General features: G+C 38.9%; 1 protein-coding gene across 1 annotated transcript; it reads right to left on the bottom strand.

Moving 5' to 3' along the window:
* Positions 1-1945: 1945 nt before the first annotated feature.
* LYST (lysosomal trafficking regulator) lies at positions 1946-65707 on the bottom strand. The gene is made up of 52 exons (XM_058801101.1): positions 65661-65707; positions 64259-64457; positions 63226-63316; positions 59118-61194; positions 56479-57511; positions 55406-55567; positions 54640-54796; positions 52381-52607; positions 51576-51642; positions 50672-50781; positions 49222-49633; positions 48035-48179; positions 47094-47267; positions 45491-45651; positions 43916-44106; positions 42111-42356; positions 40360-40533; positions 39954-40103; positions 39198-39335; positions 37283-37481; positions 35968-36099; positions 33242-33881; positions 32622-32799; positions 31577-31746; positions 29981-30211; positions 28915-29081; positions 28281-28433; positions 26895-27086; positions 26221-26399; positions 25035-25241; positions 23594-23770; positions 23057-23133; positions 21961-22149; positions 21085-21230; positions 20900-20996; positions 20168-20229; positions 19764-19819; positions 18640-18792; positions 18064-18308; positions 17277-17343; positions 16259-16415; positions 15724-15864; positions 15105-15322; positions 13527-13757; positions 12640-12829; positions 11638-11774; positions 10812-10910; positions 7256-7395; positions 6862-6959; positions 5672-5828; positions 5390-5461; positions 1946-4021 (listed from the first exon to the last, which is right to left on the bottom strand). Exons 2-52 carry the CDS (start codon positions 64448-64450, stop codon positions 3883-3885), a joined length of 11403 nt encoding a protein of 3800 aa, XP_058657084.1. The 5' UTR covers positions 64451-64457; positions 65661-65707; the 3' UTR covers positions 1946-3882.
* Between the last annotated feature and the right edge of the window lie 38320 nt (positions 65708-104027).

Genomic DNA, 104027 nt, shown 5'->3' on the forward strand with positions numbered 1-104027 from the left:
ATTGGCCTGTGCTGCTGCTCTTTCATTCATGTTCAACCACATCATGAATCTACAAAAGGCCCCATTCCACACACAAAGGATTTACATGCTCATGCTGTTAGACAAAGAGCACATTAGATAGCTCTAATCATGAGGCCATTGTCATCAGAATATTTTTACCACTGGATTCTAACAATTTTATGACTTAAGCTAAAATATAAAGGTGGGAAATGGCTGTTTTAAAAACATATTTTCATAATATATTACACAGATATTTTTTTAAATTGCCTTCTTTTAAATCTGCAAACTCTTAACCTTCCACCACAATCAGGAGTCTCTCCTACAGGTTCTGAAAACAATACCCATACAGCCAACACAAATTTCTATTCCTTAAATTTACATGAACTTGGCCCTAATGAGTCTTACATGGGCTTCAGTCAATTCCATTAGAGAATAAGGATTTTAATATTTTTTCCCCCTGGCAATGCTAGCTTAAAGCTGGAAACAATAAGCAAGCTCCTGTTTTACTCAATTACATTCTGTTGTGTAGTCCAGAACAGTTTAGGGGCCTAATCAGAGCAGCCACCTTTCATTTTTAATCTTTTTTCAAAATTATGAAACACAACAGAGCCTATTACAGAAACTCCAATAGAAAATCAGTGCCTTTCTGACCCCACTCCAGAGCAGTAATGGCAAATAAATCTCCAAACAGCAGTCAGTAGTTTGTAACTTAATACAGCAGCAAAATAAAAAAAGGTGTGTTGATGTACAGAGGTTTGAATATTCCAGTGGATATTTTTTAAGCCAAGCAGAGCTTTTAAATAGTAATTGTTTGATTTTTTTTTGGTAAGAGTAGCACATACAGAAGTGTGACTTCCATTTTCATATGCAAGGAAAAAACCCAATACAACTTTAAGTAAAAGGAGGCATGAAGAAATTAAAAGGTAAACTAAAACTTTATTAGTAGCAAGCCAGGTGATATTTTCCCCATCACTCCATTGTTATTTTTTACTATTATATTTTTGCTTAATTCAGTTCTATATGGAAGAGAACAAGGAAGAGTCCTATTTCTAAATGTGCTTTGGAGCAAGGGCAGCCTCCTCTGAGATGGAATCAATAATGGTGCTTGGCAGAAGGAGATGCAACAGGAAGAAGTTAAACATCACTAAATATAATTAGGTAAGTTCACAGGCTTCCCATAACTAGAGTTCCAGAAACTGATGGAGACTGTTATTTTTTTCCTTCTGTTCATTGCTATGGGTTTGTCTAAGCAGTGGATCTCTAAATGCAAGATCAGAGTTCCCTTTCAGTAATGGGTTGGAGACTCCCTCTCCCACCCCAAGTGAACATCCAGCTATTGTCTTCCCTTCCCTTTCTCACCATGTCTCTCCACTACCAGAGCAGAAAGGTCGGGATTTACCACAGAATCCCGCAATCAGGTAGATAGGCCTTGCCCCATGAACATCTCCCAAACTCTGGCTGGCAGCAGAAAGAGCCTCACATCCTTTCAGATGCCTCCCCAAGATCCCAGTCTTCCAATTTCCACCCATCTTCCTGAGAATCCAGAGAGAATTTGCTTTTCTGCCTTTGCTGCTCAGACAGGTTTTCAGTGAGAAGACAGATGGAAGGAAGGGGAATGTCTCTGCTTTGAGAGCCATCATTTCATCCAAATTCTAGTCATGCATCCTATGGGAAGGAAGGACACATACACACATGTGCAAAGTGATATAGATAGAGTTTCCCACTTCCCATCTTACACTCACCACCTTCAGTTTGACAGACACAGGATGTAGTCCATAAATGGAACTTTCCCACTTGATGATTTTTAAAATATGAAAGACAAGGGAATCAGCAGAAACTGATCTGGAGCAAGGCATGAAAGATTCCCTAAAAGAAGAAAGTTGCAACTAAGCCAAAAACATGTTTCTAATTATCTCAAAATGGTTTGATACAAAGATCTGTTTATTACCCAACAATGTGACAGTGTATATACAAATACAGTGTGGAATGTGACATTTACAGGAAATTTAAGTACATCATGCACAGACACTATTGCAAAGTTATTTTAATAGTTCCAGAATATTAAGCTGAATAAATATTCCTTGCTTCAAAAATCATTTTTACTTTTACATAAAAATATATAATATTGCACTCTTTACAAGGCCAGCAGTTTTGCATATTGGTTTGTAACAAGTGGAATTCTACTTTATAAAAAAATAAGCCTTTGTGAGCAACACCCCAAAACAGGGAGCACAAAAGCACCCCAAAACCACAATGTTTGTCTTTTTTCTCTTAAACAAAGCACATCACATCAACATGAGCCAGGAAGCTTTTCAGTCAGTATTTGGACCTTACATTAACATTTAGACAGAGAAAAATAGGACTAAAGCCAACCTATACAATGCTGCTACAATAATATGCATTTTAAAACTCAATCCATACAATATGCAGCCACTTGCTTAATTGAACCAATTGTGTCATGAACTATGAGAACATTTTTCTTAAGTTTTTCTAGTTTGAAAAGTTCTTAAACTGGGAAGTTTCAAGAGTTTCTGAAGACTATTTGGAATTTTCAAAAGAAATGTAAAGATTGCTTGTGTGTGTGTGTGTCACCTTTGTCACGACCTGACAACTCCATGTGAAGTGTTCTGAAAGCAGATGGGCCTTTAACATGAGAAGACACAGCCGTTTGAATGGCAATAGCAGAACATGTCAGTGATAAAAAAGCAAAGCAATTTAAAAGGAAAATGTAACTATGTCAGACTTGCGTAGCATTTTTGCTTTACCATTCGCATAACTAGTAGGCACTCAGTCATGATGCCAAGTTTAGAGGTCTTCAAATCCATCAACTGAAATACTAATTTGTCATGTGGCCTAAGATTTCAAATTTTTTAAGCCGTTCACAACAGAGGCTTATTTTTCCCCCTCATAAAATAGCACCCAGGAATACACAACAAATTTGCACAGTGTATCTGTGTGAACCTTTCCAAATAATCTGATGCTTATGAACATTGATTATTCAAGCAGTTAGATTCAAACATTTTACAGTGTATTGAATCTCAGTGACACCGGAACAGGAGCACATCTGTTCCTTCTTTAACACCTCTTTTTAGAGCTCTGGAAGATAAGCTGTGTGTGTACATAATAGATGTTCTGCCACAGAACTGCGATAGCCAACTAGCACAAAGTTAGGGAGTTCACACTGCATTGTGATCTAACCACTGTTTCATGATGCCATGAGGTATCTACCCATCACTAAGACAAATATTTTATTGTTGTCTGTTGCAAAGACTATTACAGTAACAGAGAAGATGGCAAAAATTACAAATATAAAGATAGCAGAAATTCTATTTTTAGCATTACAATACCATAAGGTGGTGCAAAAAGCACCTACTAAGTTCTTTGCTTCTCAAAAAAAGCAATTTTAAGTGGTCGTTGATTTTTAAGTTTCGGACTGCTTATCCCAGAGCTAACCATATCACACTCAACTAATCAGATATACATATGCTGACATTTGAATAGATATTTACAGAACTTGATGCTGCTGATATTTTACATACTAAGAGGGGGAATAAGCATCATTAATTTTTTTAAATACTTCTGTCCAAGAAGTGATTTAAAAAAATACCATTGGTGTTTTATATTGCAGCATTGAGCCTTTCTTAGTCACTTTGCTGGCATTGGATAATATGACCAGAGCTTCCCGCTGACCTGGATATGCTTCAAGTTTGTGCATGCACATATGCAACCTTACAACCACCTTAGGCTGCCCTTTTTAAAAACCCCACCTATTCAGTCATTCTAGAGACATTCAAAGTAGTTCAAAGTCCAGTTAAAGAAGAGCTCCTGTAGCCTATTTGGTTAAAGTGCATCAGAGACACGAGCCAGCAGCAGGCCCTGCCGTCACCCTGCCGCGTAGCTGCTGAGGAAGGAGTAGAACATGGGCAGCTTCAGGCGCTGCTGGTCCTTGCGGCACCAGGCGATGACGTTCCCATCGCTGTTAGCCGTGAACAAGTGATGGCCGTCGCAGGAAAACGTAAGGCTGCAAAACAAGGAGAGAGCCTATCTTTATACCAAATGGGGCTATTTATAATGCTGGAAGGCATTAAAAGCCCACGAGAGTTCAGCCAACAGAGATGAGCTGTCAGGGGAGGCCCAGTGCCTACGCTAACACAGCCATATGTTTGCATATATCTGCTTGTCCACCTGTACCCAAACAGGCTGAACTGCGGCTTTGGCCAGCATTTCAACATCTCCTGCAGTTTAATACTCATTTCTTTGCAGTGTCACAGCAAAGGGCAGGACTAGTAGCAAAATCCTACCCTCTTCCCTTCTCTTTCTGAAAGGAAAGGTTTTCCTTTCCTTTCCTGCAACAGAGCTCAGTGCCCTCTGAACTTGCACTGCTGACAAAGGCAGAAACTAAATCCATCAGATTTCATGGCACAGAACAGGACTTTTGTTCAGATGGGTATTTTTTGAGCAGTAACAGGGCTAGTAAAGCCTTTCAGTCATGCCATGAGTAATGTTAGAGAGCATGAAGGTCAGCATCCATTTACTGCCACATTTAAGCAGGAAACTTTAAATTATTCAATAGCTACTAAATTGTTATCTACAAGCTTTGTGAAATATGCTGCTTAAAGGAGGTAACAAAGACAATAACTGCTACCAGACAATCATCTTAATTTCTAAAAAAAAATGGTAGTTTGGATTTTAAAGGGTATTTTAACAAGAGTCAAAACACAATTTTTCAGAGTCATTTGTTACTATGCTAACATTAAGATAAAATTTTGGCATAACTCTAAGACCTTTTGCAGACTACTGTGCCACTGGGGATATCAAAGAGTCAATCCTTTGACCACCTTCTGAAAACACTTTGGCACGAGAACTCTGCTCATCTAAATCAAGGGGACTCTGAGAAAACTAACTACACAAGCACTGCAAAACGGCAGCTTCCAGGCTACTCTGAGTTTGCCTCTTTCTCCAACATTTCCCTCCACCATCAGAAAAAATGGAAAAGGCAGTATTTTCATTTAATTTTGAGGAAGAAACACTGTATATTTAAATCTGGCATAGTTAAGATTATCTCGTTTTAACTCAGATTCTGAGGAAAAATATTGAATTTTAAAATAAGAGGAGGAGTTATTGTTCAGTTTTCAAGGGAATCCTGCTAATTCCCATCTGCCAGCAGCAGAATGTAGTTATTACTGTCATTACCAATATAGCACACTTGTGCTCACTTTGCTTTCATGAATAATTAGTAGGTTTGCATCGCTCTTTTTAGGCACAGGCATTTGCCTCCTATTTTCATGTTCAGTACTCAAGACTATTTTGTTGTGGCTTTGTTTGTTGGTTTAGGGGTTTTTTTCCAAAAGATAAAAACGCATTCATTGTACACTTAGGATCCTTTTACCTTACAATAGGTTTGGCTGACTTCGAAAATGTTATTTCGCGTACCGGCTTCAAATCCCACGTACTCCACAGTCTGAAAGAAAGAGCCATTTTTCTTCACACTTGCTTTTACAAATACTTCAGTGATAAACAATCTATTTAGCAACTGCTAAGACTGGGAGCTGAGTAACAGCTTGTCCACCTTCTTTAAAGCCAAATACCAGCATGATGTTTGGCTACATGCTCTCAAACTGTAAGCCTAACTGATACAGCATTTTAATAAATAAACATTTCAAATGCTTACCTTACAACTCCATTTTCAAGGCCCCCTGCAATCACATTGACAGACACACCTTCAGGCTGGTTAGAGAAAGCAACAGAGCAAATACTTTCCCTGCAGTGCACATGTCCAACAAGATCACCATTAACTGTCCAGAGTCTCAAATCACTGCCTCCTCCAACTGTAACAGAACATAGCATGGGAGTATTAAGAAAATAAATCTAGATCACAGTTAAGTCGATAATATTTAAATATTCCATGGTAAAGAATTCAACTTCTTGAGAGGTCATAAGTTTTAAATGACTGAGTAATGTCTGCAATTACTTCTCTCTCTCTCTCTGAGACAGGAAGCACACAAACCACCAAGCCACTGCAGTGATTTAGAAGCCATCACATCCTATTTATGGAACTGCAGTGATTTAGAAGCCATCACATCCTATTTATGGAATATTTTACTTACAAAGCACTATGTGAATTTACTTTTAATGACCACTAACAGGGAAGGCACTAAGATGGAATTCATACTAGCTGTCTAAGCAGTTAATTCTCATATCTTAACTTGCATTTTAAGCAAAATACTTAAATAGCAAGCACAGTTCTCTTACCTGGTTATCTGGCATTATTTGATTATATCAACAAACTAACAACCCAATTACTGTTTTTGTCTTGAAAGGAATTGTCTTAAAAGGAAATATTATGTCCCTTATACTAATTAACAAATAAAATGATTTGCAGAAAAAAAAGGTTTTGTGAGCTATAAAAATGGACTTGAAAGTCTCCAAGTAAGTAAAAAAATCTAAATATTAGTTTTTTGAAACTGCCACAATAACATCCCCTTGTCCTTTAATACCCCTTGCCTGTACTCTGTAGTACATGGTACTTTCCCAAAGAATAGTACTTTTGACAAAAAAAATCTCTCTCAAAATGAAAGCAGCCAACATCACAAAATAGGACTCTCCCAGGCACCTTTGAAATTTCACATCTTTTTATAAAGAGACCAAGCTGTTGGCCTTCATACCTCTACATTCAAGCACCTGCCTAATCACTCCTGGAGAAATTTGTATGTTACCATGTAAAAAAAGGCAAAATGTTGCTCCTGTATGACTGAATGCATCCTCAGATGATTAATACACACTCAGTAACTAATTCAATTACAACTCTCATGATTTATTTCATCTGCAAGTCAAAACAGCTTTCTTGACTGACAAACATACCTGAATCACAAACTGTTGCAATGTCACCAGTGGTTTCACTTGCTGAAACTGCAGTCACAGGACTCTTGTGTCCAGCCAGACTCTGGACATAGCACAGCCTGAAGAAAACAAAGGGAAGAAGCCTAAATTTCAGACTCAAATGCAAAAAAGGTCATTCGAGGAAAATCTTAAAACTAGTTACATTAATTTCAATCAACATTTTGCTCAATTATGATATTTTTCATATTCACAATAAAATTTTAGCACCTTTTAAGAGAAAAAACTGTAAGGGTTTGACTTCCCAATAAGTCACAGAAAAAATTCAACTAACTTCAATGGGGCAAAGCTACCCAAGAGTGGGAAAACCTGTATTTATAAGAAAGCTATGGGAAAAAGTTTATATATATACTTGTACCTGTTCAAATCCCATATAATGCAGGTTCCATCTTTGCTGACACTGATCATTATACTGTATGGTTTGCACACAAATAAGCTTGTTATTTCTGCTGTGTGTCCATACAGATGGACTTGTGATTCCATTTCTATCTCTGAAGGCTGAAAAACAGCAAGATAAGAAACTCTCGTGAAAAAGAAAATTAATGTCTTTTTTTCTAAAAAAGATAAGCCTAGTTAAAGTCTTAGATTTCAAAGAACGGTTCCCATTGCTTTTAATTTTAGCATCTATGTTCATGCTTTATTATGTTTAACACTTTATAATGTGATAAAACATAGCTATCATTGATGTTCAACTTTTTGCTTCCAGTGCTTTAGCTTCAGCAAATATATTGATGTGATCTGATGAACCAGAATGAAAAACTACTGCAGCTCTGTCTCAATTACACACCTTGAAGTCAGCTGATTTGTTTTCTGCAAGACTGCTCTTTCCATACAACACTGAAATGACAGTTCTCAATGTTTTAGCATCTAGTGAAGACACTTGGAAACATAAAAGGAAAGCCCAGCTTGGAAGTTGTCACTCTCCATACAGCAAGTTACTAGGAATTTCTCAAGTTGGTGCCAAGTTCTTCAATGATAAAGTTGGAAAAACATGCAGGAAGTCAAGTTTAAATACAGAAATGGCTAGGTAAAAATTAAAGCAGCAAAATTTAACACCAAACAACAATTTTTATTCAAGTTATATAATTTGAAATGACTCAGACTTCCTGAAAACTGGCAAAGTTGAAGGATCTTAATCAGAATGCTAATGCTTTATTTAAGACAACTTGCTGTACAGGGATTAGAATAATCTTGGTGAAGGAAGAGAACAATTTTCTGCTGGTTTCCTCACCCATGCCAGAGCATATCACCTGCATTTTTGTATGGTGTACAGGATGCCTACCTATAGCAGGTCTACAACAAAAACCCTTGAAAGTTTAAACAGACAAGTACACACATGCTTAAGTCATAGGTTGTAGAAAATGTACATTTTTCACTAAAAGAGACAATCTAATCTATGTAGTACTGCAAAAGGCAATGCACAGTCTGACAACAGAAGGATCTGCTAGTTTGCTCTTGCTACTGAGCATCTTATCCATATAAAAGACATTTATGAAAGTACCCAGGTATCATTCTCAGTGACACCTCACACATAAAAATCCTTCCTTAATCCTTTCTCAGTTAAGAGAAAAGAAAATTACACCAAAATTTTCTATGGCAGCAACAAACAAGACTTGTGTTTTTATGAAGAACTGATTTTGATAACCTTTTTACTGTGGTTCTCCCACTTCTTTTAAAGTGTTTCCTCTTAATCTGCATTTCAACACTTGAACCAAAAGCAGCACCCACCTTGTGCAGCTTCTCCCTACCACACTAATAGCAATGGTTTATTGATTTTTATAGTAATAATACTGCAACAAGACGAATTGGAATTCTCAAACCAAATGTATTAAGTTATATTAAGTTCTAATAAGTCATGAAATAGGTACTTCTCACATCTGAAATGTTTTCCCCTTCTCACTTTTCCCCCGCTTTTAGGTGACAAGCCCTAAAATGATATCTAGATATGGGAAAACATGCATTTACATATCTGTCTTTAAACAGCAGCTCTTCTGCCTACAGGACTTGAGAGGGGAATTGAAATTCTTCCCAGTTTTACCCAAACAGGTCCTCCAAGTGCACTCTCTGTTTGCAAGACACCTCTAACAATCAGCAAGTGAAGGCTGAAATAATGTGTACAACCAGACACCTGTGGCTGAGGGGTTCATGCAGGTGTGACTGATTGTCAGCACAGATCAGAGTCAAAGCAGTACTTCATGGGGTTTTCACCATTGTCAGGCAAGGAAAAACAGAGCACCTGGAGCACAACATGGAGCCATTTTTGAATTCTGACAGCATGCCTTTGACAATTAACAACACTATGTACTTCATGCCCATGCATTGCATTCATACAAATGTGAAACAGGGCAAAATATACACGTTTCAAGTACTGCATTATAACAAACAGTTCACTTTATTGCTGATCAGCTTACAAGATGGATACAGAGTAGATGTCAGGAAGCACATTTCCATTCCCTGCAGCCCTGACTTGGGTAACTGGCTCAATGACAGGAGATACAAAATTGACACAATGTCCCTCTGCCTGGGGCATGTAAAACTGTCAGTGCTGAGAAATTCAGCAAAGATGGTCTCAAAGAACATCATCTGTGCAGATGAACAAAAATCACTTTTTTCTAGGAAACGGAAGGAACTCAAGAACCATAACCCCACTAACTAAAGTTTCTTTTCAGCTTTGCAGAAGGCAAGTATATTCAATTTCTAGTTAAAAAAATAACTGGAATCCAAGTCTCAGTACAGGTTATTTACAAGTTCACTATTCTGGGAAGCAGTAAAGGTGCCTGACTTATGATCCAACTAAGTAAAGCTTGCAGGCTTGAAGCTCTGCTTCATTTCCTGAACTCAAAGTGCTGCTGAGCTTAGGATGTATGAGTGGCAGACCACCAGAAACTGGAAGAAAGCCAAAGGGAAAAAAATTCTAAAAATCACTCTGTTTATGTTCTTCCTAGTCTAAGCATCTGCTATTTGCCACTACTGAAAACAGAAAACTGGGTAGGCATAGCAGACCATACCAAAGTTCTCTCCAGCTCATGCTAATGTAGGGATTCAAGAGCATCAAGGAGTACAACACCAAATATGTTTGCCAATACCTGTGTCAAGCTACAACTAGGAAATCACTTCAGTTCAGTTGTTGCAATGGGTAATACTGTAGACACACCTAAAACAAGCTGTTAGGAAAATTGTCTACTCTTTGTTAAAACTATGGAGAACAGAAGTTACTGCTAAAGAAAGAATGGAAGATTCAGATGGAAGCTTGAAAACTCAGTCAGAATTAGATTCTTAATTTTGAGTTTGATTTATGCTATTTTTATCAGCAAACAGTATCAAGGGACTTTCTACTACTCTCAGTATTTTCCACTAATAGATTAGGTAATGCAAGCTACTTTCTGCCTTCCCTATTCACAACTTTGCCCCTTGGAGAATATGACAAAGTAAAGAGGCTTGGTGGTTAGTATATATACACTGTCTGAGAATTCATCACTTAAACTCTGTAGTTTAAGTGCCTTCTGCACTTGAATTATTGTTTACTTTGGGGAATTGCATTCCTCAGCTTCAGTTAAAGCACTGAAAGGCTCTGTCTCCCACATAGAAGTTACTCCTTAATGCAGGGAGCTTCACTGTGCCAGACAGCTTCAGTTCCAGCCCTGTCCTGAACACAGTCAGAGCTGTACATGTTATGCACTCAGGTGGTGAGGACTGACTAAAGCCTAGCTGTATGTAAACAGCAGCTTAAGAAAAACAGGCAAACAAACATGCTGAGATGTCAAAATTAGATTCAAAATAAATACTAAAAACGCATGTAATTTTTTAGTCATTATCCAGAATACAGCTTTTTCTCATTTTTCCTGTTAAAAAAAAGACTGTAATACTGAGTATACGAAATACTTTATTTATGAATTATTTCCATTGTAACTTACTGTATTGGTGGTGAATCTGTTCATATATGCTGTGATGACACCAGACTTACTACCTGTGAACAGCTGACAACTGTCTGGCACCCAAGCACAACTTGTTACCTTGAAAAGACAAAACAAAACCAGGAAAAAATTAGAACAGAACAACTATTCTAACTGCTGTTCTCATTAGGCCACAGCATTTGGTCAAACCGATTCTTTATTAGTTATCCTATGAAAAGACATGTAAAACACCTAAGCTAAAGAAATCCAAGAGCTAAAATATAGCTATTCTAGGTTGTATTTGTTACTATGTCAGAAACAGAGTAAAGAGGGAGTTTTATGTAGCCTGGAATTCATAGCTAAAGAGCAGTGCAGACTAGTGCACACTTCAAGATCATCCACCAAAATCTTTTTGCAAGATCTTACCAGTCACTGGATTGTGACAGAAATTATGTAGCTTTCCCTAAAAATATTTTAGACAATCTTTTTCAAATGGATCCTAAACTAGAGTGGAGTTGTTCTTCCAACATGAAGCACCTATACTTTTTTTCTGTATTGATTTTTCTTGGGACAAAACTTAAAACTTGATTACATTCACAGCAATATTCTATAAGAAGGAAAAGATACAAAAATCAAATTAATTCAAAAGGAATCTTTACATGAAAACAACAAGGAACAAGATAAAACAATGGAACACATTCCAAAGCAAATAAAGAAGATTAAAAGGAGTTGTGACTGGATGCTCATCTCCAAAAAAGGCTAAAGCAAGAGTACCCCACTGCCAAGTCAAGCCACCACTTACACTACCAATATTAAATTGAAGAGGAAGAGACTGATTTTGTTTTACCTGATGGAGCTGAGAGCTCTGTATAAAATTGACTGGAGGTTCACTTTGCTTGCTTTTCAGCCGTAAGATGTTATCGGCATAGCCCCAGCTCAGGATGGCTGACCACTGAATGTCAGTGCTATGCATGCTCCTCACGCCTGAGGGAAGGCACACAGCATTGTGTCATGTGCACAGCAAGACTCAACCACTTACAGAGTCAACTGCAAGTCTCAGGTTCATGTTTTATCACAAATTTAAATATAACCTCCCCAAAGTTTCAAAAGAAGGTATTGTCTGCAACATATTATAAACAAACAGTTTTCAGAGACCAAATGAACATTCCATCTTCTCCAAAGACAATTTGCAACCTGGACAAAACTTTTTTGAAGAAGAGATGCATCTTTTGAGAACAGAGAAAAAGGGCAGATAATACCACCCAGAGAAAGAAGTGCTTGTTACTTCAAGGAGAATGTTACTTATTTTTGTTGACTAAATGTGATTTATTTTTATAAAGCCTGCACTAGTACATGCCACCAAGAAAACAAAAGATCGTGAGAACTTGTTTGTACATTCTCAATAAGAATCCCTCCAAGAAGTTTAACTGAAAGCAGAAGATTCTTCACCTCTGCTTTTTTACTGTTAACTTTTCTCATTGTCTGCCTCTAAAATCCATTTCTTAAGTTTTCCTTTCTGTTGCCACAAGCATTTTTTCATCTCTTTTTCAGTTCTTGGACCCAATCTGTTGGCAAGTTCTAAAGTTAAATTCTCATGCTTCAGCCACTTCAATGAAAAATATGAATTACAGAATGCCTCTATTGTAGTTTTGAAAATTATAAGGAAAATCCACCCTCCAGTAAAGATACCACACATGTGGAAGCTGTTAATGGAATTATAAATTAATCTTTGGCAAAAGCAACTAAACTTGGGAAATTTGCTAGAGAACAATAGTAGGATTAGATTTAATTTTTTTACGGCTCATTTCACATATATTGTGCATATAGAGAATAAAGCACAAATTCATACCTTGCTCCTTGCTATAGATCATCAAAAGGCAGAACTTGCTGGACAAGCCACAGATAGCCTTAGTTGGTAAAGCTTGAAGAGAGCCAAACCTTTCTCCATGTGGTTGGCTAAAGCAGACAACAGGGTCTGGAGCACTTGGGGAGCCAACATATTCTCCCCACTTCAAGCCCTTTATCCATGGTAATGGACTCTAAAACAAGCACAGACAAGGTTCAAATTACAGAACTTTCAGAAAAACAATTTCATTAGTAATGTAGAACGATTCATGTCAGTTTCCTGTAAGCAATCACATGGTAAGGACAGCTAAGTCTTTACTCCAAAACCACTAGAGAGACAAGTTCAAAGCACTTTAGTACCATCAGTTAAACTGTTGACTTTAAGGTAGTTCTACTACTTCTTTAAAGGCATAGGCTGCAAGCTTCTAGTTCAGGTAGTTTAGTGAAAAATACAGATCTCTAAATCCAAGGATGCAGTTTATGACTGGACTTCAGGGAAAAAAAGGTGCTTGAAGTGAAGAAAGTTTAATTGTCCTACAGGCAGTAAAAAAGCTGAGGATGGAATGGAAGAAAGCACAGTATGTGTTTGCTGCTATAGATCTGCACACAGATTCCACAATTCATCATGGAAACTATAAAACTGGTTAACTGAAATGCTTTCCTACACCTACTTCCCAAAACCAAGACAAACTCAGATCTCAGTTTACACAAAATATCACCAAAGCATGAAAGTAATTTTCACTATCACTTCCTAATTTTTATGTATTTTCTTTACAGCATAATGTAGCAAGTAGCACTTTTAGGAAGAAAATTCTAAACCAAGGGTACAGGGTACAACAATTACAGCATATGGATATTAATTAAACCATCTTGCAATTGAAAATTACATACTGGGTAAATGATTTCTTTAGTGTGTTCTCTGGTTTCTCTGAAAGCAAACTGCACTAGCAATCCCATGGCAGCAGGAAGTTCTCCTTCCATGATAAGCCTGGATCCAGGTCTACTAACATGTGCTGTGTGAAACAGCTGGCGGGGCGTTTGTCCATATGTTTTTATCATTGTTTCAAGGGCTCTTCTCTGAACAGGATCTTCAACAGCAGAAACATCCATCCCAAAATAGGTCTATAGGCAAAAAAAAAAGGAGAGGAGCAAGAATAAGCTCATTTGGTTTGTCTTTGGGAAAGATTTTGCAACACATTCACACAAATTCAGAGGCAGACTCTTCAGCTGTTTGCTTAAGGTGTGGATGAGAAGAGATCTCACAATGACTGTGCTGACTTAAGAGCCACTGAGAGCATAACCTTGTCACCTCCTCTTTATTGGAATAAACTACCACTTAAAGGATACTCATGTGAGCTGCTCCTACATATGTCCCACGACTAATTTCTGTTGAAGGTTTTTTTTGAGACCTTTACCAATCTGTGCAAAACTGGAAGGGTTGCTGATGATAAACAAAAGAATTAGAAAGAGCTGGAGAAGTTTATTTTCTTTACCATTTTTTAATGAGCATATTAAAGCTCTCTTTTGGGGTAGGGAAGGAGAAAGAAACCTCATACTTCAAGAGAGTGCAAATTATTTCCTTCTATTTGTCTTTTTCCAGCCTCTCCAACTGTGGATCACACACTTTTTCTCAACCACACCAAAGGCCTTGACTTTTCACTTTAAAAAATAATGAATGTACAAACTTAATATTTGAAGCTCATGGTACTAAGTCAATACTGAAGCTCAAAAAGAGTAAAAGAAAGGGAAGTATTTGGATGGCTACTTGACAAAGGCATCATTGCCACACACTACCATTTTATTAGCTTTCCCAGTCACAGAACAAACACTAAAACCAGGAAACATTTGAATGCATTTACAACCAGAACTACCCGCTGAGCAAACCTTGTGATAGAGTAAGGATTGAAGCTAAAGAATGCAATTCAAGATATCCACGTTGCAATTATGCAGTAAAACTCTGCAAGTCCTAACATTAAATGAAGACTTATTTGAAATTAAACTTACTATAGAGAAAAGTGCTCATTAGAGGGACAGAACACAGGACGTGTATGAAGGCAAACACCATGAGCTCAGGACACACACAACTATTTCAATCCTATCAAAAGCTGCAGCAGCACCTGCCTAAATTAAAAGCTTTTGAATTAGGCAGAAGAAGATACATACAGTTACAACAATCAGTACTGCAAGCCACTGCACACAACTATCCACAAGGTCTAAGCCCCAGATCTGATCATGCCCCACACCTAGCTCAAGGCAAGAAAGAGGAACAAAAATTCACTAAGTATCACAATACCCACTGGGATCTTACAGTTCAACAATGAAATTGTTAAAGCCTTTTCTTATTCTTCAACATTCCATGAGCAAGGGATCTTGTTTCATGCTTGTTGTTGTCCAAGCAAGTCAAACCAAACTTTGCCCCATTAAGTTACTAAGGACAATGAACAAACATGCTGCTTAACAAATACTTACTGCAGGATGAAAGACATTAATAGCCTGAACAGAGGCCTTGCCCTTTTGCTTATAACCAAACACCAAGTCAATCCAGTGACAGATTGTCTGGGACACATGATCAGACTCCAAGGCCTGACGATGAATCAAGATGAACAGACGAGGATCGTTCCGGGCCCAGGGTGGAAGATTGACATGGTTAACTCTGTCACCATTTTGACGCACTCCAAAATCAAAGCCTAGAAACAGGGGAGTGAATATTCCAACATTTTAGTTCACAGTAACTTCAAAAAGGTCTGTAGGGTTCTACAGACCTCAATGATTAAGCATGGTGATTAACAATCAACAAAGCAGCATCATTAACGAGTCTCTCCAAAACATATTCAGCTGTACATATGCATTTGAATGGAAAAATGAGAAAACAGCAAACTCATTTGCCCTGCTGACAAAATTAGGGAAAAACTCAGCTTAACTCCTACATAACAGCTTTTTTAGCATACCCCACAAATTTGTGCCAGATTTCTCCCGTACATCTACTACTTAGCATATTCAGGCAAGGCATATAAATGTTCTCAGTTTCAACCCATTAGGTCAGTCATACAACTCTTTTGGGTATAGTTCTGTTGTCCTTTTAGTATACCTTCTCTGTTAACTAGAAAGTCGGGAAGGTAGAAAAACTCTGGTATAAGCTCCTTTACGTCAGTCATTGATTCATACGAAGAGAGGCGCCAGGTTGTATTGGTGGAGTGAAAAGTTCTGTCTGGGATGTCAAAACTTTGATCTGTAACGAAATCCAAACTCAATTGTTACATTGATGGCGGACACCAACAGTTGCACATCTGCAACTTCATGTTGTTAACTGCTCTCTAGTCAGCTGAGAACATTTAGAATTCTCTGATCTCAATTGCTATGTGTTACACATCGACTGCAAGTCAAATAGAGGTCAGCTTTTTATGCTACAGAAACGAAGGAATAAACATCAGATGACCAGATTTATAGTGTAGCTTGATAATTTCAATAATAGATCTACTGTTAAAGCATACCACATTAAATTTTACCAGGCTCAGCTATCTGGAATTGGAAAACCTATGCTAAATAGGGTAACATATAGCATTCCCAAGTTATTGGAACAAGGCCCAGATGTAAAAGGCAAGTAAAAGCAAATGCAACCTTACCTTGATAAGCCAAAAACATTTTAGTGAAAGGTGGCAGCCTAACCAGGAAATGAAGTACAGTTCCACTGTTAGAATAATGAGATCCATAGTGATATGGTTGTACAGGGGGCATTGGATCATCCTCTCGTGCTCCTTTACGGTACTCTTCTTCTAAATACTAGAAACACGGGAGAGAATTAAAAAAAAAAATCACAAACCATCTCCTTAGATGCATTCCAACCACAAAAATAAATGCTTGCCTAAATTGTTTAGGAATAAACACTCCAACTTTTCAGAAACATACATTCAAAAGCGATCTGGAATCAAACACACTTAAGTGTCCTAAGACACACAATCACTTTTACAATCCAGTTAGGTATTGAAGTCTTCAGCCAATTTAAATTACCTACTTGCCATTATTTATTACTTTTCCCCACTCCCCTGTCTTGTTTTCTAACACAGTATTTGCAAATAATATAGTAGACCATGGTGACACAGACAAGTTTGAAAGTCCAGATGCAGATGCTTTAATTCCCCAGTATGTTGCTATTTCCTACAGCCTTTAAAACATTTTAAGGAGAAAAAAAATTAAAAACACCTACTATTTTCATAGAAGAGCATGTTAAAATAAAGTGCTTGAGTGAAAATAGCCCTTCTGTTATCAAACAGAACAAACAGCTACAAATTCCAGCACAGTAATGTCAACTAAACAGCAGTAAATTATCTTCCTGATCTTTAGGGATCTTTAAATGCATACAAGTTCCCACATAAGGTGGTATCCATTTAAACTCCTCAGCAGTATCACGTGGATGGGCTAAATTGATTTCATGCTTCAGGAAAAAACACAAGTTCCAAGCATGTCATAAAACAATTCCTAGGAGATGTTTCCTGGAAAATACACTGGAAGTAAGAGCTCTGTAGCCATGAAATACTGTATTTGTGGTTTCTTCTTCCCCAACAGATATATGTCATAAAAACTAAAGCCATGTTGTCATTTATACATGGGAAAAAGGCAAGAAGAGAAAGTTATCTAAATTACCTTGTAAGTATCCACATAACGATCCTCTTTTTCTTTAGACTGCACAGCTATTGGTTTGACCAGGTTCCTGCAACAAAAGCAGTAGTGATATGTTGTAACTTTATTACAATATATTACAATACAATATTACAATATTGATTCACATCATTAAGAATGACACCTTTAATATAATGAAAAGGCCAAGAAAAACATAACACTTTTCAAGAAAGTTCAGAAAATAAAAAAACAACTTTTGGTTAGTGCTAAAGGCAGACTCAGATCCACAGCACAGTAACAGGCAAGAAAATGCCAAGCACATCAGTCAAATCAGAGGCATCCTATAAAGGCAAAGACTTAGTGCACACAAATGTTAAATTAGCATAACAGAAATTTATTAGGGTGGGAAAATTCACTCAAGTCCATTCAAATGAAGATTGTGATTTTGTGACTGGCCAAGTAATTCACAATATTATTTCCTTTTCTATTTAATTTTTGCTAATTGGTCTGGAAGTCTCTCATCATAGGAATTTAAACAGACAGCTTCTACTTAATTCTGTGAATTATACATAGCCTATTAAGACAGTGTAAGTCCAATACACTGCATTTGAATCTACACACCTGTTTTATTTAAATGTCCCAGGCAAACCAGCCACTTACTATAAAAACCCAAGTTATTGGAGATGAGGCTTGTCCCTAAATAGTTCCATTTGTGGGTGTGTGTGCAGTTTAGTAAAATGAAGTTAAAAAGTTATATAAGGATCATCAGTTCAAGTATTTGAAAAGAAGAATTTCAAGCATTTCATATTACCTATATACCGAGGGATCATTTAGGTCCAGTGTTTCATTGGTGTAGTCAGAAAGTATAAAAGGAAATACTGGATATTGCATGAGATCATTGAAGGAACGACCTGCATGTTTGTTTAAATGAGTCAGATATTCAAAGTTAGTAATCTGTCCTGTGCACCACAGGTGGGTCAAAGCAGTAATGTTTCCATATTCCAAAAGGTTAGGCAAATTGTTAGTCAAGATGTTGTGGTACACATCATCACGGACCTAGAAGAAAACACCATAGATTTAATCATACAATTTAGAAGTTTAAAACTACCAAGAGTAAGTTTCTCTCATTTTGTATATTTTCAGATATCTGCTGTAATCAAATAATGCCTAGTATCACCAAGATTCTTTAATGTCTTAATATATCAGAGATGTGTCTTACAACATGCCTATCCAGAAGCCTAGCTGAGCCAAGTTCTTTCAAAGGTATTAAGCAGAATTTAATTAGTCCATGCAACAGGTCTCCTTAAAAACCTAATGCATGAATACAAATGTTATAAAGACACAGTAAAATGCTTTGGTGTATTACTCTGCATTAGTGCCACAGTACCTTTGTATTATCGAAAGCCAGGAGTAAAGTTCTGCCATTTGTTAAAAAGATTTCCACAGCATTGTCTCTTAACTGCCACCAGCGCTTATGAACTTCCTTGATTTCCTCATAGGTCCAAGAAAATGATGCTGGTTCAGTTTCTCCATGAAAACTCTGCAGAATTTGCAATTTAGAAGTTAATTTTAAATAGTGGATTTTCCAAACAAGAAACCCTTCAATGCAGCCAGCTTATAACAATACAGCATATCATAAGGCAAACTTTAATTTTAGTGCAATGCTTTAATAAGTTGTTGTGATTTTCTTTAGCTGCTTTCCCCATCATCTACTCTCCTCAACAAAGTAGGCAGAACAGAACACATGTTCCTGAGCTGCTCCAGTTCCCTACCCAGAACTAGCAAGCACTGCTGCATTTTCAATGGCTCTTAAGCTAAAAATATTGGAAAGCCAATCAGAGCAAGCAAGGACAAAGCAGCTGGTAGCATCCTAAACCACAGGAACAGTCTGTTCAGTAGATGCAAGGAAGAGCTCCATAAAAGCAGTTTAAAGCTTTAGTCATATCTTAATTACTTTTACATGTTTGTTGGGTATATAAACAATTTACACATTAGTCTTCGTGTATCAGAAGGATTAGCTCAGTTCCCACTTCTTCATGAAACAATCCTCTTGTATAGGAAAAGGGAGGAGCTAGAACATCATATATAATGTAAAATTCAAGAATGAGATGCTGTGGAGCACAGCACAATTCATAGACCTGCGACTTTCTGCACTTCAGTGTTCCAGCTTCCACTAAGGCAAGTTCTCAGGCACAGATCAAAGCAAACTCTGTGCACTTTGCTGACGAACAAAGATCAAAGCAATGCACTGCAAGGTGCAGAAGTCTCTTACATCACCTGTTCCTCATTCCCTCCCAGCCCCAGGCCCACATCTTTCCTGTTTTCTTCTATCACCACCACTTCCATAGCCAGGGTCAACAGAAGCAACACAAACCAAACTAATCAGTTTGGCTAGCTTTGTCCAGACATCTCTAACTCTAGTACTACTGCCACTGAAATTGCTGAAAAAGAAAGCTACTCATGGCCATAATTTGGAAAAATTAAAGCTGGACAATGTATTCTAACACTTACCGAATTTTCAATTGTGTCTGAAGCATTGTCTTCAACAAAATACATGCCACATTTTCCTGCAGCAAGAAATAGTTATGAAAAGGTAAATGATGACAGTAGTAATGAGTTAAGATTGCTAAGAATAGCACCTGGGGCAAGATAGTACTTGACAAAAATACAATTTATGATTCCACATCTTTCAGCAAGTGGTCTGCAGATCTTAAAACTTATTTGCAGTTCCAACAGCACTCATGAAAACATCAGAGAAAGCAAAATTGATCTATAAAGTATGTAATCCACAAAGTCTGGAAACATATCAATTACTTATTAAAATTAGCTAGGTTTATATATACAGCAGACTCTTTACTGCATTTATACAGTAAATACACCAAAAATGTATTTATAAAAATGAAAAGTCTACTTACCTAGCAACAGTTCACCAGCAGTCTCTCTAGAAGGTGCTACACTTACACATCTTCGATTAACTCTGAAATATTTCCAAGTGGAAATGCTTATGGATTATGGAAATGCCTATCCTTATGGATTTATGTACCTTTTAGCAGACCTAAAACCAACATAAACTAAACAGCCTCCAAGGTTCAAGGTTTCTCCAAGCTGTAGCTGAAGAAAACCTATCCAAGAACATGACTAATCGTTCATATCCCAAAGAGGGAAAGAAATAGAACCTCAACTTTCTAGACTTGCTTATGAGTGTATTTCTACTTATTTCTTTGCATGTTCTCTGCAGTTATTTTATGCAGTATTAGTGCCTGTAACAGGTGGCAAATTGATATAACTGCAGAGCTGAGTAATGCAGTGATAATAGCAGAGAGGATGGAAAGACAATTTGCTTTTGAACTCTGATGGAAAGACCTACCAGATCTTAGATATCTAGGACAGACAGTGCTACTAAGCAAAAATAAGAGATCTCATCAGGTTATCCCACAGGTTCTATCCACAGCACACCAGATGGTATTTGATAGCTGTAGTCTTTTGCTTTTGAGTAAAGCAAAATGCCTAGTATTTTTGACACTGGTCTCATTTCCCACTTGATTTTTATAAAAAACGGTTTTAAGACAAAAAAATGTTATTTAGATAGCTGTTTCATTTGACTGGGAAAAGACAGGAAAGAGAAGCATGTGTTATCCAAAACAAACCTTATATGTTCACTTGCAGCTTTGTCCTTTACAGTAGAGGAGTGAGAAGAATGTGTTTTGTCTTCAAATAAGTAAGACAATGGAGTTTTTATCACACCTATAAAGAAATCACAAATAATAGGGCAGTAAAAGTCATTACAAATCAGACATTAGGCTACATTAAACACTGACAATTTTTTAATTACCTTCCTGTTTTTGCCTGTCTGGGAGAAGGTATTTGTTTGGAATAGTTAGGTAGCACCTCTGCAAGCGGCGCCTCTCTCTGTTGGGGCCCTCTGTTGGATCCAGTTGCCAAGAAGTTGGGTAATAGACTGGATCATACCAGAGTGCTCTGACCAAAAAAAAAAAAAAAATTAGGAGTTTGGCAGCAGAGGCAGTATATGTGCTTGTAAATTCTGCTCTTTAACAAGTAGGAAGACAGAAATTGCAGATAAGTACACTGGGGGATTATTTCTGAAAAAGTATTAAAAGACTGAATTCTCTAGTTTATTATCATGAGCTATTTCACTGAATGACTTTTCACAAGCTGCTACTGTAAGACTGTTCTTGAAATTACTCACTCTAACAAAAACAGCAATACAATGCATCCAATACTAATTTGAAAACTCTGCTGCTGCAAACATGAGATAATACTAGTTCTGCAGTGGTGAAGATACCCTAGTTTGGTTTCTTATCAACACTAACATCCTTTGTTCTACACTATTTAGTAAACAGAGTATCTAGATGCTAATGCGAGTAACATTACACCAAAAATGTGGTTTTACTCCATCTATGTTGTGCAAGATATGAAAATTTTAGGACACACTTCATTGTATTAGGCACAGCAAAATATATATACTGAAAAAAACTGTCTAAATGGGATAGAAATATTACTTGGCTACTGACCCTAAAAGATAGGATAAAAAAATAGTCAAGTCTTTCACAAGTCTAACTATCAGATGGTTAGCAAAACTAATTCTAATTTTAGTATAATCTCCATTTCATATGCCTCTGGTTAGAATGAGAAGCACATGTCAGGCATCAAGTCTCTGTCACTTTTTCCCCGAGATGAGAAAACTCACCGATCATGCGTAAGCTGCTGAACAAGTTCCTGCCAATGTCTGCTGGCACTCAGCTCTGCCTTATACATCCCCCTGATGTGCTGGATTACTTTCTTCCTTTCCATTCCTTGTGACAGTGACACAGCTTGTGTGATGTCTCCAGCTATTTTAGAAATGTCTTTAGACTTTGTATCTAGACGCTGAAAGAGACTGAGGAGAAGAGTTGTGTTTTAAAACGCAAAATAAACACACTGAAAAGGGAAAGACCAAAATCCCTCATAAAATACAATCAGTTTGGCAGTAGATATGTAGAGTTCTTGTTACAGCAGATGCAGAATAACTTAGCCTACATAATGAGACTCATGAATACCTTCTGCTTCTTAGCCATCAAAAAATCTTTTGGCCAAAGACAAGCCAGTCAGAAGGTCAATGGCTATGTGTTAACATGCTTGACTAATTAATGTATAGTCATTACAATAAAAATCTGGGGTAAGGACATTAGTTTACCACTGATTAAATCTCCTAAATCATTCAACATAACAAAGTCTTAATACTTGTCTGCATGAACTTGACTAAGCTGACCTTTACAGCTACTGCACTTGCCTACTTTCAAGCACATTGTGTGTATGTCTCAAATCTGATTTCTTGGCATAGCCTGAAATTTAAATAAATGGAAAACTCAATCTAACACCATGTACTAAAACTTACAATTATGTCAAGGAGCAGTAGTCTACATAGCTCACAAAAATATTCAAATTGTATACTGAATACAGTATTTAATTTGTTGAAAATCAGGGTTAGTTGCAGAGACATTTAATTGCACAGACCACAGCAACAGGAAAGCTGATTGGACAGATGCAATAGTCATAAAATTAATGGTGAAATGGCAAATGTGCAAAAAACTAAATCAGTATTGAGGTTCACACAATGCCATTTATTATACAACCTACCAAAATGCATATGCCTTTAATATAATAGCATACTTAAAAGCCTGAAAGCTAATGATGCTGTTAATTTGAAATAAACCTCATCTATAATCACACAGGCAACTTTGCAATGGGAAGTGCTGAACAGGGAACATTTCTTAAAGTTCTTGCAGCCCCTCTAAGGTACTCACTTCTGCCGATTATTAGCCATGGTTTTCTCCCAAGCAGCTTTGTTTACACCTTCTTCCATCTCATATTTCTTCTGATCCTGAATGGAAGTTTAGCACATTATTTTCTTTTCTCAGGTGGACAAAATAAGGAAGGGGAGGCTAAAGGGTATGCCAGTTTTAAAAAGGAAGAGTGACAAAACTGTTCAACTGATACCTTCACAGCATTTAAAGCCAGCAAGGCTTCATTTCAGTTACTGCCATTTTATTATATTTATACATAACTCTTCACAAGAAATCAAAAATTATTTTCTTGAAAATAAGAGATACTAGTAGCTTATTATAATTTTCCTCTGGATTAAATATGTTTAACCAAGAAGCTTGTGAGCTTGCTGTGAATAGTTGAGAGTATGTGACAGAAATATTGAGAACCCAAATAGAATTCCAAAAGCATAAGCCATCCACCAAAGAACACCACAATCTGCAGTTAAACTCTGATCCTATATAAGACAACTGTCTCAAATATACCCAGTTTTTAAAGCAAAGTTTTTATTCACAAACCTCTTTCAAAGCTTTTATTAACTCTGGTTTTGGTCGTGGGCTCAGGGGAATGCATTTATAGCCACAACTTTTCAGTGTATTCATTAAGTCTCCTGCTGCTCTTTGTTGTTCTTTGGTCATTCCATCTCTGTGATTGTGCATTAATTCATACAAATAGAGCACTAATTTAGGCCCATGCTAGAAGATGAAAAGAAGGAAAGAGGAAATTGTATTGTCATGCTCATTTCCACAACACTGAGCAATATTTTCCCCTCCACTTTTATTCCCTTTTCTAGTCAGACTGTGCAGATTTCTTCTAATTATTCACTAATTTAAAGAAAAAGACAACTTTAATGGTTAAACTTTTATAAAACTAGAAAAACATGCTGAATTTTATCCTCAGATGGTAAAATTTGCCCCAGCATCTTGTGACTTTTCAAATGGCTTGCAAGAAAACTGTTTCTTTCCCCAGTGCTCAGCTCCTGCAGCCTTATACTTCAGGAAATACGTGCCAGAGACTTCTAATTTTGCATGCCAAGAACAGTACACCTCATTTGATTAATCAAATTAGAGATGACAGATAATGAAGTTAAGCAGACATAAGTCATAAATGCACTCAACACGATGCTCCCCACAGAAGCCACTGCTAGTGCATCAGCTCTTTTCTACCTGATAAAACTTATTCATTTGAATAATGTATACATGATCAGAAATATGTGAGTGCCATAAACTAATCCAATAAATACTTTCCCTCCTTAGTATACAGTGACTCAAACTGAGGCATGTCTTTTATTTCATTCTTGCTGTTCCTGAAGATCTCCAACTGCAACATTCCTTCCTGATTTCTCCTTGTGACTCAAATAAATGACTGCTTTCAAGCTTGCACTAATATAGCACCATTAGAAGCTTTACTCTGACAAACTCAGAAAAGCAGGGAGAGCCTATTCAGCTTTTTAACTTAAGAACATGGAATACATAATCCCACTTGAAGATCTAATAAAGGCCAAGTAAGAAAAGAGAGAGTACTGCTTTGGTTGAGGATTGACTGCTTCTTAAAATCTAGTTGAAATCAATTCTTACAAGCTTCAGGAAGTCAGCAGTTAAGAGTTTCAAAGCAAGGATAATTCCTTCCTTAATTTGCTTTTTTAGGGCACATTAAGTCCTAACTTCCTCAGTAAAATCCTTCATGTTAAAACTACTATCACCTTTTGTCTCTGCACAGCACAGGGGATATGTTTGATGCAGAACAGCACCAACAAACCCAGACTTAATTTTATCTATCCTCAGTATAGTACAGCAATTGCAGAGGTACACCAGGTGTTTTGTATGACAATTGTCAGTCCCTAAACATTGCACAAGTAGCAGTGAACAACTTGCCACATACAGTTCTAAATAATCATAAAATCTAGACAAAAATTGAATATAGGTTTTAGAAACTTCTCTCACAAACTCTTGAGCTTACTTGCAAAGTTGGGCTGAGACAGTCACGCAAAATCTCTTGCTGGTTTACTTCGTGTGCCATCTCCAAAGCCTGCTTCCTCTCCTGCAGAGGACTCACAGGAGACAAGCTATGCACAAGAAGCCTCCCAAGCTGTGTACGGAATGTGTCCTTACATAACGAGAGGATTCTGTTCCACTGCTGTTTTGGAGTGCTCATTCTGCTGGTGCCCTAATAATGCAGACAACTTTTTAATATTACAGGATTAGGACTTTCTTCTACCAATTTTTTCAGATTATTATGATCAAAATGCAAGACAAAATTTTATCTACCAAAAGAAGTGTTTTGGTTTACTATAGTGATTATTATTATGGGTTAAAAAGCATTCTAGTAAAACAATCCAGAAAGTGAAAATTGTGATGTAGAGAATTTAAAAACCAGAGGGTTTCTTTATTACTCATTTTAATCAACAGCCCTTTTACATTAATCACCAGTTTTCTGAATGGATTACCTCAAAAGATTAGAAAACAAGTATTAGAAGAAGGTGTGTTTTCACAAGAGAAAGCTTGCCATCTTTGAAAAGTACAACAAAAATGGCACAATGGAAAGATAATACACCTATCAAATGTAATTTTTCTGAGCTAGAAAGAAAATTAGGTAGAACTGCTTTCACCAAGATGACCTAAGGAAGAGTAATAACACACTTTGTATTACCCAAGCAAAAACTGATTGCCTTGGAAATGCTGACAAGCTAACACCTGTATGTTAGAAGATTTTCACCACTTTATTAAGAACTGAAAAAAGAGAAAGCTCTCCTTCCCAATTCTAAAATATACTATAAACATATTGCTCAAAAAAAATCTCCACTACCTGTGGATGCATAGAAGATCTGGTTTTATAGGCTTCAGCAAACCTAAATGTTCAAGTTCAAGAGACCAAGCAAATTTTCATAGTACAAGAAAGTCTATTTAAGTTCTGTGTTCTTGTTCAAGAATAATTTTGCCAAATGTAAAGGTAAAAATCACAATAGATCCATTTTTTATTTTATAACTGCGAGTAAATGGGAAGCCACAGTATTTAATGCCACAGTTGGATGGACAAAGGCAGTAAGAAAAGCATTTATGAACAGAATACACTATGAACGAAAGTTCCTAATAAAGGAACCTTATGAATAAAATATGCTTAATGTGGACAGCATCTAATTACTTACAATGGATACTTTGATTCCTTCCACCAACATTTTGACCATTTCTTTAAGAAAAGGATTTATTCTGCTAGTTAGTTCTTGCTGGCTTTCCTCTTCGGGAACTTCCAGCTGGGATGCCGAAGCTCTGCTTTGACTTGTATTTTCTGTTATACCCAGTACATCAAGGCACTCTTCGGTAGAGGCTTAAAATTTAAGAGGTACATATTGATCAGTACCATCTCAAGCAAGACAATCCTACAAACCTTTAGTTGGCATTATATCAAATACTGCCTTTACTGATATATTTACCATACTTGCACTCTCTCTTGCTTTTGCAGAATTTGCACTAGCTCTCAAAGTCATCAAGTCTTGCTAACCAATGTAACCATTTCATGGAAAAATTGCATTTTAAGAGAGCAGATGCTCCCTTTGGCAGTTAAATCTTCATGTAATAATTCAGGCAGCTAACACATGAATGGAGTAATGTAGAAATAAAACAGCTTGTTCAGTTCATTCAGATAAAAACATCATCCAGATTGCCAGTTACATAATACTGAGAGACAAATCAGAGAACAATGCTTTATGGATAAATCCACTAAATTCCTGTCAATAGAACAACTTTCCTCTCTAACCCTTCAGCATTCCAAAAGCAAGAATAATTTTTCATCAAAACAGAAACAGACAAAAAGAAATCCTACCTAAATAAATGAGCCTGTTAACAGCCAAAACAGTCAGCCTCTGTAACCTTTGTGCAAACTCAGACTCAGTGGCTTGGACAGGATTTTCTTGGCTCATTCTCCGCTGCATCATCATGTTGAATTCCTCACTTGCTAGCGAGCGCATTTTCACCAGGAGAGCATCAGACTGAGCAAGTGAAAACTTCCTGGAACCTTTAATGAGAAAAGCATGAATAGAATTCTACTAAAATGCATGAAAAGTCCATCACTCAGTAACTACTTTAATCAAAAGATTTCACATAATTTAATGAAACAAACATTTGAAATGTATCAGTATCAAAGGGAACATAAGTCTCATTGGGTGTTTGTCTCTTATTTTTAATTGTTAAGGCTTTTTTAGAATAAATATATAAATTTCAAATAATAAGTAATACCATGAAATGAGTTAATTTCAGGATCAGATTTATTGTATTGACTTCCATACTTTTAAACATGGAACTAAACATTCAAACCCACTACTTTTATTCCTGTTTTTATTGTATAAATAGAATAAAGGATTAAAAATTAGTGATAGAACAAAATCTTGCATATTGCAGAGTGGGTTCATCAGCAGAAATGACGAGCCAGACATATCAGCAAACACATTTTGTACCATAGCTATTGGCACTAATAGAAACACGATATCTAACTCACAAGAATATTCTTCAGAATTTTCTTGAAATGAACTGGGAGGCCTTGACCGTACTTCCCTCTTTTGGAAACAACTATTTTTATTTACCTTTAGTGCTTTACCAAGTTCACTATTATAAAAACATTTTCACTGTAATGAAAATATATATAAAATGTTTCACTGGGTTGATGGAGAGAGGGCATCAAAAGCTGACCACGAAGAGAAACATTCCCATAGTAAACAGGAAATAGTATGTGTTTGCCAGATTATTAAACTGTATCTTTTGTGAAGTCTTTAATGCAGCTTTATTTGTAAGAGACATACAAAATCAACTTACATCCAACTCCAAAACCTTTACAGAAGGACTGACTAGCTATCAAATACAGGGAAAGTACTACTGCTAAAGCTCGAACTCAGGTTTTAAAAACACCACCACAGTGGCACTTTTAAGTATACATTTGGAGTGGCATGTATTTATTACAGGATGGTCTCTAATGAAAAGTTGTGCAACAAAGCAACCCCCACATTATGGCTGTGTTAGTTACAAGCATTGCCTTGATTTTGGCATTAACTTACTGCAAGGTTGGCTATTACAATCATTACAAATTACTTTAAAAACATCTTTACTAAGCAACTTGTGAATTTAAGAGAATCCCCAAAGGTGGTAATACCATGGAATCACCAAGCAACACATACAGGAAGGAGCAAGCACAAGAATGCCACACCTCGCTACTCACCCGCGATGCCTTTGCGCTTCTGAAACATTGTGCGATGTGGTGCCGAGGACGCCGGCGCTGAACTGGCCTGCTCTTGAGCATCCTGGCTTGCTGTGGTCCTTATCAACTCAATGGCTGCTTGAAGAACTCTTAGCTGCAGAACAACTGCCATATCTAGGGAGAGAGGCATACAAAGTGTACATGACATCTTCAGGAATTTTTACCAGATATTTGTAATAAGTCAAACCACAACATGTGTCAAGAGCTACAAAACTCTAGAGTCACACAAAACCACAGGAGTCACACAAAGTCACTTTGCTATGCCACAGATACAGACACTACAGAAATTAGTTGTCATAGAAAAGCCATTGAATTTGATCACTCTAAAACAAGCTAAATGAAACTGTACAGCATGTTTTCATTTAAATATCCTTAAGGAACTTTTGCAGTCACTATTTTTTCAGATTAGCAGTACACAATTCTTGACCACAAGGCAGGCTCCTAAGGGAAACAACTAATTTGAGAACCACTTAGAAGAGAAAGATTCATCACCAGAAAACTCCCCCTTCTCCCTCAGCAGGAATATTAAACAGAAAACTGGGGAAGGGATTTACTTTTCCAGTCCCATGACCCCAAAAATTAGCAGACAACTTACTTTGCATCCTTGCATTTTTACTATTTTGGAGATGACCCAGCAGCACAATGAGGTCTTCAATAACACGAAAATATTGAGAACCTGAGGAGCTGCAGGCATGAATTGCAACTGCTACCAGCAGCTGTTGTATATCGCATGCAAGTAACTTGTAGTCATTCAAGGGAATGCTGCAAACAAAGTTGTAGTTACCAGAAACATGACAATTCTAGTAGATTGTAACTCTTAACAAGACACATTATTATTCCCCTTGCTACTTCTGCCAACTGTACCTAATATTTTGTTGTACTTCATATAAAAGTGTCACTGTTGAAGACTAGAACACTATAACTCAAGACATTTCTTTAGTGTTAACTTTGGCAGATTGGATGCCTGCAAATTTTTGAGACATTCTAATGTTGAGTGCAGCACAGTATTATTGGAAAAGCAATGATGTATTACTATCAGATTTTTAAGTTAAAGAACAAGTCTGAAAGCCTATATTTCTCAAAAAAGTATCAGGACAATCTCATTTTGTAATCATGCTGAACAAAAACTATATTGAGGTAAAAAGGAAACCATTCCATTTCTTCAGGATACCAACTAATGAAATAAAATAACAAAACCCTGTCTCTCCTTTGTTCCCTGTATAATATTTTTTAAAGTACATAATCTTTATCTCTAATAAAGTCATTGAAAAATCTCAAATATTAAATCATAGGCAGTACAGGAGAGACTTTTCTTCAGTTTTGATATTGGCCATAGAGACAGTAGAATGTACCATTTCCTGGGCCTTTATCTTACTATTCAGGTTTATTAAGAAAAGCATTGAAAGTGCAGACAGTGTGACAATCTCACATTTTAAAATGTCATTTCACTTGAATGTTTAAGGTATGGAAAGAACATTTTATATTCCACTATTTGAATTGACTAAACATTAACTTACAGGTATAAAGTTGAAAACCTCAAACCCAGTATTTTGTACATGCTCTCTAACAATTTCAAAAAGTAGAAAAAATGAATACAGTAATTTCTTCCTAGCCTTAAGGCTGTGCCTAGAACATTTGATAGCAACAGAAACAATACTCACTTTGTTTCCAGTCCGTTGAGAGCAGCCAGTGTATTACACAACACATAAAGCAAACCATTATCAAGCAGCAGGTCTGCAACTTTTGAGCAGGAATTTATGATTTGCAGGAGGAGACAGAAGCAGTTATGCAGCAGAACGTTATCATAGAGGGAATTCTCTATTAGACCCAGAACAGGAATGACACACCATTTTCGAAAGAGTCCAACATTCTTGACATCTTCCAGATCAAATCTGTTAGCAGAAATATGAGTAAATGGCATCCTAAAGAACACTCTGATAACAAAAACAGTACAGACAACTGGAATACCATTTATGTATCACATGCTTGTATTTTGGCAAAGATGTCCATGGCAATTTCCTACGTTTCATTGTAGCAACAATAGCTATCTACTAAAAAATCCAATAAGAGAAAAATAAACTTTTCATTTCAGCCGCAAAGAAATGACGTGCCTAAAAAGTAAATCTGATGCTTTAGCTAACTACCAACTGCCTACAATACAGACTTCATGAAAATGGAGGAGTTTTTAATCAGTGTAGAAAAATGGTGCATTACCCTTCCAATGTCGCTATTATAACTACTGCAGACACTATGAAGAGAACAGATACAGCTTGTCATCACTGTAACAATAACAAACTGACAGGCAGCAGGTTTGATATCCCATTATCCATTGGTTTAATTAAGTTTGGCACCTGGCTTATAGTGATTGCAGAATTCAAAGCAGTGCTTCAGACCTTCTTTTATTTATGCACTAAGAAACTACATTACTCTCATGAGGTTATCAGCCCTATAATATGACTATATATACAATCCTAAAAACCTGAGACATTAGACATTGGAATTATCTTTCCAGCCCCATAATAAATCCTGAAGAAGTAACAGTTCTCTGCCTTGGGACAAATTAAGCAGCCATGACTAGATATTGCAGTTAAACAAAAATAGCTTTTGAGTGGTGAAGATCAGGTCAAGAGGCAAAAGAAATTTGGCTACAAATCCTGCAGAGGCAGTAATTCATAAGGAACTTTTTGCAAGATTTTTCCAATGACTATATTTACTCAGGTGATTTCTGTACAAGCATTAAGTAGTCAGGTTAATTCTAAAAAATATCATTTACTTAGATAGCTGTCTGCTTAAAGGTAATCTCCTTTTCTATCAATATAAGATGGCTGTTCAGTTCATGAAAATGGTCTATCTCTGGGATTTTTCCCTAAAAGAGACAATCATTTAAATTTGGAGCCAAGATAAGGAAGTAGCTGTGGCATCAAGATTTTTCCTGAATTACCTACCAAAATCCAAGAGAAGTCTAGTGACAGAGAGAATTAAACTTATTACACAACATTTGAGTTCAAGGTCTCTGAGGCACTCAGAGAGTCTGAGTGTTTACAAGATCTCTGCTGAGAGCCTCCCTCAGATGAAGTTGCTTACAAACAGCTTAAGGGCCACACAATAGCCCTAAGGATTTTAATACATTTCAAGGTTAAACAAGCAAAACCTACCAAAATAGCCTTGAATAGTTTTTTTTATGGTTGTTGACCAGCAAAGTGCACTGCTTGGAACTCACATATTGTTACAGCACTTAAAAGCACAGCATTACTTACTCTTCATCCAAGCCAACAGAGCGGCCAAAAAGCATTTCCAAAAAGCATTCTACAACTTCCTGAGTCCCCTGATGAAGATACAGCTGGTTGGCTAGCAAAGAAAAGCCACGGTTCTTTAAGAACTTTTCCTTCTGCTCCCTCCTTGCTCTGTTGAAATATGCATCCAACAACTAAAAAAAATGCATAATTATAGTGTAAGAATGAAACATTTAATATAACTGCCCTGAAAGTGAAATTATTTCTGTCTGTCATTTAAATTATAGTCTGTCATTTAAATTTTTTAAATTCAAGATTGCAAACATCAATTATACCATCAATTATATATTTGATGATATATTTTTAATCTGAACACACTCACATTTTTCATTAAGTTTGGGGCAGATGAAATCAAACAACAGTTAGCAAATGCATACATAAATACTCAAACTTTTTGTATTTGTTCAATCTTACAGTTCAGTGTGCGTGCAAATGCATGCATGACATTCATTCTCAATAAAGCCATACTGTCTTTTTCTTTCTCAAATTAAAATAGAAATCTACTCAAAGTTTTTTATCTACATAATATAATCATACAGAAACACTGTCCTTAATACTACAAAAATCTGTGAAAACATTTTGAAGCCTCAAGTCCCTCTTCAGTCCACAAATGTGTGGATGACTCCTCAGAATAACTCAAAGTCAACTCTTGTACAAGTCAAACCAAGGTGCAAGCACTTTTACACATGGCATCATGTTTTGTGTCACTGACTTTCTGCATTGTTGCTTCCATTTACAATGGTAATGCTATCAATAAGCTCTTAAGGCCTTTGGCTTACATTAGGGACTATATTTATCTATTCAAAGAGTCTGTGTTTTTGTTGCTTTGTAATTTGCTTGGTTTTGATTTTATTTTTTTTTTAATCCGTAGGGTGAAAACTTATCTTAAAACTCAAATGTAGAAAACTGAAGAAAGGTCAACAAAAATATTAAAACCCTACCACATTTCCAACATGTTAACCATACTGGTTGATATCTTTTTAGGAGAAAACATTTGATATAGGCTTACTTTAATGACTCCTTGTTGTATGAGAGGAGATGGGTGGTTCACCAGAACTATAAGATAATCAGGTTGGATAAGTTTGTCCATCACATCTTCTAGCATGACATCAGGTAGGATTAGGAGAACTCCACGCAAGAGATCGTATAACCCACAACAGATAAGCACAAGATAGTCTTCTGCACAGCTGAAAACAGAGGAATATGTTTCACCACAGCAGGAAAGGTTAAAAAATGCAAAATTAAAATTCTTGAGGGACAGAAAGAGGGTTCAGGTTAGAAATTTGGAAGACATCATTTCTCCAATACTCCTAGCCACCAATCTTCATTAACACTTATTTTTACATGGCAGATAGTAAAAAGGATAATCTGACCAGAACTACTTTCTTTTGTGAGCAGTTCCCACTTTTACTGTACATAGCAAAAATCCTGATTTTAAAAATTTGTTATGTAAATACAACAAAAACTGAAACAACAGAACATCCTATACACCAAAAGCTTAATAAATTTGTGTATGACAGTCACTGAAAACATTCTATTAGTTTTCAGACTTTGAATTGTTATGGAATACTAATCGAGCAAGAACTGTGAAATTAAAGCTCATGTTAACTTATTATTTTCTGTGCTTACCTGTCATCAGGGCTTTCAGATGGCTTTGGGGTATTCTCATTAGGTGAAGAAAAAGCGAGACTGTCCCAGTCTTCAGGAAGAACATTCTTGTCAGCAAAGCTTGGCCAGCGAGCAATGGCTGATGATGCTCCAAGAACAGAGAATGCCAACCCCAGCCCTGCAAAGTGACCCTGTCCCTTCTGAAATGAAGGCAGGCCTTTCAGATGGTCTGGACGCCGCAGCGATGCCTCAGCTGCACCACCAGCAGCAGCTTCACTACATTTCAGGTCTGTATCAGCTTCTTTACTCTCCAATGCACTTTCAGATAACTCTGCTTCTTTTGCAATATCTTCAAATGTTTCGGCAGATGTTAGCTCTGAGTCACAAACTGTTTTTGCAGACTCACAGCTGCTAAGGAAGAATTCTTCCTGTACTCTCTTCATGGTTTCAGAACTTTCTACAAAACCAATTCTACCCTGAAGATCAACGTAGTCACGCTCACCAAGGATCTGCAGGTCATCAACACTGCCTCCCATTCTTTCCTTCAGTCTTTTTCGATGAACTTGGGGTGAGGAAGTAGGTGATGCTGGTAAGCTTTTAGAAAGCCTTCTAGGTGCCTGAGAGCTTATCTTCTGCTGTACACTAGCCTTGGAAGTGCTCCCTAGAGAAATAAGGACATCTTAAGCATTCCTTTCACACTAAAACCCAGCTTTTCTAATAATGATACACTCTTCACCTATTTAAAATTGTTGTGACCCAAGTTAATTTTATGTGCAAAACTGATTCAATGCCTAACATAACTCAGATTTGGGTAATCAAAGTAGAGATATTAAACTATTAAGCAGCCATATATTTAGCAAGTCACAAATGTGAAAGAAATAAAATGCAAAGTAATTTTTGCCAATATACAGGAGTTTTTAGATTTAAGTTACAATCCTTTCACCTAACCCTCAGCAGGAACTACTACAGAATCACAGAGGGTGGAGGGCACATCTGGAGGTGTCTACACCAGAATTTTTGCTCAAAGAATGGTCAAATAAAGCAGCTTGTTCTATCTGGAGCTTTGTGTAAGAGGTCAAATCTGCAGTGTTTCAGTGGACATCACATTTCTACTCAGCAACTCTTTTGCACCAAGGTTTTACACATACTTCAAATTTAGAACAAATAACTACATGTTTTAATTAACAGTGCTTGCTTTTAACTGCACATTTTGACATAAAACAGTCAAACTTTCAGAGCATATTACAAGTCTTTAACAAAATATAGCTTTGAGAGAGAAAGATGTCTGTATACAAGACTGGTAGAAGCAGTTACCTGTTAGACTAGGAAAATGAGATTTTTTCATTCACAAATATTTTGAAAACTGCATCAGTTACTATTAAGGCAATGACAATGCATTAGTAATGTATTTTTTATGATAAATCTATGAAATATATGAAAGAAATACATGAATATACATACACACATACATGTACCCACAGAGCCAGACCAAGCTGGTCTTCAGCAGCAAGGGAGATCTACACAACTGTAGCAATCTTACAGTCAAGCTTTCACACACATCAGCAGGTAGTACAACAAAAAACTGCAAATCCACATGCAGGTAGCAGTTACCTAACACACATACAATTCTGCTATTTTACAGAATCATACAGTGTTAAGGTGTTGGAATGCATTTTTAAAATCTTCTAGTCCCAGCACCTCCTGCGACTAGACCAGGTTGCTCAGAGCTTCATCCAACCTGGCCTTGAGCACTGCCAGGGTTGGGGCATCCACAGTCTCCCCAGGCAACTTGTTCCACTGTCTTGCCACCTTCACAGTGAAAAATTTCTTCCTACAATCTAACCTAAACTTCTCCTCTTAATTTGTACCCATTACTCTTTGTCCTATCACTATTATAATCCCTGATTAAATATAAGAGTATATAAATTAAACATTTATTTATATAAATTTGGAAATTCAAATTAAGAATCACAATCACCCAAACATTTTCACAAAAAATTATGTTGAGTATTCCTCTGGTACACATGAACAGTCTCTGTTCAAAACCAATAATTTGGTAATACTGACATAAAAAAAGTACTAAAAGTACTTATTTAGAAGAATGAGTTTTCATATGTTTTCCACATGGGGAAAAGGACTGATTCCATACACAGTTTAGTCCTGTGATATGTTCTTCATACCACTTTACCGAAAAGCTAAAAAATTTGAATAAAGTTGTTTCAACTGAACTAGTGCTTAAAGACTCAATTTCCTTTTCCTACACAAAACAGCAAAAATATATCAATTGTAAAAGGTATTACATTGTGATACCCAGAATACAGCCAGTCACACATGATCTGAAATATATGGGTGGATGTTGGGGATTATGCACAAAGAAAAAAAAGTATTAGCTTAGTGCTCTCTGCCCAGATAAGATACCTGCTTAAGGCTGACTACTTCAGCTGTTGCCTGGTCAGGGCACTCTCATACATCTCTAGGTCTGTTTAACAAATGAAATGCTTCTGCTTATCTGGTGCATTTCACTGCCTGAGCCATCAGCCTGGCAATTTGTTTCAACTTAAGAATGAAGAGCAATTTAGGTAGCATGTTCTGTTCCATCCTTCTTACTCTGCTGTTCAGGCATCAAGCTCCAAGGGACAGGAGGAGCTTTTTAAGAAATATCTGTGGGAAAGTAACACTTTTGGGCACTCTAGTCATTTACCAAAGGATTGTGTCTTAACATTCTTGTTTTTCCAGAACTGTTTTACCTTCCAGTGGTAAAGCTGTAAATCCAGTTGGAGATGTAATCACAAATGCAGAATTGTCTACTGACTTCCCACCACTGCTGGAATTTCTCAGGTACCTAAGTGATTCAACTTTCTCCTGGAAAATTTTGCCATCTAGAAAGAAAAGATAAGGGGAAAAGTTACATAAAAGCTTTTAATGTTTGCATTGCTGATAAATTACACTCACAGCAGTGAGTGGTGGTTACTTTTGGAGCTGATCACTGGAGGCTAATGAGAAGTTCTCAAGTCTGAAAAACAGAAAAAACACTTTTTGGTTTAGTGGTATTACTTCAAAATTTACTTTAGAACAATAAAAATACTACAATATACTATAACAACTACATTTAAAGACAGTTATACAAGTAATGACAACTGACTTTTTGTCATGTCAAAAACAGGTGGCTGTTCTCAAACAGCCTAAAAAGACTTCAGGTATCAAAATAGGCATTCTCCCCTTACTCAGAATTTTACAATAGTTAGTATTAGAGGACAGATACAAGTGTGCTGCCTTTGAAACTGATCACTAAAACTTGAGGTACACAGGTATTTGCAAAAGGAGAAAATATTTCAGACTTGGATGATGCTTTCCATGTTTACCTAAGTTATAGTTTAGGTTGTACAATGCTAATATTAAAGCACGAACTATACATTGTTTCACATTTTTAAGAAGACAAAGAAATATTTTTTAAAGCTCACATCCATCATTTGGCCAACATGACCATCCAGTATAGATATATTAGAGCAGCTGTTGTTCCAGGTCTGCTCCCCTCAAGCCCCACAGGCACTGCCAGGAGTTTGTCTGCAATGAACTGATGGGGCTTGGCAATGATGCCTTGCAGCGCAAATCATCAGTTGCAAAAAATGCTCCATGTGTCCTTTATTTTTCTTGGAATGTAGTTACAGGAAGCAAGAAAGTACAAGTGGAGAAAGGACCAAATACAGATTTTGGAAGAAGTTCCATTTACAAGTAAGCTGGATGTTTTTTTCTAAATTTGCCCCCAGACAAATGTCCACACAGGCAGCTAAACTTAAGCATATCATTTAGCAGCATCAAACTTTAAGAAAGTTAAAGGCATAACCACCAGAGAAATTATCTATGGCTACAGACAGAAGAAAGCTCTCCAAGTAAAGTCTAACTGTAACCTGTTTCAGAAAAGTAAAAGTAGTTACAGTATTAAGTTCCAACAGTTCAATAATTTTTAATACATAGTCATTAAAATACAGGGAAGTTTTTTTTTAAATATTAGTTTATTCCCAGATTTTTATCTTATTGTTTATCTAACTGTAGCATATTTACCTATGTGCAGGGAAAAGTAGAAGTTGGTAGGATTGTGACAAACATATGTATTAGTGGGAGGGTGAACTGCTAAGAGGAAATTGAAGACCAGTGTCAGCAATTCCAGGTCTGGGGGAGAACCAAGTACTTCTTCAATTATTTTCACAAATGACCTGCAAACCTCTCGAGGCAGGGATGCAAGGTGTCCCTCTTTATGCTCCTAGAATGAAAGAGTAGTACAACTGTAAACTACTTGCAATTTTAATTTGACAAACTGTCTTTTTTTTTTTAAATTGTCATGCTGTATTAGAACAGACAAGAAAAGAAGCTCAGCTAATAAAGTTGTATTTTTTAATTATGAGAGAAGCTACTGTACATCCTGGATGTTATCTCAGTGCATCATGAACCAAATATTACATATGTTATGCAAGTTGATTTTTAGGAAAATGAGCATACTATACTGCCCTGCCATGAAATGCTGGAACTTTAGAACATGAATCACCATTGAAAGTATTGTTTATTCTCATTGGATTACATATTTGCAGAGAAATTAATAGTTGCCAATAGCAGTAATTCAAATTTATTAATACATTTCTGAGCAGGACCACACTGAGTCATCTGTATTTCCACTTCAGTAGTCATTTTTATGAACCTACACATTTGAGATTAATTTATTATTATATTTATAATTTCAGCTTAATCAAGCATTTTATATAGTTCAAGAACAGCTACCTGAAAAAAATTATTAAAAGAACATGGATTTTAGAACAAAACTTCAAGAAACTTGTGGGAAACTCTGCCAAAAGGTGAGCATGGTGATTATCTTCTTTCTTTCCAACTTCACTAAATTTACCTCCTTTTTTGATACACAAGCACCTTAACTGAGACTGCTATGAGAAAAGATTAAATTAAGCTAATTTAAGTAAGTTTTTCCAAAGAAAATGGCTTATATAGTTTCACCTTCATTCCATCAGTCCCCACAAAATTGCCAAATCATTGACCAATGTGAGTGGTTTTTTAATCAAGAAAAAACTTTTTCCCTAATATGCAAAATTACAGGAGAAATATTACTAAACATTCTGTATCTAGGCATTTGCACTAATATACAATTTGAGAAGTTAACTAGCAAGTTCCAAAAGTAGGGAACACCACATAAAAATGAAGAAACTAAAAATTTACAGATACTAAAATGAAGAAAATATTTCTGTAAAAAAAATCATTAAAAGAAGAAAAAACCCAATAAAAAAATTTTATGCGCTGAAGTGAGAAACTCAGAGTAAAAAAGAATGTAAGGTAGAAAATAAGAGTACAGGAAAAGGCGATTACAATACTTATTTTCACAAACGAATACATGTACTATAAGCAGGAAACCATTTCAAAGTCATGTTCTTAACAAGTGTCTATCAAAGGACTGAAGCATTTCTCTAAAGTCCTTTCTGGCATAGCTATTTCCATGCCAGGGAGGAAGCTACTACTGTACCAAAATTTTGAGATGAGTGCTCAGACTGAGCACAGCAGTCAGGCTGCCCCATTAGGTGTGCTGAGATACAGCACAGACAGCTTCACTACCTGCACAGTATCTGGCTTTCAGTAACAAAGACAGGAACCAGCAAGAGACATCTCAGGTACTTCTGTATAAAAGGGACAGTTCATTTCAGCTCCTGGTGTATGCCTGTACAAGCAACCTAGAGCCTAGATACCCAAATCACACCACATGGTTCAAGCTCTTGTTCCTCCTGCCCAGCAGCAAATGGAGCACCCAGTGGGGAACTGAACCAGTTTACAGCAACAATACCTGTACAAGATGGAAGTAGTCTGGAAGCACAGAGGACAGTCTACTCAACTTTTGCTACAGAATTTAATCCCTCTACCCCACCCTCCCCAAATAAAAACGACTATTTGCCAAGCACAAAGTAGGATTTCAGAGTGGAAGTACCTGCAGGACCTGACAAGTTAACAGGAAGTGATGGACCACTTGAGCTTTCAATAGCTGTTTAATGTTAAACATCTGCTGGTGATGGTTAGCTCTGATAAGGATTTCTAGAGCTGCTAATAGGGTTTCCCAAACACCTTGCTGAAAAACAAAACACAGGAACACAGCTTCAAAAATATATTTGTGAGTCTATATACTGAGGGAGAAAAAAACAAAAAACAAGCACAAAGTCAAGTTAGTCTTACACCTAAGATGATGACTAAATGAGTGCAAATGGTCAGGTCAGAACAAGTTAGAAACTAATCAGTAAAGTCATGCTTGTACAAAATTCAGCATGTTTCAATGATGAAGCTACAAAAAAAAATTACTTGTCTAAAATTAGTTTTGTACTTTCTTAGCTATATTAACCCTAAACAGTTATTTCCAACAGTTTAACTCCAAGAGAAAACAGGTCCTCCTTAGTTTTTCCACAAAAAATTTATCAATTCAAATAACAAATCATATACATACAGCACATTCACAGAATTTAACACACTAAGGCTACCTCCATCATTAATCATAGGAGACTGATATTACTAACAGCTATTCAAAGAAAACAAGGAACAATAATTTTAGAAAATCATAGTAATTAACTAACTACAACTACTCTTCATTTACTAACATGTAACTGGAGAGATTAATTTCAGACATGACAATACTTTTTTCTTTTTAAAATACTGACTTTTAGATCTGAAGTATTTCCAAAATTAAAGTACTTACCTTTGCTTTAGACCATATCTTCCAGTCAAGCAGCAGCTTTTCTAGCAACTGGACATCTTGAATAACTGCAGTAGAATCTGAGTCAAGCTGGAATTGTCCATTTTCATTTACATAGAGAATCTCATCACTGCAGCATCCTTCAAGGAGAGTCTTAAAGAGGGGGGAATTTTTTTGAGTATCAAAACAAAGCATTACAATTGTTCAATCCCATTTATAAAAATTAAAATATTGAAAGAGACAGCATACTCTTGATAGGGAAAACACATCTACCCGGTCAACACTAATCTTGCTTCAAATCACTGTTCTGCCTTTGTAAAAGCAGCGTCAAATGTATAATTAAAACCTCAGAGGTTTCTAGATTTGGCCTAATATTGAACAAAATATCAGGTTTAGAAGACGACTTTACCTTCAGCATGCAAAATCCAACAATGCATTTTGGTTTGATCAACACCCGACGAATCATAGAATAACCATTACAGTTGTCCATCTCCTGTATTCTCTGTTGATTGTATTTTGTTAAAGACAGTATAAGTTGTAGTGCTAAAGCTTGAGTGTCTTCACAGCTGCTAATCTCTACTACCTGAGGAAAAGGCAAATTTAATAAGACAGTTTAAGTCGGAAACATCTATAAAAAAGCTTTGTTGCACTCCTAAGTAACTTAAACCATAAGCAACTACTTAGGGATTAAATCTCTTCTAAAGCATTTGAGATTATGTACATAACCTTCATTTTTTCTGTGTACATTGAGATATTGTACTTGAAGTGATAATTTCTACTGTGCTAAATTATGATCTGCCAAGGAAATATAAGTCCCATTACAAGAATCCCTTTCAAAGAAAAAAATCTGTTCTAAATTAAATTTTAAGTAGAAGGTACTTGCCATACTACAAAGTCACAAGGTTGTGAAATACATGAGCCACTAATAAGAATCAACTGTTTGCCCTGAAAAAAATGGGGTTTTTTTTAAGTGTTTAAGCTATGAAAAAAGGTTCCTGAAGTTCTGGACTAAGTCTAGCTGTAAATTTCTAACATTGAAGTTTTATTTTATCCATAAAGAGACCAGCAAATTTATAGATGAAGACCATGAATCCTTTCCCCTCTTTGCCTTCTACAATTCTTGAGGTTCAAGAGCAACTAGTATTTTTTCCAAAAAAATACAAGAATGAAATCTCACATTAATGGGATTTCAGGTCCTATAGGTTCTCTTGACACGTACCTGTTAATTCTGCTGCACTTACACATTTATACACCTGGATTACAGGACCTGTATTGTCTCACAGCTGATCTATTGTTTGCTTGCCTTACTGATGCAAACAGTCTCCAGCAGGATCTATAGCAGATACTCAGCATAAATTTACATAATCAAATAACATGGATTAGGATTTTCACCTCAGAGCTCACTCTCAGTGCTGACATTACAACAGCCAGTGTCCTTATAACCATTATCTAATGTGCATTTGTTACTACTCTCACCATATCTCTCAGAGCAATACGAGAGGTATATAAATCAGCCAAGTCTTAGGCCTACAGTAGTATTTTCAATTAACTGTAGTACTTCAGAGACTGCTAGCACAAATATTGCCCTCTCCATGTACAGGTCACAGTTAAGCAGTAACTAAGTTAAGGCCTTACTATTTTTCAAATAGCCATTTTTCTTAGGATAAGCCTTTGAAGACAGGTGAACAGTTATCCCCAAAAAGCTCTCACTATTCACTAAAAAAAAAAAATAAAGCTTTGCACACCATGTAGTTTCATATTTATTCATGCTTGCATTGTGAATATCCTATGGTTAGAGATATGCAATGAATTTCTCAAAATGAGAGAAAAACTATAATCAGTTCTAAAGCATCCCTAAAGATAATCTCTTTTGATATTTAAAAGGCCCATTTCTAAATCAGAATGTAACTCCATCTTACATACTGGCAATATTATAAAAGCCATAATACAACAGAGTTATAATTATATTTCCAGTTTAAGACAACCTGCATGATACAGTCTTATGCTGCAGGTATTTTCCACGATTTTTCTTCAACAGAAAAACATCACATGCAGAATAGAGCAAGGCAGCTAGAATAATGTGATTTTCTACTCAAGATACAAGGAAAATTTTATATGGGAGAACACATACACAACACCCTACTCCTCCAGTCCCCTTACCCTAGCAAAGAGGAAAACAAATGCACCAGTGCCTCCAATTTCATGTAGTATGCTCTGAAGAGTTTTATATTCAACTGGCTGAAGTGCTTTTAGGTGATGAGAGTCCAATGCATTGCTCTGAACTTCTTTCAGACTGAAAGGTCTCTGAGAAGGTACAGTTTTCACTTGACCTTTCAGTCTAATGACAGGCTCATATATGGTGTACTGACCAGGGCAGCTTGTGGTATAAACAACAGCAAGACTCTCCTGAAAAGAAAGGAATTTAAATTTTTTTCCAGAAATTTAACACAAATCTCCCCCTCACCCACCACCAAGGACACAAAAAGCCAAACACAAAAGTCACCTAGCAGCAAGTAGTAACAACTTTGGCTGTTCATTTCTACTTTACCATTAACATGCACTGAGGTTGCATGTGGATGCATGTACACTAAAAAGCAGCAGGATTCCCAAATTTTAGCAAACTCATGCAATAGCTAAAGCACAGAAAATGAAGAAAACACTAAGAAATTTCACCAAGGATCCCCCTCTCATCACCTTAAGAATTACATAACTGTTTTGCATAAAAAACAAAGTTACTCACAAATTTAAAATAAAATGAGCATATAGAGGTATATAGAGTAGAGACTTTCCTTTTCTAAAATGGCAAGTTCAAAATAATATTGGTGTTTTTTTTAAATATTTTCCAGCTTTTTGTTTTAATTCTATTCTTTAATAAGTTTTGTCATAAGAGAAACTCAACACAAGTTTCATTAATGAAGAGACCTAAACCAAACCCAAAGCTCCTACGGAAAGTAGCTAACTTTTTTTCACAGAAATGTAAAATGATCTTTTTGGAAGGTTATTTAAAATAGAGAAATAATTTCATTTAAGGAGCTTGCACTCTATGCAAAAGTGCAAAGATCCATTTATCACTTGAGCACATGGTTCTTCCCTCTGCCTATCTCCTTAAGGCAAAATAAGCTTATAAATTGCATGACTGATTTTTTAAGCTCTTATCCAATTCATTTCTTCTTAACCTACTCAAAGTTTAGTACCATTGTCTACAGGGATCACATCCAGGCAGAATGAGCCTTTGCCTACAGCTACAAAATGAAATCAGAAAAATCCCTCTAGTGGGAACAATTCATACAGCAAGAATTACTAGTGTATGAATTCCCAGAATATAGCAGGCTTCACTGACAAGCAAGTTTTATTCTATTGTTCTGCCAGCAATAAGTATATTTACACCTGCATCTGGCAGGGCTGTTTCAGGCAGGAAAGATGAGAAAAGCAGTATCTCTCAGCTGGAAAATGACTTTTCAGCCAAACGTGATGCAAACTTAATTCCTCCAAAACCTTCAAGGAATTTGGAATAATTCTTTTGCTTCCTTAAAGCCAGATAAATCCTCATTTCTCCTCTCAGTTTTAATCTTAAAAGGTTAATTTAGCATTCCTTGGCTATTTTTACACTAATGGAGGGAAGAGCTATGTATCCATCCTAAAGCTTTTGGAGGTACCTGTTTATCCACTATGATTTAATGTACATGAATTAATGATTTAATGGGTGTGATTTAAATTATTTATAGATGCTGGAACATCTAGAAATTTTCAGAACCCAACCTAAAGCAAGATAAAATGGTCACCCTGTGTGGAGGTCAGCTCCCATTAAAATAAGTAGGAAGAGCCCCACAATAATCTTAATGAGAAGAGGATTTGATCATCTCTGTTTTGATCAAATTAAGCACTTTGGGAAACAGTAGGAAAAACACTCTCACTTTCTTAACCAGTTCTAAAATATTAAGGAGCATTTTTAAGTAGAAACTTACAATTAGAGGCCCAACATCCACTTCCTTTTTTGTCATGAAGAGCTCCTTAATTTGTTCACATTGTAGAATCTCTTTACTTATGTACTTTGAGCAGTCAGTTAATGTTTTGCCATATTTACAAGGCATTACAGATGTGAAGTCTGGGCCACACGTGTATAAGTAAAATGCTTCCTCTGGTCCAATATTTGCACCTAAAATCCAGAAAATACTCTGTTAATTCTTTACTATACAATAAACCAAAATTCATACATTGGTTAATAGGATTAGAGACTTTACAAGGAACGTCACCAACTGGATTTGTTAGGTTCTGATGATGAAACAATTAGTGCAGCCTAATGACTGCTATTAGCTACAGTAGATCAGTGATTTCTGACATATCACAGGCCAGATTAATTCAGTGGCAAAGGCAACTGAAACCAAGTCAGGAAAACTACCTGCATGAACTGAAGATCAACATCTCTGAATAATTTCACTTTTTAGAATTAAAAAGTCATCTATCCAAGCCTCCTCAAAGCTTTCAAAGCATAGCAAGTTTACAGATAGCAACAAAATGCTGCATTGTCTTGGAGACTTGGGCAGTGACTGAGCAGGATGCAACAGCAGCTCACTACAACTGACAGAAGGGGAAAAAAACCCATAGGAAGTAGGAGACGAAATAAACCTTCCTCCCCTTTCTGGGCAGCACATCTTGGGTCATCTGTGACCTGAGAACACAAACTCCAAAGAAGCATCCGGAAGGACTCAGGTCTGATGTGAGGGTGCATGATAACTGTACAGCAGCAAATTCAGGGCTCTCTGGATACAGCAGTTACACAGGTGGCAGGCAAGTGGGAACCAGACCATGTAGATTCTACAGGTTACACTTATGACAAGTTTCTCACCTATGGCCCACAAATGCACATCTGCACACACAGGACCTGCATGCATCACACATGCTGGGCAAACTGATCTCACTTGTGGAGCAGTCCTGACTGGGCCACATCATCTGAAATGCCAGGTGACAAAGCAGCAGGGTTCCAGCCTTCAGCATTAAGCAAACACCCAGAAGTACTAGATAAGACCTCCCAAGGACGGAGGAGAATTATACATCTAAGAAATCCCTAAAGTATCACTACAAGCTCCAGAAATAAGCTTGCTTAACTCAGAGCATTCTGTGGTTCAAATTTTGTTAGCTTTTTAATATGCTTAATGCAATTTTAAGGTAGCAAGTTAGCAGGAGGTAAGTGAAATCCATTTTCCAGGTAAGAGACTGAGTGCTTGAAGAAAAAAAAAATACAGCAAATATCACTATCTTTCTATCCCCTACCCCAAGGTATTATTTTAAAAAATTATAAGAAATTTGCCAATTATGCCACTAAACAGAAAGCAAGAGAATATGGCAGAAGGACACATTAGGGTGTCTCCAATACTGAACATTTGCCTACATTCTCCCTGATATATTATGATGCTAAAGGGTGTATTGTTGTTTTTACTGTAAAAACTTGGCATGTTAAAAAAGACATTAAAGTAAGCAATTGGTTTTGGAGGGGAAAGAGGAAATGAACACTTATTCAAGGAAAAAGCATACAAAAGTACCATTAAATAGAAGCAGATTTCCAAGATCCCATCTACCCGACAATCGGAGCAGATCTTCTTGGGATGATGTGCAATGGCCAATCATGCAAAACGTTTTGTTGCTGTCAGATGATAAGCTTGTTTTCCTTGGTAGTGCAAAATCTAAATTAATCTCACATTGCCTAAAAATACATATAAACAAACAAGTTGAAATATTAAGAACTGATCAAAATTGCTATCTAAGATATTCAGCTGAGGCTTAAAATTCATTTAAAATTCAGCTGAATTCAGTAGGTGAGAAGCCATGCTGTCATCAACAATAAATTACTGAAGTCCTCTTCAACTTCCAAGCACCTTAAAACTCAGTAACATAAGATATATGCATTCCAATATGGCAGAGAACAGATGAATAGAGTCCCAGCTAAGGTTGCCATGAAATCAAGTTTTCCTAGCTCTGAAATACCTTCCTTCTTTCCTCTGACCTCAAAGAGGAAATGGTATGTAACACTCTACACACTTCTAAGATACCACAACTTTTCAATCATTTCTACTATTCCTAACAACTCAAAGTCCTTTGAGCAGGCAAATGCACATCATAAAAACTGTGGTACCCAAAGGCTGGAAAACACCAAGTTGAGGATTTGCTTGGACCAAGAAACATTGACAGAACTGGTGAGCTGCACAGCCACAGGCAATAAGCCTGATGCTTTCAGAAAGCATCCAATTAACTTTAAGTGCCTTTACTTAAACAGACTGATTGGACTGTAAAGGTCATTCAAAGCTTCCTGAAAGAGCCTAACTATTAGCAAACTAGCAACTAAATCTGTATATAGAGAGGCCTCAACAGCTACACATGGGGAGAACACTGCAGTATTTTTAGCTTTCCCCTATATCTCCATATTTGGACTTGACTGAATACCAGCATGCACAGACTTAACATAGCCTTCACAAATTGGACTTTAAGAAGAAAGGCTAAAGACCGTGATATTTAATAAATTCCAATTTCTCTAACCAGTGAATAATTCATGCAGGCACAGGCTCACTCAAGTAGTATCAGGTACTCACTCACATTAGTATCAGGTACCTAATTTAGGAGCATGGACCTCAACTTGGCAGTGGAAGTAGTGCTTTTCACCATCAGTTCTTGTCTGAAATATTTTTTTATCTTCTTCCCTATTCATTTTTCTCAGTGGAAAAAAGTGACTGCCTTTTCTCCTACTCCTCTTAATTCCTACTTCCAACAGTATTACCTGACTTATACCACCTTAATTTGGATTCAACCAGAAACATTATGCCTACTGCTAACTTCATGCCACAGCTTATTTTGGATCTTACTCACAATCTTGTAGTACTTGCCTCTTTCACTTATTTGTGATGAAGAAAAACACTGATGTCTGAACTGGTCCATGGTATAAACTGAGAATTCTCAAAGTAATCCATTAATATTCTGGATATCTCAAATATTCCAAAAGACTCCTAACAGTGTAACATACTCCCTCTCCTGTCCTCCTAGAAGAACACTCGACCTTAACTGCAGCTTGCACCAAAATATTGCAATGTTTTCTTAACAGAAAATGTCTTTAAAAGAAGATAAATATCTAGGTACAACTAATGTGTTCTTTACCTCTGACCAGAAACCCAGAGCAACAGCTTTCCATGGAAATTTTTCTTGCCTTCTGGCTTCTGCAGGTATTTTAATGCCAAATGCTGCCACCTGCCCACAAGGAAAACATTCCCTGGAGATTCAGCCTGTGCCAGCAGACCAGCTTTCATCTCATCATTTGGATCCATGCACATACTATGTAAACAACAAAAAAGAAAAAATGAAGGTGTGTGTTTTCATATTTTCATTTTAAGCCCAAATTTGCACATTTTGACATCCATTAATTTGAGATTGTGTTCCTTAACTTTGACAGGTAATTTTTTTGATCACAGTTCTATTTTTAGAGTACTCAACATAAGGTAGGGAAATCATCACAACTCTTTCACCTTTGCTATTTAACTTGTCTGCATAAATCTGCTTACATTTAAGATAAAAATATCTTTATTTTAGAGAAAAGTTGAATTCAATTTACTGAAAAAATGCAGGTGCTTTGAACATGGAAATAAAGTGTTCTAAAATTGCAGTTTTAGACACATTTCAAGGATACTTAAGGATTATTTACGAGAACTAAATTAGTGCTGAAATGTGCTCAGAAGATTAAAACAAAGACTGTCCCAAGTAAGTATTACACAGCAGCAATTTTCACAGCTGAGGTGTGAAAACCTACAGCTGCAAAAATCTCTTCCATCATCTCACATTTATTGTGTTATTTCACTAGAACTCGAATTGCTACTTTGTGGGCAGTTAATTATAAATGACTACATGAAACATGCAAGACCAGAGCTTAACAGTTGAAGCTGATCAACCTATAGATCTGTATCCAACACACCTACTTGATGTGTGCAAGATGTCTCTACTATAGAAATAAGTTCTCTACTCTCCATCAGTACTCTCTGTAAGTTGCTACTACAGGTTACAACACAATATGTCCACAGGATTGCTTCTGGACTAATACACCATACCGAAAAATGAATGCTCCAGTGTTCAAGTCTGCCCAAACTTGTATCATCAGAGCTTTGGAACCCAGTGAAATGATGTGAATACAGCCATCTTCAACAAGTTTGTCTCCCAGGGTTACATATTCCATTCCTACAGACTTTGTTTCTTCTAGAAAAATAAACATGTTGCAATTACAACATAATACAACAACAATGCCTTTCACAGCATGTATCAAGTGTGAAAAGAAACTGGCTTTTGTTTGGTTGAGGTGGTTTGGTTTTCTCAAGTGGGTTGACTAATAAGCTTGATTCTCTTTAGACACCTAGGTCTCAAACAAAAATAGAGGAACTTAACACTAACTCAGCACTTTATATGTTTCTGTTTGTAACATATAAATCCACTGAGCTGAATACACTCTAACAATGATGCTTTTGACATATCAGATTACATTCCTATGTTCAACTATCAGTGTGCACCAAGAAATCTTCAGATTTTTCTTCACAAATCATCCTACCCTTCAAGCATGATCAGTATTCTTAGTTTACCAAGCACAAGCACAGACCTAACAAAAGCAACCCTAGTGATTTTCAAGGTTACAGGGTTGGGTTTTCCCTCATTCTATTTAAATACAAAAAAGAAGGAAAAAAGAGTAAATTATTCCAAGTGTTGTGAATGGAACACATTTTAAATAAGGAATTTGCCCTTTACAAATTATAATCCAAAAGATTCTGCTTAGAACAGTTTGAGAGCAGTTGAGTCCCTACAAAAGCACAAACAGAAAATACTGTTGGTATTTAGATGGTGCACACACAAGGAAAGTTAAGAGGAGTTATACTGAGTCAGCCTGAGGCTTGATCATCAATACATGAAATCAAATAAACTCGAGCAGCTGTTTTCTATAACTACAGCTGCAGCATACATTATTTTCATCATAACATGAAGTAGCATAAATGTTACTGAAGTTACAAATTCAATGAGAATAATACATTTCTAAGGAAGCAGGCATTAATCTAATTCAAGAACTAGGGGTGGAAATGTTGCATCTCTAAGTATATGGTACAGTAGTAATAAAAAAAATCAGAAATACTACCACTGCTGTTCAATAGCAATCATAAAATTTCAAACTTTTGTATGCAGTACATAGATTGGAATACTTGTAACTAGAATCCTTCAGTGCTACCTAAATAAAAACAAAATACTATATCCTCACCTGTGCTGTCAAAACTGTTCTCTCTAACAGCTATGAGTCTGCTTCTCCTCTTGACTTTTCTCCCCTTTTCTGTTGTATTTTCTGCTTCATGAGCATACTCCAGACGAAACCACAGGGAGACACTGAAGCCATCAGACATGTGTGGCCAACAATTTTGCCCAACTAAAGGCAAGTGAATTGGGGCTACATGCCAAGAAGAAAGTAGCTGGTGACTCAAGTTTTCACCATCTGCCTCTTTTTTACTCTGTGACAATTTTGCTCTTTTCAGTAGTCCAGCACTTTTATTGTTGGAAGTGCCAGCGCATTTTTGTGAGGAATTTGTGCCATTCAGCAAAGGAAAGGCAAGGTATTGTAATGGATTCATATAAACATTAGTGTCTACAATCTTCAATACACCCTTGAGTAGTACCTCCTAAAAGAAATAAAACAAATAAATGAGAAGAAAAAATAAACTGTTTACATCATGTAGTCAAGTACCATGTAAGTAAATAGAAGCCTACTCCTCATTTATACTTGGACTCATGTTTTACCAAGAGAAGTGAGTTTGTACATCCAAACCTAAACACATTGGCAAAGCATCAGGTAGCAACTTCAACAGACTGTGGGCCAACAAAGCTTTGGGGATTTAGTCTGGGCAGATCAGACTTCAAGTTACCCTGCTTAGGAGTCAGCTGAAATACAGCAGGTGGTCATTGCACAATCTTATCTCACTCCTGTTATGTGCATAAAAAGATATCACCTTTTACCCTGTGTTTTAAGGCTGGTTAAGAAAGCACACACAGGCCATGACTTTGTTACTGCATAACCAGTAACAAAACTAGCTAAGCCCTTAAGCCAAAAAGTTTCTCTTGTTATTTGGCTGATAATTACAGGCTACCATTGAAAATTTGACTTGTGACTCTATTGTTTGGTGTGGTATTATTTCACACAGCCCAGTAATTTTTTTCCTTTCTTCCACTTGTATTTTTCTACAGACTCTCACAGAAACCAACAGAGTTATTTCAGCAGTATATCCCACACAAGCAGTAGATTCCAGCATCAAACCAACCAACTTAGGACACAATTGAAAGTAATTCCTGCTGCTAAAGCATTCTCCAAATAGTGAGATGCCTCATAACTTTAAAGAAATTGCTTCTAATTTTACGGTATTATTGTTCTGTCATCCATAACCACAATGTCAGTCTCCTTGAGAAGATCCTTGGTTTCTTGTGCTGAAGAGAGTTCCCAGGACCACCACACCGTTCAAAACCCTTATCTTCTCACTTCCTCTTTCCTCTTCCAGTTTTGGGGAGGAACTATTTCTACAACCAAATTTTATTGGCTCCAATCAGTTCAAACATTGCTGTGCATCTCCTTATTTCCCCAAATTATTGGGCACAAAAGGATTTTCTTTTTGCTTCATTTTTCTCATTAGACCTCTGAATTTTGCTATGTGTTACTCCCTACATACCGTACAAGGTGTCTTCTCCAAAAATATCCTCAGGAGAAGAGTCAGCTCTTCTGAACAAGTCTGTGAACTCATCAAGGAAACCAGCAGATCTACCAGCACCATCTGACATGCTAAAAATAAGGAGACAATAATATTCTTGAAATGGATTTTTTTAAGTTTTAAAGACTCATATTCTATACTATTATGAGGAAAGATTAATTTCTAATTGAAAGTGTTTTTCAAAACCATTTCAGATTGAGGAACCAATAAAAATTACAAGATGAATTCTAAAGAGGTCCAACAGTACTTCCTGACACTATAATTCAGAATTTTATTGAATCAATCAGTGCTATGCTAAATTTTGTCCCAGGTCTGCAAAACAGAGTGAAAGTCTGAGAACCAAGTGTCTGCCTGGCAAAGGTTCTGCCCACAAAGCCACCATGGATCCAAGTCCTGGGATGGGCTTACATCACCTCCTGTTGTGAAGCACCCTCAATACATGAATCTTCCTTAGGGCAAACATTTCATCTGCTTCCACATTCTTGGATTAGCTAGCAGCTTTCCAGTTAGAAATAAAACTCAAGGCATTATCAAGATCTGGGTTACAAAGAAATTGAAAATACAGGCTTACATTGTGATGGAATGAGAATTCATCACCTGCTATTTTTTCCCAGCAGTGTTTAACACTGTCACACTAGTGTTTATGGTTTCAATTGTCATTTTCACATTTGCCAGTATTTCTTTATTTCCACTAACTCAGAAATAACCCTATATTTACACTAAACTTTCTTGCAAGTTAAAAAAGCAGCTGCATAAATTCACACGCCAATGAATTTCCTTTGTCAATTTTGCATTTGCACTGTTTGACTGTGTATACATTAGATTTTAAAAACCAATATTTAAGTTACTTGGACCTTTAACTCACCATGAAAACTAGATTCTGTTTGTGTCAATATATTCAGAAATCCTCCTAAAAGGTGTTTAACAGCTCCCTGTACAAAAGAATAGGTAAAATGAATATCTGAAGAATATCCCCCAGCTCAAAGAACTAAGAAATAAATTCTTGTAATCAATTCCTGCCTGCTATTGATTTTAATGATAATTAAGATTATTTGAAATAATGGACTGTGTTTACATTTGCCAATGAACAATCTTTTGTGTTCTGTACAGTTCAGTTGCAGAAGAGAGACTTTGAATGTCAAATCATTAACTGTTGCAGGAAGGATACCCATTTTAACTGTTAAAAAAGGCAACTGAAAGAAACTCCAAAGGATCATGAGGGCATGACCATTTGCACAACTAAGTTCTAATACAAAGTTATGAAGAAAAAAAGCATGGAATATTTTTCAGCTGCATGATTCATGGTTTCTAAAAGTACATATTCAATAAAAAGTTGAGAATGCTTACATATACATACATACAAGCAGATATCTGCCCTTTTTTCCTTAAGGCCCTGACAATCATAAAATCTATCTGTAGGGATTGAACAGTCTTGATAAAAGAAAGACACCTGAAAAACTCAAAAGCTTTGTCAGACAGATACCTTTTAATAAATTACTTAGCTCCTGGTAACTTAAATGCAAGGCAGTTGACAATATCAGTCATTTACACTGTTTCACATCTTATAAAATCCCATGAAAAGTGAGAATATTCAAGATCACTCTATTAGGTATGATAAAATTAAAAATACACAACCGCTAAACTGCCACCTCTGTTAATAACATTTTTACCTGTTCTATAAGGACAGTGGCATTCCTCTCCTTCTGATTGATGATATTCAGGCAGCTTTGGAATACATGAGCAAGCACATCCAAACTTGCATTACCAGCTGAGAGCAAGTTTAATTCTAACATGCAGATTTCAGGATAGATTAATTCTCCTTGATTGATGTTTTCAGCCAGGCCATTAAAGTAACCTGAAGCACCAGTACATCCTGGTTCTGCCTTTGTGTCTGCTCCTAAAAAGAAACCACATGTCTCTTACTGAAACTTACTCAGCTGAATACAGTTGGCATATTTAAGTAGAACTTCCAAGGACATATCTCCAACCTTCTCACAGGTACAAAACAAAAATAATCACTAGGTTATATGCAATTTTCAGAGATTAGCATAGTTTTATATTCCACTTCAGATTTTTCTATTTTCCTGCCAACACAGAAGAGCAAGGATGCAGTTTCCCCCATTACATTGTCTTAAACTATCTGGCTTCATTTCCTGGGAATTGGACACATACAGAAATGGCAAAACATGCAGTTCATGAAACACAACACTAAAATCATTGCAACAGAGCCCCAAGCTTCTACACAAACTTTGAACTTACCAAGAAAGGAGACAAATTTATATAATTTCATACTAAAAGGCTGTATGAAGCAATTTGTTATTTAATTCTGAAAATGCACATGACAGAATAGCTGCATGATAATCAAGAAAAAACCCCAAACATGTAAGCCTCCCCGTTACATTTCAGAGAGACTTTAAAATAAATTATTTAAAATTATTTGGTACAGACACATGTTACATGCAAGTGTATCATGGAAGTTTTTCAGATTAACTTTTTAATTCAGAAATGCTTTTAAAATATTATAAATCTATTGATAAAGCCTAGTCACGCAGGTAAACAGCAGCAGTTTGATGCAGTTCTATTAAAGACTGTAGCTGCTCATGCTGCATCTCATACCAGAAGATAAGCACCCAGCTGTGCTCAGCGCAAAGGAAAAAAAAATTAAAGCAAATTCATGTTTAAAGTTAATTACACAAACAGAATACAGCAAGATACGTGCCCATCAATTGTTCAGAATAATGGGATGTGTTGTATAACAAGGGGGCTATCAAGTCAAATGAAGCATGTGATTGGGAAAAGCCAAATAGTGCTTGACAAACCTGATTGCCTTCCACAAGCCACAAACCTGCAGGGTTGATATGGAATGAGCATCCTGCAGGAAGGCCTGGACAGGCTGTAAGAGTGGGCTAACAAGAGCTTTATGAAGTTCAGCAAGGACAAATGTTATGTTCACATGGGAAAATAGAACCCAGGAGTGCAGCATAGACTGGGATCTGCCTGGCTGGAGAGCTGGGGTCCAGTGGGCAGCCAGCTCAGCAAGAGTGAACATGTGCTGCTGTGGCAAGGAAAGCCAGTGGGATGCTGGGCTGCATCAACAAGGGCATCATCAACAGGGATAAAAAACCTTTATCCTACTCTATTCAGTGCTTGTCAGGCCACACCTAGAGTGCTGTGTTTGGTTATGTCCCCACTACACAAAAAAGACAGGAGGGAAGGTTGAGAGAACTGGGCTTGCTCAGCCTTGAGAAAAGGCAGCTTAGAGGATTTCTTATCACCATTTAAAAGCTGTCTACAAAGAAGGTAGACTCCGTTTTTACAAGAAGTCACGTGGACAAAGCAAAGGGTAACAGGTACATGTTACTTCTGGGGAAATTCCACATGGACACAATGAGAAAGTTTTCCCTAATGACAAATCAGACATTGGAAAATATCTCCCCAGAAAAGTGGCACATTGGGTACTTTAGATTCAGATGGACAAGGTGCCAGGCTACCTTGTCTAGATTGTGCTTTTGTGAAAAAATGCTGGACCAGATGATCCTTGGGGTCCCTTTCAATCTAGTATTCTATAACACAATTAGACTATTTAATTTTCACCAGACAGTTACAATCCTAAAGAAAAAAATTTGAGCACTGATTTTCAAAAAAACTACTGGTGCATATCTCTGGAGTTTCTAGATCACAATAATACGCTTGAGCAACATGACTTTAGAGCAAGAGTCACATACACCAAAACAACCAAGACAGAACAATTTCTGTAACACTCAGTAAGAATACTTGTCTCTCCATTTGTAACTCCATCCTACTGGAAGAAAAAGTTAATTATTTCTATCTATTAAAAGTGCTTGCACTGTTTTGGTACATCTCAAAAGACAAACAAGCTTTGCTATATCAAAAAGACAGCTTTGTATATTCAGAAAGTTCCCATTTACCTTCATTCTTCGTTTCACTATCATCAGGATTACTTTCACTATCTGCTTCATATCCTTCCTCTTCAGCAAAAAGCTTAAGACTACAGCATTGTGATTCTTCAGTTTCTTCAGAAATTTCTCCAGGTTGTGACACAGGCTCCTTCTCAATGTAATGGGTCTGTACAATACAGCCAAATAGACTGTCATTGGTCAGAAAAAATATCTTTGGATCAGAAAAGCAAATAATTCAGAACTGTCCAAATGCCTATTTTCTCTAAGCCCACTGGGGAAAGAAACAAATTAATCATACACTTCCAAGAAACCTGAGATATGTTAAAAATACTTCATTATCCTGTAAAAAAACTGAATCTGCAAAGAGGGATTTTTCTTACTAACTACCTGATCAAAGTTTTAGGAAGCAGAATTAAAACTGTTTCTAAATCACTATCACCATCAGCATGCACCTTGACATTCACTCAAAGGTGAAGAGGTGAAGATGTCTACAGCCACCAAGGTCACTCAACATTCCCATTTGAAGCCCTTCCTTTAAGAGTTCATCACACTGTTGTGAGATGAAAAAGCATGACTCATTTCTGAGCAGTAATTGTGGGGACCATATCAATAAAAAGCATTCCACTTTGGTACAAGAAGCAGAGATTTCATCTTCAACTGTCACAATAATCAAACACATCTAAACATTTCCTATCAGGTTTAAAAAGACCCAGAGAACAAATCTCAGAAAATCTTGTATTATTCAGAATGAGGCTGTTTAGCTGGTGTTTCATACCTTTTCAATTTTTTCTTCAGAATGATCCAGATCAGCAGAAAAAGTGCCCAGCGCAACACGAAGCAGTGAATCAAAGAGAGGCTTTGCCAAGTCCGTTTCTATCACTTTTGACTGAGCAAGCTGCTCTCTTATTTCAAGTAAGATATCATCCACACAAGTATTCTGTGTTTTGGGGGAGAAAAACATTTTGATTTGTGTTACTATTTCAAGCTAAAAGAAATACTCTAGCTCTTTCATTTAGGAGTTTCTCCTTTGACCTACACTAATCTGACTTCTCATCTAAAACCACCAGATTTCATCCAGTCTCTTGAAATAAAGATTAATCCTATATGTCATGACAGATTAAATTGGAACCTGCACACCGAAAAAATCTGGCAAAATGCCGTTATCTAAAATTTGCAGGTGAAAGTGCTGTTTCAAAAATAAACATTTTTGAAACAGCTTCAGGTATGCTGCGCATTCAAACCACATCACATTACTAACAGTTGACAGAGTGTGACATGTCCAAGATCATAAAAACAGTGAATGTTCAAGACAGAACTCCAGTTTCCGGGTCTTTCCTGCACTTAATACCTCCTGCTTTGCAATAAATTGTCAAGTAAAATTCAAGACAGTAATTAAACATTAAAGAAAAGCGAAGGTGTCTTTTGTAAATTAACAACTTCTTGTGGAATACTGAATTACTCCACCTCTAAGGCTTAAGAAATAATTTTTTCAGGTGTCCTTTCAGTATCTGTGCCCTTCAGTAGTTTTTTCTCAAGCACCATGCTCTGCTCAGAGCCATCCTCAAAAAACAACATGAATCACTAGGTACAGTGGTCACATCTTGCCTACACAGCTTTCCTGCAGCATCCCTTTCACACACACTCTCCATTGAATACTCTTTCTGAAAAGAGTACTACTCAAGCAGACCACTAAGCTCATTATTTAGCTGTACTCTTTCAGTACTATACAAAAAATGGTACCATAAAAACTGCATAAAGTTTTTACCTCCCTAGAAGAACTTTTCACTAAACTACTGTTACAATAATATGAAACAAATAGGAGCAAAGGAAGGTAAAGTTGCACAGTACCTGGTGAAACATCTCCACCTCTGTCTTCTGCTGCATGGCACTTGCACTGTGTAGGCAGATGGTCAGCAGAGCTTCTAGAAGTCTGATACCTTGGAGTGCCCACTCAGTCTCTTCTCTTGCAGAAGTCCTTATCCCTTCAAGATTGGCAACTGAAGTACCCAAAGCATGTTCCACACTCCCAGGGCTGTCACAGGAGCCGGAGTCAGGCACCAGCTGCTCAGCACCAGCAGGACTGCCAGAACTATCAAGCTCCAATTGTGTCACCTCTCTGCTTTTAGCCAGCTGAACAGAGTCATCCTTGCTGAGGAGCTCAGTTCGAGGACTCCCATGTGAACTTCTGCTGCTTTCACTCAACACTCTCTCCCTCTTTTCTTGCTCTTTTTCCTTATTTTTTGCAAGTTTCTGAATTATTAGGATTAGTAATCTCTGGCACGCTTCAAAGCCTCCAAGTCTGTGGAACTGTCTCTGGAAAACTGAACTATACAGATAGATGCAACGACACATGGACCAAATATCTGCAGCCCTATGAATATGTTCCAGAGAGGGCAAAGTAAGGCTTTCCAGGGACAGATATGGTAATTTGTGGCCTAATGGCTCACTGGCTGTACTATCATATCCTGATGTATCTTCACACTCATTAGCGGAATCCAGATCACCATCTGCTTCTTTACTTATACATAAAAAAGCAACACAGAGGAACAGGTTAATTGTGTTGACATGAATGTCTTGGCTGACAAACTTTTTCTTTTTTGGGTAAGCCTCCTTCAAGCCAGCATAAAACTTGCTCAGGCTTTGAGGAACTTCTGAAACAGCATGCTGGCTACAAAGAGAAGTGGGCAAGTCGGACATAGATTCCTTTTGTTCACTGTTCAGGCCTTCCAGTTCTGGTGTTGCTTGGTCTTCCTGCTGATCATCAAGGCAGAGTATCAAGGTCTCTAACACCTTCAAAGAATGGCTTCTTAACGTATCTAAGTAATTTAACTCAATCATTTGATTCACTCCATTACAACTCAGAAACAAGTCTCTAATTATTCTGCAAAAGAAAGCATAAGAAAGTTACTTTATAAAGCACCCAAAAACTCATGTAAGTCAGCAATTGCTATAAATTACTGTAAATTAAAGAGAAAAGGAACTTGTCTGCAGCACTCTAGGATCCTAACTCAGCATTGTCCAGCTTGTAGTGGAAAACTGAACTTTTTTGTGAGATATAATGTAGGAAATATCTCCCTCTAAAATGCAGACCACAAAAATATATGATGCTCAAAACACTAAAGGTGGTTAATTAACTCTATTTATGACATTCACTCTTCAGTGGTATTTCCTTGCCCAAATTTTTTATTAGCAATTGAAGCTATTTCTCTGTTTGGTGATTTCACCAGAAAGCAGTGATTCCTTCTTAAATGAACTTGATGACACATTCCTAGCTGTCTACTAGTTGCACTAGATGATGAATTTCAAATAAATTCTGGAATACCTTTCAAGCATAAGATTTTGTGCAATTGTTATGTCAGCATGTCCAATATCAAAACACTTTGCATATATTTGCTTCCAAGTCTATTTTTTCCTTCTTCTACTCTTCAAGTATTATATTAAGTTCATACAAAATTTAGGGTAAGGAACTGTGAGGTTTTTAGTATGCTATATTTGCTTGTAGACATCCACGTTACTTACCTCCCATCCCCTTCCCACAGGACCAGATTTACTCTGATCAAGTTACTCTAGAATGAAATGGATCATTTACTTATTTATTCCCACCTTTAAGCCAGAGAATAAAAAGGACATTTTAAACTTCATCTAAGCTTTATTTCTCTTGCCTCTTTGCCACTAAGTACACTTTTAAAAATTAATAGCTTCTGATACAGGTTAGGTTAGAAATTAAAACAGTATTAGATAATCCCTTTACATAAACTGGAGTACTAGTCTACTTTTTGTCTTGGATAAACCCACTAAATTGACTTCAGGACTCCAAGAGAAATAAAATCAATCTTTCCTGGACAAAACCACACATTCATATTCTGAAAAAAGTTCCATACATTTATTAAACAATTATTTAATCAATTTAACAATAAATAAAAAGTATCTATTGTATGCCTTGGGAGAATGTTTGTGCCTTTTTTGTGTTTTGGGGTTGTTTTGGTTCCTGTTCTTAAACTGTGCTTAAATGAACAGGATATTCTAAGTTAAAAAACAGTTATTACAGGAAAAGTAAACATCAAGCCTTAGTTTTGAAAGGTGGTTTCTATAGTGACCATTCTAGAAGGAAAAAGGAAACAGATCAGAAAACTATGTATTCTAATTCCCACAGAAAAATGACATATCGATCTGTTAAACATTCCTGACTAATTTTAGAAGAAAGAATGAGGAGGCAGAGAGCATGTCACACTGGAGACAAAGATTTCATTTGTTGCTACAGAGTTTGGCTTGTAAAGACCACAACTGGTGAGTAGAGAGCCCTCACTTCCTACAGTTTATGAATCTAGGCTTGTATCCTGTTACTCAAGCATTTATCTTGTTGCCACCTGCAATAGGCAAACACCACCGACAGTACAAACAAAACTTACATTCCAATCAGTAATAAATACACAAAGCTCTGTATCTAATTAGCATGTTTCCCAATAATAAACAGAAAATCAACCAACCTGGATTTCAGCAACAGAGGGAGCATCTGCAAATAAACCTGAAGCACTTCAGAAGGCAAATCCTGGCTATGGTAACTGCACATGAGTTTATCAGCTGTACTCAGTCCAAGCTGCTGCTGAGCATGGCAAGCTAGCTCCACTCCTCTCTGCAGCACAGGATTGTAGATACAGTTATACAGTTTCCACTGGACCACTACATTTCCCTTTTGAATTAAGTGGCAAATATGGCTTGCAATCTGTGCGCCACGTAGTTTGTCTTCTTCAAAAATGATGTCCTGATAAGCCTCCAGGGCATGCCATCTCAACAACATATCTTCAGATCCAGTGCTAGGCAGAATTCCCTGAACTCTGCAAGAGGAACTAGATGTGGGACTGGCATCACTGGAGTTGCCCTGCAAGGCATCTTCCAGCTGAGCAAGCTGATCACAGTCAACAGTACATATATTGCATGATGCCTGTATAATTTTTGGAGAGACTTCTGCTCCACCCAGTTGATCCAATATAAATTTGTTAAGGATGTTCAGTATGTGCTGTTGAAAATTTTTTAATATTGGCAACTTGGAAGCATGGAGCAACGGGACAATCACAGACTTTGGGTCCATACAACAACATATTCCTACATTATGTACACCTGAGAGAATCTCAGAACAGGTACTGCTCAAAGAAACTTTCTGCAACAAGTGCAAACACTGGTGTGCACAAACAGCAATGCAACAGCATCTCTCAGGATAATCAACTTCTCCATCAGCAGTTTCAAAAGGATTTTTGGAAGCTTGGTTTTTAAAAGCAGATACAGAGAGTCCAGAGAGATCTCTGTGGTGATTCATGAAGTGAGAATACTCACATCGTCTGTGCCGCTTTCTTGTACACATTGATTGATGGAGCTGCTCTGATTTCACTTTTTTGACGGTGCTGATTATTTTCATGATGCTGTTGATCAGGGCTTTCAGATGCTCTGAGGCTTCCCCAGGTACTCCCTCATTCTTCATACACAGCCATTCCATTTGAAGCACCGTTACTTCAAACAGCTTAAATCCCTGCTGCTGTATGAACTCATGAACCAGATCTATAGCTTGGCTAAAGTAGAACGGATTGGAGGCCGCACTTTGTAGGCAGCAGATCAAAATCTGCAAGACCCCTTCTATAGCCTCAGGTAAAAGCAAGGCTCTGTGACGATATCTAGAAAATATATAGTCCTCCTGAACCAGCTGCTGTAGTGTTTTCTTGTATCCTGGAGCAAAAGGGCCAGGCTGCTTTTCCAAGGAAATTCTGATTTTTAATGCTGCTTTAAGTAAGTCTGTTATATTTCTTCGTAAATTGTCAGGCATTGTTTCTGTATTGCTGATGTCTAAAGACATAAGATGGAGAACTGTTCGAAAGAGCATTCTCTGGATCAGAGCCACAGGTTCTTCCGTCCACCCTGCAGAAACTACTTCATTTTCTGTGTTACTACTAACATTACAGGAGTCCCCAAATCCTGATAAGAACTCTGTCAACGTGGGCACAACGCTCGCTGAAAGAGCGGAGCTGTGATTCAAAGCAATATCAAATTTGCACACTTTCTCTAGGAGAGACAGTAAGACATGGCATAAGTCAAAAGGAGAGTTATTCATGCTGCTCTCGGACGTTCCTGCAGTTGGCTCATTCAAAATTTCATGTGCTGGAATAACTTTGCTGGAACCTTCTAGATTAGGGGCGTCGGTATTGGAACCTGGTACCACTTTGGGAGGCTGGCAATCACTTCTACCCCCAGGGAAGCTGTCCCTAACAGAAGAGGTTAAAAAGGGTTGCAGTAACTGGGAGCGCCTGTGTTTTGTCATTACAGCACTCTTTTCATCAGAATTGCCTTCGGAATCCGAGGTGGACAGCTGGGACCTCCTCGCATCGCGCACGGAGTAGCGGTGCGTGGTTTTGCGGAGACGGCCGCTTCTACGAGATCGAAGATTGAGTTTTGCAGAGGTCTGAAGACATGAATGAGTGCTTCCATCTAAGTTTAGTTTTTCCTGAGTAGATTTCACAGAACTTGTATTATTCTCTTTGGTCAGGCATATGTCTACTCTAAAGGGTATATTAAAATCTATTGAAACAGAAAGATAACAAAGGAACATTAGAATATGTAAAGCATCTTCCCTTATTTTATAGTTAAATACTTCCAGATTTAAAATACACAGCAAATTTGTATCTTAATAGGTCATGGTTTTGCATGCACCTGTATCAGACATTTTCAGTATAAAACAGGTAGCAACAACTCATGTTTAGGGCTGGTTATTTTTAAAGCCTAGAAAAATTATTTCATTTTCTATTTAGGGTTAAACAAAAGTGTGTTAAAAGGTTTCCTAAAGCTTTTTGTTGACACAACTATTCTCAAAAAACCATTCTCAAAAAAACATGTCGCCAAAGTAGGTGAAAGGACTAGCTGGTAAGCAAACTAAAGGGAGGAAAATGACTTTTTAACTTGATGCTCCATTGTCACTTTTTGCAACTCAGCTGGGTGTGGTAGCTCACAGCCCTCTTAGCATGCATGGTGACATTACAGTGTACTGGTAATAGTAGAAAAAAATATATTTTTCTACTTATTGTCAGTGCAAATATTCGAGTATACAGACCTCAGTCTTTTTACTTCAGCATTAATTATTCCAAATACAAGCAGCAGAAATAAAAGTATGGGATTTAAATAGTCAGGGACAAAAAGAGACAGAAAGGAATAATGTTTAGGGTCCTGAACATTCGTACAAAAGCCAAAACAAAAACCCCAATTTTCAAGTATGCAGTACTTGAGTCAAAGGGCAAGCACATTTTGAAGAATAAAACAGAAGTACTACTGCTTCATTTCTACCAGTAAACTCCAATTAAACTACCAAAAAAGCAAGCAGAGAAACAACTGTGAATGTTCTTGGATTAAGTCCATTGTTATTTTTAAGAAGTGACAGAACTGTAACTGGACGCTTTAGGCAGTAAAATACCTACCATAAAACAACTGCAAGTATCCTCTACCCCATAAATTCATTATTTAGAAAAATGTCATAGTTAACAACAACAGCCCCCACCACCACAAAGCCCCAGAAGCCTACGTAATAACTATAAACTTTATTTAAGCTGAAAGAAAAGGTGCTTCCATGTACAAGAACGACTGTGCCATGCTGTTCAAAAAGTCATTGTTGTGATACTTAAGAAACTAACAATCTGCTTTGAAGGCAGGAAATTATCAGGAGTACTTTATCAAAGAAAGGATATTACCTGCACTGAAAGAAAAAAGCTGCCTAATACAGGGGAACTTACTTCAGTTGAAGAAAAACCCTGACTTAGTGCACAACTGGATACATCATGCTTACTCTTTCAGTACTAAGAGAGGGTAATTTGTAGAAGTAAAAGCTGTGCATTATGTAGTGTATAAACCACAACATCTTAAAACCTATTTACACAACAGCTTTTTAAACAAACCTGGAAAAGCCACTAAGCTGTCACAGAATAACCAAAACATTTCTTTAATTCCATCATGATTACAGGAGCACAAAAGAATGATGCATCTCAGCAAGCAGGAAAGCTTATTACATAAAACCTCTATGAAACTGACCCTTTAAAGACTCCAAGTCAACAAACATTAACAAAAGCCTTCAATTTGGAGGAGTTGCAAATAGCAAAAAAAAAAAAAAAAAAGCCCGGGAAGAGTTTTGGGTATGAGTCCTTAGAAACTCTCTCAAACAGTCAGGCAACTTCATTTACATCATTCTCTTTGTTTTACCCTCTGGGAGGGAAAAGAATACATCTGACAAATATAAGAGCCCAAAACAAAACAAAAAAATCTGACTCGGATCACTGCCATTTCCTTGTTCAGTTTTTACACAGCGACAAAAGCATTGCCTTTCACACTGACCAAAAGCCTTTACGTTCTCTGCACAATTTTTTGGCATTTTTAAAATTTGAATTCTCTGCAGATTCCTCATCTTCGTTTCATGTCAGAGGATATGTACTACAATAAACTACTCTTTAGCACAGAGTCCTCAGCTCTGTAGTAAAACTTCAGAGTAGCAGTTTTACTACATTGCTCTGTAGTAAAACTACAAATCACTTCCTTTAAGTGTTGAATACTCTAAGTGACAAAACATACCTATTGCTTTTTCTTCCTGGACAGGGATTTTCCACACCAAGGGCAGAAGGGACAGGAGGAGGGTCAGAAGTTCTTCTCGACATGTCAGCTCCTATGTCAGGAAAAAAATAAAAGAAAAATTAAAAAACAAACAAACAAACAAGCAAACAACCCCACCCACCCAAAAAAAACCCAACTGTACTTTTAAAACATAGATTAACCTTCTTTATTTTACCAAGCCATTCAGCATTCAGTTCCCTATGTCTTTTGCTATTTTAAGCACTGAAAACACAATATCATTGACTAAAGCCAGTCAGAAAGAATGATAAGTAATAATTATAGAATGATAGATAATAAAGATCCAAGATATTTATTATACCTCTAAACTGTTTCTATACAAATGCTCACCTAATCCCCCTTGTAAAAAGAATTACTCAAAAAAGAAAATCAGAAAAGTCAAAAGCACAAAATAGTGATTTAAAAAAGTCAACAGGAAGCCCCAGACAAGTTCGAAACTTTGTTCTAAAAATGTAACAGCAAAAAAATCAAAACCACAGAATAACCACCAAAAAACCTCCACTCCTACTAGGCTTCTAACATTCACATACCAAGAACTTCAGAGCAGGGAAGAACTGTAGAAAGCACAGAATTCAAACACAATTGTTTTATGGAATGCTTTGCAGCACTATCAGAATGGTTTCACTCTTAAAGATCAATAACTTTCAAACACAAAAACCTGACTCAAGCATTATGACACTTCACATGATTCTGGGACATGCAGCTCAAGTCTCCCTCCACTCAGCCTGCACTTGAGCTTCACACATGCCTTAGTCAAATATGAACTGGCAAACAGGTCTATGATTATCTAGTTTCCCATTTTCTGCTCCTGCTGAAGGACAGAATGCAACTACAACCTACCTTTTTGAATTTCTACTCTTCCCAATTAACTCACACACTCTCCACAAAAAGGAAAGAAAACCAGTACCAAGAACAGACAAATCCACACAGCCAAAGCTCAATACAAAAACTATAACCACTTAAGAGAAGCAACTACCTGATCAATTATTGAGTTCAGAGTGGTAAGCAAAATAAACCCACGGCCTTGAACTAAGTATTGTCCCAGTGCTGCCATATGAGTTTCTTCTTCTTCATCCTCCTTGGCTTCTGTCCTTTGTACCACGGCATTGCACAGTCTGTTGACATCAGTCAAGAATTCCCGTGCCAGTGAGTTACTGGCACTGCTCATGTCTGAGCTGTAAGAGGAAAGGACAGAAATTAACTCCATCAGAAAATACATTCCTTACAGACAAAATACTGGGGGGAAAAAGGAAAGCTACAGGAAAGATTCTTCCCTGTATCTCACCCCCTCCAAAAGACAGTGTCTGCTGAACTGAGCAATCAATATACCCATGTAGGGTAGAAAGAAAAGAACATCCATACAGAATGTCAGTGAAACTTTAGCTAACAGCCCAGCACCCCAAACACTGATTTCATAGATCTAACAAGTAAAAGCCTGCAACACAGCATTTCCTCACACTGCATAAATGAAAGTTAATGACATTGTTCCAGCTTTTCCTTGTAATCCTTATGCAAGCTTCAAAGTTTGCCTGCTACTAAAAGGTCTTTGACTTGAAGCATAAGGGTAAAACACATAGCACTTGCACAACATTACACAGAAATCCTATTCTTTAATAGTTTATTTGAACAATAGCATGTTATGTATTCCAACAGTATACAGATTGTTTCAAGGGGAAAATAAAAAAAACTACTAAGTACAGATAATTTTGGGAGTTGCAAAAGTACAATGCTTTAAATTTACAACTAAACCAGACAGTGTATTCCTTCTGGCACAACTGAGCAGGTAGCAGTCAGTACCAGTGTGTGCTTAATTCAAGAGACAATTCTGCTGTCATTGTTCGGAAAAAAATACCAAAAACATTGGCTCTGCTTCCCAGACTGATTAATTTTGCTTTGGATGCTCAGCAGTAGTACATGGAGAAGCATTTAACTCAAACAAGACACGAAATGCAAGACACAGCAGTAGAAAACTCTCAAGAGGATCACAGAAGAAAGGAAAACAAAAACAATAATCAGTGATGGCAGCTATGCAAACAAGATCATTTAATCCACACAAACCTCACTTAATGAGTGCTACAGTACATTTAACTCCTTTTATTTCTGTATAAACAGCTGCAGTAAAAGCTTCAAAAGTCAAATACTTTCATCATATCCAAGCACAGAAAGTGCAACCAAAAAAAAAGCGCCAAATAATTTTCAATGTAACATTTAAACATAACAGATGGATTAATATGTGAATATTAGGTTAAAAATAAGACCTTGGAACTAAAAGCAAGTTTGTTTGCACTAATGGTACAGAAAGCTCCTTCTAGTAGCAAAACTGCAAACACTTATACATATAATGACATTCACTGTAGAAGTAGTGAAAAAATTCTTACCAGAATCACTTTGCCAGCTTAAAACATTTATCTCCTATCTGGAAGAACAAGCAAATATATTCTGGAAATATCACTCTTGGATCACCTGTTTATAAAAAGAAAAATATCATGGTTAATATGATTTCTTAAAAGTTCTTTTATGACAGCTATTTGAAATTTAGAAAGACTCCTTGAGTGTTCCTTTGTGCTTTAAGCCCCGGTTTTCACTTTTAGTTTAAGATCATAGTAGGATTTCCGTTGTGCACAGAGAAAATAATTGGCATACATGAGATGAGCTAACATAATAAAATCCCTCAGTTTGTAAATGAGCTAGGTAAACAAGTTTAAATAATTCTTTCTAGAAACAGTATGAGGTTTTAGTGATCACTACCTGCATACATAATACGTGAAGAACTCACAGCTCCAGGTACAAGTGAGGAACAGAAGGAGAACTGAATTATGCAGTCAGATGCTGATGTAAATGCATCTTAAATCTGTCCTAGTCTGTCCTGACAGAATACCAATTCTCTATTACACTCAGCACTAGGGAAGATGTAGTTAATAAATATTGAAAATTTGTCAATGGGAAACTCATCAATTGGAAATTTATCACTGGGAATGCAAAGGGTAGTAACCAAAAAAAGCCTCAGAAACATTAAACTACTAAAGGTCTCTAGGTGAGCACTCAAAAGACATTTATTACATCTACAGTTACATTTATTACACCCTAATTGTGAGGAAAAAAACCAAAATACAACAGATGGGGACAGGAAAAAAAGGAAAGAAAACCACTAAATTAATTGGTTTAGTATTCTCAGATGGCAAGCAAATAAAAACTTCAGCTTAAAGTTATGATGAGAATGAACATTACATGACAGACTTCCTTAAGTAAAGAGACAAACACTACAGGTTACCCAGGCAAGCACCTAATAATTGGCCTCCCTTTGATCACTAGGAAACATTTCACCCACAGCCTCACAAAAAACTAACTTACCCATTCAGCTAATTGTCACAACTTATTGAAATAGAATAGTTTAAGCAGCTAGTGGTTCTGCAGTTGCACCAGAGTAACAAATGTAGAGATAAGCTGTCCATCATATTTTTGTGTCCTTCCAGCTGAAGCTTCAGTCTCCAGGTTTCCTGCACTGCTTCCTTGCTTACATGGATTTAACATACATTGCCATATTCTATCAAAAGGGTGGATTTCCAATATCAGTAGCCAGATCAAGTAAGATTTTGTTGCCATTAACACAAAAAGACATTAGGCATATATTCTTACCACAATAATTTAATATAGGATGGGTAAGGAATTAAGATGCTCTGATTCTACAGTGCAGAAAAAAAATTGCAAAGAGATACCATGCCAGATAATGGGGCACTTCTTTCAGGATTTGTTTCAAAAAGTGCTAGCTACTTCTGAGTTGTACCTACTTATTTTTCTGCAATGAAGCTTTGAAACAGACTGACAGCACAAACATATCTTTGGAAGCAGTTCATGATAAAACCTAACTAAGCTGTATGAGAGCAGAAAGAAATCCACCAGAACATTGTACACAGTCCCAGCAAGATGTTAACAGTGTAACAGTGTCAGGGCTTCACATAGCCAGCTCTTAGAAAAAAAAAAAGGAGCATTTCCTTTTGCTAGAAGAATATGACTATCATATTTCATAAAAAACACCTCTACTACATAGTATTTATTTATAAAAGGAAAAACCCGCTTAACTGTAAATCTGTAAACCTGTAAACCCGCTAAACTGATATCCTCCTGCCCATTTTTGCTTCATGCTCATAATTCAACTTGTATCATGTCTGCCTTCTGGCCCCTTTCTGACCCACCTCTCAAGGGAGTAATCACCTGTTTACTGTTGTGGTAGAAATTAATTTCTTGTACCTGAAAATTTTCTTTTCTAAACTTCTTTCCATTTCTATGAAGTTGCTAATCAAATGAGCATCTCAAAGTGTAGGACTGTCTTGTACTTCAGTGGACTTTGAAAGAAAATATCAAAATTGTCCCTACAAGGATGGAACTCTAAAACAAATTTTGCAATCTTGAATACTGAATCATTAACATACTAAACTTGCATTGTGCTACTTATTAGATGTTATCTCTAACAACAGTAGAATTTGCGGAAAGAAGAAAATGCAACAAAAGCACAGAGTCAGAACTAATACTCTCTATACTAAAGTGAACTGGGCCTTTTCCTTGGTTATGTTTTCAACAATACATTGCCCAGAAAGGCCTGGAACATCCAGCAAACAGCAGCATCATAATAAAATACAGTATTAATTCAAAAGCCCATAATGCTACTTTATTACTTTCAGAAACTGTTGCCCAACAACTACAGCACAAGGGAAAGAGAACAATATAACATACCGCTACAAGAAGTTGTTAATTTACCTTCCCTAGTTTTCTGTTTCACGTAAGAGAGAAACATTGACCGGGCATGGCATGGCTACAAGTCCTTTTAAGTACAGACTGCAATGAAGTTGCTTTTTCAGCAGCTATTAAAACCAATGCTTTGAAAAAGCCCTTGGTTTCTATAAGGCATTGTGCAATCAAGTTTTTTCTGGCCTCCAGTTCAAACCTTGTAGCCTTTTCACCTATTCTCTAGAATAAAGTACATACATACATATACATACATATATATATATATATAAACACATATATATAAAAATACACATACATATATATAAATATACACACACATATCTATACATATTAATATTTCATATATACATACACATACAAGTAACCTCTGGCCAAGAAACACTACATTTAGTTTATACAGTATTCATTTCAAGTAACAAATGCTTATTCCAGCCTCATTGCTTGTACCTAATGTTTATGCTCTGGAGAGTATAATTGTTACCTTTTCGAGGATTTTAACATTTATATATCTATCATTATTTAATAATATTTAGTCTGGAGTTAAATTTTCAACTTAAGCTCAAGCTTCTGTTAGCAGAGGACACATACATAATGAAGAGCAACAGCATGTTATTAACACTAAGCCACTCCACAAGAGGCTTCTGCTATTATAGCAAAGATCGTCAGGGTTACTGCAGAAATTAAGTTTAGCTTGTTAGTAGCAGACAGCAATTTTGATTATCTGGTTAAAGAAAATAACTAACAGACTAAGAATGAAATCCTCTGTGCAAACTGGGGAGGAAAAGAAAGTGCATGAGAGCATGCAACAGAGTAATATATACCCAGTGTGCCCTGGAATGAAATAGCAAGTATAGTGCTGCCTTGAAATCTGTACATGGTGGGAAAATGAAGTGAAGGCTCAAAGTAATGTGTCACCGAAATAAGTATTCTTCCTTTTCTGTTCTTTTGGAATGATTCACAACTTTACACAAGCTGGAAAGAAATACCCAGCTGATATTGCCAAAATAGGTTACACAGCAGGAGCAACACAGAGAAAGAAAACAGGAACCCGCAGTTTAAGCAGAGCACCTCAGAAAGGCTGAGACACTTTGATGCTTGGCATTCCTGATGCAGGCAATCAGCCAAAAGAATAGCTTACAAAACACAGCGAACATTTGCTAACCACCCAACAACTCGGTCAAAAATATAAGCAAACAAAAGCAAAGCCAGGATCTTTTAAGTTTGATTCATTCTCAAAACAGACATACCAGGCAACACTCCAGCTCCACAGAAGACCTCCTCTTAATATTTTCAACCACTTTCTGCTCTGTACTTTGCTATTATTTATTAACTATTTGCAGTTACAGAAGCAGAAAACCTATTACATACTAAGGCAGTGCTGCTCCAATCACGACATTGCACATGAAAAAACAACTTCTTAACATACAGAATTTATTATAACGCTGCAGGTAGCTGTCAGTCTTTTTGGCACAGTGCTATTTCTGATGAAGTTCTTGATTTCATCAAGGAGTTCAGTAACTAGCTTTTAGCCTTATGCATAATTAACTAGATCAATATTATTTCTGAACAAGTTATTCAGAGTCTCTCCCCCCAAAACAAAGAAAAAGGTGAAAACCAAAAATGTTTGGTATGTTTGGATAAATAACACATGCACTGTCCTTTCTACAAGCCAGGGAAGTATGTCAAGTACACAAGACAGTAAACAAGTATTATTTTAATGAACCTTCAAAAGTATGGTGAGACCATCAGAGTAATGATGTTTCAGAATACGCAAGTCTGTTTATGTCTGTATAATCTTCACATTGCCACTTTATGTACTAACTCCCATCTCATTTGAGAAGGATGTTTGTCTTGCAATACCTGAAGCTTGAGAGTCCTGCTTCTCCAAGTATTATAAGACTTCTATAAGTATGTTGTTCTACCTGTGTTCTACCGCCATGGTATTAAAAATTTAATCCATGAAGCTCAGCGCTTATACAACCTGAGAATTAGGAAATTTCTACCTCTTGTGGATGTGCAAGCATTGTATCTTACACTGAAAAAAAAAAAAAAAAAGCTTTAAAGGAATTATCTGTGCTTACTGAAAAAATAGTCCATAAAAAAAAAAAGCATTTCTATATTGTGTGTGGTTAGGGAACACTGACACGATGGCTAAACCAGCCATTCCCCATAGAATAGGAATGACAAGGGACGAAACCAAATGAGATTAGACAAACAATAAGCCAGGTTTGTTCAAATAAAAGAAACAGCTGCTTTCCGAAATACCTATCATATACATACATACATATATATATATATATATTATATATTTATAAAATCAAGTCAGCAAACATATCCAAGGGTACAGACACTTTGAGATACCCAGAGGCCTTACAGCAGGTGCAGGCAGGTCACCTCAGAAACAGTTTCAGAGCTGTCATGCCTCTGAGCAAGACCCAGACCTGTGGTGGTGTACCACACAGTGACATAAGAAAGAAAAAGCCAAACCCTTGCTTACTCACAAATTATAATTTCCCATCGATTTTCAGGCCTCAGGTTTTTTGATAGTTTGAAATCAAACTCATGGGTAATGTCTTTGGGCACAAAGATTGTTTCAAACTACACTTCCAAAATTTGGTCAATGTATTCTTTCAAAATGTAACCTATAAGGTATTTGCTAGCATTTAATCAGCTTCCTGTGATATATTGTGACTTGTGTTTATGTCTGCTCTCCCCAGCGTGACTGTTTCAATTGTCTAGCATAACTATTGGTGAAACCAGCTCTAAATGATAGAAACATAACTCAGAGGTATCTCAGATTAACATGTACACATTATTCTTGTTTACATACAACAAAACATACACACATACACACACCTCCCCCCCCCCCACCCCAGTGTTCAACAGTTTCCAAAGTGTCATCTTTGGATGACACTTTGGAAATATTTTTTATTGGGACATTTTTTATTGCTAAAATTCAGCAGGTCCTCATGTTCTGCCCTGAGTTATGAAGAACAATATTGCTTTACAAGTTAACAGATTATCAATAATTTCATTCTTTTAAATCTGGGGGAAATACCACTGAGACAGAGCTAATGGTAAACAATCCCACAGGCTAGCTGCATATTAGACAAGTGCTTTGAGACAGTTTCTCAGCTTCATGTGGAATTTTTAGTCATCAAACAATATGAAACACCTGTGAATACATTCTTGTCAAGCCTGAAATGAAGCAAAAAAACGAGAAATGACTCATCTAACAAGATAAAAAGTGCAACACTAATGAAAGACAGGCTCTCAAACAACCACCTACACTCAAATTACACATTAGCCCTGTACATATGCTATACTCAAGCTTATGCTAAGATTGTGGTCTTATACTATCCAAAGTCATTAACTACAACATAGTTGTTAGCCAAATTAAATCCATTCCAGTTCATTTATAATTTTCATATTTCAGGCCACTGCATACAGGCATGGAGAATAAGCATTCCTTAGAAGAGGAATGGGCAAAGCTGGAGGCCTTCAAAGATAATCATTGCAGCACTGACTCAGTCAAAAACAAATACACCTGCTATCATGAACATCAGCTAAAAAGCACTAAAGAATACAGTGCTTTTACCAATACCACAAAATGTTAGCAGGGTTGAAGACTAGGATTTCTTTCAGATCTTATCTAAAGTGTCAGAGGCCAACACCTCTGCAAACGTACGATACTAAAGGAAGGAACTGACAAATATTCCACCACAAGGTAGAATCTATGAAAGACCAGTACATTCCTAAAACAAAAAATGAAGGATGAAGATCATCTGTAAAACATTTGTCAGTGGCAAGGCAATGCTCCTAAGAGAGCCTTCTTCTGAACACTAGTCAGAGTCCTAACAAGGTTTTCCCTAAATTAAAATATATACATGTAATACTTCTAAATACCCTCTTCTATACTTTAGGTTTGGTACTGTGATCACAGACCAGACTACAAGCAAGCCTCAAGAGTCATGGCTGCACAGTAACAACTAAATCTAAAGATCAAGACTAACTTCCATAGACTCTGCAAATTGAAAGGAAAGCAGCAGTCGTTACCATGGCAGGTAAGTCACAGTTCAGTGCCACTGTCTCCAGTGCTGAACCCACAAAGACCAGCCCTGCATGACCAGGCAGACTCTGTGATATGCTCATACATTAATCCACAGTACTGGAGATAGTATGGCCTCTGTGACTGTAGCTGGGACAGCACTACAAGCACACAGATCACTCTGCATTTCAAACAGCAAACGTGTGCTCAAGTTGTGATCCAGAAGATCATACAAAACTTTTTGTAACTAATACAGTTTGATTGTACCAATACATGGAGAAAGAGAAGAAGTAAAGATCTGAGCACTCTTGAGTGCTTGAGGCACTCTTGTTGAAGCAATATGAATGAGTAAAGCCTATCCTAAATGAAAGCTTAGTAGTGAGAGGATTAAAACTACAAAGTGCTTAAGATAAGTTTTGACATTGTGACTAAAGTACCCACTAAGAGAAATTAAATAAGAGGGGAAGATCAATTATCAGAGGGGGGTTTTTTTTAAGCCATTAAAGGGCTGAAGACTAATTCCACTTCTGAAGCTTTAAAATTGAACAGTGAAGTTGGTATTTTCTATTAGCTGTCACATGCAGACAAAACAGCAGGTAAAACTTCTAAAAGTGGCAATTTAAAAAGCTACCCAAATATCTGAGAGCAACACATACTGCTATTCCTGTTAAGCTCAGTATGCCAGCTTCTTTACAAAGTAAAAACAGCTTTGGGATGTTAGGGAAGCAGACCCTGTATTTCTTCCAGGCTTTACAGCAAAGGGGAATTTGTTTCAGCTGCCCCTCTTGCACTGAACTGGACTCAGACGACGCAGTCAACATTCCATATAACTACAGGCAAAATGACTCACATCATCTCACTTTACATAGCTTTTCTCCAATGGAATGCAAATAAGAAACAACTAGGATTTTTAACTGATTTTTGAAGCTTAAACAGTACTCCAAATTAGTCAAGGAGTACAGACTCTAACAGAAAAATTATAATTAATAATTATACTTTACTACATATAATAATGACCGAAAATACGATGTTTCCCAGTATACCTATTACTAGACAGGCAAACATTTAACAAAATGCTGAATCACCAGAGTAAACCTTTAATCCATCCACAATGCAAAGAAAAAAATAGTGCCAAACTAGGAAGTCCCCAATTATAAATGTGTGTCACTCATGAATACACCAAAGAAAGATTTTACACTACTGAGATGCACGAAGTATGCCAGATGAAGGTGCATATGTAGCCAAGTAGTATTTTCAGTAAGCAAACATCATATGATAATTTTTGTTGCAAATGCTAAGGACTTAGCGGGACTCCAATAATCAAATTGGCTTTGTAACTGATGTAATTTAGGCTTCTAAAAATAGTTCTGGAGTAATTAGGAGTACCTTCTGGAGTGGAAAATACACCCACACATTCCCCCCAGCATTTCCTCTAGATATTCAGACACATGAATTCAGAAAACTTCTGCTTCCTTTTGATCTTTCTTTAATTGAAACATGCAAATAAAAAATGAAACGACACATGGCTCAAATCTCGCCGTATCATTGGAGATGCAAGTAATACAAAGAAAAGTGGTAATAATCATGTAGCACAGTTTCACACTGGAGGGATTTCACTTTGTTTTCTCTACAGCAAACCATAAGAACATTTGATCTCAGTTCTTGGAAACTAGGACTGTTAAACTCTCTTGCCTTCCAACAGAAAGACTAGCACTTCTTTGGTTAATTTTAAGACTATTTCAGTGTCTGTTTAAACTGGTGAATCAAAACTGGACAGAGGTCAACTTTCAAAATCTTGTAACAATTACTATAGTGCTGGATTTTTATCAGGTGCTGCAGCAGAATTATAAACTATCCAGAACATTTCTTGCTCTAAATCTTAAATATTTTCCTTACTAATTCACATTTTTCCAGAATTAAGGCATTGAGAGCTATTCATCTCTTCAGATTGCTGTTTCCATTACTCATTCCCCATCTTTCAGTTCATACACTAAGGTCTATCAAATCAGTAGCTTACTGAAGTTAACACATCTAGTTACATACTTTTTGTCATTTATTCCCCCAAAGAACATCAATTTTTGGTAAATGCTTCCACAATACTACAGAGGAATAGAGGATGTCAAGTGTTTGCTGAAATAAAACTGCAGAGTTAATATCAGTTTTAATATTTCCAACAAACTCTTGCATTTGGCACTACTTGACAGTAATTCCTCCTAGTATTTCATTTTCTCAGTTTTCTCTTGGGAGAACAGAAAGGTTTTTCTCCACTGTCAAAAGCTGAAAAAATCAGAAACTCCCTCCTCCCACCTCGAGGTTAGTACTTCATGCTCCTGTACTTCTCCATGGAGCATGGTGGTAACTTCTAACTGAGGCCAAGGAGCTCAACTTTCAGGTGCAGGAAAAGAGAGCAAAGCATTCATAAACATGAGAATTAGCTGAGATTGTCAGAGTGGTTGAGCAGGCATCTGACAGACACAGTCTAACAGCACGAGTCTTCCACCATTTTTCATAAACCACTATTCATGACCTGCCTTCCACTTCCCACCTTTTAAATTATCCAGGAAATGCAGAAAAGCCCTTCCATAATGTAACTGAGAGTAATTTCCACAGTGCCTCTGCACCACATGGCTCAACAGCCCCATACAAACACAAGTGTCACAGGGCAAGCCCCAGGTGCCTGCAGGAAGCTACACAAGCTGAGAAGTGCAGAAGAAAACCCTTTCAGTGCTTCTCACAGCATGGTCACTGCAAAACCTCACCCCACAGCAAGAGCAGGCAGCAGGGGCTTATTTATGGGTGAGGATTTGACTAAGAAGACAGAGAAGCAGAAGAATAGATGCCCTGGCTCCTTTCTAACACCCCAAAATCACAAAATCCTTGAGGTACAGAATATGAAGGAAGATTAAATGTGCAGCAGTGACTAAAAAAAAAAAAGCTAGGGGAACTTTAGAGAAATATCCAAAACAAAGATACAATAGAAGTTCCAGCAGGTACATGCACCAAGATACAGCACTATTCCTGGACTTCACTATCACATGGATGACAGGTTTACACACCTATCCCCTCTTCAACATATATAATCTAAGTAATTTCACAGCATTTTTTCCATCTTGCTCTCTTACTCAGCATCAGATTTAACCTGTATCTTCACACAACATAGTTACCAAAAAACCACACTGAGAAGATTCACACTTCTACTTAAATAATTGGTACAAAAAAACTGACTTCCTAGAAAACGAGATTTTAATCAGACCCCAGGCTACAAACACGCATCAAAGAGCTAACGGCTTACAGCAAGGAAAAACTCAAGACTACACGTTGCCTTTTCCTTTCCCATCACACATTCCAGTATCACTTCTGTACAGAATGCTCCATCTGGAAGCAAGGCTTCACCTTGCACTAATTTCCAAGTCCCTGAGAGAAATTATCAAATGCAGGATCTGCATGTAAACAGAGGAAAAGAAAACCTGATCTGGCATTTATTAGTTCTTCTCAACAGACCATGACAGCTGAATCAAAACACTGTTGAACCTCAGCGAAAGCCCCCATCTCCCAAAATGCAGCTAGGGTAGAGTTATACAAGACAGCTCAGCCCACCTGATGACATATGACTGGCAAAAAGGTGCTTGTGTTCTTCCCAGCAACTCCTCTCTTCCTTTTATCTCCAGCACTGCACTCATCCAGTTTCCCCTTGATGTGGCCCACCCCGACAGCCCTGCAGAACACTAGCTTTTGCAGCTGCATTTGTGGCTGTGGAATTGCCATACTGGGGGATCAGGCAGTTGCCACTGTCAGTGAAGGGAAGGCTGCAGGAGGGAGATTGCCTCCTTCAGCAGTAACAAGCTGCTCAATCAGCTTAGCAAGCTCAGACAAACCAGTCCAAATCACACAACAGAAGGAACCTCAAGTCTCTTCTACCTGATCTTGCCCCAGATGTACCATCCTCAGATCAGAGCTGCCACAGGAACCAACAGCTGCAATGACACCAGCTAATAGTATCTAAAGGCCCATGAACCTTCAGCAAGCAATAATTTGCAAAGTACCTGATAATCTCACAACCATCTCTGAACTGGAAAAGAAAACAAAACCCAAAGTAACCAGGCATATATGCATAAAGGCCTCCCTCCACTGCACATTACAATCCCTTTCTAAAAATATAATCCAATTTTCCAATAAACATAGCAAAAGAGATGGAGTAGTGACATCTCATGCAATAGCTACTACAGTTCTTAGCTAAGGAGGCCAACAGAGCCTGACAACTCCTCACAAAGGAATGAAACAAGTATTAGTGTGGTCCTGTCAATGACAGTTACACTGAAAAGAAATGAAATTCACCCACAGAAGACAAGCAGGTGTGTTCTGGACAGCACTTCTGGGTGCAGCAGAATCCTCTTACAAAATAATCATTTCACCCTACATTCCCTCTCCTCTTTTCTGCCCTTAAAAGACAAGTATCAAAATAGTTTTGCTTCAGACTTCCTCCATGGGCAATATTATCTTATTTGAAAACAGACCACCATGGCAATGGAAAATTCTGCAAATACGAAGGAAATATTAAATGACAAGCTGTAAGGGTGCACAATTTCATGCTAATAAGGAAGCACCATGGTCTATTTCAGAAATCACTGACAGGAGAAATACAGAGCTGAGCTTCCTGGGGTGCTTGTGGACAGAATCACAGTATTTGCTTACGCTCATTGAGCTTGACTGCAAAGAAAACTATATGAAAACAGCGACTTACTTTCAGTAAGTGTTAAGAATGGAGTTTCACTTTTCCAGTGTTTACATATCCAGTGTCTAACCTTCCAACACATCCCATACTATTGTTCAAAGTACTCAGAGACTCTTTCCCTACTATCTTAACCTGCATTAACAACTGATGTGGTGACACATGAAAAACCTAGCAGGGACTATGAGAAAGGAGGAAGCAAAAGAAGCATCAAAGGAGAATCTTAATTAAATGATTATTAACCTTACAGAAGAACTTCTTACAATCAAACATTTTTGACAAAAAGCTGTCTTTGAGTATGGTTAAAAAAATTCACGGGGCAAGGAGAAAGGGAAGGCAGGAAGTGAGTGACATCAAAAAAGCTCCTCTTAAGAAATCTGTATACAATCTTATAAACCAAGTGACAACTGATTTCCTTTGGCAACTGCCTTTCATTTTAGAAGTAAAGCATTGAAAACTATATGCTTTTAGCTTGCAAGAGTCCCTGTCCAAAGGACAACAACTAGGAAAAATTAAATTAAAACCCCCTAGGAAAAAGATGGGTTTTTTTTTCCTTATCTATGATAATACATGAAACAATATTATTTTTCATTCACTCTACTCAAAACATCCACCAGAAACTTTCAGAGCCAGTAAAGCACAAATTTCCTAAAGCACCTGAGAGGATGCTTTCTCCTTTGCACTGCTGGTCTGGAAGCCTACAATACAGGCAAAAAGGAGACTCAGGAATATTTTCCCAAGTCTTTATCACACTGTAGCTCCATTATGATAAAAGCTCTATGCAGGCATGGTCTCTTGTCCAAGCAAGCAAAATCTGATCCTTCCTTCAGGATAGGTTAAATGTTCCAGACACCTCTTTTCTGCTACTGGGCACAAGATTATGATACCTATGACTAAAACAGATAATTATCCCACCACCTCATCACCAACAGTACACAAGCTTGTGTCACTAGCTCCAAGTTCCCTGTAGACCCTTATAATGAAGTTTTACTGATTCACATGGCACTACAAGCAAGAAGGGAAAAAAAAGAAGAAAAAAGTCTGCTATCCAGATTTTCTTCTTTAGCCAGTCCCACTTATAACCACATTAGACGCTTTTCAAATTCCTAGGACATGACATTCAGTCATCTGATCTTCTGTCTGAATTTCTTCAATTGCTCTGCTTTCTCTTATACAATAAGTTTTATTTTCACTTCCAGTGATGCACTTACTTTTCCCTTCTCCCTTCACTGCAGATGTCAGCAAAACGTAGCTCTTTAGTTCCTCTGGGGATATCAAGCAAGATCTAATTCTTAGATTTTTGCTTTTCTCTCGGAGAAGCATCTTTGAATATTTTCCCCACAGTCAGACAGCATGTAGAAGAGTTTGCATCGCGCCTCTGTCCACCCATTTTGATGCACGTTTTTGAAAATGGGCAGTTCAGGCGCTGAAACGCTACGACTCCTGTGTGTTCCACGTCCGCCAGCGCTATCGCGTTTCCGTGCACAGCCCTCACTTGCTTTTCTTCAATTCTTATCTGCAACAAACGCCTCGCTGCCAGCGCAGGCTTTGTGTCCGCGCCTTGCGCCAGCGGCTCGCACAGCGCTGCCCGCGGCAGGCAGCGCACACGGACCGGGCCGGGCTGGAAGGGACCGCAGCGGGGCATCCCGAGCTCCCTGCTCGGGCAGGGTCATCCTAGAGCACGTGGCACAGGACCGACTCCAGACGGTTCTTGAACACCTCCAGGGAGGTGCACAACCTCTCTGGGCAATCTGTTCCAGCGCTCGGTCACCGCACAGCATCCCGGTAACCCGGGAGGGGGCGGAGGAGAACCCGCACGCCCCGTCTGGACACGCACACGGGCTACTAAACGTCGCCTTTCGGCAAAGGCCGAGGCCTCACGTCAGCAGGGGCCGTTCAGGGCCGCCGAGCCCCCGCCGCCCGCCCCGGGAGCACTCGGGCCCCGAGCCCATCATGGAGCCCCTCCCGCCGCCGCTGCCCGGGAGCCCCGGGGCGGGCCGGGCCCCGCCCGCGCCTCCTCCGGCGGCTCCTTCCGCCTACTGCTGCCGCCGCGCCGGGCTGCCCGAGCCGCCAGCGGCATCTCCAGGCGACGGCGGCGGCAGCGCCACTGACAGCCCGCCCCGGCGCCGCGGCTGCCGGCCTCGGCCCGCCGAAACCCGCGGGCAGGGCCTGTGCTGAGCGCCCCGCCACGGCCCCGTGCCGCCAGGCGAGCCCCCGCGGCGGCGGTGCCCGTCCCGCCCTTACCCGCTCCTCTCCCCGCCAGAGCCGATGCGCCCGGCCGCCCGCTCCGCTCTTATCCCGCTGACAGCGTCCCGGCAGCCCATGGCGGGAGGTTCCTGCCCGGCCCCGCCGCGCCGCCCGCCCCCGTCTCCCCGGCAACACAGCGCCCGCCCCGCCCCGCGCCCGCCGCCGCGCCTCCGCCGGGCCGGCCGGGCCGCCGGGACAAGGGCGCCCCTGGAAGTGCCGCGGCGAGCCCGGGACTGCCGGCTCCGCCTGCTCCTGTGGCCGGGCCGTGACAGCGCCCGCAGTGCCACACGGGCAGTCGGCCGGCCTGCAGCTCCTGCTGGGGAGCCAAACGGGCAGGAGGTCCCCCCTAACCCGGTTCATTCCACCGCCGCCGCCGCCACCACCCTGCCCGGCTTTAACGTCAACGTTAAAATCGTCCTTAACATGCGTGTCACGTATCCGGGGCCATCCGCCCGCTGGCGTCCGGCGCTGCTGCCAGCCGCTGTCACTGCAGCGCTGCGCGGGCTCACCGAGGGCTCCGGAGGGCTTGCGCTCTGCTCCGGTGTTTGCTCAGAGTAAATCCTTGGAGCCGGTTCACGGCTGCGGAGCTGGGCTTTGGCACTTGGCTGGAATGCCCAGAAGAAAAGGTTGTCCTGAATGCTGTTCGATCTGACAGAACAGGTTCACGTAGGCAAATAAATAAAAAGTGAGTCTTGACTGAATGTCACTATTCTCGCCTGCTTCAGGAATTCACCTTGCACGGCCACGGCACTTCAGTAATTTTATGAAAGTGAGAGCAATATGGTACAGGCGATGTTAATAAGAATATGCTTCATATATTCATGCATGCCTAAGTTTGTGTAGGCATGAATTGAAATCTTGGTTCTTGAAATCACAAAAAATTGTACATAGAGGGTGAGCAAGTGTGTCCTTCTCACCATCCTTATGCCTCTGTGTGCATGGGCCTCCTACTCCCTGACTTTTGCTGCCTTTTCTGGTGAGGACTGTGTAATTGCATTTTGCTTATCATCCCAGGGCCTGCTGGCTACCTTGGTGTCATATTGGCCTTGTAAAACTTAAGCCAAGCTGCCTGCAAGGATTACACGGATGGACAGAGACAGATCTTGGGAATGCTTCAAACAGCAGGATCCCAGGACCCACCTGCCAAAGTAAGTTTAGATACACACGAGGAAACAGCAGTTAAGTCTTGCAAATATAAACTTCAATCTGCCTGTACACCCTGCTTCTCATACTTTTTCCTATGGCATCTACTTATGGCCACCTTTTATCTTTTTTTTCCCTTGGCACCTGCTTTTGGCTGTTGTCCATGTTTGTGCTCACCTCATTGACCGGGAGCAAGCAATCTCTGTCAGATGGGTACTGGGCTAAACAAGTCTCTATTCCAAGCCAAGACAGCAACTTCCCTGCAAGGACCAGCTGTGCAGACCCCAAAACTGTGCCTTTCTCTGGGAATTAAGCACCTAGGCAACACTTCTGCACTCAAAAATTGCTTAAATCCCTCAAGAAAAGTCCTAGGCAAGCACCCCTGGTATTCCAATAGGACAGCAGGAAGGGAGAGGAGCCTGGCACTGCTTTGCTGCTAAGCAAGGTTACACAGCAGAGTGACACAGCTGCAGGTGTGGGAGCCCCAGTGACACCCCATGTCCCTGTTTAGGTACCTATCCACCCTTGAGAAGCTCAGAGAGATAAGTGGCTTTCAAAGGCACCCAAGCCTCTTCAGTGGCCACAGAGAACTTAAAGGAAAAGTGGTTCAATCGATGTCCTGGAGTTGCTAATTCAGGCAGACTAAATCCTACTTTTAAGCCAGTTTATTTTAAACTGCTGGAGAATTTAGTAGGATTCAATCCAACCCATCCCATCTGGCACTGCAGCTACTGGAGAGGAAAGTGAGCCAAGATTCCCAAACCCAGGCTCAGGAAGTCCTTGCCCTAATAATGCTCACACAAATCCTCTCTACTTCCTGCAGATGAGAAGAAAGAGAAGTCTCTTCTACCTCAGAACCAGGACTTCCTGTTTACTGACAAGCAGAGATACCACTGCTTTATCTTTCCCTCAGATCTTACAGTTGCCAGATGATGAATGCATGTGTGTGTCCCTTCTGCTGCTGGCAGCATCCTAAAGACAGAGGTTTCTACTGACCTCCCACAAAACTCCTGCCTGCCAGTACCTCCAAGGCTCTTTGCTGTTTCCTCTGCTGCTGCCCAGTTTTCCACAGAAGCAGATCTAGGACAGGACAAATGCAGTGCTTGATATCTGCACATTATCTACAGTTTCTCAAGGAGACCAGTGAAGCTAAGCAGGCTGTACACTGCCTTATGTGATTGTACAGCAAAACTCTCACAGCAGCAAGGAAAATGAAGTCAATGGCCAGCAGCACATCAACTCACCCCTGGAATATTAGATTTTATAGTGCAAAGAATATGAACATAGCATAAATTTTACTGAAAATAAGAGTTTTCAGGAGAGAATTGGCCATCACATACAAACATCTGAGTAAATCTTCACAAGGTATGTACTAAAATCTTTAGAAGGGAGGTACGCCATAGCCTGAGTAGAACTGCACTGAACAGTTATCATGTGTATTAAAAAAAGATTATAAACTGTTTGGACTAAAAATATTGTTGAGAAAGGTAAGTAGGGGCAATTACAGATTTTATCAGAATGATAATGTTTTTCTCACTTGAATGCTTCAAAGTACAACTTTTCAGCTTTTAAAACTTTGCAGATTTTTTTATAATTACAATAATTAAAGATTCTACACAGATACAACACTATGCTTGCTCTTCAATTTCAAATCAGAGTTTTTCAGTTAAGTACCAAGCATTCTGAATTCATTTACATCAATATAAACTTGTAGCACCTCCATGAAATTGAGTAGAATGACACCAGTTCATACTAGAATAACTTCAAGTCAAGCCTGGTTCTTCTTAGTGTCACTGGTTTCACTGATGACTCTCTCTATCCTACAAACAGTATCTGAATCTCACTTCAGCTTCATTCTTCATGGGTTTATACTATAATTCTTTCTCTTCTGCATAAATGGAGACAATAGTAAGATGGAAAACAAGCAAGGAGCAAGAACAGAGGTGGTATTTCCCTACTGTTCTCCTAAGCACTAGAGTAAGTCCACAGCATTGAGACCTGCACAGATCACACTGGTACTCAAATTCTTCATTGTGTTGCATTAATGTTCACAGAGAGTGGATTGATGTCAATGGTTCAAAAATTTTAGTGTTCAGTGTGAGCCACTGTTCATTCCTGGAATTTCTTAAGTACCCACTAGACATTTTTCAATAAAGGTCCATCTACTCTCATCATAAAGCTGAAAGCCTTGCAAAAAAAATGTAATGTAAGGCCTAGATTTTGTTAGCCACTTTTACAGTCTCATTTTCTCTCCTTTCCAATGAGTATTTATCTGTCTTGGAAAATTTATCAGTGTTTTAATGATATAATAAAAATAATATTTAAAACTATGGAGTAATTAATATAATGTGTGATCTATGTTAAGTCCAGGATCTTAAATTGGAGTGCTTTGTGGAAAGGGCATCTTTTGTCAGCTGAGATGAACAGCCTTGCAGCAGGGAATGAATAAGAGTCTGTTTTCCCAAGGAAGCACATTACTCTTTTATTCCTATACTACTTTTAAAAAATCACAAGAGTGAAGAAAGTACAAAACCAGTTTTGCACTTAGGGAATCAAGAAATGGTTTTAAAAAAACATTAAAATCATACTAGTCTTTGTGTGGGTCTATCTATACCATGGGGAGAAACAGTCTGTGAATATCTACTCACTTCCAGATCAGTGTTGGAGGAGTAAGCTGTTGAATGAATTCAAGGACAAAGAAATACAGGCTGAACGCTCTTCATGTTTGCATTCTTCTTGTTTGGCTACAGTGGTATAGAAAGACCAGAGACAAAAGAAAAACATTATCTAGTAGGTAGAAAGCAAAGGTGAAATTAAATGCTTCCAAAAGTGGCTTAAAGCACAGGAGTTGTGGGAAGTCTTCCCTAGTTGTTTGTAATCCTTGTTTAGGTTTGCCTACTGCAAGCAGGACTTGATTTCCAGTCATGTTTGATTTTTCATTGCAGTTATTCCTGGTCAGCACACTGACACCAGGATGTTTTTACTCATGGTTCTAGGGCCTATTTCCTAAACAGAACAGGAGGCAGCCAGATAGCCTGGTGGAAATATATTGTATGATCCCTAAGCTTGTTCAATATCTAATCTAGATGAAAGAATTAAAAATTACTTGCATTATCAGTTTTTAATCAGTAAGTCTACTTTGACCAGCCTTGGCTTTTCCATTTAGAAGGAATTAATCCAGTTTAAAGTTTACTCAAAAATAGCTGAGGTAAATCACTGGCTACAATGTATGTTGAACTAGAATTAGATTGCCTTTAGTGAAGTGAGTTTGGATGATGTAAGAAAACTTGATTTATGCAGAAATGATTGAAGCTAGAATAATTCCCACTACAAAGGAAAGAAGCCTAATAAGAAATGCAAATGGTTTAAAAACATAGACAGGACCTTGAGTCTCAATTTGCACCTACTCATGGCTTGTAAATGCATTAATTACACCAGATCATAGTCTCTTACAGTTACACATTGTCATGTGTTTAAAAACTCACATCTGTTCTGCAGTAAACAGTCAGGCAAAGGATGTGTTCTTGAAGCGAGTCAGTTCAAGAGGTGAAACTGAGATGAAATCTCATTAAAAACATGTCAGACTGCAGTTTTCACGTGTCCTTGTTAGGCTTACCATTGTCTTTAGCTGGATCTACAACCCATGGGAAAATACTGTCTTCCTAATCCACTGAAAAAAGCATATCTGCAGTTCTCAATAACACACATGCTTTACATTATATTTTCCCAATCAATGAAATTGTGTAATTCATAGAAAGTAGTATTATTTTTTAAAAACCTCTTTTTAGTAGTGGAAAAGTTCTAGCAGATTTTAATTTTCACCTGTTATGCACAATTTCTGAGTTTTTGCACTGCTCTTCTTGAAAAATTCAAATTGTACTTTGGAGTTTAGAATGGGTAGATATTTTTTTATAAAGACCAAACAATACAAAAATAGGAAACTCACAAAAGCATGCAGAGGCCCCTGAAGGTGATCTTGTTTCCAGATGTGTATTTCTGTCATAATTTGCTTATCCATTCATATCCTAATAGAGGTTATCCCCAAGAATTTATTAAGATAAAAATCTGTTTTTTAAAGGAGCAAATCATCAGAATGGTAGTTCTGGGAACTGCCATTCCAAACCCCATCAACTCTATGGTAGGGACGATAGGAGTATACATTTGTTTGGATAAAGCTTAGACAAGCTTTCACTTTGAATTCTTTCACCCTATTTCTCACAGTTCCAGTGTATCTCTCCTTTTCCTACTTGCCAAAAAGAAAACCCTATTTATTTTGCCTGGACACAGTTGGAACAATCTGATACTGCTCACTATTCTAGTGACAGCTAAACTTTCTTCATTGCTGTTTGGTTTGACACACGGGGACAGTTTCTGGTTTTGTTTCAATGCAAATACCTCCAGTGTCTTTTTCACTGTTTCAGTTTCCTGATGGATTCCAGTCTCACCTTCAAAAGAGCCAGTCTGGGTCACAGCAGACCTGTTCAGCCCAGCATCAGCTGCCTGCAGAAGGCTGCATGAACAGGACATGTATACAGTGGCACTTAGTACCTGTTCCAGCCTGCAGCAGTCTGCAGTTCAAGAGCATCCTGGGACAGATGGGGTGTCTTCATGGTTTATACACCTGGATTCATTTTTGTTCCATTGGTTTGCCCAGTAGCTGTGTGACACCCCAAAAGCCTCTGGTGCCCGCCAAGTCCTGCAGTATCCTAAAGCTGAATTACATGTCTGGTGAAAAAGCACCTCTTTCATTTGTTTGGGACTTTTTATCCACCCATTTCTCTTAGTTTTGTCCGGTTCTTCTGCTTTGTTAAGGAGGGAATAGTGGCTCTGTGGTTCTTCTCTCTACGTTGCTCATATTTTTGAGACTCCTAAATCTCTCATCTGCTGCTTTTTTTTTCACACTGAAGAGTCCCTGGCTATTTAATCTTTCACTGTGTACCATTTGTTCAGCTTTCTTGCCCTTTATAAAAGTGTTTGTCATAACTCAGGGATCTCTTCTGCCCGAGCAACAGACTTCTCTCTTCAGCACTTCTCTCTCCAGACACAATGTTAGGATTCTTTTGTTAACATTGATTTTTTTTCTACCATTTTAACCCAATAACTCATAGCATGAAATCCCTTTTTTCCTGGCTGACTTTCATTTTTGCTGCCTAGAGGAATTTGCCATCTCTCACCTCAGACTATGCTTTTTTTTCCAGATAACTTCTATGTCAACAAAACAATTCCAGGGGCAGATTTCTGAGACTTCACTGGGGACTTCCATTTCCTTTCTCTGCCAAAAAACTCCATCGAGCTTGAGATTTTTTTCCTATAAAAGTTATATCAATTTTTCTTCATAATATCACTTGTATTTATATACCTGCTAATTACATTATATATAATATTTTTATACCAATTTGTTAAATATTTCTGCAATTTTTTTTTAAGGCTTGGCCTCTTTAAATATAATGAGTTTCAGTGTAGTCAGTGTGGCATTAGAAAGACTCAGCAGCAACTTTGTCTTTCACAAAAATAGTCACTCTATATTGATTAGTTTTTGTTGATTTTTTTCAAGAAAACTACATAATGCAGGTCAACCACATAAACCTATTAGTCACAAGACTATGAATAAATTATGAGGCAAACATTACAATTTTTTGGCAAACTGACTCTGACTTGCTGACGTATTAATGCTACATAAAAACAAACAAAGAAAGCTGTTTAAAATATTTCTGTATAAGGCTGATACTGCATTTCTCTCTGTGATTTCTGATTGTCAATCTAATAGTTCTGTTTCCAGTTCAGCAAATAATTTCTTAGTGACTTTCCTTTGTTGGAAAAGGTAATTCAGCAAAGATAAATGTTCAATATTTGCAAACACTTTTTTCCTGAGCATCGGGTATCTCCATCTTCAGAAGACATAACTCACCTCCATGCACAGAATGCTAAGCAGCCTTCAGGGTGCTGGTAAAGCAGACACAGAGCAATCACAAGAGTGCTTTCAAGTACTCCTCTGGTGCTGGGATGGCTCATGGCTGCCTGTTCGCCATGGAGGAGGTGCAGGTGTGGTGTCAGGGGAGGTGAGGGGCTGGTTCAGTGCCTGTTCCCCAGCAGTCACAGTGTTTGTGGGTGCTCATGTCAGCACTGCAAACAGGACATTTCCCTAGAGCTGCTTTAAGGGGGACAGACTGTTCCCCCCAGCTCAGCAGCTCCAGTTATTTGGAGATGTTTGGTTCCCTATCGGTACATATGCCAGCTTCACATTATCCATGAATGTCAAACGTGCTGCAGTCAGGCAGCCCAAGTGGGTAAAGTCTCTTAGGTGTAGTGGATGATGGCTGAAATGTAAGTATGGGGAGGCCTGGCAGATTGTCTGTATCACACTTGCCCAATCCCATGATGGCAAGTGCCATGTGCTTATGATGGTGGCAGCAACCACAGGAGAGCTGCAAACACACCCTGTGTCCCATGCCACCACTGGAATGCTATCCTAGGCCTTGGAAAGCAAGTCTTATGGCAACATGGTACTCCAGAGGGGGCTGAATCAGACAATGGAACTCATTTCCTAGACAACCTTAGAGACACTTGGGCCAAAGAACATGACATTAAGTGGTTGTATCACATCCCCTGTCATGCACCAGTCTCTGGAAAGATCTGTAATGGTCTGTTAAAGACTACACTGACAGCAATGGGACATTCAAACTTTGGGGTACACACTCAGCAAAAGCCACCTTATTAGTCAGCACCAGAGGGCCAATTGGGATGGCCCTGCCCAATCAAAACATTTTACATGCTGTAGAAGTGGATAAAATTCTTGTAGTACATGTTAAAGACATGCTGGGAAAAACCTGGAGTAGTCCTACCTCAGGCAAAGGGACCATGGGACACTTTTGCCAAAAATCCTGGATGCAGTTGGTCGATGATGTAGCAGGATGAAGAAGTGTAGTGTGCCACAAATGGATTTGACTTTGGTTGAAAATAAACAATTACACAGTGTTGTAACTACCCAATGGTAATATTATATATATGGTGGCTGTGTGTGCATTACCTCACTGAGCATCTCATGGCATCAATCTCAGCCACAAGCATTCTAGGGATCTGAGCCTGACTTCCCTCTGATTGTCACATTCACACCAATGAAGAATGGACTTTGATAAAACAGAGCAAGTGCAGCAGTGCTGGAATGAGAACTGACTCAAATGTGTACCATGCAACAATCCAACACCTCACACACGTTTCCTGCTTGAAGAACTGTTATCAAAGATGAAGGCCAAAGTTAAGAAGTAGAAGAATTCCATAAACTTTTTTTTGTGTGTGTGTACATTTTATGAACATTTGTCAGAGGCATTTCATAGACTAAGAGAATGATGTTTGTGTGTATACCTATCAAAACAGATGAATAGGGAAAGAGATGGGATATTGAGCAGTGTGAAACTTTGCATGATATAATGGTATGGGAAAAGGGGTGAATATTGTCTTGGTTTTGGTTAAGGTAGAGTTAATTTCTTCTCAGTAGAAAAGCACTGAGCCTCTATTATGGTGCTGTGTTTTGGATTTGTAATGAGAATGGTGTTGATAACACACTGATGTTTTGGTTTTTTCTGAGTGGTTTATCCTGAGTCAAGGACTTTTTTATTCCATTCTGTCTTGCTCTACAGTGAGGAGGCAAGCGAAAGGAACTGGGAGGGAGCACAGCTGGGACAGGTGATCCACACCATAGAATGTCATGTGCAGTATATAAACTGGGGGAGTTACCTGGAAGGACAGCTGACCTGGGCTCAGGAAGGGGTGTCTGGCATTGGTCAGCAGATGGTGAGCAATTACATTGTGCATTTCTTTGGGGTTTTTTCCATTATTATTATTATTATTATTATTATTACTACTACTACTACTATTAAATTTCTTTTCAATTATTAAAATGTTCCTATCTCAAGAGAAAAGTTTTACTTGCATCTTCCCCATTCCTTTGGGTGTTAAGAGAGAGGCTGTGTGGTGTTTCATCTCCAGCTGGACTTAAAACCATGACGCAGCTTCAGCTCTGGCACAGTGGGGGAATCTGACAAGAAGAATAATGATCCTGGCAAGCAAAAGGGTGCAAGAGAGCCAGCATGGATGGTATGCAGGGTTTGCATTGTCTGTTTTGGAATAAACCCAGCACATGAAGTAGTCTCTGTAGCAACACTCAGCCATTGTGCTTTTCTGCTTCTCTGTCTCCAGATTAGCATTTTTAGGCAGGCACTAGCCCTGAAGACACAACAGGGCACAAAACATGCTCTATTTCAGACACTGTCACTCTCTCACAAGGAGCAGGAGACTGTTCCTCAGCAAGACCCTCTCTTACAGTGTTCTGTCAGTTCACCTCCACACTCCTCTTACTAAGTTTTCAGGTCTCCCTCCAAGTGTGTTAAGCATTGCCTCAAGCCATGGATTTACTACTATAATGTCCTGATCAGAAAGAGACAATACTATTGATTCAAGTCAAGGGGGTGAGCCAGTTTTGCAGTTTTATGCAACTCAGTGCAGCTCTGTAGTTATTTAGTTGCATTGAATAATTCAGAGGGTAGGCTGTCTGAAGTGCAGCAGCCTCTTTGTTTCCTGTGAAGGGAAGGGTGACGCATGCTTGGAGGGCTTCAGACACCTCTCCGGCAATCGGCACAGACTTTTTCAGAGACATACATTCAGAGACTACCTCCCAGCACCCATCCAGGCCCTCTGCCAAATCTTCTCGTTTTCACACTATAAAGCAAAATCCCGTTCACAGTTTTGTTGGTATTACTCCACTGCTGTCAGCAGAGTCATTCCAGAGTCACACAGGTGCAAATGGGTTTGTTGCAATCTTTAGTGTTTTCCTAACCAAGCACACACCATCCTAAACTTTGTGCCCTACTTGATCAGTGTTTCTCCCCTGCCTGCTGACCTAGCAAACAAGCTGATGCACAGATGCCAAACCACAAGCACCAAAACATGTGTGACTCAGGTGCTAATCCTCCCTGAGTCCTCATGCCAGACCTCACCAGAGACTTCCCTGCTAAGCTGCACCCCAGGCAAATGCCCCAGCCACCTCCACTCAGGTTGATTTTCCTGCCCACCCTCACACACCACTACCACCACTCCATAGCAAGAAGAATGACCCTCCTTGGGGAGCTTTCTTCCTTTCAACCATTTTCCCCATTTCCTTGCAGCTTCCCTTTCCCTTAGAAATTAGACATCACCATAAGGAATAAAAGCCGTTTAAAAACCTGGAGAGCATACCTGGTTTCCTTAGAGACTTGCTACTAAAAAGCAAAGGGAGAGCAGCACAGAATTACATGGGCATCCACCTCCTGGGTGCTCCTCTGTTAGCATTTGACATGGACCCAGCCAGAGGGAGGTTGCTACGTCTGCACAAACTGCTGCAGTGGAACCTTGGGTTTTCTGTCAGACTGCTGGATGAAATCACAGCTTCCTTGCTGGTATGCTCTGGCTCCTTTTCAGCTTCACACAAGCAGCTGGTCCTGCAGAGGCTTTGAATTCCAAAGTCGCTTTGGTTTGCTTTTCTTTGAGTTGGTTCTGCTGCTGTGTCTGCAGTGCTGCTGGAGAAAAAAAAAAGCATATAGGAAAGGAAGGAAAGAAAAAGGATTCCTGCAGGCTTTTACTGTCAGTGGTGCAGGAGGATGAGTAAACAGTGCAGACAGCTACAAAGACTGTGCTAAGTGGTGCAAGAGTCTAAAAGCTTTCCAATGTGCCATTTGTGTTTGTTTGAGTATTGTATATAGGCATATAAAGAGGGAACAGTGTGGCCTTAAGGCCACATTAATGAACTGAGACTGCTGAGTTAAAAACTCAAAACTCTGTCCTGTTCTGCCAAAAAGACTCTCAATAAGCAATCTGAGCTGATCTGCAAAAATTGTTTCTGGTCTCCAAGAAGTCATTTCTCCAAGCACAACAATAGCAAAAAATGAAAATAAAAGGGAAAAGGGTGCTCAAACCACACAATTCAAAGTCTACATACACCTTTCAGAGTGTACAGTTTTAGATGTCTCCTTTTGAATTTCCAACTGCAGGGATGGCAAGGCCAGGATCCCCTCATTCTAGTCACACTGAAGAAATTATATTTGTTATAAAATACCAAATCACTTGATCTAAATGTTTGCAATCCCAACTGCATAGGCATCAACCCTCTTAGGGCCAATACTGGTGAGCAGATTTCAGCAAAATGTGAAGAGATCCAGAGCCACAAACCCTTTAAGACAGTGATCTGCCTCAGCACTATGAGTGTGCTAAGGTTTCAAAAACACTAAAGTCACTAAATCTTTACCCACCTCCCTGAAGCTGTCAGTGTAATATTTGTGGGTTTATGAAGAATTGATGGTTGTGACTGCTTCTTTGAGCTTTCCTAACACATATGACCATGCTGATCTACCTACTAGTCTTAATTCACTGAATTACCTTTATGGCTTCTCCTGTATAATATGGACTTGGGATTTGCTGGCCATATTAGTTTTTTACTTTCTGCATAGCCACAGCTACATCTCAGGGCACAGTTTCACTAAGCTCAGGTGCTGGAACAGGAATGCTCATGCTTGTCTGATCTTGCAGTCAGATGGATCAGCCCACTGACCCAGATGAAAAACAATCTGCTGGTTTTCTAGGGCAAGTTTTCCACTGGATCAGCTTGTTGATCTCTTTGATGGCACAGTCACGAGTACTTTGCCAGCACAAGGCAGGAGGGGGACTTGCAAATGCAAGATGAAGGATGGTGCCATTCCTTTTGAGTTCAGTCTTCATGAACACCTCTTAAGCCTCACCATGAAGGCAAAGCTCACCACACACTCAAACAGCACAGATCCTGGCTAAGTGCAGTTCTGTCATGCTTGAGTCTGTATTTATAGTCACCAGATATACCACCTTAACTGCAGAGGATTTACTACAAAATTATAGTTGTCTGGGTGGTAACTCAGGCAATTTCTGTGCAAGAAGCAGCTGGTATGAAGGAAGACACAGGTCACTGCCAGTGCAATGTTGTTGAAAACATGTAATCACTATTTAATTTGACTTCTCAGCATTGCTAAGCTTTTGGAAATTTTCCAGATGTAAAAGTCCTTTCTTTTCTTACACCAAGAGGAAGCTTCTTCTGAATTTCAAGGAAACAAAATGCAGCACAAGACACTATGAAATACAGCAAAATTTTCTGTCTGACACAGAGACCTAAAGCAATTCCTGAATTGGTGCTGTAGTACCTTCAGGTGACCAGGAAATCTGTTTGCACATCTGTCTGGACATTTCTCAATCATTTGGTGGCATTTAGAGTTTTGCTTGGAAATCAGACATCTGCAGTAGATAAATGGACCTTGATCTTTGTCTTAACTTACTTCTCCCTACTATAAACTAGACATGCTGTTGAAATAAAAATTCTTATATGGTAAGTGGGGAGAGATACTAACCTCCAGAAGGCAACTCTGTCCATCCAGAAGATATGTGGGATGAACTGAACCCTGAAAATGCCCCTCTCCCTTCCTCACCACTGAAGGCAAGAGAAGACAAAGCCTTAAAAGAACTCCTCTAGACTCACTAAAGAATGGATCTGAACCAAAGAAAACTTAGATTCATGAGGATGAAATGGGCTGTGAGGATAATCTAGAGCTGTATGTGTCAGGTGCTGTCTAAGCAAGGCTCAGGTCTGTCAGGAACTTGTGCAAGCCTGTTTTATTCTAACTTCTTGAGCTGTCATTAGCCTGTGGAACTGAGGCTGCTGGGGGGCACCAGGGCCAGTGCAGCTGTATGGGGGTGAGGAGAGGGGTCTTTTTTCTCAGGTGGGTGACTTGTGGGCAGAGAAGGCACACTCTGAGCAGGAGTGCCTCTGGGAGGCCCAAAGCCAGGGTAGAGTTGAAATCCTGCTCACCCTGAGTGCGTGCCCACCACACTGGAAGACAAGCACAAGCACTTGATGAAGGACCAGAAGTCTGCAGGACTTGAAAGTCTGGAAATGCTCTTCTGGCTGAGAGTGAGAGCGTCAGGCTTGCAAGTCTTTATGCATCTTGTACAAAGTCAATTTGTCACTTGCTGGCTCCAGGCCAGGTAGGACATAAATCTCACTGTGAGTACAATTTTAAGCAGACATTTCTGCTCAGCCAAGAAGGCAGGTGTGTGTGATTTGGGGGCAGAGAAGCCTCAGTGCTGCCTGCACTCAGTGCTGAGGCAGTGCCATTTCCAGGGCCCCTGTGTGTCACCGCTGACGGCAGTGCAGCCTGAGTGATGGAAATGGCTTCCTCCAGGCACAGCAGGTTTGTTGCTATGCTATTTCTGAGCCCTCTGCTTACTTCTGTTACTGGAAAGGACTTACGTTTGTTTCTAAATCTGTGTCTATTGATTAGCACTTGGCAACTGGCTGCACAGCTTAATATAATGATCATAGCTCCTGCTTCTTTTGTTATTCCTGATGCACAGAAAACTGTTCTTTCTTTTTTTAGTTGCAGGGTATTCTTGTTAGCTCAGCTTAGCACTGTGCATAATTCACAATCCAGGGTATTTGGGATTTTCTTTTGAAGCATTTTATACTGGCAATGAAGAGAAAACAAAATACATAATATTAATTTTGAATGAAGTTGTGACTAAATATCAAGATATTATTGAGGTGTAAAATACCACATAACATGTCAGCTTTTACTGCACTAAGTATTTGATTGGCTCGCTCTATTACAGAAATGCTTGGTTTTCCCACAAGTGTACTAATTACACTCAAACAGTACTGTTCCCACGTGTATGTTTTGGCTGAAAAATAAAATTAATCAGAAGAGTCTGTTAAGATTTGCCTTTAAAAGATACTCATTTCAAATATCACATTATAAAATTACCATTACCTGATCAGCTACCAGATCTTCTCTGTACTGGTTTCTTGACTGGACATTACACTATTTGTGATTATATCTCTAAATAACTTCCACTTAGCTCATGCATTCCAGCTCCTTTCCTGAGGAAACTGAGGAAAACCTGGTATCAGATGTCAGTTATTGGTTACAGTAATTTGTTCACGCATTTTCTTCAGCAATTTCTACTAACTTTCATCCTGGTAAAAGAGTTAATCAAAATCACAAGTAATATTACATGTGGTTACACAAGTGGTCAGAAGAAATTCTTGCCGATGTTTGCTGTAGATGTTCAGTCAGATGCTCAGCAAGACAGCAACAATAGCTCCAGTGTAGTTCAGTAGAAAAAGATTATTTGGACCATAATTGTGTGCAGTGTGTCCCCTCATGTGATATTCATGCCCCAGCCCTACATGTCTCTGACATCTGCATTGCCACAGATTGGGTTAGGTTATGGTTCTTCAGGACTTGTTGGGGAAGAGGATCAGACTGAGTTCCTGTTGAGGTTTCTTGGGGACCTCATCTATCAGCATTTCCAGGAGTGCTGCTGTACCATTCACCTCTGCTTCCAAACACTGCAGCAATGCCCACTGCAGGTCTCCCAGCCACCAGCCACTGTCTGGGCAACACTGCCTAGAATAAAATAGAAGCTTCCAGATGGCCACCGCTGTGATCCTTTTCAAACTGGCAGAGCTGAGGTGCAGTGGTGCCAAATTCCTGATGAAGACTCAGATAGACTCATTTTCCCCTCCAGCAGTTCTACAGTTGCTAGTCTTCTCCAAGACCCAAGAACATCAGTTTTTCGTCAGAGTCTGTATCTAAAAGAGGTCACAAAGAATTGTTTCAGGTGCAGCATGGAGCCATCGCAGCAGGCTGCTGCTCGAAGGTGTCTGATGACAACATCATGAATTTTAGGAGTGGTCTTTGAGGCTTTGGTTCTTCGTACACAGTCCTGTCAAGTCCTGAAATGACCAGGAAATGAAAGCTGGTCACCTTCACCTGTCTTCTAAAAAATAACTTTAAACTGGTGTTGGCAATAGGGGACTGAGTGGAGTAGCCCAGCAGACCATATATGCCATCCTCTCCCACTTTATAACCGGGTCCCTGTTTGAAAACTTAGAAAAAGCTGCTGCTTCAGGCGCCTGAGACTGGTGTCCAAGTCACCATGACTGTAGACAGAACTCATATGGACACCATGGAGACAGAAGAAGGACCCCTGCATCTGGAATGATGCCTCTACAGTGCACAAGTGAGATCAGTTTTTCTTACACTGCTGATGCCTTACCAGCTCAGCTCTTGAATACATGTTTTTCATAAGGTAATGCTGGAGACCAGAGGCTCTCCTGTGGCATGCACTCTACATACCAGCTGCTTTAAGACATCCTGCTTGTCCTGAACATGCTCAGGAAGTCCTGCTCTTATACTTTAGATGTCCCCAGAAGCCTCACCTCAGTAGCACTAACGCTGTCCCAGCCAGCCACAGCAATGCTGGCCCTTTAAGAAAGCTAGATGTCTGTTCCTGTTAACACAAAATCTTTAAGAGATGAATGAGAAAGATTACAAAAATTAGAAGATAACACTAATGTAGATAGCTGATGCTTTTTTAGCAGCAACATATAATGATTTTTAGTCATCCTTCAAAGGATTTTAATCTTTATCTTGGCAGGATGGTAAACAAAACCACAATCACAGAATATACAAATGACTCATCCCAGGGGGTTCTGCTGCTTCAGCTCCAGTGTAATGCTCCACCTAACACACAAAAATGAAGAATTTAATTTAGGAGTCAAGAAAGGCTAGGAATGGTACCTTTGGCTCTGTGCTCCAGTGCTCTCACCACAGCCTCCCTCCCAACCCTGTGTACAGTGTAACAGCTCCTACAATCTGCCTCCACAGCTGTAAGAGAAACACAGTGAACTCAGTCACAGATGGAGGCTGTCATTGCAATAAAATGGCTAGAATCAAATCATCTTGATGATCATGCCTACATTCAGGGAGATAGCCATTTTAAAAGAAGGTGCTAAGAAAGTTCCCTTCCTTAACTACTCTGTGACCTAAAATAATAAGAAACAGCAACACATATCCTTAATCTGAATATTTAAACACTTTCCAACAAAAGAGAGACATTTTTGTCTCATTTCAGACTAATTTTGTTTTAAACAGAAGAAAGGACGGTCTTGTGATTATAATCAAAGGCTACAAGTCAGGAGACTAACATTAAGCTTTTCAAAAATTTTCTCAGTAGTTTTGGTCTCTGTTTGCCCTAGGAAAGAGTGAGTTATGGACTTCCTTAGCTTACAGGATTGTAAGAACTTTTAAGAATAAAACCCAAAAATGCTGGATTTAAAGTCTGGTGCTTATATAAAATTTTGGTTAACTATGGCTAGTTATATTTCCAACAGAAAACCTGACTAAATGAATGCTCTGCCTGTGTCTACATCAGTGTGGCTGCTTGTCTTAAAAGCAAGCTTGGAGTAAGCATTCAGTGCTGTAGTGATTGACCCCCCCCATGGCTCACCTATGAGATGCTGTTTTCAGGCCATGGCAGCACAAACACAAAAAAACCCCACTGGCCAAATACATTGCAGACTGAGATTTTGTGTAGCAATGTGATACAGAAACATCGTGTAGTGTGACTCATGCAATCTTGTCAATCTGTTACATTTACAGTGCAGTACTGCCTGAGGTTTGGCCTTGGTTCAGGGTCCCATTGGGCCAGGTGGTACAAATAAATTATCTTCTTTCTTAAAGCAGGCTTTGGAGCCAGAGAAGACCTTGCTGCACTCATTGCAGAATTATGTGCTTCGTCTGACAGTGTGGGAATTGTAGAATCATAGGGTTGGAATTGGACTTTAAAGATCATCTTGTTCCACTCCCACTACCACAGCCTTTTACTTTGCAAGGAGAAGTTTACTGGGAGAGAAACAAATACAGCAAGATAAAGCAGAAAAGGCTGCTGCTTATAAACAGCAGTGCTGGTCAGAAAGTAGACAGCCCTAAGAATGAATTCTGGCTGCCTCAAGCTGTTGGAAACTTCTGAGAGGGCAGGCCGTGGCAGGAAATAAAAAAGCACATTGAATAAATCACTTGATGCTCTGATTAAGAGGCATGGGACTGTGTATCATGTGATAGTTAAAGCCATAAGCTGCAGCCTTTAAGATATTATTTGGTACACGAGCATTCTGAATGGGCAGATGGCATTCATGAGCAGGATTACTATTTCTAGCAGAACAGGTCAAACCAAGTCACTTAGAAATTGAATTAAAATGCAGATTGTTATCTCTCAATATCTTCACAAAGGTGTGTGACTTAAAAGAGAGCTAATGAATTGAGCTCATTATAATTGCATCATTTTCAGCAACAAAAACATTTTGTGTAGTAAAGTTTTGCCTTTGTTTCCTTTTTGTCAGCTAACTATACACTCATTTTACAGCATGAAATTTGCCTCCAAATAGGAATGGACCAGCTGACTAGTACTGACCAAAAGTATTCATTTTCCTACACTACAGAATAAGGCCACAGGCTGAGTGACATCATGTCATGAGTGGGAACAAATGCTGCACACAAAGTGTGGTTCACTGACAATAATGTCTATCCTTTAAAATAGTAGCCAGACTCACTTCTCCATGGCCCTTCTGTTAGCAGGCACCTTCATGAGCTGCTGACTGCTCTGAGCCAGGGCTTCATGCAGGTTCCATGGGCAGCTCAGAGATGAAACTCTGCCTCGCAAAGGCACAGAATCACAAAGATCAACCACGTGGTAGAAGTGCCCACATTACTTCCTATGGCAACCTCTGATTGCTGGCTGGACTGAAGCAGAGGGGAGGAGGAGCTGCTTTTGCAAACAGAGGTTCCACAGGTTCCTGTCTCCTTACAGTGAGGGAGGAGAAGTGACAGTGATTGCTGGGTAACTGCAGGAGCCAGGCAGCTGCTTGCAGGGGTAGGATGGCAAGCTGGAGCAAGATCCCTGCAGAGGACCTGCAGAAGGTGCTTTGTAAAGGGCCTATGGGAAGGAGACATGCCTCTGTCTTTTCTATGTGAGCATCAGCTCTCTGGGACCATTTCTCACAGACCCGTTCCCAGCATTCTTTTTTTGCCATAAGACCTCCCCAAATCCCAACACATTAACAGAGTGTTAGCCGGAAAACATCACCTAGCTTGACTTAATGGACATGGAACACATGGGAATTTCAAATGCTCTGCTTTGTCTTCCTGAGCTGGAGTGGTGAGACCCTGCTCAGCTCCCTGCAATGTGGCCAGATGCCTCTACAGCCCTGGGTCAGCCTCCAAATCTCCTCAGCTGATGCTGGGCTCCCAAGCAAGCCTGGTTAGTCTCACTGGAGCCCATGCCTTGCCCAGAAGCCTGCAGACGATGAGCAGCAGCCCATGGCAGCACGTGGAGCTGGGTGAGAGCGGCAGCCCTGCAGCTCGCAGGCACAGGGAAGGCGCTGCCAGCCCGGGTCTCCCAGGGCTGCTTGGCAAGCCGGGCCGGCTGGGGCTGTTGGAGGAGGCAGGCAGCTCCCTCACCTCAGGCACAGGAGGAGGCAGCAGGCAACAACCTCACAAGCCAGAGCAGAAAGAGGCCACCAGCCTGGGACAGCTCTGCCTGCTTGGAGAAATGGGGCATCTCTTCCCTGCTCCACCTGTGCCACCTCAGCATCATCACTCCTGGGAGTGTGAGGAAATTATACCTGAGGCTTCCACCAAGCCTGTAAGGGCATGGACAAGAAAATACACAGTACCTTGCCTGCACTGGCTGTGGGAGCTGCAGGGTGGAAAAGCCATGGAGCTGCAGAGAGTGAGAGGGTAAAAGAGAGAGGTGAAGCCTTCAGGAAGTTTGTCACAGAATTAATTACTCCTTGGAGATGATACCATCAGGCAGCTCTCATATGAGATGCGACTTCAGCTGGGCCTTCAATGAGAATAGGGGCCAAAATCACCTTGTTACATCCCCAGGACAGAGGGCAGGGCTCTCCTCATACAGTGGCTGAGCCAGCTAAGCAACACCAAAAGGGTTCAGATTGCATCGGGACGTTTGTGTGGTGGGCACTGCACAAACTCACAGTGAGGCAGTCTGTGCTGCAAGGGGCTTTCACTGCAGGTTGTAAAAAGTAGAACAAGAGAGGAGAAAACAGACCATCACAATTTTATCTGGGGGAGGAAACCAAAGCTGAAGAAGGTAAAGCATGGACAAGGAGAAAGAACAGGCAGTGAAACTGGCTGGAAGCGAAGGAACTGGGAAAAAGGAATGGCAAGAGGTTGGGCATGATAGCCAATCTGCAGAGGAGGTAGTCAGGGACACAGTACAGTCCAGGAGCCAAGCCAGCCAGCTTTGCCTCCCTGCTTTTGCTCTAAATGCACTCCCTGCATCAGCCAGCTCTGCCTGTGGGGTCAGAGAGGCTGGTATGTGCAGAGCAGATATTGAGCTGTGTGATCCTGAAGAGAAAGATTGTGTAGAATCAAAAGCATACCAATGTCTGTGCCAGAAGGTGCAAAAGCAAGCAACTATTTTGGCTGACTGCTTGATACATAAAAGATGCAATCTTGATCACAAAGTAGGGGTATAACAAATTTTGCAGTGACACTTTTATTCCAAGCCTCAGACTCCACTGCAACTAACCAAAATGTGCTTTGTGTTTCTTCTCCCCATGCCCACGTATAAATTTAATATGTGTGATCAGAACACTTGTGAGAAATGCCAAAATGAGGACTTTGGAAAGTAAAACTGTATCTCTAACCACAAGACAAGCCCAGCATAAGCAGGGCCTTTAATGTGCCTCATTCAGGTGCAGGGGCTGCAGAGTTGGGGCAGAGGGGCTGCAGCAGTTTGTCTCTCACAGGCACCTGCTCCTTCCTCTCTGGATTCAGTCTTTCAGCCATGCTGGCAATTCCTGGCAGCTGTGGTGGTGTCTGTGTATTGGCCAATGGCTGCCCTTTCAGAAGTCTCACCTTAAGGACAATTATTGATTCTATATTTCTTGTGTTTTCCTATTTTTTTCTTTCTTTTTTTTGTTTTAAATTTTATTTTAATAGATTGGAAAGCAAGGTATGGAAAGCAAGAAACATAAGAAAATCAGTGACATTCCTTTCTGGGTCATGGAAACCAGAAAGGTTGCCAGTTTGTTGGCAAATATGCAAAGAACTGAATCTAAGCACATTCATTTGATGTTGCAAACAGGATTTAAATGCTGCATTAGGCTTGTGACTTCTCTCTTGACTTCTACCATCCATAATTCATTATTTGTTGCATGTGACTCATTCGTTAAATCGTATGCATTATTTCTGCTACGCAGTGAGTATATATAAAACTGGTCTGTTAAAAAAATCTCCCAGAAATATCAGCAAAATGAAACACCTTTTGCAAATGTTAGTAGAAAATAAAAGAAAAACAAAAGTAGAGTAAGTTGAGGGAGGATGGTTCTTGTACAGATAAAATATCTGAAAATATTTTATTTTCTTTTTCACTCACATCCTGTCAAGCTATGCCAATTCAGCAGGGAGAGACTAGACACAAGGGATGCAAAGGTTATGTCTGATAGAGATAAACTTCTCTTTTATCTCTTTAGGGTCTCAGTTTCTGAGCTGTAATTTGAACTGGAGATCGAGTCAATGTAACAAAGACACAAAACATTAGTCAGACTTCAGTAGGCACAGGGCCTGAGATTCAGTTTCCAAACTTTCCAGTTTGTTGCTAGCATCAGATGTCATAAGCTGTACCTCTATTCTTTTAAAAGGGTTCAGTGGTCTCAAGGAAACATAAGAATACCAGTGACAAATTACAATATGCAGGCAGTTAGGTTTTCTTGCTCTTTTTTGCCTCCTCCCTCCATTTCTCAGATTTTTTTGTAAATTCAAGCTTGTCTCTTCACAAGCACCCTTATTTGACAGTGCACAGCAGAGAAGCAGCATTTGACAGCCTTTCAGAAAGAGAGGGAGAGAGGGAAGGGAGGTGGGAAGAGAGGGAGAGAGAGAGGGAGGGAGGGAGGGAGGGAAAGAAAGTAGTTTGGGCTTTGCAGACCATATATTCACCACAGAGGTGAACCTTCACATAGACTGAGTGTCGTCACCACACCTTAACAATGGAATGATCCAGGGAAGCCTTACCTTAGTGTAAGAATGCACCAGGCACCATTCAGCAAGATGGCCAGCATGCAAATGAAAGATAAATAAATGACAAACTGCTACAGCTTCAGCTTGCAGAGTGTCAAGTAGCTCCTGGAAAGTCTTTAGAACTTTCCACTTCAGGTAGTTTCCGTGGAGGCTGAGAGATTTCAACACGGGCAGAGCAGGTCTGTCACTTTGCAGAGATCAAGGGGAGTGAGGAGCTGCAGAGCCCCTGGGCTGTGGGAGCTTTGCCCATGTGAGCTACACACTCGGTAGATGTGGCTGTGGCAGTGACTCCTGCAGCCCATTGTTTTTCTGTGGCAGATAAATGGAGTTCCCAGGCACTCTAGAAGCATTCCTGAAAAAATCCAAGGTCATCTCTGTCATGCTTAAGGATTGAATTCCCATTTTTAAGTTTAGCTGTCCTGAGGAAAGCCCTCCTCTCCTCCATCTCCACTGTGCAAGCAGTGTGTGAGCCTAGAGACCACTTATGGTATAGATAACAGTGTCATGCCAGTACAGTAAACTTTGTTGACATCTACTGTGACACACAAAAGGAGAAATCTCTACTTGTTACCCCTGCTTTTAATATCTGTACTATGTTATACCAGATGGACAGGTTTCATTGAGGACATGTTTATTAAAGCTGGTGTATTTATCTTAGTAAATATTTACATCTATGTGCTTCCATAGAAGCTGTGTACATGACAGAGTAAATTCAGTTTAAAAGCCCAAACACAGCACAGGAGGTAGCAGAAATAATTCTCCAGGCCTCAGCAGAATCCACATCTCTCCCTTTTGCCAGTCTGATACCCAGTCACTTTCTAGTTTCATTATATAAACATATTACACAGATGTTGGTGCTTTTATGTTGCTTCTCTTCAAAAGGTTTATGTGAGTGTCTCTCAGGTTAGGGCTGAATCATGTCCTGCCTGCAGACCCCCAGGGATGTGCAAAGCTTCCAGTGCCCAGGCTTGCCCTTTACTTGTGTAGATGCCACCATGGGATCTGGACTCCTGTACAAGAGCAGTGGGTCAGCCTGTGACAAGGACATTCCCCTGCACTGCTGCAGGCTGTGGCACTGACTGTGTGCGGCACTTCGGGCTGAGAAGCTTGGGAGTTCACTAACTGGAGCTGCAGCGAAAGGAGAAAGCAGTCACTAAGCATGAGGAGTGCTGAGGGAGAGAGAGATTTAACAGTGCCCAGTGGAGATGCCTTACTAAACTAATACAAACCTAATAAACAGAAGAGCTGCTAAATATCAAAAGGAGTTAAGCAATGAAAAGTGGCAGAAAGCCAAGCTGCAATACTGAGCCTCTTAAGGCAAAGAGAAAGTACTCAGCAAACAGTTTGTAATACAAAACGAAGGGGCAGATCATTTTAATAAGATTTGCATTGTATTAATAACCTTCTGTGCATTTTTTCTGACTGAAAATATTTATGTACATCCAGTGCATGAAGGATGATCAGAGAAGTGATGTTGTCTTAAATATATTCTTTGAAGTTGAGTGTTTCTTCCTTGGAAATAAAAAATAGCTTCTAAAACTATTTAAAAATGCAAGGGAAACTCCTTTCCATAAATCTGAACTCCAGGGCTATAGTATGAGGAGAACATGGAGTTATTTTCAGGAAAAAGAGAAAGTGCCACAGAAGAGAAACATTACACATGCACTTGCCTCTCTAGCTCCTGAACTCCAGGGTACTGGGCCCAAGTCCCTGGTCACCATGGTGACAGACAGATGTGAAAGCTCCCTCTGAACAGACCAGCAGCTGCTGCTGTCAGTGAGGCCCCCAGAGAGGCAGTGAAAGGTGGGAGACAGTGGCAGCCTTTCCCCAGCCTGCAGAGGAGGATGCCCATGGTGGTTCAGAGGCCTCTCAAAACCATGACCTGATGCAGCAGAAACTCTGCTGCAATGCACAGGCTGAGGCAGGGCGAGCACAAAAACGGCACAGGGAGTGGGATTGTCCCTAAGAAGCTGGTCTCATGCAAAGGCAGGGAACAAAGGAGGCATTAATATGCAGCCACTGGCGCTTTAGGCAGCATCCATAAGCAAAGAAGCCATTTTCCTCAGAGGTGGGGCTGAAATGGAGGAGATGACTGAGCGCCATAGGGCCACATCCCAGTGCAAACCAGTTCTCTTTTCTGCCTGTACTCCTCATGTTTAGTGTTTGCATAACAAAAGTGTCCAATCTGCACAGCAACATGCAGGAGCCTGGGTGTTCCTGAGTCAAAGACTCTTTGGCACAAGTTATTGCTCTGATCCCAAGTGTGGGCAGGCAAAAATGAAATGAAGTCCACCACAACTGGAGTGAATTTTACCCCTATATAATGCTGGTTTTTGGAAAGAATAATTTGAAGTAATACTCCCCTGATTGTATTATTTGCCCTGTGAGTCAGGAAGCTTGCACACTGCCCATTTTTCCCTGGGATATGTCTGTGTATCCATGTGGATATCATGCCTCATTTTGCAAATTGCTCTAGCTGCACTTTTGGGTAAATATATCATTAACATTTTTCCCAGTCTTGTTACTGACTTGGCTAACCATTGACAAAATCATCCTTTTTACAAAGCCCATAAAAACTCCTGGTCTTCAAAGATGCAGGTGATGAGTTGAAGACTCCTGGAATGTTGTTCCATTTGCACATGAGAACTAGAAATACTTAACCCGTTTCTTTGTGCAAGATTTCCATACTTCTGGGGCAACTCTTTTTGTACCCCTACATAAACCCTCAGTAGGTAGAGAGGGACTTTGGTACCATTTTTATAAACTGTATTTGTGCTTCTCCAGCTTCCTGTGTACTGCTGGACAGGGAAGAGGTCAGAAATCAGTTGATCACTAGCTTTCACTGTAGAAAGCAAACTATGGCAAACAGCACCAAGGGCAGGCAGGCTGGTATGAAGAGATCTGTCAAGAGATGACTGGGCTGTTTTCCTAAGGGGAAAACCATCATTGTGGATAACAAGGTCCAATAACTAAGAAGTGATTTCAGTAATTCAAATTTTAAAGGAACATACCGTGGTAAGCAAAGATGTAGAAGAAGACACATCTAGAGGGAGGGAAAGCAGAAAGATATGCTTTTTCTTGGAAAAGCAAAGTCTGTTGCATGGATACTCCTGCACCTATAGACATAATTTGAATTTTGACTCAGCCCTGTAATCAAAGGGCACTGCCAACTATGTCCAGTGAATTAACAAATGTTGGCTTGTCTGGAAGGAAGAGCTGCATCACTACAATTATTTCTGATGGCACTATTTGCCTAGAAGATATGCGCCTTAAAAAAGACTCCTTGGCATGTCAGTGGAAATGAGTAAGAGCTTGACTCATGGACCTTGTCTTGAGGACCCACCTCAAGAAGAAGCTGCATTCTGTCATGCTTAAGGGTATATTTGGGGAGACTGTTTTGAGAAAAAAAACTGACTACTTCTTCCCCAAAGAGGAACCAATACAGGCTTTCATATCTCATGATCATCCAGATCCATTTCCCAAGTCCTCAAAAATGTTTTTCTGTGTTGTGTGGCAATGACTCATGGACTAACCACCCAGGGAAGGGAAAAGTCAAACTTTGGGAGAATCTACATGCCTTATGGCTATGGCACTAACATCAAAAGGGAGTGGAATCTTCTTCTTTGCTCCAGCCTTCTCATCCTTCCTCCTTTTTCTGGCCCTCAGGGCTGGCCCAGCTCCCTGGCCAGGCACACAAGCAGCGGACAGCAGAATGGAGAGCAGGGGACTGGGCAGTTGGAAGGGCATGGAGAGGAAGGAAGCCCTCTCCTTCTGCTGGCAGGGAGGTGTTGTAACAGCTTAGTCGCCATGTACAGCTTTGGGTGCTGAGAAATGTGCAAACGCTTTCATAAACATTGGTGTGAAACAAATAGTTGGGGTCACAGGGAAATCACTTCTC

The sequence above is a fragment of the Ammospiza caudacuta genome, chromosome 3 (genome assembly GCF_027887145.1).
Source record: "Ammospiza caudacuta isolate bAmmCau1 chromosome 3, bAmmCau1.pri, whole genome shotgun sequence".
Lineage (NCBI taxonomy): Eukaryota > Metazoa > Chordata > Aves > Passeriformes > Passerellidae > Ammospiza > Ammospiza caudacuta.

Excerpts from the sequence above, each read along its gene's own strand:
- LYST (XM_058801101.1), bottom strand. The coding sequence starts at position 64,450 with ATGAGCAGTGCCAGTAACTCACTGGCACGGGAATTCTTGACTGATGTC. Across the intron at positions 57,512-59,117 it reads CCTCTGTTGCTGAAATCCAG|AATAATTAGAGACTTGTTTC; the intron begins GTTGGTTGATTT and ends TTTCTTTTGCAG. Across the intron at positions 25,242-26,220 it reads AAGGAATCAAAGTATCCATT|GGCACCAGCAGAATGAGCAC; the intron begins GTAAGTAATTAG and ends CTGCATTATTAG.